Source organism: Diabrotica virgifera, chromosome 5 (genome assembly GCF_917563875.1).
Source record: "Diabrotica virgifera virgifera chromosome 5, PGI_DIABVI_V3a".
Classification (NCBI taxonomy): domain Eukaryota; kingdom Metazoa; phylum Arthropoda; class Insecta; order Coleoptera; family Chrysomelidae; genus Diabrotica; species Diabrotica virgifera.
Genome location: NC_065447.1, coordinates 249,016,306 through 249,160,484, shown reverse-complemented (window position 1 = coordinate 249,160,484; position 144,179 = coordinate 249,016,306). Strand labels below are relative to the sequence as shown.

Below are 144,179 nucleotides of genomic sequence, written 5' to 3'. Positions count from 1 at the left end.
AGTTAAACTTGTTTCTGGTGTCAAAGTTGTGGCATATGTTAAATGGTTGAAAGTACTGCTTGTTGGTAAATACGAGTTTGAGACACTCATATATATGTATAGGGCTGGTATAGTGAGTAACTTTAGCGATTTAAAATGGCTCCTGCATGATTCAGAGTACAGTGGAACCCCGATAAGTCGGCCCCCGATAACCCGGAACTCCGGCTAACCCGGACCGATTTTTATCAGACAAACATTTCAACAATAAAAATGTATTGCTGTTACAAAATCTCGTGAACCTAATTCATTCATTTGGTGACGTCAATATACGAACGAAACGATTGATGAATCCGACATTACTGAAAATATCAGGGTGCAGATGGGACCCTGTCGCGCAATTCGCAGCAAATAAAATAGTCGTATGTTTTGGCTTCATTTTATTTCGGTTATAGATACGCATTTTCAAGGTTCACGAGGTTTTGTACCAACTCTATGTAATATAATATTTGAGAGATAATGGAACCGGATTGAACTACATATACCATAGTAAAAATTACTCATGGTAATGGTACACCACATTCATTGTCGAAAACAACAGGCACCTGTATTATCCTTTATTTTTTTGAAACTGTCTGTGTTAGCATTGTTTAGAAAAGACTATTAAAATTCTTTTTTTAACAATGGTCTTAGTCATCACTGTTATTAAATAACATAACATCAGAGACGGTATTGATTGTAGTAAAGTCGTATTAATTCGCTTCCGTTTTGTAATCGTTGGTAAATTTATTCAGATTTTGTGTTTGCGTGTCTTTTGTCTATAAGGGCAACAAAACGTAAAAATGTTGTAGTGACAATGGAAAAGAAACTAGAAGCATTAAGTAGAATTGATAAAGGTGAATCTTGCAGCATTATATTATGGTGTCGGTACATCTACAGTATCGGATTGGAAGAAAAATAGAACTAAAATCGAAGAATTTTTTTTTTCAAAATGATAAAAGACAGTTTAATCGGTGCAAAGCTAATAAAGCTAAGAATGAGACTTTTGACGACGCTTTGTATGTGTGGTTTTGTGTGGAATGCGAACGTGGTTTACCAGTGTCTGTGTGACAATTATAACGGAGTTTATCTGTAAGCATACCATATTTTATTAATTTTTACCATTTTCTCCGGCTAACCCGGATTTTCGATAACCCGGATCGGCCGCGGTCCCAATTAATCCGAGTTAACGGGGTTCCACTGTATTTTAATTGCTTCATGGCACGTACTGCTTTTTTGTATTTTAAAAACTTCGTTAAAGAACTACTACCTTCCCATAATATGATGTTATATCAAGCTCTCGAATAAAAATTAGAAAAATAAAAAGACTTTACTACTTTGATGTTAACATTTGTTACAAGAATTCTCAAACCATAGCAAGCTCTGCTTAGTTCTTCGCAAAGATTCTCGATATGGTATGTGAAATCTAAGTTTTGGTCAATCCAAACCCCTAAGCATTTGACCTACTCAGAAAAGGGTATCAGATGTTCATTTAGGTTAATATTGTCAGGTGTGCTGGACCTCGGTTTGTTTTAAAGACTACAGATTTAGTTTTTTCAGGGTTTAAAACTAGTCTTGAATTCAAGAACCAGTTTTCTACTTCTAACATCAAAGAGTTAGAGTATCAAGTTAATAAAATCGTTAAAATTACTTTATTGATTGATTTAACAGATATAAAATACTCTTCTTCTTCTTTTGGCATCATAACCCTTCCATTCAGATCTCTCTTGTGCCCTTCTCCTCCATTGTCTTATATTCATGCTTCTCAGGTTGTCTTCCACGTCATCAAACTTCTTCTGGGCCTTCTTTTTTTCCCTTCCTACCGGCTTCGATTTTAATATTTTCTTTGTCGTTTTGGTATCTTTTTGCTGCTGAATATGTCCCAGCCATGACAGTCTTTGAATTTCTTTTCACAAATCTTACAATATCATACCCTTCATTCAGTTCCGTAACCTCTTCGTTTCTCCTGATTCTTTATAATATGTCGTCATCCTATACACCCATACCTCGCTTTACGGCCTAGATACGTTCCACTAAACATGGCCGCAAAGCGAAATGCCGTATAACGAATCAATTATTCTAATACAAATTCATACAAATTTAATGGGATAGGTTCCAAATTTGTTAAATATGTTACATGGTTTGTCGTTAAAATTGCATTTTTTAGATATCATTAGATATTCCTTAGATGGGCCTCATCTCATTTCATTTGGGTCTCATTTTGAGATTGGGTTTGCTCGAGAATGACAACATGGGGCCGTTATAGCGAAACATTTTAGGCCGTAAATCGAAACCGTGCCGTAATTGAACAGGGCCGTTATAGCGAAATGCCGTATACAGAGCGGCCGTATAGCGAGGTATGGGATATCCGGCCATACATCGGGCCGTATACTTTTCCCAGTATCTTTCTCTCGAATGTCCTGAGTTGGGCTTCATCTTTTTTCGTCATTACCCAGGTTTCACAACCATAGATTACGACGGGTCTAATCAATGTTCTGTAGATAGTCATTCTGGTTCTTTTCTCTAATAAGTTCGATATCATCAATCTTTTATTAGCATGGTATGTACGATTTCCAATGGATACCATACGTACATTAATGTCCCAAATATGTGAAGAAATCTACACGTTCAATACTATACTTGTCTATTGCGATATTATTTTCATTGTCAGGTGTTCTTTTGATGGTCATGTACTTATTTTTTTGTTTCGTTTATTTTAAGTACTTTTTTTGTTCATCAGGATCAATTTCTTTATTTTGACTTATATTTTGGGTGATATCAAAAACTCAAAAATCCTTAAAACTAAAAAAGTCAACATCGTTACCTCGAGAAACTCATAAACTAATAAAATATTTTTGAATTTTGTATTTCATATGATCCATTGACGAGTTCTATTGTAAAATCATTTTTTTTTTAAGGTACCTGTAAAAACTTGTCACCGTTGGCTTATTTTTCAATATTTGGTCATGAATTTGTTTATTTTAAGCATTCTTTTTTGTGCATCAGGATCAATTTCCTTGAACGTTTCCATTAGTCGTGTTTTTCTTCTACTAATAACGTCGACATCATCTGTATATGCAGTAATTTGTACTATTTTGGTATTTATATGGCCGGTTACATTGGTTTTTCTGATGACTGCTTAAGAACTAGGTTGAACAGCATGGTTGAAAGTGCGTCTATCTGTCTCACCCCATGTTGATGTCAAACAGGGGAGACAGTTCTCCATCTACTCTAACTGCAGCTTTTGAACCCTGCAACGTCATTTTTATGAGGCTGATATATTTTTTTCGTATACCTAGATTACGGAGGTCTTCCAGCATTTTGTCTCTTTCCACACTATTAAAAGCTTGTTTACGTAAAATGTACTCTGCTATTTTTCTGCTTCTTTGCTCTGCTATTTCTTCTGCTAGGTAACAGTGTCATAAATTACGCAGAAAAGATCTTCTGTAAAACTGTATTAAACAGATTGTTTTAAAAGTGTACCAAAAAGAATCAAAACGCTTAAGTATAAAATATTAAATTAATAGAAGGATAACAATAACTTAAGTACAATATAAGGATAACGCAATAGTGAAAATGCTGATTATATTACTTTTTTTAGAAAAATTTATAGCAATTAATCAGTACTTTCCAATACGGAGCCATTTTACCGTGAGACTGTGGTTTCGATGTTATGAAAATACATCAAAATTTGATTACCTATATAAATTCTTAAATAATTTATAGAATAAAATATCGTCATGCCATCTAGAAAGCAAAGATTTATTGTAATAATTCCTAATAATTTAAAATATGTTATACAGTTTATGTTCAAATGATTTAACAATAGTTTTTATTTCACTACAGTGAACAAAAAGAAGATAAAAAATTAGTAATTTATGCATTTAATAATTAATCATTAATTTAGGTAGCAGTAAGATCGATAGATTAAGAAGCAGAAGCTCCTTTAGTTTGCTTTGAATTACATAGATATTCTAGTTGCTAGAAAGTAATCTTAGCAGTTTGCAGACTGATTGATAGAGGCTGGAATATTGTGCAAAACCCATTGTTGCACATCAGATATAATTTGCATAAATTTCTTAGTTTTATCTGCTTCTTTCTATAAAAAAAAATATTAATATTTTCTGAATATCTCGACCTTTTCTCGAAATTGTTCATTCAAATTCCCAGAGCAATAAAACCTATTTTTTTAATTATGCTGGAAGTACCTACTGTTATAATCAAAAGTTTTAGATAAACTGATAAACACTTAATAACCCTAATACACAAACAAAATAAAACATACATAAACACTTTTAGGGGGACAACTTTTTTCGAAATCCAAAAGGGAGGAAGTGTCGGTGAAGCTTTTAGGAATAAGCAGCTGTATGAATCTCCAAAATTTACATTAGTTTTCTTTATGGTTTTCGCGTCAAAGTACAAGCCATGGTCAACGCCTATTTCGACAAACAAACGTGTGGACATAAGCTTTGGCTGTTTGTTTCAGATTTTTTCTGATTTGATTTGTAATCGATCACAGCATAAAAAATACATTCTTACCCTAAAAAGTGTGATTTTTTTTAAATGTCCAATTCAAAAGGGCAATTGGCAATGGTCCCGTACTCAGGGACTCAATAAACCAAGCATCCACTTTTTAGCAGGACCTTTTATATACCTTGTTATCTTCCAGGAAATTACCTTCTAAAAACTTATCGATATTTTCTACCAAAACAGAAATTCAGAAAATTGTTGCCAATAACAATAACTCAATTTATTTTATAATTGACGAAAGACTATCTGCGTTTTGAAAGGTATTTTACCCGCAAGATATTTTATTCAAATCTATATTATGCGGATTTTCGACAATTTCATCAATTTTATCGACAGTAAGTTATCCCTGGGCTTGGCTAGCATCTCCTGAAAATGCTCTTTTCATCTCTCTACTTGGTCGTGTTGTAGTGAGTAACTCACTTGTCTTGGTTCTTGCAATGTGCAAAGGGATGGTCTATTTTTTGTGTTAGAGGTTTAGTAATTTGTGGTATAGCTCTCTAGTTCTGTTGTATTCTGCCTGTTTCATGCAGCTGTTTTTGCTTGATTTGCCAGTTTTTCAGCTCACCTTATTTTGTCTTTTCTGGCAGTGGTGTGCTGGCCATATAAATGAATTAGTGCAATCACCGAGAGGCCGTGGCCTCTTGAGGCCGGTCAAATAGGTTTTTTCACAAAAATTTTAGATATAACAAAAAAAAATCATTTTTTAATTTTAAAAACAATTATTTACATAAATTATTGCTATATAAAGTATAATATATATATAAATTATTGCTACAGATAATATTTATTTTCATACATACAAGTAGTATATTTATGGTTTTCCAATTTTCTTCAAACATCTAATATGTACTCTGCAGAATAAAAAATGGAAAAACGTCTTGCAAATTTTTGACCGAATTATTGGAAGTATGTATCGAAAAACGATTTGATCAAGACAAATCGTTTTATGATGATATAAGCACTCTACATCCTAGAAATTTTGATAAAATGAAAAATGGTATATGTACCTTTAACGGCATTTAAATCATTTACTGAAAAATTAAAAAAAACATTATCCTACCATATTATCTCAGACTGCAATTAGAGAAGAACTTGTAGATTTTCTGATAAATTGATTGTATTAAAAAATAGGATTTTGCAAAATACTGAAATTATTTAGTGATGAATATGTTCAGTCTACAGAAAATATGAAGGATGATATTATTAATCTAAGTGATAATGAGCATGAAGTAACAAATGACAGTGTTGTTGATATCGTGAAAATTCACCTCCGTGTGGTACATACTAAAAAGTGTAAAGATTGTATAGCTTACTGTTACGCTGTTTTGCATAAGTACAACTTATATTAGTGAGCTTATCCAAATTTAAATATAGTACATATATAAGCATTTATTCACTCTTATAGTGACACAAGTATCTTGCGAAAGAAGCTTGTAAACGTTGAAATACATAAAAAATTGGTTAAGAAGTACCTACTTCAACACAAGATCACTTGGAAACATTTATGCTAATAGTTATAGAAAAAAAAGTATTGGCTTTGTATGAGCTTAAAAATGATGAAATAACGTACGAATTTGCTCAAAAATCTATTTTAATGCGGAAATTATTGATCGAGAGTTATGTAACTATTTTATAAAATATGTAATTGCAAAGTAATGTTTAGATTAGTTTAAATGCTAATTTAAATATTGCTAAATTAAAGTATTTTCACTATACTTGAATTTGTACTATCTTAGATTATTGATTTACTAAAATTCAACTAAAAAATTCTCAAAACAGAAGGTAAAATGAGGCTGGGAGGCAGCTTTTCTATTAAATCACCGGGCCGCTTGAAACGTTCCAGCACGCCACTGTCTTCTGGCATTCCTTTTAACTGCTTTATTTATTGTTTCATATTATTGCTGTTTTGTCTTGTTGATCCAATGCCTAACATCTTTTATGTGATCTGCCTGTCAAATTTTTGAACCTATAGTGCAGGGTTGTATAATAGATAAGTTTTCTAAAGCCAACCTTAGATTAAGTAACTGTCACTGGATAGTTTTTCTAAATGTTTTATTACTTGTTGTAGTACTTAGGTACTGTAAAATTTTTGCAGATTGAAAATAAAATGGGATGTTCATTAAAAGCATTTCATAATTTCCTAATTTTAAACACTTTCATAATTCATAAACAAAATTAAAAATTGGAACTCCTTTTCCTAACACAATGTATTCTTAATTATCATAAAATTTTAACTACCAATAATAAAAGCTAAAAAGTTTCTCCAATTACAATGCATTCCACCAAATTTTAATTTATGTGTAAAATATGTTAGTAGATATGTCTACCTTACAGTAATAATTCTTGTGGTTTCTTCGGCTACCTACCAAATTAAAACAATTCTTATTTGTTCAACAATAGAATGATTTCACATATTTCAAATACCTGTGTAGGTGAAGATGTAACCAGGAACTCTTCAGCGGCCACTATTCTTGGTTGCTCTTTTATTTTTACGTTGAGTTTATTTCCGAGTTACTTTCTCTAATCTCTTCTTTTGGTAAGTTTAAATGGCATTACGGACGTTATATCAAGAGTGCAATCGTGATTGTAGGATCGTTATGAAGAGTACTTACGGAGAGGGGACCTGAATGTTATTGCATTAAGTTTAAATGTGGCTTAAAGATAATTTTATGGTAAATATTGCGTAAGGTCGTGTACTTTTGAACAATCAAAAATTTCTTTTTTATTTGGTCCTGGCAAAAAAGGGTTATGTAATGTTTTAGGTCAAAATGCACCGCAATCTTTGGTCTTTATATCTTCATATTTAGTCCAGTCACTGAAGGTAAAATACAGCGTACCTTAATCTACTTACTCTACTTTAAAGTTGACTCTGTGCTGCAGGTGATTTAACACTAGAAAGTCGGAGGGGCCAATGTGGCCCCTGTTGCGATTTGAAGTTATTGTAGTTTTTTTATTTGAGGCAATAACAATATCATATTTTATGACTTTTAATATTTTGATACAAAGCCTTATTTAACACAAAAAAAGATTGTTTACTTTTATTAAATAGTTTTTCTAACAAGTCTACCATAGAAGTCTAAAGAGGCCAAATTGGCACATTGTAAGTTATTATCGTTTTCTGGGAAATTCGATGAGCCTTACTTTCAAATTCCTTTCGGATAGGTAAAATTATATTGATGCACCTATGTTTATTGTAAATGGTTACCCTTATACTGGTACTGATCATCTACGTCAGGGGTTCCCAAACTAGGGGCGCGCCCCCCTGGGGGGCGTGAGGACATATCAGGGGGGGCGCGACACAAGTTTAACATTAAATTAAATTTAGGTATTTTTCTAAAATTCAAAATTAACCGCTTGTTAAACTGTGTCTGGTAACGCAGAGTAAGCAAAAGTTATCTCAAATACCTCTTTTTGACAATACTGTGAAACGCCGCATTGATGATATTATGACCGAAGACATACAAAACCAGGTAGTTGATGCAGTAAAATAATCGCCATTTTTTGCTATTCAGCTAGACGAGAGTACTGACATAGCACAATGTTATCAGTTAATTGTTTATGTTCGGTATATTCAAAACGAAAGAATGAAAGACGAGCAACTCTTTTCTACAGAGTTGCGAAACTGGAGACCACGACAAAAGCTATTAATGTTATGAAAGCAGTGTGAGAGTTTTTTGACAAACATGAACTCTCTTGGCAAAAACTGATCAGTTTATGTACAGATGTACAGGCTATTTGCAATACATTGTTTTATACATCGACAAGCCTTGGCAGCAAAAACCCTTCCAAATGAACTTATGGCTGTCTTAAAGTTGTGTATTAAAGTAGTGAAGTACATAAAAAAAACAGTGCGTTGTAAGTGATCACAAAATACTGCTACTTCACACAGAAGTACGATGGCTCTCAAAAGGAAACATGTTGGCAAGATTATTTGACCTTTGAGATGAAGTAATCACCTTGGAACATCAGAAGCAAAATGAGCTAAACATGGCCTTCAAAAACATTGTACCCAGGTAATATTGGCTTATTTGTCAGACATCTTTGACTCGTTGAACAGCCTAAAACTGCAGGGTGGAGATTCAAATATACAGTCGAACCCGCTTATTAGAATACCTCTTAAAGGAATATCCCGGTTTAAGGAATAGAAATTTGAGGTTCCGAAACTATTTTACTAGCCACCAATGATCGGTTATTAGAATATCCCGGTAATAGGAATACTTTTGCTTGGCACGAAGGCTATTCCAATAAGCGGGTTCGACTGTAGTAGTTACTCATTGTGATGGAGGCTTAGTTACTCAACTTTGGAGGTGTAAAATATCAGCAAACTCCTGAAATTATTCAAATTTCTCTACAGTAGAGCCAGTTTCAGAAGAAACACGCTTCAAGGACATTTATGAAGGATCAAGTTTGAAAATCCAAATATCAAACCATTTGGAGAGCATAATTAAAGAGTTCCAGAAATACTTCCCAAACACTTGTGACAATTTTATTTACAGAATGTCAACTGATCCATTCCATGTCAACATAGGCTCCCTGCCTGAATCACTTCAAGAAGATGCTTTGCAAATAAATCCAAATGATTTTTTGCATGATTCCTCTGCCAAATACTTTGTTATAATGGACAAACCGTCATTTTGGTTAAACTATTTCAAAGTGTATCTTAGTGTATCACGGGAAGCTCTTCATTTATATTTGCCTTTTTCAACATTTGTGGCAATTAAAACAAAATATCGGAATAAACTTGATGTTGCTAGTGACTTGTTGTGCTGTGCACTTACTAAAACTCAGCCACGAGTAGGCATACTAGTAAATAAAATGCAAGCACATCCATCTCACTAACTATCCTAATATATTTTTCTTTTATTAATAATTTTTGTATTTTATTCAAACTGATATTGTTGTATCTTATGACAGAATAAATAAATGTTTTGCTTTCAAGCTAATACTTATTTGTTTTTGTTTTGTTCCTATTTAGACGCATACAATTTATTGTAAGGGGGGGGGGCGCAACAAACTTTCATTTCAACAAAAGGGGGCGTGGTACAAAAAAGTTTGGGAACCCATGATCTACGTAATAAAGATAAAATTGTTGGTGAACACAAAGATACAATTGTTGGTGTAGAGGACCAAATGACGCGTCTTTATACTACAAAAGTAACTTCAAGACGATGGCCTATGTACATGTTTTATAATACTCTTAACTTGGAAGCAATAAATGCATGGATTATTTATAAAGAAATAACTGAAAGTAGACTCAGCCTTCGTAAGTTTATTCTTCGGCTGTATGAAGAATTATGGGCCCCATACTTTGCCTCTCGAAATCTGGAACTACGCCTAGCAACACCATGTCTACCAACAACTAATTACTGTTACTATCCAAAAGCGAAAAAAATATCCGTTGAAAATATTTTGTAAAGCAAATCATACTTCCAATCATTGTCACGGCTGTAGCAAGGCAATGTGTGGCAAATATCAAAAACTGCAAACTGTATGGTGTTCCGAATGTTTTTGATAGGCAGCGAATGTGTTAAACAATGAAAGTAAAAAATAAAATCAGATTCTATCGTCTAGAGCAGATTTAATTTCTTAAAACTGAGTTTTAATTGATTAAAGAACGTGGGGCCAAAATGATCCCTTCGGTCTTTCTAGGTAGGTATGCTAAACCAGTCTTTCTAGTGTTAAGAGAATTCCACCTCTTCTCGGTGATAATTTTTTGAAGTTGTACTTCTTTAGGCTCGATTGAGTAAAATGTTGAGGGTGAATTTTAATAAAATTGAGAGTATGAAGTATGTGCACACTGACAGTATGAAGTTGGTTGCTGAATATTTCAAATTACGTATAGTCCTGTCGCCAGGGGGGGTACAACGGCCTTCTTAATTCAGATGGACTTACCCAAGTTTTTTTTATGTATTTCGATCCGTAGAACACGAATTTTTTGGGTAACAGTTGGTTCGGATGTCGATAAGATTGTTATAAACAAAGAAGTTGAGGAATTACATAACAGCGATTTCTCGCAAAACAAAACATTTTTTTGTATTTTTTGGGTCATTCTAACCAAAAAATGTTCCTACAAGTTTTTTCGTAGGATGCATAGTTTTCGAGATAAACGCGGTTGAACTTTCAAAAAATCGAAAAATTGTAATTTTTGAACCCGAATAACGTTTGAATAAAAAATAAAATAGCAATTCTGCTTACCGCCTTTAAAATTTTAAGTCAAATTATATCTGTTTTGAATATTTGCATTGCTAAAAATTTATTTTTTGATTGTTAAAAAAAGCTATAAACACATAGTGTTTCCCGTGCCTAATACATGCGTTTTAATGCATGCTACTTAGAAATAGACCCGCTTGCACTTTTACCTCCTCTACGTACTCGTTAGATTTTAAATGAGAAATCATTGAAACATCGCTCAAGCACTAGGTGTTTATAGCTTTGTTTTAACAATATAATAATACATTTTTAGCAATACAAATAATTAAAACCGATATAATTTGACTTGAACTTTCAAATGCGGTAAGCAGAATTGCTATTTTATTTTTTAATCAAAAGTTTTTCGGGTTCAAAAATTCCAATTTTTCGATTTTTTGAAAGTTCAACCGCGTTTCTCTCGAAAACTATGCATCTTACGAAAAAATTTGTAGGAACATTTTTTGGTTAGAATGGCCCAAAAAATACAAAAAAATGTTTTGTTTTGCGAGAAATCGTTGTTATGTGATTCCTCAACTTCTTGGTTTATAACAATCTTATCGACATCCGGATCAACTGTTACCCAAAAAATTCGTGTTCTACAGGTCAAAATACATAAAAAAAACTTGGGTAAGTCCATCTGAATACAGGAGGCCGTTGTACCCCCCCTGGCGACAGGACTAGTAAGTATCGGTACAAATAAAATGTAAAAAGTATATTTGTGTTTTTAGTAAATATATTTATTATAATTTTTGTTTCTTTGGATTTGTCTTCGTCGAGAATAGGATAAAAATAATGTGTGTGTACTTTGTACGCACGTAAGAAGTTATAATTCTATTATATGATTTCAACGAAATCAATACACTTTAAACAGTTTATTTATATTTTATTTAAATATTAAGCTAATTTTAATACTTACTTCTTTCCAAAAATGTGTATTAAAACAATACTAAAAATTAAAAAATAAAAGAATAAAACACACACAAACACATTGAAAACTACCACAAAAAAAATGATTTCTGAACAATTGTTGGCAAAAATTTTAACTAAATACATGTTTAAAAAAAAATTAAATAATAAATATAGGTACTTACAATCATAAAATGTGTATATTAGGGTCTTTATGTTGTGAATCAAGGTACCTTAAAATTTAGCTATTTAGGCACACCAACTGAACGTTTTAAACTTTGCGACAGTTGCTTGTTGTCTGAATTTAATCAAATTAGTTTGATTTTTGTGGAATTAAAATATTAAAATTCAACAAAACATATAGTAAGAAAACAATATATTAGATGAAGATTGGTAGAAATTTTGTTGGTAATTTACCTGAAAGTGACCAATTGGGTCAGTTTGAAGCCAAGATGAAGACCACATTGTAATACCGCTGCATTTTTAATTTTCTTTCAACATCGACTTATAGTCGACATTGTCATAGCTAAATGGCATAATTATTGTAACATTAAGGTCTTTTGACCTAAATATGTAGCTAGTTCCAACTACTTTGGATCTAAAGTACCTATCTACCACCTGATGCTGGACTGATAGGTCGGAAAATGTTTGTGTGATTTTTGTACTATAGATGTACACACTTTTATCCAATTTGGATCATTTTAGAAAAATTTTAATAAAATTTATATACCATTTACAATACAAGTGAAGTTTTACTTCCTTAGTAATTTTTTATCATGGTATACAGCCAATGAGAGGAATCTTTTCCTTTATATTTTAATTTTGACTTTGAGGAAGAAGAACCAACTTTCAATAATCTATTTCTTCGCTTGTATTGAGGCTACACACACCATAGATTCATTTTGTTTTTTACAAGCTACATTTTTAATAACAATCATTTTTTTGATACAAATAAAAGATTTTGAGTAATTCGCACAAAATCACTTGAAAACCTTTTTTTTTGTTAGAAAATTACCATTTTCACTTTTATCCCAAAAAAATAACTTCCAGAACAAAATATATATGACAAAAGTTGCTTAAAATTGGTTAGTATATTGATTCCCGATGATGTTATATTTAATAAAAAATGTTATCCACGAAGAGGAATGGCATATCCCGGGACAAAATCATTCTATGGCACAGGGTTAAGCTTGAACTTGAGGGTAAGTAGAACCTATAGCCAATCCTGGTGCAAATCGGTGTAGCCTCAGACAATATTATGTGGGTAAATAGTTATTGACTGGACTAATTATAATTTACCGATGTTATTAAACAATGGTTTATATAATTTTAAGTGTCATCAAATGCAGTGATAGTTCATGTTTACATAGCAATCCATTCTTTCACGGTGAAATATTGTAAACCTCAGAATTCTAAAGAACCGCACCGATTTTGATGAAATTTTGCAAGAAATCTTAGCTTATGTAGGTACCTACCTTCCTCTTGAAAAGTTGTATGATTGACATCTGTGGCTAAAAACTGCAGATTTATGCTTATTTTAATTATGTTTAAGTATGTTAAATAAAGGTTTGTTTGTTCAGGGCCGGCGACAACGGGTCTGCAAGGGATGCACTTCAGGCAAGCATTCCCGTTGGGGGCCGCCAAAATGAGCTTTTTTCTGCTGCTGTTATACAAAATACTAATTAAAACAAACCTTTATCCGAGCACCAGAACTGTATTCATCATACGTGAATGCATTATATAATATACAGGGTTTTAGTAAATAAGTATGAAAAATTTTAATGGCTAATTCTACATCAAAAATTAATACCAGTTTGCTCTATAAACATATGTCCGCAAATGCTTAGTTTCTGAGATACGGGGTGTTGAAATTTTTATTTCAAACTTCCAATTTATTTATTGCTCTAAGACCAGTTGATCTATGAAAATGAAATTTAGTGAGTTTTAGGAGGTAGTCATTAAGAATTTTTTGACATACAATTTAGAATTTTGTATTCATCATTGGCGCGCCTACGGGCAATGGTGTGAATTTTTTTAAAGAAAAAAGTAGTACGCCACTGAGATATTTCGAATTTAAAATTATTTTTAAATTTCACGTCCAATTTATTATAAAAAACCTTTCTTGCCTTTTTTTCATATGATGCATTGTTTTTATGCAAAAAATAAATCATCTTGGCGCGTATTTTTCATTTCTTAAACATCATCAAGAACTATCCAATATAATAATACTAAACTAGAACAATAACAGAAAATATTACTAATAAGATTTCAACTAGGTGCAAAGCTGCAAGAAATGTTTAAAATGATCTCCTTTACGGATAACAAGAATTTTATATTCATCATTGGCGCGCGTACGGGTAATGGTCTGAATTTGTTTAAGAAAAAAATAGTACGCCACTGAGATATGTCAAGCTAAAAATCATTTTTGAATTCCTCGTTCAATTTACAACAAAAAATCTTTCTTTCCTTTTTTTTCATAAGAGGCGCCGTTTTTATACAAAAAAATAAAACATCTTAACGCTTACCAAGTATTTGAGGTAGTTTCCATATGCATAGAAACTTAGTTCAAATACTTTGTAAACGTTAAGATGTTTAATTTTTTTGTATAAAAACGGCGCCGCATATGAAAAAAAGGCAAGAAAGATTTTTTGTCGTCAATTGAACGAGGAATTCAAAAATGATTTTTAGTTTGACATATCTCAGTGGCGTACTATTTTTTTCTTAAAATATTCAGACCATTACCCGTACGCGCGCCAATGATGAAAATAAAATTCTTCTGTTGCCTGTAAAGGAGGTCATTTTAAACATTTATTGCAGCTTTGCACCTAGTTGAAATGGTATTAGTAATATTTTCTTTTATTGTTCTAGTTTAGTATTATTATGTTGGATAGTTCTTGATGATGTATTATAAAATGAAAAATATGCGCCAAGATATTTTATTTTTCTGCATAAAAATGGTGCATCATATAAAAAAAAGACAAGAAAGGTTTTTTTATCATAAATTAGACGTGGAATTTAAAAATAATTTCTAATTCGAAATATCTCAGTGGCATACTATTTTTTTTCTTTTAAATAATTCAGACCATTGCCCGTAGGCGCGCCAATGATGAATAAAAAATTCTTAATTGTATGTCATAAAATTTGTAATAACTATCTCCTAAAACTCACCAAATTTCATTTTCATAGCTCAACTGATCTTAGAGCAATAAATAAATTGGCAGTTTGAAATAAAAATTTCAATACCCCGTATCTCCGAAACTAAGCATTTGCGGACATATGTTTATAGAGCAAACTGGCATTAATTTTTCATGTAGAATTAGCCCTTAAAATTTTTCATACTTATTTACTAACACCCTGTATAATTATTTTCCAACTCTTATGACCTACCCTTTTAGACAAAATATGCAAACAAAATTATCTAATAATGCATTTGATAGTGAATTGAAATCAATTTAATATTCATATTTTTATTTCGCAACTATTGAAGATTTTCAATCCTTTTATATCATCCCCGACCCGAGGGGGTAGCAAAATTTTCGGTCTTCTTCATCTAGCCATTCACGTCCACATCTGAACATAAGCCTCTTCAAGTCTTCCTTTCCATTGTTTTTTGTTTTACGGTACTTGTAGCCAATTTTTCCCGGCAGTTCGTTTCAGATCATCTGTTCATCTCATAGGAGGTCTGACTCTGGGTCTTTTGTGTTCGTATGGTCTCCAAGTTAGAATTGTTCTGTGCCATTTGTTTAGATCGCTCCTAGCTACATGTCCAGCGTATTTCCATTTCAATTTTAATGATTTTTGTACCACATCGGTGACTTTGGTTTTCTGTCTTATTCATGCGTTTGTTTTCCTGACTTAAGTGATATGCCAAGCATTGGTCTTTCCATAGCGTGTTGAGTGACTCTACTCTGAGTATATTCATATTCTTTTTTGTGACTCTCCATGTTTGTGCTCCATATGTTAATATCGGAATAATGAATGCATCAAAAACTTTAGATCTAAGATGTAGTTGAATTTGCTGATTTCTGAGTATAGTTCAGTTTGCCGAATGCTGCCCATGCCAACTTTCTTCTTCTTTTTATTTCTTCCGTTTGAGTTTCCCTATTTAGTATTATTTTTTGTCCTAAGTATATATTCTTCAACTTTTTCGGTAAACATGGCATATTAACATCATAATCTCTTGAGTGCCTTGTGGATAAAATTAACCTTTTAAAAATGATCTATTCTCTGAGCCGTACAAACTTCATTGTTTTAGATGTATTTTAGAAGTTATGCTTCTTTATGGACGAGGGTGAATTTTTACATTCCCTGGCGCATGCGCACACCGACAGTATATTAGTCAATTATCGTTATATATGACAGTATATTTAGTCGATCAAACCTTATACGGGATCGTATTGGGTGTTAAAATCATCTGTCAATAATTGTTGGAGATTATGGATCAACAAATGTTGTGTATATTAGTTTTTATTGTTGTGATGGCAGAGAAAAAAGCAAGTTTATAATTGTAGTGACTTTTTAAATAGTCTTTAAAAGCGACAGGTACGTAATAATTGTAAATGTTTCAGTATCCTAATAAAAATTACATAAAGTCGGAAAAATTAAAGAATACCCATGAACGGACATATAAAACACGCTGTATTTTCTGTCACCGTGTCACAAAGAAAATTGCCCAGCGCAAGTACATGTAATAATAACTATTACATGTAGTTGCGCTGGCCAATTTTTTGCATGACACGGTGACAGGTAAATAAAGCGTGTTTTACATGTTCGTTCATGGGTATTCTTTCATTTTCCTACTATAGGTATGTACCTATTTGGAAAATTTAAAATTAACCTATCAAAATAGCATGTAATGTTTTGATTTACATAATTTGATTACCATCAAAATTTCTGTCAATATTCACCTACTATATTGTTTTCTTACTCTATGTTTTGTTATTTCAATATTCTAAACATATACCGTCTGAGTTACTCCGACCGTAAAAATGAATATACTTTTTTAAAATCATGAAAATTTGAGACTTTACAAAGAGAATAAGAATGAGAGTCCAAAATGCCCATCTAAATAATGACAAAGTTTCTGTACAGCCATTTAAACATTATCTTTTTTTTTTTTCTCTCAAATGGGGTAAACAATTAGAATCGTTTAAAAACTACTACACCGATCAGGACCATCTTTTGCACATATGTTTTAAAACTATAGTAATATGAATATAAAAACTCATTGTGAAATATGTTTTAAATATTTTTATTATTTATTTTAATAATTGTGAAAAATTGAACAAAAAATGCTTACTTTTGAGTTTAATTTGCAATAATCACATTTTTTATTTTGGAAAATCTCATTTTAAAGATCAAGTATTTTCAAGAACGTTATCTGTTGAAAGTTTTTATCTACAATGCGTAGTTTCTTCACAATATTGAAATGAGTGACAACAAAACGATTTTTAAATGCTTTTTCCTGCGGTATCATTCATAAATTTGCCTCCTCATAGAGGAGAAATTAAGAAGGAAATAATCTAAAAATTAATTAAGTACAGATATATTATTTAAATTTTTTATTGGTTTAACCTCAGGAAATTACAGTTTTGGCATTTTGTGCTTATACCAGTAATAAAAACGACTTGCCCGTTGGAGAGATTTCAAAATCTATTGTTAATTTAATGATTAAAGCTTTAAAATATTTAAGTGTATATCTACATAGGAATGCAATTGCGGCGTCCTCGATGCATTTTGATGGTAGGAAAATAAACAATTACTATTGTCTTGATCAAATGCTTATATAATGTATGATAGTGCACAAAAAAGAAAGTGTTTTATGTTTTCCTGTTGCAAATTTCAATTTTCATCGATTATATTGTCAGGTTAAACCACAATTATAAAATGGCCTCTTTATTTGATGTTGCAGATTAATATCACTGGCCCAAATGCTTTTTAATCTTGTTCTTGAACATGTAATTAGACGGTTCTACCTAATTAGCAGCATACGCAGATGATATAAACATAATGAACAGGACAACGAATGCGACGAAAGAAACCTAGTTTGAGTTTAAAGAGAGTGCAGAAGTTATAGGGTTAGCAATAAATACAAATTAAACAAAACGTCTCAGATACAAACCAGATCAAATAAACAGGCGCAACAACAACACTTTATAGACGATATAGAACACGTAAATAGATTCACGTACTTAGGAATGGACCTGGTCGCAAATAATTAAGAAGAACCGGAACTGAATATATATATATATATACAAGCTATACGCTCCCGAGGAAGCTGAAGCTGTTCTAGTTTCTGTATTAGTTCATAAATCTTTCTGTATAGTGCCTCAACCCCGTATTTTATAAGTTCTGCACATATTCCGTCGTCTCCCGCTGTTTTCCCGTTTTTCAGTTTGCATATTTTATCTTTTACTTCTCTATAGGTCAATTCTTCTTCTTCACCTTGTTCCGGGTTCATTATTGTTTCTCTTTCTTCTTCTATATCCATTTCTTGATACATTTCTTCGAAATACTTCTGCCATGTTTCTGCTTCTATGGCTACATTAGCTGTCCGTTTTCTACTACCTAGCTTTAAGTATTGGTACAATGGTTATGAATTGCGTCTCTTATTTTCTGTTTCGATCTCGTTCATAATTTCGTCAACTCTTTTATTTTTCTTTGATTTAGACAGTTTCTTTGTATTTTTCCTTTGATCTTGGTATTTTTCTCGTTCCACTTCTTTACCTGTGCTTAGCCATTTCAATCTTGTTTTATTCTTTTCGTCCACTGCTAGTTTGCACTCTTCGTCAAACCAATTGTTTCTCCTTTCATTTTGCATTTTTCCAACCACTTTCTCTGCTTCTTTGTTTATTCCTTGTTTGATTTTTTCCACTGCTACCGGAACTGAATAGAAGGCTTATATTGGCAAATAAAGCCTATTTCGCGATGGGCCGCATATTCGAATCGCGAGACGTACACCGAAAAACAAATCTCCGGGTCTATAAAACAATAATCGGGCCCATAGTAAGTTGTGGGTGGGAAACATGGGAAACACAGATCATGGGAAACAGAGAAATCTGCTAATGCATTAGACGAATTCTAAAGAAAAATATTACGTAGGAAACTGGTCTCAATAAGTGAAAATAACAACAGACGAATTAGATATAATAAAGAAATATACGAACAATATAGCGAACCAACACTAGCACAACACACTAGACTGCAGAGATTACGGTGGGCAGGACACGTGGTCCGCATGCATGAGAGCAGAATCCCCAGAAAACTGCTGAATGTAAAAATGTAAGGAAAACGACCTGTTGTAAGACCAAAAAAGAGATAAGAAGACGAAGTAGATGACGATGCCAAAAACCTCCTAAATCGCGTTCATGGAAAAGAGCAGCTGTAAATCGAGATGATTGGAGAAGCTTTCTAAAAGAGGCCAATGCCCGGTTTGGGCTGTAGTGCCATTGGATGGATGGACAAAAAATGAAAGGGAAAAATTGTAAAGGATAGGAAAAAACAATCTGATCTTTAATGATTATAGAAATTGCAGAACCAAATATAGCAAATGAATACATATCCATCCTAAGAATCTTGCGAAGCCGATGTTTCGAATGATAACAATAGTGAAATGCATACTTTTCACTTTTTATGCATTTCGTATGCATAGGTGAATAGGTATATCAATGTTTAAATAAAGTTATTTGTATTTTTAGTTTTTAGTACTCATTATAAATTAGTAACTTAATAGTCATTAAACATCCAAAAGCTATTCATCACGAGAAAACAATCTTCACGTAGATGTGAAGAACATTAGTCTTCATGTATATAAAGACATTAAGTTACTTATTATCTTATATTTAGACAGATTGTAATTACAACTGAAGTTGTTATAAAGATGTGTGAATATGCATAGCATAGTGCACAACTTTTACCTATATGCTTAATGGTAAGGGAGCCCAAGCGGGGATTTTTGCAGTAACTCGAGCGCGTCGGATTATCATATGGGGTTCGGCCCTGGTACCCTGTAGATGTACCTCTACCATATTGGCTCTAAACACAGGGGAGTTCGGTAAGGGGGGGCCGAAAAAAAATCCATCCTTAGAAAACTCCAAATCGTCAGATTAAGATAAGGTACAGTCGGGAAAATGAAAGAATACCCATGAACGAACATATAAAACACGCTGTATTTTCCTATCACCGTGTCACAAAGAAAATTGCCCAGGACAAGTACATGTAATAATAATTATTACATGTACTTGCGCTGGCCAATTTTTTGTGTGACACGGTGACAGAAAAATACAGCGTGTTTTATATGTTCGTTCATGAGTATTCTTTCATTTTTCCTACTGTAAGTTAAGTACATGCAAAACAGTGTACCTACAGCGCGTCCATAAAGTAACGCATAATTCATTATTTCGTAAACCGGAGACTTTAAGGAAAAATCCCGAAACAGGTCGATTTTTATTTTTAAATTACGATTTTTTGGCATACATATCATACTAGTGACGTCATCCATCTGGGCGTGATGACGTAATCGATGATTTTTTTAAAATGAGAATAGGGGTCATGTAATAGCTCATTTGAAAGGGTATGTAATTCTCTATTCAATAATATAAACATTAATATAATTATTTATACAGGGTGTCCAAAAACTGTTTTTTTAAATTAAATTAATTGGTACAAAAAGATGAATGTATGTAATTTGTTTAATTCTAAATATATTTTATTGGTGTCAGAAAACATAAAAATGTTTTATTTAAAAAATAAACATTGATTTTCACTTAAGCGTAATGTTAAACTTCCAAGAGGCAGGTGAGTACCAGCTCTAACATTGAATTTAAGCGAAAAGCAGTATTTATTATTTGTCAAATAAACATGTATTCCTGTTTTCTGACAAAAGTAAAACGAATTTTAAATTAAATAGGTTACATACATTCTTCTTTTTGTCTCAATTAATTTAATTAAAAAAATTCTTTTGGACACCTTGTATAAATAATTATGTTATTGTTTGTATTACTAAATAGAGAATTAAATACCCTTTCAAATGAGCTATCACGTGACCCCTATTTTCATTTAAAAAAATCATCGATTACGTTATCAAGCCCAGATGGATGACGTCACTAGTATGATATATATGCCAAAAAATTGTAATTTAAAAATAAAAATCGACCTGTTTCGGAATTTTTCCTTAAAGTCGCCGGTTTACGAAATAATGAATTTATGCGTTACTTTATGGACGCACTGTATATTTCAAAAATCTGACGATTTTGGTGGGGCGTAAGGAAATGGGTGAGTCACAAAGTTTCACCAGAAAAAGCGAATATTTCGCGAAATGAACGATAGATCTAAAAACTAAACAATACGTGCTCAATATTTCTGTGCTCTGTGCGTAAAGAGAGTTAAGTCCTAAAACACTGTTTTGAGATAAACGCGTTTAAAGTTTGCAATCGTCTGTTCGAGTTATACTTTTGGAGTTATTACAATAACGTATCCCTAAAAAGTTTTCTAAACAATTTTGATCAATTAAATATTTATTTCCCTCAATAGAATAGTCAATAAATAATATAAATAAACCATATAGGTATTATAAAAAAAATAATAAACTTTTTCTTACATGGACTTAACACAATTTGCACAAATATCATGAACTTAACACGTTTAACGCAAAACACAAACTATTACGAGAAGCATAAAAAATAATATTTATTTAATAATAATAATGGGGATTCTTAAGACCAAAGTAACAGGTTTTAATAAAAATAGAAAAATGCAAAAACGCAAGATAAAAACTTCTGTTTATTCATAAAGTAATAATACTAAGTAAGTAAAATAATACCAAAAATAAAGAAAAACTAATATAAAGGAAAAAAAAAATAATATTTTTTTTATTATTTAGTATTTACATTTTTTCTCTTCTTCCTGCCAGTTTGCTTGGTTGGTTTATTTTCTTGGGAAACTGTAATTTTTTTCGTGGGTTTCACATTTACCTTCAGTTTTTTGTCGACTGGTTGTACTATCTCTTCATTTTCTTCATGAGGAATGTCATCAGGGTAGGTATCCTCTGCTTCATTTGAGGTAATTAAGTCTTTATAGAATTGGTGATATACTGGTGAAATGTATGGAAGCAGGTCGAGGAGATCATTTTTTTTCTTCTTAGGTATAGGATTTTTTCCTGGGTAACGTAAACTAGGGTCCATTTTGCTAATGTTTTCTTTGCCTCTTATTTTGAAACTAATGCATTGAAATGGTTGATTACGGTCAAAGGAATTCTTATAGTAAATTATTACAGGCTAGTTTTTGACAAACTTCAGCCACTGTACAATATACAATTTTTCGAACTTTACCCGACAAAAAATCATGTTTTACTCAGGAGGAAAGTTACATTTCCCCCTCTGTACTATTTCAAGCAGAAAAAAATTATTGTTAAGAAATAACTATTACGTATGATGCAGTGTTGTAGTGTCAATGCTGATGACGTAGTGTTAACAGAAAATAGTGAAAAGAGACTTAGAACAAAAACTGGAACAGTGGAGACAAGCTCTGGAGGAAAAGGTTTAAAATTTAGTAGGGCAAAGACAGAGTATTTGGAGTATTTGAGAGAAATATATGAAGATGCATGCAGTAGAATTAGGGCTGGATGGATGAAGTGGAAGAAAGCAAGTGGTGTGTTGTGTGACAGAAAGTTCCAAAGAAGCTGAAGGGAAAATTCTATAAAACAGTCATAAGACCGGCTATGATGTAGGTACAGAATTGAATGTTGGCAGTGAAAAAGAAAAAGGAACAACGAATTCATGTGGCGGAAATGAGAATTCTTAGATGGATGAGAGGTGTGACAGAAAAGGACAAAATTAGAAATGAGTATATTAGGGGAAATCTAGGTGTGGCACCAATTGATGCCAAAATGAAAGAGCAGAGTTTAAGATGGATTGGTCATGTTCAATGTCGAGACGTTAATCACCCAATACAAAGAATAGCTGAAGTGCAGATTCTTGGGATTCTTGAAAGGAGTAGGAGAGGAAGACCAAAGAAGACTTGGGTGGGAGACGATAAGGCAGGATATGTTGGTAAAGGGTATTAACATTGATATGACCCAAGATAGAATTGTGTGGAGAAATGCAATTAGGGAAGCCCACCCTGCATAGGAATAAGGAAAAGAGAATGATGATGAATAACTATTAACTATAGCTCACTACAGTATGTTAGTGTTAAGAAAAACAACCGTATTATGAACGATCCATCAAAAAAATAACAAATGGAGCTTTATATTTCTTTGTCTAAAAGTGAAACGGCTCATTCTTACCATCGAAAGTATGTAATACATGTTTTTGCAATTTAAAGTTTAATAGATCATTGGTAGCACGGCCCAAAATCTACAGCACTATTAAAAATTAAATAAAACTTACCTAGACTTTCTTCAGACTCAAGTTCATCGTTTTTTAACATGTCCAATATGTGTTGTGCTCTGGATGACATGGTTAAACTTTTAACTAAATTCCTTGAAATAACCAACAAATAATCACAGAAGGTTAAACTTTTAACTAAATTCCTTCAACTAAACCAACAAAATAATCACAGAAGAAAACTCCAACTAAAATCTTTAAATCGTTATGTTGTTCATTAAAATACAAGCTCGTTTGAAAGGACCTAATCAATATGCCACTGATTAGTAAAATAGCCAAATCAGCTTTAACGGCGCGCAGCGTACAAAGAGTCAACGCAATAACTTATTAGTGTACAGTATGTTAAGTCTCAAAATTGTGGGACTTAACACACTGAGTCTTCCTATTTCTTAAATAATGTTTAGTGTAAAGTGTGATATCTCCAAGTTCAGGACTTAACACGCATTACACAGTTAGTATTGACTGTTTTTCATTTGTGTAAAATGCATATCTCAGTTTAGGAATGGAATTGGACTTTACAAATTATACACCATGTAGATATCAAATCCTAACATACAGACAGTGCATTACCTCATTTCGACCATTTTTGGACTTAACTCACTCTACGCACAGAGCACAGATTTGTCAAAAATATATCGAATGATGCCAAACACGACTCCCCACGGATGTGGGGTGGGGGCTACTTTAAAATTTTAAATAGGAGCCCCCATTTTTATTGCAGATTCGGATTCCTTACTTAAAAATAAGTAAATTTTATTTTAAATATTTGTTCGAATTATGGATAGATAGCGCTACAATCGGAAAAAACGATTGTTGGAAATGGAAAATTAAATTAAAAATGGAAAGTCCCCACTAAAATGGAAAACTTTACTTTACTTTTTTTGGTTTTAGAACCTACTCTTCACAAACCAAAGGTCCCCAAAGCGCTCGAGTGACTGCACATTTAGCATACTTTCCTCCCCTACTATAATGAATTTTTTCCATGATGATTTACAAGTTATCAATATTTTGGCTTTATTGCTTTTAACGAGTTAATGCATAGTAAATTATAATCAATTATATAAACTTCGTCCTAGAGGTATAATACACATTTAATGTCTTCATAACGAATGAACTTTTAGATGACTTTACGGCACCACATAAAATCTGTTTTACAGCCTTCAACTTTTTTGAGGTAGTTGTCGGATTGTCAGTGAAATCATCAGTTACATAACAATGTTTTTGGTACTAGGGTTTTTTTATTTTATAGTTGGTTCTTCAGTTACATAAACAGTCTTAAGATGAGGTCTGTAAAATTAAATATAACTTTCAGATTGACTTAATTGCATCGAATCTCGTCATTTAAGAGACAGCCCACTTGGAGCTTGGAGCTTACTTTCGTTGGCAGGACCGGCTTAGCGATTATGTTCTATTCGGCGGCAGATTTAAATAAGACAACATGTAGGATTTCCCACATAGCAGTGGCGACGCGTGACTTTTTCTGAAGTGTTACCAAAACCAGATGCAAAAAATCTTATTTAAAAAATGAAGATATGGCTAAATGTATATATACACTCACCGGCACAAAATTCCGCCACCCAAAATTTTTGATTAAGTTTGACAATCTATAACTTTATTATTTGTACTTCGATTTTAAAGATTATTGCACGAGTTTGTAGGTACATGTATTGATGTCAATTGCTATTATTCCGGTAAAAAAAATTTTTTGCTTAGATGGCATTATACGGGGGTGAATGTAAGCGTTGTTTGTTCTCCTAACTTTAAAAAATTCTGTGAAAAAATTGGAGAGCTGATTTTGTTTCATACTCCTCTTTTATTATTATGGAGGTATCACTAAGGTCTTCTTTTTTTGAATTATCTGAATATCTCTTTTCTTGTAAGAGCTGTAATTAAAAACACTGCTTTGAAGGTTTATTTAAATAAAAGTATCAAACGCACTAAAATTAACAAAACAAAACAAATTTAACAACAAAACAAAACAATTCAATAGCGGTTATGTCCACCTCTTGCAGCAACGACTGCTCGCAATCTGTTTAGCATCTAATATAGATGTGTTTCCTTGCTTGGGGAATAGCCCGATATTCCTCTACCAGGGCCATAACTGTACCAAATTTTCTGGACGCCTAGGATGACGGCAAATAGCTTTTTTTTTCATCCCATATATGCTCAATATGATTGAGATCTGGGCTGCATGCGGGCCATTCTAATCGTATCAATCCAACCTCAATTGTATGAGTCAATCAATGTTTTTATTTACAAAAAATGGGACAGCCCTTACAAGAAAAAAGATATTCGAATAATTCAAAAAACAAAATATTGGTGATGCCTCCGGGAAAATATGACAGGACTATGAAACAAAATCAGCTATTCCATTTTTCCACAGAATTTTTTAAAATTAGGAGAAAATACAACGCTTCCTTTCACCCCTGTACAATGACATGCAAGCAAAAATTTTTGTCATCGGAATAATACCAAACAATATGAATACATGTAGCTACAAACTGGTGCAAGAATCTTGAAAATCGGAGCACAAATAATTAAGTTATAAATTGTCAAACTTAATCAAAAATTTTTTGTGGTGGAATTTTGTGCCGGTGAGTGTAGCTTCAATAATATCATTTTGTATATCACTTGAAACTTTCGAAAAAACAGATGTTTCTGGATGTTGACAAAATTTTTGATCTTTTTTGGCAATTAATGATAACAATTCCCTGTAATTGTCTGGATAGTCAGAGTCGTCGCACTCAAAATGACCACGAAACGCTAGTTCTTGTTTGGCCCAAAAACATACAGTATCTATTATAAGTGTGCTAAGGATATAGCTATCTATTTTTTTAACAAACTTAATATGTTTAGCAATATTTGCTTTAAAAGCTTGGTTAAGAGAACTTTGGATTTTTGTTTTGCCAAACTGAATCAAATTGGGTATACATCTTACATGTAGGTAACGGAGAAATTTCATGTCTCCTTTTTAAAAATTTAACACTATTTAAATCGTAAACCTGGTCCACCCATTTTTCTGTAGAAACCAGAAGACATGGCCAACAATACAGTATATTTTTCTTGCAACCATAATATAACCAAGGATTTTCACAATATCAACTAAATTTAAAATATCGAACTACTTTTGTTGATTTCTTTTTTAAATTGTTTAAAATAGGTCATTCATTTTTAATCTCATTTTTTTCTTCAAAATTATACAAGGAGAATTACTTTTCAAGTAGTTGATCGATTAAGAAGCGACACTCATCCATGGTTAACTGCACGCACACTTTTGAAAGGTACTGTCACCAATTTTAAATCTTGTAAGAGCGCTACTGATACACAGTGCGCTTATGCCGTCGCTTCTTCAAAATTTTCAGTCACTAGCCGGTCCCGAGCGCCAGCGTGGGTATATAACCATTTTAACCAGAAATGAGTCTGGTAACAGAGTATAATTAAGTGCAACTGAGTCACATAAACTCGCCAATATTTTCGTATCTACGAGTAGTTGGCTATTTATTGAGTTAGGTACTATTACCACATAATATAATAATATATTTCTATTGGTAAAATATTGGTAAATAGAATTATTCAACGTCATAAAATATTTAGTTGCAAGATTTTTAACTGTTACCAATGGTAACAGTGGTTACATGGACGCTTCGCCAGTGCCACATAGTCAACATATTGTTAAATAATTTTTATGGGAAGAACTAAGAGAATTAATTTTATGTCAAAGACCACGAGATCGTAAATTTTCATCGCCTTGTATATAGTCAAAATTTGTAAATCATAGAATTTAGCCGTAAGCAGTGTTTCGTGGAAAGAGGAAATATTTAGTGGTAAAGATTCTACGAACGGACTTATACAAATTAAACAATGAACTAAAATACGGTCGGATTAGAAAGTGAATGTAATCGCGGTTGGAGTAGAAAATATAATGTTTCTAAATGGTTTCCTAAAAAGAAAAGACGATAAACAATTTTGTTTAGTTTTAGAATATAGTTTTTCTAGAATATAAAAAAAAATTAATTTTAATATCTCCTGGAAATTAACAAGACCGAAAATTTGTATACAACACTAGTTGTTCTTAAGAAATGAAAGTAGGGATGTAATGTGTAGAGAGAATGCTTGTGATTGGCGAAGAGATTGATGGATGGAGAATAAAGTGGTTGAGTCTCAGATTGATGAGGGAAAAGATTTACTGTGTAATTAAGATCGAAAGGGAGTAGTCCAGTTTTAAAAAGTAGTAATTTTGTGTAAAGGGGTAAATTTGGTGGCCGTCTAAGCAGATTCCTGTTGAGACGAAATCGTGATCGAGTCGAGAAGTACAATCTCCTCGTGTCCGAATAGATTCCAGTTTCTGTCTAAAACGAGTAGCTGGTTTGTATCAATTTTGCACAAGATATCGAGCTGAGAGAAAAAATATTGGAATTATAAAGATTGATATTGTTTATATCTAGTCTGAGAATAAATAGAAGAGAGATTTCGAGCGACTGCTGTTTTTTGTTTGTGAAACAGTTTGGAAGAGAAAGACCGTAGCATCATCCGCGGAGCACGTGTGGGAGAACCGAGGACAGCACAATCCATGAGAAGTAAAGAAGATAAAAAAAGGTTAGTCAGATTATTTGTGAAAAAGATAGAGTTGTTGTATATTACATACCATATTTGTTTATTGTCAATTTAACAGTTTTACAGCTAATTTATTCATTCATAAATTTATAGAAGATATAAGTAATCTATTTAAAAGGTAAATTAAATATTGTCTTTTTTATAATAATAAAAACAGTCTAACGAATCATTTAAATGAAAATGTGTTAAAAGAAAAAGGAGATAGTAGAATTAAAGATTATTTTTTATTAGATAAGAAATTTTGACAACAAAATAAGTTTAAGCATACATTTTGAATCTTATATTTTTTGTATAGTATACAGGGTGTCCAGAAACTCTACCGACAAACGAAGACAAGAGATTCTTCAGATAATTTTAAGGTAATTTAACCCAATTCACTTAGTCCGAAAATGCTTCCTAAGGGAGCTAGAGCTCTTTAAAGATGGCGTCCTGTAATTAGTTTTTCTTAAATACCTCCAGAACGCTTCTATTTAGAAGAACAAAAATTGGTACGAGTATTTATCTTTAAGATATAAATCTAATCCGTCCATTGCAAATTTCTAGTACCCATCATAGGCGTCCGTTTTGGGTAGGGCAACGATTATTTTATCACATAACTTTTTTATCTTTAACTTTTATACATTTCTGACACTGGATTATTAAATTTCTATTAAGTATTCTAGTACTAAAACGTACTCTTGTTTTAAATCGGTAGGACACACTGTTTTCTAAAAAAAATTATTTGAAAATTTTTCGCTTTTTGAATAAAAAAAAATATCAAAAAAAAACTGTTTAGAAAGACGAAAACTGCTACATTTATTTATATTCCAGAGATAAATCGATTTCATTAATTGCGAATTTCTACTACTGGTCATAGGCGTCCGTTTTGGGTAGGTCAACAGTTATTTTATAGAATAATTTTTGTCTTGAATTTTTGAGCATTTTTGACACTAGATTATTTAATTATGAGGTATTCGAGTACTAAAAGTTACTCTTACTTTATATTGGTAATATACTTCGTTTTTTGTTGAAAAGTTCTTTCAATTTGTTTTCAAATTCCAAAAACGAAAAACTTTCAAATCTATTTTTCTAGAAAACGGTGTATCCTGCCGACTTAAAATAAGAGTACCTTTTAGTACTAGAATACCTCACAATTTAATAATCCGGTGTCAAAAATGCATAAAAGTTAAGGACAAAAAGTTATGCGATAAAATACCCGTTGCTCTACCCAAAACGGACGCCTATGACCCGTACTAGAAATTTGCAATGGATGGAATCGATTCATCTCTGAAAAGTAAATATGCATACCAATTTTCGTTTTTCTAAATAGAAGCGTTCTGGAGGTATTTGAGAAGAACTAATTTCATGGTGCCATCTTCAAAGAGCTCTAGCTTCCTTAAGAAGCATTTTCGGACTAGGTGAATTGGGTTAAATTGTCTTAAAATTATCTGAGGAATCTCCTGTCTTCGTTTGTCGGTAGAGTTTCAGGACACCCTGTATAAATATACAGGGTGCCCCGAAAAGATTGGTCATAAATTATACCACAGATTCTGGGGTCAAAAATAGGTTGAATGAACCTCACTTACCTATATACAATAATGCATACAAAAAAAGTTACAGCCCTTTGAAGTTACAAAATGAAAATCGATTTTTTTTTCATATATCGAAAACTCTTAGAGATTTTTTATTGAAAATAGACATGTGGTATTGTTATGGCAGCAACATCTTAAATAAAAATTAAAGTGACATTTGTGCACTCCATAAAAATTTTATGGGGGTTTTGTTCCCTTAAACCCCCCCAAACTTTTGTGTACGTTCCAATTAAATTATTATTATGGCACCATTAGTGAGACATAATGTTTTTAAAACTTTTTTGCGACAAATATTTTGAATATTTGTCGAATCCACCACATATTTGTATATGGTTAAGTATGATTATGGAGACCTGGGGCCTGATTCTAAATCAAATTTCGACACTAAACAAGTCGCTTTCAATATGGCGACGGTTGAAATGCGATTGTGCGAGCCTTGTGGATTTTAGTTGAACTAACGAAGTGACGTCATGAAATAGCGACTATCGAAATTAATAGCGACTTTAAAAAGGGTGTTGATATTATAATTTCGACTGTCGAAATTATTTGACACGGAGATGAATGATTGGCCAAAAGCGAGGTTAGGTTTAGTTTAGATGTGTTTTGTTTATTTCTTGCAAGGAAAACTAAAGCAAAAGGTATTATAATATAGCTGGGTTTAATTGAAATTTGCTTGTTTTGAGGAATTAGATAGAATAGTATTAAATTAGAAATATAATAATTGAGAATGTCCACAACATGAATCATCAACTCAATGAAAGATGTAAGGTAATAATCTGGGAAAATTAGTAAAAAACAAGAAAAATTAATTACCAGCTATTTTATTGCTGGACATGCTGAAATCAAATCTTAAGACTTCCTATATTAGTAATATAGCTGTGCAAAGTCCACAGAAAGTGTGCTATTTTGTTTATAAACAAATTAGTGCTCCGAAATCTTTTTTTATTATTGCTCTATAACTCCGAAAATTTTAACTTTAAACCAAAACACATAAAAATTGACAGTAATTCTGCACATTGATAATTTATTCCAATTTCCTTCGACGGAAATTTTCCTCGGAAAATTCGGGTTTTCCAAACAAAATCTTTAATTTTCAACTAAAATTTGAGGGAAGTAATTATTTATCAATAATTAAATAATTTGGTGACAGTGTCATAAATCTTTTTTGTTATAAGTGTCTTGAAGATATGAAAATTTGTATGTACAAAGAGGACCGGAATTAAAAGGTATCTAATGGTTCAAAGATTAAAATCCTGTTGTTTATAACTCTGTCGCAAATGCCGGTCAAATTTGACCGGTTATACCTGGAATCACTCCTCGCAATTCAATTTGTTTTTCTTCGTAAAGGACACAGAAGCCGTGCCCTTTTCAACAGCGTTAACTTAATTTAATTAAATCTAATATTTTCTGAGGGGTTCTATTTGTTTATAAGCCAAAAAATTGTTTCTTTATAACATTCCTGAGACCGCTCAAATGGTCCAATTTCAATCCTGTAAGGAACGTTGAATAGGTATAGTGCTTTTTTATACGAAAATCATAGTTATTCTGGTGTATCATAATCTTTCTGGTTATTATTTCGACCGAAATTTTTTAATTAACATTTTAATTATTGCTAAACTATTGGTTAGATTGTCGCCGGTCTCCTGATATACAGAGAGGGGCTAAATTATGGAATAAATTCATTTTCTCTAAAATGGACGATTTTAGAGAAAAATCCCGAAACAGGTCGATTTTTATTTTTAAATTAAATTTCTTGGCATATATTTCAAACTAGTGACGTCATCCATCCGAGCGTGATGACGTAATCGATTATTTTTTTTAAATAGGAATAGGGGTTCGTGTTGTAGCTCATTTACAAAGGCGTTCAATTATCTATTCAGTATTATAAACATTAATATCATTATTTATACAGGGAGGCCAAAAAAATTTTTGAATTAAATTAATTGACGCAAGAAGAAGAATGCATGTAATTTATTTAACTCAAAATACATTCTATTGCTGTCAGAAAATAGAAAAAAATGTTTATTTTGCAAATAAACATTGCTTTTAGCTTAAATTAAATGTTCAAACTGCCAATAGGTAGGAGGGAGGCTGTTTGTGATTTAATTTAAGCGAAAAGAAATGCTTATTTGTGAAATAAACCTTTTCTTCTATTTTCTGACAGCAGTACAATGTATTTTGAGTTAAATAAATTACATACATTCTTTTTGCGCCAATTAATTTAATTCAAAATTTTTTTTTGGCAACCCTGTATAAATACCTAATGATAATAATGTTTATATTACTGAATAGAGAATTGAACGCCCTTTCAAATGACCTACCACACGACCCCTATTCCCATTAACAAAATTATCGATTACGTCATCACGCTCAGATGGATGACGTCACTATAGTATTTTTACTACAAAAACGTTATTACGTAGGTCAAAATTTTTGACGTAAGGGAACTGTCAAAACATTAGAATGTGACTTTTCATTATTGCTATGTTTATTATAAACACGGCAATAATGAAAAGTCACATTCTAATGTTTTGACAGTTCTCTTACGTCAAAAATTTTGACCTACGTAATAACGTTTTTGTAGTAAAAATACTATAGTAAGAAATATATGCCAAAAAATTGTAATTTAAAAATAAAAATCGACCTCTTTCGGGATTTTGCTCCAAAATCGTCCGTTTTAAAGAAATGAATTTATTCCATAATTTAGCCCCTCTGTATAATCTACTATAATAAATCTTTCATGTCATCAATTATTTAATTATTGATAAATAATTAGGTACTTCCCTAAAATTTTAATTGAAAATTGCAGATTTTTTGGGAAAACTCGGATTTTCTGAGTAAAATTTTTGTTGAAGGAAATCGGAAAAAAAATAACTTTGTGCAGAACTAAATTACGGTGAATTTTTATTTGAGTGTTTTTGGCTCAAAGGAAAAATTTTAGGAGTTACAGACCACTAATTGAAAAATAAAGAAGATTTAGAAGTGCTAATTTGTTTATAAATAAAATAACACACTTTCTGCGGACTTGTCATACCCCATATTACTAATAAAGTAACGCATAAATTCGTTATTTCGTAAAGTGGTTACTTTAAGGAAAATTCCCGAAACACGTCGATTTTTATTTTTAAATTACGGTTTTTTGGCATATATATCATACTAGTGAAGTCATCCATCTGGGCGTGATGACTTAATCGATGATTTTTTTAAATGAGAATAGGGGTCATATGATAACTCATTTAAAAGGGTATCCAATTCTCTATCCAAGAATATAAACATTAACATAATTATTTATACAGTGTGTTCAAAAAACATTTTTTAATTAAAATAAGTGAGACAAAAAGAAGAATATAATGTAATTATTTAATTCAAAATACATTTTCCTACTGTCAGTAAACAGAAAAAAATTTTATTTGACAAATAAACATTGATTTTCGCTTAAACGAAATGTTCAAACTGCCAAGCGACAGGTGGGTGGCAGCTTTAACATTGAATTTAAGCAAAAAACAATATTTATTTCTCAAATAAACATTTTTTTCCTGTTTTCTGACAACAGTAAAACGTATTTTGAATTAAATAAATTACGTACATTCTTCTTTTTGTTTCAATTATTTTAATTAAAAAAATGTTTTTTGAACACCTTGTATAAATAATTAGGTAAATGTTTATATTAGTGAATAGAGAATTGAATACCCTTTCAAATGAGCTATCACATGACCATTCTCATTTAAAAAAATCATCGATTACGTCATCGCGCCCAGATGGATGACGTCACTAGTATGATATATATGCCAAAAAATCTGAATCTAAAAATAAAAATCGACCCGTTTCAGGATTTTTCATTAATGTCGCTGGTTTACGAAATAATGAATTTATGCGTTACTTTATGGACGCACTGTATATGCAATCTTAAGATTCGATTTTAGCAATAAAATAGCTGGTAAATAATTTTTCCCAACAATGGCATTTTTTCGATAATTTTCCCAGACTATCAACAAGTTCCAATAAACGGGAGCGCCAACCCAAATTCTGAGCAGTCTCAACATGATAAGATTAATATCCCCAGTTGTAACTAATATCGAAATGAATAAGAATCGCCATATTCTGCGGCTGTCATGGCGGTGTCGAAATGAAATTGCGACTGTCGAAATGAATTAGAATCAGGGCCCTGGGGCCTGATTCTAAATCAAATTTCGACACTAAACAAGTCGCTTTCAATATGGCGACGGTTGAAATGCGATTGTGCGAGCCTTGTGGATTTTAGTTGAACTAACGAAGTGACGTCATGAAATAGCGACTATCGAAATTAATAGCGACTTTAAAAAGGGTGTTGATATTATAATTTCGACTGTCGAAATTATTTGACACGGAGATGAATGATTGGCCAAAAGCGAGGTTAGGTTTAGTTTAGATGTGTTTTGTTTATTTCTTGCAAGGAAAACTAAAGCAAAAGGTATTATAATATAGCTGGGTTTAATTGAAATTTGCTTGTTTTGAGGAATTAGATAGAATAGTATTAAATTAGAAATATAATAATTGAGAATGTCCACAACATGAATCATCAACTCAATGAAAGATGTAAGGTAATAATCTGGGAAAATTAGTAAAAAACAAGAAAAATTAATTACCAGCTATTTTATTGCTGGACATGCTGAAATCAAATCTTAAGACTTCCTATATTAGTAATATAGCTGTGCAAAGTCCACAGAAAGTGTGCTATTTTGTTTATAAACAAATTAGTGCTCTGAAATCTTTTTTTATTATTGCTCTATAACTCCGAAAATTTTAACTTTAAACCAAAACACTCACATAAAAATTGACAGTAATTCTGCACATTGATAATTTATTCCAATTTCCTTCGACGGAAATTTTCCTCGGAAAATTCGGGTTTTCCAAACAAAATCTTTAATTTTCAACTAAAATTTGAGGGAAGTAATTATTTATCAATAATTAAATAATTTGGTGACAGTGACATAAATCTTTTTTGTTATAAGTGTCTTGAAGATATGAAAATTTATATGTACAAAGAGGACCGGAATTAAAAGGTATCTAATGGTTCAAAGATTAAAATCCTGTTGTTTATAACTCTGTCGCAAATGCCGGTCAAATTTGACCGGTTATACCTGGAATCACTCCTCGCAATTCAATTTGTTTTTCTTCGTAAAGGACACAGAAGCCGTGCCCTTTTCAACAGCGTTAACTTAATTTAATTAAATCTAATATTTTCTGAGGGGTTCTATTTGTTTATAAGCCAAAAAATTGTTTCTTTATAACATTCCTGAGACCGCTCAAATGGTCCAATTTCAATCCTGTAAGGAACGTTGAATAGGTATAGTGCTTTTTTATACGAAAATCATAGTTATTCTGGTGTATCATAATCTTTCTGGTTATTATTTCGACCGAAATTTTTTAATTAACATTTTAATTATTGCTAAACTATTGGTTAGATTGTCGCCGGTCTCCTGATATACAGAGAGGGGCTAAATTATGGAATAAATTCATTTTCTCGAAAATGGACGATTTTAGAGAAAAATCCCGAAACAGGTCGATTTTTATTTTTAAATTAAATTTCTTGGCATATATTTCAAACTAGTGACGTCATTCATCCGAGCGTGATGACGTAATCGATTATTTTTTTTTAAATAGGAATAGGGGTTCGTGTTGTAGCTCATTTACAAAGGCGTTCAATTATCTATTCAGTATTATAAACATTAATATCATTATTTATACAGGGAGGCCAAAAAAATTTTTGAATTAAATTAATTGACGCAAGAAGAAGAATGCATGTAATTTATTTAACTCAAAATACATTCTATTGCTGTCAGAAAATAGAAAAAAATGTTTATTTTGCAAATAAACATTGCTTTTAGCTTAAATTAAATGTTCAAACTGCCAATAGGTAGGAGGGAGGCTGTTTGTGATTTAATTTAAGCGAAAAGAAATGCTTATTTGTGAAATAAACCTTTTCTTCTATTTTCTGACAGCAGTACAATGTATTTTGAGTTAAATAAATTACATACATTCTTTTTGCGCCAATTAATTTAATTCAAAAAATTTTTTTGGCAACCCTGTATAAATACCTAATGATAATAATGTTTATATTACTGCATAGAGAATTGAACGCCCTTTCAAATGACCTACCACACGACCCCTATTCCCATTAACAAAATTATCGATTACGTCATCACGCTCAGATGGATGACGTCACTAGTAAGAAATATATGCCAAAAAATTGTAATTTAAAAATAAAAATCGACCTCTTTCGGGATTTTGCTCCAAAATCGTCCGTTTTAAAGAAATGAATTTATTCCATAATTTAGCCCCTCTGTATAATCTACTATAATAAATCTTTCATGTCATCAATTATTTAATTATTGATAAATAATTAGGTACTTCCCTAAAATTTTAATTGAAAATTGCAGATTTTTTGGGAAAACTCGGATTTTCTGAGTAAAATTTTTGTTGAAGGAAATCGGAAAAAAAATAACTTTGTGCAGAACTAAATTACGGTGAATTTTTATTTGAGTGTTTTTGGCTCAAAGGAAAAATTTTAGGAGTTACAGACCACTAATTGAAAAATAAAGAAGATTTAGAAGTGCTAATTTGTTTATAAATAAAATAACACACTTTCTGCGGACTTGTCATACCCCATATTACTAATAAAGTAACGCATAAATTCGTTATTTCGTAAAGTGGTTACTTTAAGGAAAATTCCCGAAACACGTCGATTTTTATTTTTAAATTACGGTTTTTTGGCATATATATCATACTAGTGAAGTCATCCATCTGGGCGTGATGACTTAATCGATGATTTTTTTAAATGAGAATAGGGGTCATATGATAGCTCATTTAAAAGGGTATTCAATTCTCTATCCAAGAATATAAACATTAACATAATTATTTATACAGTGTGTTCAAAAAACATTTTTTAATTAAAATAAGTGAGACAAAAAGAAGAATATAATGTAATTATTTAATTCAAAATACATTTTACTACTGTCAGTAAACAGAAAAAAATTTTATTTGACAAATAAACATTGATTTTCGCTTAAACGAAATGTTCAAACTGCCAAGCGACAGGTGGGTGGCAGCTTTAACATTGAATTTAAGCAAAAAACAATATTTATTTCTCAAATAAACATTTTTTTCCTGTTTTCTGACAACAGTAAAACGTATTTTGAATTAAATAAATTACGTACATTCTTCTTTTTGTTTCAATTATTTTAATTAAAAAAATGTTTTTTGAACACCTTGTATAAATAATTAGGTAAATGTTTACATTAGTGAATAGAGAATTGAATACCCTTTCAAATGAGCTATCACATGACCATTCTCATTTAAAAAAATCATCGATTACGTCATCGCGCCCAGATGGATGACGTCACTAGTATGATATATATACCAAAAAATCTGAATCTAAAAATAAAAATCGACCCGTTTCAGGATTTTTCATTAATGTCGCTGGTTTACGAAATAATGAATTTATGCGTTACTTTATGGACGCACTGTATATGCAATCTTAAGATTCGATTTTAGCAATAAAATAGCTGGTAAATAATTTTTCCCAAAAATGGCATTTTTTCGATAATTTTCCCAGACTATCAACAAGTTCCAATAAACGGGAGCGCCAACCCAAATTCTGAGCAGTCTCAACATGATAAGATTAATATCCCCAGTTGTAACTAATATCGAAATGAATAAGAATCGCTATATTCTGCGGCTGTCATGGCGGTGTCGAAATGAAATTGCGACTGTCGAAATGAATTAGAATCAGGGCCCTGTTAATAATCTGAAAATTTATTTATAATTTACGTTTTTAGGCATATTTTGAGAAAGAAGCCACATCTCGATAAAAGGTAACTTATCAAAAAAAGACTAAGAGGCAAAAAAGTTTTAAAAACACTGTGTTTAACTAATGGTACCAAAATAATAGTTTAATTGGAAGGTACACAAACATTTGGGGGGTTTAAAGGATCAAAACCCCCATAAAAATTGTATGTAAATATATTAAAAAATAAGCCGCATCTCGATAAAAACTGACTTATCGAAAAAACATTAAGAGGCAAAAAAGTTTTTAAAACATTGAAATTAACTAATGGTACCACAATAATGAATTAATTGGAACGTACACAAAAGTTTGGGGGAGTTTAAGGGAACAAAACCCCCATAAAATTGTTATGGGTTGGACAAATTTCACTATAATTTTGTTTTAAGATGTTCGTGCCATAAAAATGATACATGTCAATTTTCAATAAAAAATCTCTAATAGTTTTCGATATATTGAAAAAAATCGATTTTAATTCTGTAACTTCAAAGGGCTGTAACTTTTTTTTATGAGCACATTTGTACTAAGCTAAGTTAGGTTTAATCGAACTATTTTGGACCCCAGAATGTGCGGTATAATTTATGACCAATCTTTTCGGGACACCCTGTATAATATTTGTAGAATTTACATGATTTTGAGTATATTTATTTTCCCTGTTTTGTCCCGGATAAAGTAAACAACGAGAAATACTAGAAGCCACAAACTAAAGGTGATACATTAGAAACAATTAGCCCTAAGAATATATTTTATTGGAAAGTCTTATTAAATTTTGGTTTTGTTTTCAAGAGTAGCAATTAAAATAATTAATTAATTAATTGCATAAATAAGATGCTGATCAATCTCATAACAGAGAGAAAATATAGAGCGTAATAACATAATAGTTGTAATAGAAGTTTTAAGAGACCAGACGGTAGATGATCAGTAGTCCGTCCATTCTCTTCTTCATATGCCATCTCCTCTCTCATCTAAGAAGGTTGGCAACCATCATCGCAATTCGCACTTTTGATACCGCTGCTCTAAAGGGATCAGCAGAAGTGCAGTTAAACAAACCTTTTAAATGGTTTAACCAGGAGATTCGTCTTCTTCCACGACTCCTTCTACCATGTATTCTTTCTTGTATTATTAATTGCAACAAGTTATAATGCTCGCCCTCATGACCTGCCCTGATATTGCAGTTTTCTAACGATTCCGTACCATTCCGTATCAAAATACAACTAAACTCATTAATAATATGCTCACCGACGGACTCTTTCAAGTCACAATGGAGAATTTTTTTGAAATGAAGCTCAGCATAGGACTACCGCAGGGATTTGTTTTGGCACCCTTACCGTTTATCACGAACCTGAGTAGAACAACTTTGCACAAATCTGGCTACGGTGACGACTGGGCCATTGCAGCAAGATATAATAACATGGATGTTACAAAAACAATACTAACGAATTACTTTGCCATTGTGGGAGAATTCTTCGGCAAATGGAGCCTACGACCTTATGCAACGAAAACCGAAATATGCTGTTTCCTACCACTGAAACTAAGTCATTATCTTCTCGACAATATAGAAAAGTCCAGGTTACCCATCAACTACCCATCCACCATGACAAGCTTGATATGGCAAGCTTAATAAATGACGGCGAAATAGAACAATTCCAGGCATATATTTCCCTAGGTCAAATTCTGAAACTTGGCAAAGAGAACCAAAGTGTGGAAAACACTAGAAGAGCAAGACTAGCATGGGCAGGATTTGGAAAATTAAGTTGGATACTTAAAAACCGCAAAATACCCCAATACTTGACAAGCAAAGTATTCAATCAATGCATCCTTCCTGTCATATCATGACATATGGATATCAAACATTTAATTGGACCTAATCAAAGCAAATCAGAATAAACTAGCCAGAACAGAAAGGGCAATGGAAAGAGCAATGCTAGGTATATGACTGTCAGATAAAAAGAGGAACTACTGGGTAAGGTTAAAAACAAAAGTCGAGGACATGACAAAAAAAACACACTTCTAGACAAAAAGATTAATGTTGGAACGCCAAAATACAACATTGGAGACCTTACGAAGGTAAGCGACCAACTGTAAGACCTTAGATAAGATGGGTAGACGACATCAAAAGAATCTTCTTATTGATGTGCCTATCCGTGACGAATGTTGGCGATCATCATGGCAATCTTCACTTTAACTGCAGCAACGCGGAAAATCTGCACACATGTTGTGTTTAACCAGGTTCTGAGGTTCTTTAACCAGGATGTTCTTCTTCTTCCTGGACCTCGATTTCCAAATATTTTTCCTTGCAGGATGGCTTGTAGGAGGGCATATCTGGATTAATTTCGCATAATGTGTCCAAAGTATTCCAACTTTCGAGATTTGATGGTGGTTAGCACTTCTAAGTTCTTTTTCATTCTTCTAAGGACCTCCTCATTTATGATCCGATCAGTCTATGGGATTTTAAGAAATCTCCGATATAGCCACATCTCAAATGCTTCCAACTTTCGGCACATATCTTCGTTTAAGGTCCATGATTCAACACCATAAAAAAGGACAGAGAAGACGTAGCATCTCAGCATTCTTACTTTTATACCAAGAGAAAGGTTGTGGCTGTTGAAAAAGGCCCCCATACGGTTGAAGATTGATCTAGCTTTTCCGATGCGCGCTCGGTGGTTGTTGGTCCATTCTTCATTTATTATGGTGCCGAGGTAGTTGTAGTGCCTCACTCTTTCTACAGGGGTTTGGTTGATGTCGAGTTGACCTTCTGTTATCTTTTTCTTGTTGACGATCATAAGCTTTGTCTTCTTTACGTTTATATTGAGTCCATATTGTTGACTGCAATACGTTATTTTGTTAATGAAGACTTGCAGGTCTTCTAGGTTGTCCGCAAATACTACAGTGTCATCTGCATACCTGATGTTATTTAGCCGGTACCCATTTAGTAGAATACCTTTTTCAGTTTCGTGCAAAGCTTCGATAAATATTCTTTCAGAATAAAAATTCAAAATTAGGGGGGACAAAATGCAGCCTTGCCTCAGTCCACGCATGATTTTCACATATTCGGTGTGTTCACCGTCAACTCTGAAGTTTGCAGTCTGATTGCAGTAAAGGTTTCTAATTATTTTCAGATCTTGGTTATTAATTCCTATATATATAATATCGGTTTACAACGTTCTTCGACGTCTTCCGATTTCCAATCTCCATCTCGTTCTGTCATTCCATAGATCGTCCTCGAGTTCTCTGTCCCTGATTTCTCTATCAACTCCTTCTCTCCAACTTCTTCCAGGTCTTCCTGGTCTGCGCCTTCCTCTTGGTTGCCATTCGAGGTTTTGTCTTGGTATTCTATTCTCCGGCATTCTCCTTACGTGTCCGTACCAGCTGAGTTGTTTCGTCCTGATATCGTCAACAATAGTATGTGTAACCCCCATGATTTCTCGGACTCTCTTGTTTGTTATTCTGTCGCGTCTAGATATTCCCGCTGAACGGCGCCAGAAGTCCATTTCTGTTGCTCTAAGCATTTTCTCTGTTTTGTCTTTTAGGGGCCAAACTTCGCATCCATATGTTGTGATGCTTTTTATTATAGTGTTATATATTCTTTTTTTATTCTCCTTAGAAATATTTTTATCCCACAGTACGCTGTTTAGTAAGAATATGCCTTTCCTCCCCTGTATATTTCGTTCCTTAATAGCTGCATCTAATTTTCCGTCTTGAGTGATCTTTACTCCCAGGTATTTGTAGTCTTCACATAATTTTATTTCTTGATTTTCCTCTACTCGGAGGCTATGTTGGTCTCCTCCGATACTCATGTATTCAGTTTTTTGCATATTCACTTCTAGGCCCCACTCTGTAAACTGTTACACTCTGTAAACTGTTATTAATTCCTGCTTCTTTTAATATTTGCATCATCTTGGCGTGTTGTACTCGATCAAACGCTTTCTCGTAGTCAACCAGATATGAGTATACGTCGTAATTGACGTCTCTGCACCTCTGGAATAAGACTTGTAATAAAAATAAAGTCTCTCTCGTACCAACAGCATTTATGAACCCGAACTGGTTGAGCGAAATTTGACTTTCACATAGTTTGTAAATTCTCGTATGGATTACCTTTAAGAACAATTTTAGGAGATGACTCATCAGGCTTATCGTACGGTATTTTTTGGCTCCTGTTTTTTTTTTTTTGAAAGTGCAATAAACTCAGACTTCAGCCATTCTATTGTTATTTCTCCAGAGTGGTATATGTTGTTGAATATCTTTGTGATTATTGCTATTAATTTGTTGTCCATCAGTTTAAGTAGTTCTGCTTGTATATTATCGGGACCTGCTGCTTCGCCGTCCTTTAAGCTGTGTTATGGCAGAATAAACTTCCTGCTGTAATATTATTGGTCCATCATTTACTTCTTCTTGTAACTCAAAGGTGTTATCTCTTTGGTCTTTAAATAGTTTTTCTAGATATTCTTTCCACGTTTTAATTGTACTCTGTTTGTCTATGATGTTTCCATCAGAATCAGTTAGATTTCCTTTCTGTCTCCGCCTTAGTCCACCTGTGAGTTCTTTAACGTTCCTATGTACATTGTGACTATCGTACTTTGACTGTAAAGTCTCAATAAAAAAAATAGCCAAGAACAAATTTGAAGTAAGTTGCTCGGGATAGAAATCGATGGAAGGAGTTAAGAGAGGCCTATGTCTAGGGTTACCATACGTCCGGATTTCGTCCGAATTTGAAAGACATGTCCGGATTGGCGTCCGGATATGAGAAATGTCCGAATTTTTTCTTTACTAAAAAACAACTAAGTAAAAATAACAGGTTATTTATATTTTATTTAAATATTAAACTAACTTTCTTATCTACCACTTTCAAAAAATTTTTATTAAAACAACCAAAAATTAAAAAAAATATGAATGGTCCAGGATTGGAACCCGCGACCTCCCGATCTCTGATCCAACGCTCTACCAACTACGCCAGAGGGCTTCTTGTAAGTGACACGTAAGTTTCGGATATAATTACACAACACGGTGACATAAAAATGTTATACCTACATAATATTTTATTATTTTACTACAGAGGAAGACAAATCCAAAAATTATAATAAATAATACATTTACTAAAAACACTAGTATAAATTCTTTTAATGACTTATTTGGGCTGATACAGATACATACATACCTATCTTGAAAGATTAGCAATGAACTACATACTGTCTGTGTGCGCATGCGCGCAGATTTATGAAATTTTACTCTCAATCGCGCCTAAAGAAGAATAACTTCAAAAATGGAAAACACTTGGCCCAACGATGGGAAATTTGATTCTGCGCAGCACCTAGTTAAGTTGGTTGCACTGCTTGTCAACAGCGCATGAGCACGAGCAGACAATAATTGTAATGTAATATTATTTTCTAGGTCTAAAATGTGTTAAAACATAGGTGTATATGTATTTTAAACTGGCAGAGATTTTCGATGTTAGTTGCATATTGTAGCGAACCAGCTGTACTTTTAATTGTACCATATGCATTTCGCATATACATATTATGTACAATGTAGAAATGACAACACAGTCAAATTCACATTTTACATTTTTTTCTACAACCCCTTGGACTACCCCTGTCCGGATTTGGCCTTAATAAATTATGGTAACCCTACCTATGTCCAAACTCCAAACATAGACGATAGAAGGCGAAGAAGAAGAAAAAAGGAGTGTTGGATATTAAAGCCGACCCTGCATTCAAAGTATAAATGCCCAGTTTGCGTCGTAATTGATATAGTTGAAATACTTTTTTCTTACGTAAAAGAAATTTGGCCTTGCCTATGGGCGAATTACATCATTAAAACATCAAGCAGATTGGCAGATCATTTACATAAAGTGTTCATCAGAATTCACGTAGTTAATCACTTTCTACACTAAGCAATCAGCTCCAAATAATGCATATATTTTACATTCCAATTAAAAAAAATCCTTTTTGGGCCGTAATAAAAGTGTCTCTCTACCCTAATATAGTATTTATTTTTATTTTCTTCGACTGCGATTTGGACAACCGTGACAATAAAATGCTACGTGTATTGGTTTTAGACCAGGGCATTTCGAACAAAAAACATCGGAATAAATCGATACAGCACCTATTGACTTTGTTCATCGTTCAATGTTTGGATCGTCCAGTCTCTGATATTTTTGAGCCATGAAATTTGGCGCCTACCGGGGCCCTTTTTCCTTCAATCAACCCCTGGATGATCAGTTGCACGAGGCGGTAATTTTCGTTTCTCATTATGTGAGGTCTGGAAAAAAAGTTGAGTAATAGCAAGCTGAAAATTTGTTAATTGCTTAACGGTGTCTAGTCAGACATACTTTGATGTACGGGAACACTGGAACAGGGGAAGTTTTAATTGTGGAACCGGTTACAGGTTTGGAACGTCAGAGTACGAAAACGTCCCATGTATTTTGTCGGACAGAACTTTCAATTGATTTGTTTACCTTCCATTAAACTCTCATGCAAAAATCAGACTGCTATTTACCACCAATATAAATCCTGTCATTTGACATGTTCTACGTATCGGACTTATTAAAATGCCCAACATATTTGTCATTTTTTCATATATTATATAATAGTATGGTATAGTTAGACCCAAACCCAGACATCCAAAGTGAAAGTTATCCTCCAACACCAAATTGTTCTATATGGTCCACATAATCTTTAGAAAAAAGTCACACCATTGTGAGCGTCGGGTTTGGGGGGGAGAGGGGGGAGAAATCTGCAAATTCGTAGTTTTCTACGTTTTTCGTCAATATTTCTAAAACTAAGCGGTTTAGCATGAACAACCCTCTACACAAAATTGTTCTACATTAAATTCGAAATAAGAAAGGCCCTATGCATAACCCTTCTAAAATGAACGGTTCCAAAGTTACGGAGGTAGTATAGTATAATTGGTCCAAAAAAAGGCCTAACCCAGACATCCAAAGTAAAAGTTTTCCTTCAACACCAAATTGTTCTATATGGTCCACATATTGTTCAGTAAAAAGTTACACCATTTTGAGCGTCCGGTGTGAGGGGGAGATGGGGGAGAAATCGGTAAATTAGTAGTTTTTTTACGTTTTTCGTCAATATTTCTAAAACTATGCTTTAGCGTAAGGAATGTTCTATAGAAAAATATTCTAAATAAAATTTAAAACAAAAAGGTTCCATACATAATTGTTATAAAATCAACGGTTCCAGAGTTACGGAGGGTGAAAAGTGGAGGTTTTCGATACTTTTTATATTTACCGATTTCTCCCCCCCTCTCCCCCCCCCCCCAAACCCGACGCTCAAAATGGTGTGACTTTTTTCTGAACATTATGTGGACCATATAGAACAATTTGGTGTTTGGAGGATAACTTTCACTTTGGATGTCTGGGTTTTTGGTATAGTTATATCATAAATATTGCCCAAAAAATATAAAAAGTATCGAAAACCTCGACTTTTCACCCTCCGTAACTCTGTAACCGTTGATTTTATAACAATTAAGTATAGAACATTTTTTGTTTTAAATATCATGTAGAACATTTTTGTATATAACATTGTTTACGCTAAAGCATAGTTTTAGAGATATTGACGAAAAACTTAAAAATAACTACTAATTTACCGGCTTCTCTCCCATCTCCCTCCCAAACCGGACGCTCAAAATGGTGTAACTTTTTACTGAACAATATGTGGACCATATAGAACATTTTGGTGTTGGAGGAAAACTTTTACTTTGGATGTTTGGGTTAGGCCTTTTTTGGACCAGTTATACTATACTACCTCCGTAACTTTGGAACCATTCATTTTAGAAAGATTATGCATAGAGCCTTTTTTATTTCAAATTTAATGTAGAACAATTTTGTATATAGGGTTGTTCATGCTAAACCGCATAGTTTTAGAAATATTGGCGTAAAACCTTAAAAAACTACGAATTTACCGATTTCTCCCCCCTCTCCCCCCAAACCCGACGCTCAAAATGGTGTGACTTTTTTCTGGACATTGTGTGGACCATATAGAACAATTTAGTGTTGAAGGATAACTTTCACTTTGGATGTCTGGGTTATGCCATCTTTTGGATCAACTATACTATAAAGTTTGCTATTGAATAAACTTAAAAACAACCTGCTAGTTTTCACAATCATAAACTTGTCAGGATGACACGTTCCACAATTAAAATCACGTTACACAATTAAAACTTCCCCTATTTCAGTGTTCCCATACATCAAAGTTTGTCCAATTAGACACCGTTAAGCGATTAAACTTTTCTTTGGTACGCGGGACCCAGGCCTATCCCAGGTAGCTAACTTTTCTAACTTTGATAATATTTAGCAGTTCCTATCTGTACCTATTCTCCTTACAGCATTTTCATTGTTGGTGTGGTTCAAGGTGTTTTTAAGATCCTTCTAGAAAGCCAGAGTTCAAATGCTTCTAACTTGTTCATCGGCGTTATGTTGAGTTCAGAAAACGACATCTAAGACTGATATTAATGCTACTCTACTGTTACAAAATAAGTGTTTCATTTTGGCAAAACCTTGTCGGGCTACCTCTATTCTTGCTTTTACTTCTTGTTTATAATCAAATTGATTGTTAAACCAGCAGCCAAGATATTTGTATTAGACTACGTATTCAAGCCGTTGGTTTTCATAACTTTGGTTTTCGCAGTATTGATTTTCATCCCCACGTTTTCAGAAATCTCAGTGATCCTATTTAACAGTATCTGGAGACTATGGTACGAATAAGTCATTAAAACGGTGTCACCTAAATAGCGGATGGTAATTACTCTTTGTCCTTCCAGCCTGATACCTTCTGAAGGGTTCGATAAAGCGTTCGCAAATATTACTTCTTAGTAGACGTTAAACAGTATCAGTGATAGCACACTACCCTGTCTGACACCTCATTGTACTTTAATTGGCCTTGACGTGTTACAATTGACCTTTATGATTCCTGTTTGATTCCAATAAATAGCTTCTATAATTTGAGAATTTCCTTTGTCGATTCCGATGTCGTTCAATATTTCCATCAAGGACCTGTGCTGTACCCGATCGAAAGCCTTTTCAAAATCTATTAAACCGACAAACAGACCTGCTTGTTGATCTTTGCACCGTTGTGCCGGAGTTTGAAAGCAGAATATTACTTCTCGTGTCCCCATACGTTTCCTGAAGCCAAATTGCTCTTGACCTGCTGCACTGTTCGTAGTGTTCGTGTCCTCATCCCATCTTCTATATATTCTGTTCTGTATAATTCTCAAGAAAATCGTCAGAATGTGTACATATTTAGAAATCGGTTTATTTTTTTTTTCCTGGTCTATTTGGGTGGATATCGATAATGAGCTGAAATAAATGTAAATTGCTTATTGTAGTCGTGCTGGTGCCAGTATTATTTAAATTTGTTACATATCCCTATTGTAAAACATATACAATAACCATCTTATTTATGTAAAAGTTCATGTTTAAAACAGATTTTTTTGTGACGTAAAGCTTTTCTTTTTGGTTACTCTCTATTTGCAGGCGCACCGAGAGGACGGTAGAGCCGGTAGATTTTACCGGGGACCCACCCATGTAAGGGGTCCGGAGTCATCCAAAGACATAATGTTTTCCGTTTTATTTGTCGTTCTCGAAATGCACCTCTATTTTGAAGGACCAGTAACGCGAGTTGGAAGAAATTTTCTATTTCATTCTCTAAGATCATCTTTGAATAGATTACCTAAGGATGACAGGAAAGAACGATCTGTTGTTCAGTTTCTGTCACCAAACATACCACTCATCTCTATCTAAATAAACTCACTCTAACTCTACTACATCCCTAATCGTCTATACAGGGAAGTAATGGTAGAGGAGCTCAAGCGGGAATTTTTGCAGTTACTCGAGCGCGTCAGAATATGACATGGGGAGAAACGTTGTACCCTGTAAATGTACCCCTACCATATATTGAGTTTTTCTAGGCCCGAAAAAAAAATATATCCTTAGAAAAACTCGAAATCGTCAGATTAGTATAAGGTAAGTTAAGTACATACAGAACAGTGTATATTTCAAAAATCTGACGGTTTGAGCGGGGCCTAAAAAATGGGTGAGTCCCAAAGTTTCACAAGAAAAAAAAGCAAATCAAAAATGAATAACCATTTTCAATTTCGTTGCAACACGAAACTACAGCCGCATCATTATTCCAGTTCAATCAGAGAGTGCAGCAAGCACCTCTACCGGTTTCAAAACTTATTCGTCTCTCATCAGGAGGCAGATATGCTGCTCTCTCTGACCCAGCTAGAACAAAACCCAAAGATCTTATACACATAGATTTGGCCAACTCAGAAAAATAGCGTAACGAGGAACAATTCGGGTCGGTGGTCTATCTATCTCTCTCTACTGGCGCTTAGCTTTCTCTCTCTAGCATATGATGGCTGCCGCCTCTGTGTAACTGTCGTTCCATTACTCCCACCTCTTGGTAGATACGCTCAAACTCGCATGACAGACAAAGATAGCTAGACCACCGTACTTGATATCGACGTTACACCCCGATGCATTGTTTAGCATATTCCTAGCCAGATCTATTCTTGACATATGTCTGACAAAACCCGGCGTACAGTCACGGATTGCAACGAACAAAATGGCAGGGATACCCTAGCGACAACTGCTAGCAAAAAACTAAGTGCTAATAAGATCTAATAGCATATAAAACAACACAAAAAAATGTTATTCTACGTCCTACCAGACTGAAAACAATGGGAACCTTCTCTGGTAACACATCCGAGGCTTCTACAATTTGCAAGCCATAACGGATGCTGAGACTAAGGAAGATGAGGGAATTTTACAATTTATAATTCACGTCCCATCTGCTCAGCGCGGTAAAGTTCCAAGCCTCGGAGGTGTTACCAGAGAAGGTTTCCATAGTTTTCAGTCTGGTAGGATATAGAATAACATTTTTTTTGTGTTGTTTTATGTGCTATTAGATTGAAAAGTTAGTTTTTTTAAGCAAATGTTTCGAGAAATAAACCTCAGATCGAAAAACTAAAAAATAAGTATTCAATATTTTGTAAAGGTGATACAGTAGCGATCAACAGGTAGCCAAAACGCGTTCCAAGATTGCGGCTGTAATTTTGAATATTTTTTCGAGATATTTGGCACACGTATTTGTAATATAATAAAGAATGGCGGTACAGAGCCCAATTTGAAAAATATATTAATATGTGGAAATTACTCTGTAATTAAATACAATATTAAAAAAGCGAGCCTGTACCGCCATTAAGAAGAACAAATAAATACACTTTCTTCAAATAAACTTTTTTATCCGATGCCTAGATTTTGTGTCATTTTGGAACTACTAATGAAATAAAAAATTTTAGTAGTTCCAAAATGACACAAAATCTAGGCATCGGATAAAAAACGTTTATTTGAAGAAAGTGTATTTTTTTGTTCTTCTTAATGGCGGTACAGGCTCGTTTTTTTAATATTGTATTTAATTACAGACTAATTTCCACATATTAATATAATTTTCAAATTGGGCTCTGTACCGCCATTCTTTATTATATTACGAATATGTGTGCCAAATATCTCGAAAAAATATTCGAAATTACAGCCGCAATCTTGGAACGCGTTTTCGCTACCTGTTGATCGCTACTGTTTCCTCTTAAATCCATCAAATGATATCAAACATGGCCCCCCATGGAGAGGGGTGGGGAATAAATTTAAAATTTAAAATAGAAACCCAGCGATATTTTGCGAAATAAACATCAGATTGAAAAACTGCAAAATACACGTACATATTCAATATTTTTGAAAAATCTATCGAATGACACCAAACACGACCCCCCACGTAAGTGGGGTTTACTTTCAAATATTAAATAGGACCCCCAATTTTTTATCGCATATTTGGATTCCTTGAGTAAGAATAAGTAACTTTTATTCGAGGCATTTTTTCGAATTATGGATAAATGGCGCTATAATCGGAAAAAAAATTGTTGGAAATGGAAAATTAAATTAAAAAATGGAAAGTCCCCCCTTAAATGGAAAACTTTACTTAACTATTTTTGGTTTTATGACCTAATATTCATAACCCAATAGGTTCCCATATCGCTCGGGTAACTGCAAATTTAGCATACTTTCTTCCCCTACTATAACGATTATGCCAAGAGACTCTTTGATACAGGTATCTAACGTACAACTCGTTTCGATAAATTTAGTGATAACAAGCTGAAGATGCGAGCATTATCATAACGAAAACTTTGTTTATTTACGTATTTTAATTCATAATATGGAAAATTGCTATTATGAAAAGTAGTTTAGAATTAATAATTATGTTTAAATGTGCAATTATATCATTCTAATTTAAATGTTATGAACTATAAAGGTAGTTTACTTTTGATCGAAATTCATATTTTTTATATACCTCGTATAAACTTAATAAAATTTTACATATAATGGTTGTATCATAAATCTTAGAACATGAAGAGGTTTTTATGAAGAATAACTTTTCTTCGTCAAATTAAAAATAAAAGAGTTATAAATGAAAATGTTGTTGGTATCCATAATTTAAGAAAAATCTTCAAATATTTTTTTCCATTAGAAGGATGTAATTGCACATATCAGACCATAATTTTTTATACCAAACAATATTATTTCATATACTGTCGGTTCGCTAAACTCAGACACAACTGGTTAGTGATTTTAGTCAATAATTTTGCCAATTTGCCAAAAAAAAAATAATTACTAATTAGTTAATAATTACTAAATAATTACTAATTTTGTCAATTTTGTCAAAATACGCAAAAACAAAAAATTACCTACTAAAATTACTAGCCAGTTGTGTTGAGTTTAGCGAACCGAATATATTTTAATTTCATAGCAAATGGAACAGTCCATTTCTCATAAAGGGGAGGCCGTATACCCGTATAAACCTTTTTAAAGCTATTAATAAATAATTATTGCTTTTAAAATATACTCAAATTGTATTTTTGAACATCTTATTTATTTTATATAATAATTGAATTCACTATCAAATGTCATTGATGTTTTATTAATACTTAATTTAAAATTTAGTTTGACATTTACGAAGTGTCAAACTCAAATGTAAATAACCTATGCTTTGCTTAACAAATTGAGATTAAAAAACTAGCCTACTCAATAGCAACGATTTCAGCTGGACGTGTAATGTGTCGGCAGAAAATAAAACGATTGTGACGTCACATTTTAGACTTTGAAGTCGATTATGTCGAAGACGGTTAGAAATATCGAAATGCCGTTTTCAGATTTGGATTCAGAAGAGAAAACTACATAAGAATCCATTGATAAATCTGATCTGAGTATTGCAGGAGCGGCAACGCAATAGCACACACACTTTTGCGAATTTATAAACGAAATGTTTTCGTTGAAAATATGAATGAACAAAATATACAGTATGTCCCTGTAAGTTGTATCCATATGGAAAACTTTTTTATTATTAATTTTACGAAAAAAGTTATTCCTTATAAAAAGCTCTGCATGGTCCAAAACCTATGATTTAACCTATTTATTCAAAAAGTTTGAATTTCACTCAAGAGTAAAGTAGCTTTATATTTCGTAATATTGGAAATTGATATTATGAAAATTTGTTTGGAACTAAAAACTATATTCTAATATGCAATTACATCCTTCTAATTGAAAAAAAAATTTTTTTTGAGAAATTATGGATAACTACCATTATTTTTTTCAGTTATTTCAATTCTGATAACTCTTTTATTATTAATTTTACGAAAAAAAGTGATTCTTCATAAAAAGTTATATCAAAGTTTATCAATTTTATACGAGGTATGTCAAAAAAGATAAATTTAGATCAAAAGTAAAGTACCTTTATAGTTCAGAATATTTCAATTAGAAGGATATAATTACATACTGAAATATAGTTTTTAATTCTAAATAACTTTTCATGATAACAATTTTCGATATTGTGAAAAATAAAACGTATTTTACTCTTGAGCGAAATTCATATTTTTTGACATACCTCGTATAAAATTGATAAAATTTGACAAAAGATGGTTGTATTTTAGATTTTAGACCATGCAGAACATTTTATTAAGAATCGATTGTTTTCGTAAAATTAATAATAAAAGAGTTATCTAAATTAAAATAACTGAAAATAATGTTAGTTATCCATAATTTTTCAAAAAAAAAATTTTCAATTAGAACGATGTAATTGCATACTAGAATACAGTTTTTAATTCCAAACAACTTTTCATAATAGCAATTTTCAATATTGTAAAAAATAAAGCTACTTTACTCTTGAGTGAAATTCAAACTTTGTGACATACCTCGTATAATATTCAAAAAATTTGATATTTGATGGTTAAATCTTAGGTTTTGGACCATGCAGAGCTTTTTATAAAGAATAACAATAACTTTTTTTCGTAAAATTAATAATAAAAAAGTTTTCCATATGGATACAACTTACAGTGATTACTGTACAAAAAATTAAACGTCATTAAGACCGGTAAATTATATGAAAAAGTTTCACCATTTTACTGAAAAAGCGTAGAAAATCCTTTAAAATTAGAGTTTGTAAAATTAACAAAAACTTCCTAAAAAAAATGTGGCTGTGTCATGGATGTGTGAATACGAAAACAAAAAAAAAACAGTCAATTGGGTTTGCAAAGGTTATAATCTGCAAAAAAAACCATTAACTAGTTACGTACTGCATTTCAATGATCATCTGTTCTACTCTCTACTATTTCGTGCAAAGAAGCAGTTCAAGTTCATTTCGTAAAATCAATAACAAAAGACCCATTTCACCAAAAGTAAACATGTGCTAGAATTCATAAAAAAAATTTATGAAATGTATTCTACCTTGAAGACTTAATTACATAGCATACATTTTTATTGCTGAGTAATACCAGTAGAATCTATTGATGCGAGGCATTTCGAACACATTACAAAGTAATATAAGGCCATAATGCAACATGAAATCGGACGATTAATAAATTAATATTCACAAAGTTTTTGGAGTTCAAGTGCACAGTTAAAATGTGTGGTCATGAAATTTCTATTACAGCAATTAGGAATATTTGTGAAATCGCTTCTAAGCTAACAATGAAAACGTGTGACTAATTTCTTCATTGTTTTTAATAATAATTTTGGTAAATAAATATAATTGACGGTTTTATATTTATATCACGGTATGGGTATACAGTCGAACCCGCTTATTAGAATACCGCTTAAAGGAATATCCCGGTTTAAGGAATAGATATTTGAGCATGAAGGCTATTCCAATAAGCGGGTTCGACTGTATTTTTTTATGATAAAGAAGCTGTTTTATTATCTTGATATAAATCGTTTGTTGGTGAAAATATACCTACTGATGGCCAAAAAAATGCCCATCTGTCTATACCTTACAGGTTTCGAATAGGGATGGCGGTTTTTGGTCAAAACACCGGTTTTCGGTTATACCGGTTTTATTTACTTACGGTTTAAGCTGGCGGTTACAACCGGTCAAAAAAATCGGTTAATCCAAAAACCGGTTTTCGGTTTTTTGAATAAATATTTAATACCCAATAGTTTACAACGTTACATTTGTATTGCACTTAGTTTGTGATACTCCACATGCTCATTTTCAATATAAAATCCCCAGAAAACAGTTTTTGATATATTTCAATAAATATATTGTCATTTTGTAATTTCTAAGGGCAGCAACTTTTTTTATGTGCATATTTTTGGTCTCGATAATCGATCTATTTTTGTGAACAATTATGTTTATATTTTTGTACAATTTAGAATTTAACTTAGGTGTTAAACGTGGCAACAATGCGTTCCATATTATTGACAGCGCCAGTGCGGGGTGGCAACTCTGTCTCTCGCGAATTGACGTGCGACGTGCAGTGCAAGGAAAAAGAAGATTCACTCTCTCCTTCTTTCAACCTTCACAAAAGAAAAATGAAGTCATGTGCATTGTAAAAACTAAATGTTTGATTTTATGTATTCAAGTAAATTTGATTTAATAAAGTATTATTTTAACGATTACTACAGTCCATTAAATCGAAGTAACCATTTTGGTCCCAGAATATGTGATTTAATTTCTGACCTACCTTTTTGTTACACCCTTTATAATAAACTAACGCAATGAAAATTTATATTCCAAATAATATCAAATAATTGAAAAATACAAATGGTCGTGAAATTAGGTATAAGACTATAAACGTAATAAATTATGAAGTAAATTAAGCTATAACGTGTAGGTATATACATATACATATGAATTATAAAAACAAAAATGTAAAATCAAAAATGGTAAAACATATCATTTTTAAATTCTGAACTGGATGTATTCTTGTATTGTATTTCCGAAAAAAAAATTCTTTTTGCACAGCATACACAAAACAATTTTATTATTTTCATTTTTCATAAGTTTATTCTCGTTTGTGTAGGTATATCATCCATACAATTATAATACAACTATGACAGCACAGCTGATCGATACTAATATCTATTTTTAACCAGGATTACCCAGTTCAACAAGCAAGACATGCTTATTCTCAAGTTCATCAAAATAGCCAATTCAGCTTATCACATTTCTTCACCATATTTCAGTGAGTGCGAGAGTCATTAACGAATATGTATAAACATTAAACAAATCAAGAATTATTATTGACGAATTTAAACAAACAATACTTTGTCTTCGAATTCCTTATTTTTTTTCAGAAGCAACTTATGCGGTTTTTCACCGGTTATTGCTGTAAAAAAACCGGTTATAAGCGGGACAAAAAACAACCGCTAAAACCGGTTATTGCGAACTAAAAAAACCGGTTTTAGGTTATAGCCGGTAGGTTTTTCCCATCCCCAGTTTCTATTCAAACGTCGGACTACGAAAATTTCCCATGAATTTTGTCGGACAGAATTTCCAGTTGATTTTTCATCCTTTCATAAACCCTCATGCAAAAATCAGACTGCTATTTTTTATCACTAACATTCCTGTCATTTGACATGTTCTACGTGTAATATACGTATAATATATTATATGTAGTAGACGAAGAGGCAGCGCTGAAAAATCTCTTTGAATTTACTAAACCTACATTTTTCACAATTGTTAACTGTGAGTCTGTGAGTATGTAGAGAAACATAATGCGGTCGGTCAAGCAAAACGTAGAACAGGGATCACTGAGAGGGTATCAAAGTTGCTTTCTTACGAAGGTAATTATTTCCATTTACTAAGGCTGAAAATCGGTACACATATTCTAAATTAAATATAAATAAAAGTTATTATAGTCGGTCAGCTGTATGACGGGACAGAGCCGGTCGGTCGGCCCCAATAGTCGATTGATGAAATGAAGCATTTTGGCTCGCAATTTTTTCGTCCAGCATGGATTTACTAAAATTTTCACAGAAGGTAGGGAATAGTCTAAGGATCATTTTCTATATCATGCCGCTACCATACGCTAAGACCTTGGGGGTGGTTTTTATTACATTTTAACGGAATATTTAACGGGGTGTAATTCTATGGAAAAAGTGTTTCTAAGAAAAAAATGTTTTTTACTTTTTCTTTGTAAAACTAATATTTTTCGAGTTATTCGCGCTTGAAAATAACCATTTTTAGACGAAAAAATCGACTTTTTTAGAGGGTTTTTAGAGAAAACCTCGAAAAATATTCTATATATTTTTGACAATAAAAATTTCTTCAAAAATGATTTTGTAGAATTTTTAAAGAGCTATAAGACTGTGTAAATTAAATTCCGTAAGATCCCTTAGTTTTTAATTGGGGCGGGTTTAAAGGGCTCGAATAAGGGGGTGTCTGCTGGTAAATAGAGGTGTTAAACAGCTATATCTGGCTAACTATTCAATGTAATGAAAATCTATGCAAAGGGTAATTTTAGTCATTAAAAAAGCTATAATTTAGTAGTTCATAATTTTTTTCGTATCTTCGGTATTTTCGTAGATATTTTGAAGTAAATGGTGAAAAATACCAAATTGCAAAAAATTAATTTTTTATACTCCAATTTTTCCAATATTAGGCATTTAAATAGGTCAAACTCCTTGAGTGTATTGATAATATAAATATAAGAGGAACTACAGAAAGGTGTGAAGACCAATTTTGAATTAGGAAGTTAGTTAGGGAGTTGTTTTCACTGATTTTTTCGTAGAGAAAAGCAGGTACCGACATTTTTTTGATTATAGGTCGCTTAATTTTCATGCTAGAAAATTTTATTATTATTTTTTTTTGAAAGGTCTAATTTTATACATACTTAGAAAAATATTATTTACGTTTTTCTCGAAAAATGTAAATATTTCCCATTACTTGGCTTTGAATATTTCAAATAAATTATGCATTTGACGAAAAAAGCTAACCTTTAACATGCCGTATCTCGGTTTGTATTAGTCTTAAAGATATTATAGGAAAAAAATTTGGTTTGTGTTACTAAAAGATACAATTTCGATATTCACAAATTTTTTTTAATTAAATGCATATTTTTCGAGGTATTCTCAAAAAACCCTCTAAAAAAGTCGACTTTTTCGTTGAAAAACTGTTATTTTCAAGCGCGAATAACTCGAAAAATATTAGTTTTACGAAGAAAATGAAAAAACATTTTTTTCTTAGAATCACTTTTTCCATCGAATTACATGTTTAAAATGTAATAAAAAAATCCCACCCCCGAGACGGGGTGGCAACCACCCCCAAGGTTTTAGCGTATGATAGCGGCATGATACATAAAATGATCCTTGGACTATTCCCTACCTTCTGTGAAAATTTCAAGTAAATCCATGCTGGACGAAAAAATTGCGAGCCAAAATGCTTCATTTCCTCAATCGACTATTGGGGCCGACCGACCGGCTCTGTCCCGTCATACAGCTGACCGACTATAATAACTTTTATTTATATTTAATTTAGAATGTGTGTACTGATTTTCAGCCTTAGTAAATGGAAATAATTGCCTTCGTAGGAAAGCAACTTTGATACCCTCTCAGTAACCCCTGTTCTACGTTTCGCTTGACAGACCGCAGTATGTTTCTCTATACACTCACAGTAATCAACCGTGAAAAATCTAGCTTTAGTAAATTCAAAGAGATTTTTCAGGACTGCCTCTTGGTCTATAGGTAACGTTGGCTATTGAATAAATTAAAACCAGCCTTCTAGTTTTCACAATCATAAACTTGTCAGGATGACACGTTTATCAAGTTCCACAATTAAACATTCCCCTGTTCCACTGTTCCTATACATCAAAGTTTGTCCGACTCGACACCGTTAAGGTTAAGCTATGAACAAATTTTTACCTTGCTCGGAACATTTTGACGCTTGTCAAAATTTTCAATGAATTGTAAATGTAAACATTTTTTTCGAGTCCTGAGAAAACTATAAGTATTTTGAAAAATTTAAACGCAGAATGAAAGATTACTTTATTACCGAGGGCCGAAAGTACCTTAGAATCAATAAAAAGTTTCTTTTGAATGAGATATTTGGTATGAAAAATCACACTACATTTTCTTAGTTTTTCACGCGTGTAACTTATAAATATTACAGAAGTTTTCAGGGATTTTCGGCCCAGGACTATAAAGTTTCGTGCCTTCTTTTTAGGTGTTGTCTCTAATGGAGATTAGCAATGACTTTTTTAAATTCATCTCTAATTCAGATTTTTAGGTCTAGTCCAGTCCATTCCTTTCTATTATCCATGCTGTATGCGGTATCCATATCATTTGTAGTCTGCCAGGACCGCACGTTCCTTCTATTGTTCCTTCTATAATTAGTTCAAGGAAGTTATATCTTTCGTGTCTGAATATAATATATCGCACCCTCAGTGCAAAAATGTTGTAAGTCAAAATTTTTATGAAAATGAAGTAATCATAGCATTCGCTTGTAAACATGCATATCTATCCCGTGTAAAACTTTACTAACTTTCAAATGCTCAACTGGCTAAATATCACAACTCTCACACCGACATTAGCACAGCGCCAGCCATCAAGACACGAAAATAAACAAAATCGTCTTTATCTCGAAACTTACTTATTTTGACTTACTGCAGTCTTGCACTGAGGGTGCGATATGTCCAAGATAATTTGTTTTCCGTTTTTTAATAATGCCTGAGTTCACGATCTCTATTCTTACGTCTTAAAACTTTTTCAGCTCTAACGTGGTTAGTCCATGGGCTTTTTAAAATGCGACGAAGTATTCACATCTCATAGTTTTCCAGTTTTATGTCGTAACATGTAGGTCTGGATCCCGCATATGAAAAAAAGTTTATTAATAGCAAGCTGAAAATTTGTTAATAACTTAAGGGTGTCTAGTCGGACAAACTTTGATATATGGGAACACTGGAACAGGGGAAGTTTTAATTGTGGAACAGGTTAAAAATTTGGAACGGTCAGACCACGAAAACGGCACATGTATTTTGTCCGACAGAACAGACTTAAACTCTCCGAACAGAGATTAAACTCTCATGCAAAAATCAGACGGCTATTTATCACCAAATGGGCGTTTTAATGAGTGGAACATGTATGTCAAATGACAGGAATTATGACAGCTGATAAATAGCAGTCTGATTTTTGCATGAGAGTTTAATCTCTGTTCGGAGAGTTTAAGTCTATTCTGTCGGAAAAAATAAATGTGCCGTTTTCGTGGTCTCACCGTTCCAAATTTTTAACCTGTTCCACAAATAAAACTGCCCCTGTTCCAGTGTTCCCATATATCAAAGTTTATCCGACTAGACACCCTTAAGCTATTAACAAATTTTCAGCTTGCTATTAATCAACTTTTTTTTCATACGCGGGATCCAGACCTAATGTAACATCATAATGTAGAGGACTATGGATGTGCAGTATATACCTACATTACTCCAAGAAATTAACGTACTACCTTAAAAATGGGTCATTTTTGGTGTCTCGAATTTTCTAAACCTGTTATCCGATTTAAGTATGTGATTTTTTTAGTATCTTTTAGCCTTATTTTTTAACAATATCGCTGTAATAACATTGTTGCTAGACAGGTAAATTGTCACTGTATACTGGGTGTATCAAGCAAACTGCGTTTTTTTTCTCAAAGTTCACCACATCCTGTGGAATATTCTAGCATTTATAAAATACTGAAATTAAAACCCAACTATAGCCTCAGATTTTCTTAACATTTTATTTTTGGATATACAATATTCGCTTATGTTAGATAATAAATAAGTTAGGTACTTACTTTAACAACTATAGCAATAATGTTCTTCATCAATGCAGGGTGTATTTACAAACTGTCAAACTTTAAGGGATAATTCTGCATGAAAAAATAATGACAGTTTGCTTTATGAAATGTCCGCAAATGCTTCATTTCCGAGATATGGGGTGTTGAAATTTTTCTTACAAACTGACGATTTATTTATTGCTCTAAAACTGATGGGGGTGTGCAAATGAGATTTAGTGGGTCCGAAGAGATAGTTATTTCGTATTTTGACTTACAGTTAAGAATTTTATATTCACCATTGGCGTGCATACAGGTAATTTGACCTGTATTATAACTTTTTTATTATCCAACATAAGCGAATGAATAAAAAACGGAATGTTAATAAAACCTGAGGCTATAGTTGAGTTTTAATTTCAGTATTTTATAATTGCTAGAATATTCCACAATGTGTGGTGAACTTTGAGAAAAAACAGTTTGATTGGTACATCCAGTATGCAGTGACGATTTACCTGTCTAAACAATTTTATTACAGCAATTATTAATAGCAATTTATTATTAAAAAATCACTTACTTAAATCGGACAACAGGTTTAGAAACTTCGAGACATCAAAAAATTACCCATTTTCACGGTGGTGCGTTAATTTCTTGGAGTAGGGTATAAGCAACAATAATTAGTACAGAAAACCTAATAGAAATTAGGAAAGGAGATACCTATGGTAATATAAAATTATTCTTCTGTTACTAATGCATCAAAATCTTCTAAATTTACATAATAAAATATTACTGAAATCAACTTAAAAGTAAATAGAATATAACAAACGATATTGTATCTTTTATTCATAAAAATGTTTGTGTTGAATATATTATGTGCCAGAAAAAGTTTACAATAAGACAATAGAAATTTTATAAAAATGTGGGAATGTATTCATGATCTTAAGTGAAATGAATACAAAAAAGTGAGTGATAATAAATTATTTATTATTGCCTCATTTATATCATCTCGTTACCGCCTACGAGAGTATTTTCAGTTTTCTTTTAAAACTCTAATATTTTCAGAGATGTAATTTTTCTTTGATTAGAGCAGTGGTTTCCAACCTGTGGGGCGCGCCCCCCTAGGGGGCGCGAGAGTATTGCAAGGGGGGCATGCAGCTGTTTCCAAGTTCGAATACATACCAAAGAAGTCGAATGGGTGTCAAAAAAAAATGAATCTACCTGCTATCTAATGCTATTTGCATCTATTGGCATATGATCAGTGCTGATCAACTTAAAATCATTCCACTTGCAGGTAATACGATGGGAAGACGAATATCTGAAGATCTCTGCGATCAATTAATAGAAAAAGTAAAGCTATCTTCTTTCGCGTTGCAAGTAGATGAGGCTACCGATGTTCTTAAGGATGCACACTTGATAATATATGTAAGATATGTTGTGGAAACTGATGTTTGCTCTATCTACAGAGATGGAGCTCTATCTATAGCAGGAAAAATGCCAGTCTACAGGCACGCAGTTTGGACGCATAGCATGATTCATAGACAATCGCTTGTTTTATGAGATATGGGTGAAGATCTAGTAACAGTATTTGAAGTTATTATAAGAGCTGTAAATTTTATCAAAAATAGCTCATTAAGGGGAAGGCTTTTCACAAAATTGCGTGATGCGTGTTCAGATTATAGATCACTTCTTAGTTAGTACTTCATTTTACATGTAACTACTATTAGTTTATAGTGTTTGTGAAGTTTTAAATAAATAAAAATAAAAAATATTATTGTGAGGCACGTTGGTTTTCTCTTGTCAAAGTACTTCAAAGGGTGTCTGAGCTAAAAGAAGCGATCGCCATATTTCTTATTGATAATAATAAAGAATAGACAAAGTTGTTTTATGGCACGAAATTCCTTGTAAAACTTGCGTATTTAGTTAATATTTTTCAGAGACGCAGTATTTTAAATAAATCAATGCAAGGAACTCAAATGCATGCATTTACGTAGAAAGACAAGATTACTGCATTTATGAAAAAATTAGAACTGTGGATAATCATATGAAATAGAAGAAAGTAAATTTCTTAGTAATAATCATTTAACCAGTGCATGGAAGCAATTCTCATTTTCTTTTAAAGATCTTAACATGTCTGTTTGTGATTGAAAAATATCATGATTTTGGCCTTACGACAGCAAAGCTGGAAATGATAATAGACTTATCTAGTGATAGAAAATTTTCAAGATTAAGTTGAGAATTTGTAAAATTAGATCGTTAAAAAATTAAGGGGGCCCAACAATTTTATTTTTTTAAAGGGGGGCGCAGGTACAAAAAGGTTGGAAACCACTGGATTAGAGGTATGTACAAAACGCGTCAACTGTCTTTTTATCTTTAAATATATTTTCCTACTTTTATACTTGAAATACAGTGTGTCCACGGATGGGGTGCCCAAGAGGAAAAACTTTTTTATTTTCAATTTTAGCGGAAAATGTCATTCTTGATCAAAAGTATTGCTTTTTCTAAAACCCCATAAAATGAAATAAAATTCAAGTTTTTCAAATCCTGCTTAATTTTATAGCCAATTTTATGTAAATCCCTATAAATTTTTGAACTAAGTTCAAAATTGTAACAATAATAACTTGGGAGAACAACCCTTTCGCTTCTCTGGATTATGAAGCCAGACTTTGTCGTTCTCCTTGAATCAAATTATTTAATAATTAAATATAATTATTAATCCAATAATTTTAATAATGAAATTTAACTCAAGATAAATTCTTTATTGAACGCTTAATAATGTCGAAAAAAATGACAATTCGCAAATTATTTATCGGAGTTGACAGTTACTAAGCTACATTGTGGCTTGGCAACACTAGATTATTGTTACGATTTCGAGCTTAGTGCAAAAATTTATAGGGATTTACATAAAATTGGCTACAAAATTAAGCAGGATTTGAAAAACTTGAATTTTATTTCGTTATATAGGGTTTTAGAACAAGCAAAACTTTTTATCAAGAATGACATTTTTCGCTAAAATTGAAAATAAAAAAGTTTTTTCTCTTGGGCATCCCAACCGTGGACACACTGTATATTCCTTCCTAACATTCGAACAATAAATAGTTCATGTTACTTATGTCTCCTGGTGAGTTGTAGACGCCTCCATGTCTTCAGCTAATTGGCAACCTCATAAATAATAGTTTACACATGAGTTTTCAAGCCTCAAATTTTCTCATTATTATAGATAAAAAATATAACGTCAAAATTTCTCGCTATTTTCTCATTTTTCAAATTTTATTTCGCTATAATACGAAAATTATCAACTTAAAAAAAATGGCAAGAGACATTATTTGTTTAAATTTGCCCAAAAAACCTAAAACATATTCGGAGCAAATAAGTTGATCTTTTAAATTTGTTTAAAAAAAATTGTCAATTTCTGCCTAATAAATAACATTTTTGAACAAAAATCCGCAAAGAAACCGAATCAGAATTTTTTTCATGTAGAGGCGGCCTCACAACATCGACTATTAGGCCTGGATCCAGCGTACCAAAAAAAATTGATTAATAGCAAGCTGAAAATTTGTTAATAACTTAACGGTGTCTAGTCTGACAAACTTTGATGTATGGGAACACTGGAACAGGGGAAGTTTTAATTCTGGAACGTGATTTTAATTATGGAACGTGTCATCTTGACAAGTTTATGATTGTGAAAACTAGCAGGTTGTGTTTAAGTTTATTCAATAGCAAACTTGATAATATATGAAAAAATGTTTGTTCGACACATATGTTAAGCAAATAAGTCCGACACGTAGAACATGTCACATGACAGGAATAATATTGGTGGTAAATAGCAGTCTAATTTTTACACGAGAGTTTAATGAAAGGGTAACAAATCAATTGGAAGTTCTGTCCGACAAAATACATGGGACGTTTTCGTAGTCTGACGTTGGAAACCTGTAACCTGTTCCATAATTAAAACTTCCCCTGTTCCAGTGTTCCCGTACATCTAAGTTTGTCGGTCACTACTAGACACCGTTAAGCTATTAACAAATTTTCATCTTGTTATATTTTTTTTGGTACGCGATATCCAGGCCTATAATATATATCTTTGTTTCCGTATCTATACTAAATTTACAATAAAGATGCAATAGAAATAAACAAAGCAAGACACGTTAAATGCTACTAGGAGCACTCCCAAATCATAATTTACAATCGTAACTTCAACTTTAACAAAAAAGCAAAATTACAAAAATATCGTGACCAAAAAAATATGTATTTGCATGTTTCGTGGACTTCGAAAAGGAATTCGATAAAGTACAGCAGGGAGTACAGCAGAGGAGTCAGACAAGGTTGCATTTTGTCACCAACATTGTTTAATGTTTACTCGGACCAGTTATTTAAAAAGGCACTTGAGAGACAGCTATATGGAATAAAAATCAACAGGGAATTTTTTAATGTGATTAGATATGCAGACGATACAGTAATTCTGTCAGATAATATTGAAGGTCTCCAAATTCTGCTTGATCATATTCACGAGGTAGAAGAGGAAATGGGCATTAAAATAAACTCAAACAAAGCCAAATTTTTAGTGTTTAGTCGTGACTCACATCCCGATGCAAAGCTTCAATTAAACGGAGCCCAATTTGAGAAAGTTCACAAAATGACATATTTGGGAACTGTGATAACGGACCAACTAGATCCAGACATAGAAATAAAACGTAGAATAGCAATGACTAAAACTACTTTTATGAAAATGAAGTCATTTCTTTGCAATAATCATCTCAGTTTAGAACTAAGACAAAGAATGGTTAAGTGCTATGTTTGGTCCGTACTTTTGTATAGTACAGAAGTGTGGACGCTAAAAGTATCGATCATGAACAAAATTGAAGCATTGGAAATGTGGATTCATAGACGAATGCTGAAGATACCTTGGACAGCAAGAAAAATATAGAAGAAGTACTAAGGAAGGTCAACAAAGATAGAGAACTGCTAAATACTGTTAAACATCGAAAAATGTATTATCTGGGACATATAGTGAGGGGAAGTCGATATAAAATATTACAACTGATCCTTAAAGGCAAAATAGAGGGCCGTAGAGGTGTAGGAAGACAATAAGTTTCTTGGTTAAAAAAATTCGAGAATGGACTCAGATACCAAATGCTGGACAATTACTCCATATTGCAGAAGATCGAGAAGCCTTCGCAATGGTGATCGCCAACGTCGGATAATTCTGATATGAAAAGTGAAGAAGAAGAAACTTTGGAAATCAAGATTTGGGATTTGTAATGTACCTAGGTACATTGTAAATTATGATTCGGAAGTGCTCCTAGTAGCATTTAACCTGTCTTGGTTTGTTTATTTCTAATGCATCTTGATTGTAAATTTAATATAATTGAATAAATTTTAGATAAAAAATATAAATATAAATATAATATAATATTATTTAAAGAATATATCAGTGATGTGCGAGACATTGGAATATACAGGGTGTAATAAAAATGCAGGTCATAAATTAAATCACATATTTTAGGATCAAAAATAGATCGATTGATCTAACTTACCTTAGTACAAATGTATACATAAAAAAAGTTACCTTTTAAGTTACAAAATGAAAATCGATTTTTTCCAATATATCGAAAACTATTATAGATTTTTTATTGAAAATGGGCATGTGGCTTTCTTAGGGCAGGAACATCTTTAAAAAAAAATAACAGTGACATTTTTACACCCCATAAAAATTGTATGGGGTTTTGTTCCTTTAAACCCCCGAAACTTTTGTGTACATTTCAATTAAATTAATATTGTGGTACCATTAGTTAAACACAATGTTTTTAAAACTGTTTTGTCTCTTAGTATTTTTTCGATAAGCCAGTTTTTATCGAGATGTTGCTTCTTTTTTAATATGTTTACATAAAAATTTTATGGGGGTTTTGTGTCTATAGACCCCCAAATTTTTTTGTACGTTCCAATTAAACTATTATTGCGGTACCAGTAGTCAGTAGTTAAACACAGTGTTGTAAAAACTTTTATGCCTCTTAGTATTTTTTCGAAAAGGCACCTTTTATCGAGATGTGTCTTCTTTTTTAATATTGGTCTAAATAGACCTAAAAATGTATATTATAAATAAATTTTCATATTTTTTATTACAAGGTCTCTATAATCATATGTTTTTTGCATAGACTTTTAGTCATTCAGCCAGACTCAACATGATACATGATAATCATACTTAGCCATATAATACAAATATGTGGTGGATTTGACAAATATTCAAAAACTGGCTTTTCGAAAAAGTACTAGGAGGCAAAAAAGTTTTAAAATCATCGTATTGAACTAATGATACCACAATATTAATTTAATTGGAACGTACACAAAAGTTTGGGGGGAGGGGTTTGGGAACAAAACCCATATAAATTTTTATGGGGTGCACAAATTTCACAATATTTTTTTATGATGTTCCTGCCATAATAATGCCACATGTCCATTTTCAGTAAAAAATCTCTAATAGTTTTCGATATATCGGAAAAAATCGATTTTCATTTTGTAACTTCAAAGGGCTATAACTTTTTCTATGTGCATATTTGTACTAAGATAAGTCAGGTCCAATCGAACTATTTTTGGTCCCAGAATAGTAATATGCTATTTAATTTGTGACCTGTATTTTTATTACACCCTGTATACACAATGAACAAGTACCCATCTGTAAGTAATAACAAAAACTATCTATTTTCCATGGTACTACTTCGAAGAGAAACCTGTACCAGAACGCCATACTATGCCTAATTCTGCCATCTACCGCAAAGAGTATAAGGTAGGTACTTGTATCACAGTCATCTGCAATTAGTAGTACCGTTGATTGAAAAATATTTCAATCAACGGCAGTACCGAAATGAAATACAGTTTTAGCAGGTTTTAGTATTTACCAGAGATATACAACACACTCAACTATTACGTGTATAATTGGTAGCTTGTGATATACCGTCGGTCTAATAAGCGCCTAAGTCAAAAATTGAAAATTTTACAGGAGAGACGAAAAACTTTTGAACAAAAGTAAAAAAAAGATAAAATTGCCTAACTCCATGCAATACATAATTGATCAAAATGAATTAAACAAAATATTTAAACAAAGTTTCTACTTATATATACTATATCCATATTAATAATAATGGTCAAAATATATTTATTTACTTACATTTTCTAACGTTTTCAATCATAACAACTTCAGAAACACTGACATAGGCAATATTCGTCTAAATCGGAAAGAACGTTTGGACTTCAGCAAATTCGTTTAGCAAAATTGGCGCGAAATAAAAAAATGATAGCGCTTGTGGGAATTGTCAGGCGGTAGCTTTTACCGTCTACTACTAGATGACACCAAAAAACAATTTTCGGAAAAAATGGACTTAGGCAATTTGCGATTTAGACCGACGATATGTATGTCCATTGTCCATACCATTATGTTACATCGTTGGTCCATATAAAATATCTTATAATGTATATTATATACAGGGTAAAGGGAAACATTATTACGTTATTTGTATTTATTTTACTTTAACCCAGGGCCGCCGCTTCCATGTGTGCAAAGTGAGCATCGCACACGGACGGCCGATTATAGGGGCGGCCAAAAGCAGGCAACTGATGATAATTTTAAAACGAAAATAAATTCAAAAAATTAGATAGTAATGATTTAGAAAATTCTATGAATCCAGAGAGATATCTACAAAACCTAATACAGTAGAACGTCAATAATCCGGATTAATTGGGACCGGACCCCATCCGGATTATCAAATTATCCGGATTATCGAAATTACCTTAAAAAAAGGCCAGTATACACATTAAAGTACAACAAACGTTTTAAAATTTTATGTTTTCTCTTGTACAGTAAAGTGTCTAGAGGTGAAATTAATCAAAACATTTTTTTATGTTTAAACACTGTATTGTAATTAATTTATAATAGCACCATGTTAGTCCTGTCGCCAGGGGGGGTACAACGGCCTCGTTAATTCAGATGGACTTACTCAAGTTTTTTTTATGTATTTTGACCCGAAGAACACGAATTTTTTGGGTAACAGTTGATCCGGATGTCGATAAGATTGTTATAGACCAAGAACTTGAGGAATCAAATAACAGCGATTTTTGGCAAAACAAAACAATATTTTGTATTTTTTGGGCCATTTTAAGTAAAAAATATTTCTACAAGTTTTTTCGTAGGATGCACAGTTTTCGAGATAAACGCGGTTGAACTTTAAAAAAATCGAAAAATTGCAATTTTTGAACCCGAATAACTTTTGATTAAAAAATAAAATAGCAAGTCTGCTTACCGCATTTGAAAGTTTAAGTCAAATTATATCGGTTTTGATTATTTGCATTGGTAAAAATTTATTTTTTTATTGTTTAACAAAGCTATAAACACGTAGGGTTTCCCGTGCTTTTACATGCGTTTTAACGCATGTAACATAGAAATAGTCTTGATTGCACTAGTACCTATTCTACCTACTCGTTCGATTTTAAATGAGAAATCATAGAAACATCACTCACGCACTAGTTGTTTGTAGCTTTGTTTAACAATAACACAATAAATTTTTAGCAATGCAAATAATCAAAACCGACATAATTTGACTTGAACTTTCAAAGGCGCTAAGCAGAATTGCTATTTTATTTTTTAATCAAAAGTTATTCGGGTTTAAAAATTGCAGTTTTTCGATTTTTTGAAAGTTCAACCGCGTTTATCTCGAAAACTGTGAATCCTACTAAAAAACTTGTAGAAATATTTTTTGCTTAAAATGACCCAAAAAATACAAAATATTGTTTTGTTTTGCCAAAAATCGCTGTTATTTGATTCCTCAAGTTCTTGGTCTATAACAATCTTATCGACATCCGGATCAACTGTTACCCAAAAAATTCGTGTTCTACGGGTCAAAATACATAAAAAAAACTTGGGTAAGTCCATCTGAATTAACGAGGCCGTTGTACCCCCCCTGGCGACAGGACTATGTGTACAGTAAAAACATCAGACACTATTTGGGCTTTTAAAAAAATGTGTAAAATATTTTTGAACTGCGGTAGAGGTTCGTTTTTCGCAACTAAGTTCTTAATTTATTTTAAAAGAATCAGATATATTTGCTAGATACAAATCCGGATTATTGACGATCCGGATTTTTGACGTCCGGATTATCGACGTTCTACTGTATTGAAGAAAATTTCCCTAGCTCCTCTACCGAACGAATTAGAAGAAGAAAAGTGCATTTTGAGTATGAAGGAACTTATGAACCTATATTATAATATATCTTCGCAATTGTCATTTAAAATAAATTTTTATTTTAAGATTTTGGGTGCTACCGTAACAGATTACAGAAAAGAACAGTTACAATTACTTCAACAGCACGCAGACATTTTTAGAGTAATATATGGCATAACTAAAGTTAAAAACGATGATGAATCTAAAACCAATTGTGAGAAAGTGTATCAAGTTAGAGATATAAACAGCTCAGAGACTGACACTAGTGCAATCGATTTATATGAAGAAATTAAAGCTATTCAACCACATTTTATCAGAGAAAAAAAGTCCTAGTGATATTCTTGAAATCTTAAGATACGGATGGTGTTCTATAAATTTCTACTTTTTAGATGTCACCACAAATAAATCCATGAGAGACAAATATGGTGACCAAGGAGGCGATTCGATGCTGCCTCTCCTCCTAATTTAATATCATGGAAATTTTGGGTCTATATATTGACGAACAAGTAAAGTATAATGGGGAGGAGCATTGTCCTGTTGAAAAATGAAATGATCTGCGATTCGATGCTGCCTCTCCTCCTAATTTAATATCATGGAAATTTTGGGTCTATATATTGACGAACAAGTAAAGTATAATGGGGAGGAGCATTGTCCTGTTGAAAAATGAAATGATCTTCATCATATTGTTGATGTTTTCAATATTATCAATCAAGGAAGAAATCATCACGTCTTCCTTTAACTGTGAATACATTGGTCAGTCAAATAGCAAGTAACAAAATGAACCCACCAGTAGGGGTCTTCAATTTCTTGAAAATTCCAAGATCTTGTCTTGATCTTGTCTTGATTTCAAGACAAGATCAAGACAAGAAGTAATTTTAGATTTCAAGACAAGACAAGAAGTTTTATGTCAATACCAAGATTTCTTGTCAAGAAAACAAGAAATCTTGAAATACCTTGAATAATAATGAAAACTTTAAAACGTATTTATTAGTGAAAAATATAACATTATTTTAACACAACATAATATATTTTAATTTATTGAACACTTTATTTTATTTTACCTCTCGCAGATTGAAAATATTTCCAGTTTGTCTAAAAGCAAGTTTACCCCAATTGCCACCTATGGGAGTGTGCAATATTTTTCCCCTTCGAGTATTGAAGAAAGTGTTTTAAAGCTTCTCAGATACTGACAAAATTTACAAATCGCAACCCATTCTTTATTTAATATTTTGCAATTACTTAGTATTTTTTACACTTAACCCCCATGTTAGCAAATCTAGAGCAGTATCATTTCTATCATTTTTTACTTCGATCTCATCCTCCATATAATTAAAATCCTTTTCGATGTCTAACTGTTTCGATTTGGTTTAATAATTTTTATGAAATCCTGGACAACTAAGTTTAGAATAGGTATGTGCGAACCATACAAAATGCTTATTTTAAGCATGCAAGTACACATCAATTTTTCGTTAGTCAGGAAACAAATGCAGTTCGGGGATTCCATCCAGTGACAGTCGAGGCCGTGTCAGCACGCAACGCAATAAAAAGGTCGCAGGGGAAACACCGGATCGGGTAATCAAGAAATTTCAAGATCTTGAAATTTCTTGAGTCAAGATAAGATATAAGATGTCAAGAAAACGTCAAGACAAGATTTTTAAAATTTCTTGAATTTTCTCAAGATAAGACAAGAAGTTGTTGTCAAGACAAGAATTCTTGTCTTGTCGACCCCTACCCACCAGTACATCACTAAAAATATCAGCCTAATTAACTTTTGCGGTTATACTGTGTATGCACCTCGTGGAAAATTCTGATGTTTTGATCATACCAATAACGGAAATTGTGACTATTTACAGATCATTTATGCAAACAGAACTACAGGAAATTACTGAAAAAACACTGTTAAAAAACTATACACTATACCTGGCGTTTTTAGATGTTAAAAAGGCGTTTGGCATGGTCAATAGAGAAGGAATATGGCAAAGCTTGATAAACAAAGAAGTATATTATGAAGAACTTGTAAGTGTAATAAAGAGTTTGTATGTCAACACAAAAAACCAGGTCAGGACAAGTAACTTAATCTCAGGCGAATTTTCTAACAACGACGGGGTTAGACAAGGTGGAGTGGTGAGCCCACTGTTATTTATTTCTGTTATAGATGAAGTTATTAAAAAGTGTTGGAAAAAAACTAAAAAATGCGCTATAGGGTATATAAATCTGCAGCAAATAAAAATTGAAGCCTGTGCATTTGCTGATGACATTGTATTAGTTGCAAGAACTGAAAAGACTCTCGCAGATAACATAAGAATCTTGGCTGAAGAACTAAAAAACTACAACTTAATAATAAATATAGAGAAAACTAAATAAGTAATGACAATAGCCAACAAAGAAGCAACTGTAAATATTTAAATCGAAGGGCAAAAAATCGAGCAAGTAGACCTCTTTAAGTATTTGGGAATAATGTTAAACAACAAAGGTACGCAAGAAGATGAAATTGGAAACAGAATAAAATTCGCAACGAGAACTTATTATTCACTGTATAAAAATTTCCTAAACAAAAAAGATATATCGAGAAAAATCAAAATATAAAACCGTATATATGCCAATCCTTTTTTTTTTGGTCTAAAAAAAAGGTCTAAACATTGATGGTGTACATTTGAGTCATTTGAGGTTTGCGGACGACATAGTATTATTCAGTACAGATATCAAGGAACTGGAGCAAATGATGAAGGAACTAAACCAGCAGTCAAATAAAATAGGTCTCAAAATGAATCTTCAGAAAACAAAAATAATGAGTAATGTACAAACTAATCTTGTTATTGACAACGTCAGTCTTGAAAATGTAGACCACTATATATATCTTGGACATACCATTAAAATCGGCAAAGAAAACCAAATAGCCGAAATAAAAAGACGCATACAATTGTCTTGGATAGCTTTCGGCAAGTTAAGCTTTATCTTGAAGAATAGAGATATACCAATGTGTCTAAAACGTAGAGTTTATGACAAATGTATCTTGCCTGTAACTACATATGGACTGGATACCATGGCCTTTACAAAGAAAACCTTAGAGCAGCTCAGTACAACTCAAAGAGCGATGGAGAGGGCCATGCTAGGGATTAGTTTGAGAGACAAAATTCGAAATATCGACATTCGTGAAATAACAAAGATTACTGATGTCGCAGAACGTATAGCAAGGCCTCAAGTGGCAATGGGTCGGACATGTTGCCCAAGATAATCCCGAAAAATGGACACAGAGACTAACAAACTGGAGACCAAGAGAGAACCGGCGATTAGTAGGCAGACCGCAGAAGAGGTGGGCAGATGATATCAAACAAGTCGCGGGCAAACAGTGGATGAGAATTGCCAAGAGTAGAAATCGATGGAAGCAAATGGAAGAGGCCTATGTCCAGCAGTGGACGAACACAGGCTGAAGAAGAAGAAGAAGAAGAAGATATGCCAATTACAATATATGGAGCAGAAAACTGGGTACTTAATGACAGACAAAGGGCGAGACTGTGTAAACGGCCAGGCGGTCATAATCATTCCCATTATGTTCCTGCACTAAGAGTTTTTTATATGAATGGAATTTGTTCTTCTTCAAAATGGCTTGGACTTGGGTTCAGTTGATTTCAGATAGAGCTGCTACTTGCCTCGTATTTAATATGGAACATAGGTATTCTAGGTAATTTGACAGTATCCTAAAAAATGGTAGAATGTGTCTATTAAATTTCTCCATGTTTTTCTAGAAATTAATATGAATTCATCGATAATTCTTTGTCCTAGCTCTGTAACACTTGCTGGTTTAATTTTGTAAATTCTATTTTCAAATATCTCCAGTAAAAATAATCCTTAGGATACAAATCGGGTGAACGAGGATGCCATTCAATACTATCTAATTTACCAGTCCATCGTCCGGGAAATGTCTGGCTATTACCTTTACAGTTAGTACCAAATTGTATACTGAATAGTCTCTGATGTTTTGGGGTGGAATTTCCTTGACAGCAAGAGCGGATTTAGTATCTTTATGCAGAGGATCTTTAAACAGCAAAAAGTATATGACAGGATTGTGGGAAGACGAAGACGCATCAGAGGATGATAAAAATGAATTCTACGACTCTCTAAATCAACTCTACACAGAAGCTCCTAACCACAACATTAAAATAATACTACGTGATCTAAACGCAAAGGTAGGCACAGAAGACTACGTAATACCGGTGGCAGGAAGATATAGTCTACATGAAGTTACAAACGATAATGGATCACGTTTGGTCGATTTTGCGACAGGCTTCAACTTAGCCATCAAAAGCACCCAGTTCGCTAGAAAAAAGATCCACAAGGCAACATGGAGATTAAACGATGAAAGAACAAATAATCAAATAGATCACGTATTGATTGATGGGAGACATTCTAGCAGCATAATAAGCGTAAGAACTATAAGAGGGTCAGATAGCGACACAGACCATTTTCTCGTAAAGGCCAAGCTCAGAACAAGAATTTCAACACAAACAATAGATAAACACACAAATATCTAAAGATGGAATGTGGCGAAGCCGAAAAAAGAAAATAATCAAAGACAGTACCAAGTAGAATTAAGAAATAGGTTTCAGGTTTTGGAAATAAATGAACATGAAAGTGAAGATGTAGATCAGCGATAATACTCCATAAAAACAACTATTTCAGAAGCAGCAGAGAAATCTATCGGAAGAACGAAAAAAACAAAAAAGAAAAAATGGTTCGACGAGGAATGTGAAAGAACACTAAAAGAAACAAACAAAAGAAGAATTGATTATCTGTCGAACCAATCAGAAGAAAAACGTATACGACTCCACAGAGAGAGACTCCAAAAAAAGAGACAATATCTGCAACAACAAATTGAAAAAGTAGAAGGAGAACACAGACGCAATCAAAGCCAAAATTTCTACAGACAGGTAAGACAACATAAGAGAGGCTCATATATAAGGACACAAAACTTCGTAAGAGATAAAAATGGAGAAATGCTGGCTGCCGAAAACAAAATAATAGAAAAATGGGCTGAATATTTTGAAGAGCTCCTGAATATCCAAAATTTCACTGATGAAAACAATGAAAATGGTGGAAACAACGGAGAACATGAGTATCAAACGGCCGAATTAGAAATACCCCCACCAAGCATGGAAGAAATTACGCATGTCATAAAAACGCTTAAACACGATAAATCCCCTGGTCTGGACAATATTGATGCCGAGCTAATTAAAACGGGCGGTCATGAACTCATAAGTAAAATCCATTAATTAATAGAAAAGGCCTGGCAACAAGAAATAATGCCGAAAGAATGGTGTGGTAGTATTATTGTACCCATACACAACAAAGGAAAAAAGGAATCATGCATGAATTACAGAGGAGTCTCACTAATCAACACTACGTATAAAATATTGGCTTCGATATTATTAAAAAGATTAGTACCATACGCCGAAGAAATAGTTGGTGACTACCAGTGTGGTTTCAGGCCTGGCAGATCGACTATTGATCAAATATTTACAATAAGACAAATGCTTGAAAAGTATTGGGAATATAATCAGGACGTGCATCAGATCTTTATAGACTTCAAACAGGATTATGATTCAATTAATCGTGCAACATTATGGAAGGCAATGATCGAGCTCGGCGTACCCAAGAAACTAGCTGCGGTAACACAAATGTGTGTAAGTAACTCCTTTGCACAAGTTAGAATAGGGGGGGAAATATCAAATGCTTTCTGCGTAAATTCTGGACTGAGACAGGGAGATCCGTTGTCCCCATTGTTGTTTAACCTGGCCTTAGAATAGGTGATGAGGAAAATATATCACAAAATCAAACCAGACATAACTGCTCGGGGAGCAAAAATCATACTCGCCTTTGCCGATGACGTAGACGCAGTAACACAATCAACATTAGAAATTAAGGATATTTTCTGGAGCTTTGAAGAATCTGCATTAAACATCGGTCTAAAAATAAATGAAGACAAAACAAAATACATGGTCGTCTCAAAACAAGAACGACGACAAATAAGGTAAAACATTACTATAAACGATCACAACTTCGAAGTGGTTAAAGAATTTAAATATCTAGGAGCAGCAATCGCAAATGACAACAAATTAGAACAAGAAGTTGAAACGAGAATAATGGCAGGAAGCAGATCTTTCTTTGCAATGCAACATCTAATGAAGTCAAAACTTCTTTCACGAGGTGCAAAAATCCAGACATATAAGACCATAATACGATCAGCAGTCGCGTATGGGAGCGAAACATAGATGGTAACAAAAAGAGAAGAAAATAAATTTCTGGTGTGGGAACGTAAAATCCTTCGAATGATATATGGCCCTTGCAGAGACAGTGTGACAAACGAATGGAGGCGCAGATACAAGAACGAGACAGAGTCTCTATTCGGAAAAGAAAATCTAGTCAGATATACAGAGTGTTTCATTAATAATTGCCCATATAGTAACTGGAGAAACCTTAGCATAAAATACGAAGATTTAACCTAAAACACTTAAATAAAATGTGGTTCCTTACTGAGTTACAGGGTGTTTTATCTAAAAATTTAAAAAATATTTTTGCTCACCATTTTAAAACTATACCACGTATCCCTTTCATACTTGGTAGAAAGTGCGACTACTATACACCCTACTAAATCATGATAGACAGACGTTTCTAGCTACTATCAGAGGCGTACGACGGGGGATAGTGAATGGTTGACCCTTCTCAAATTCTACGCCACTGGAGGAATTATTATTTTAGTGCCATTTTTAGATTCCGCAATACTTTCTACGTAAATAATATACTCTTCATTGGTAACGATAAAGTCATTAGTTTTCGAGATATTTGAAGTTAAATATGAAACGACACAATTATTTTGATTAATTTATGATATAATTCATATGATTAAAATTTAAAAATTATTTGTACCCAGTACTTTAAAACTATTTGGCGTATTCTTATCATACTTGGCAGAAAGTGTAGGTACTGTACACCCTACTAAATTAAGATAAATAAACGTTTCTACCTACTAACAGAGGCGTACGACAGGGGATAGTGTCTGGTTGACCCTTCCCAAATTCTACGTCACTGACGAAATTGCTATTTTAGTGTAATTTTTTGATTTTCCAATACTTTTTATGTAAATAATATACCCTTCATTCGTAACGAAAAAATGATTAGTTTTCGAGATATTTGAAATTAAAAATGAAGAGACACAATACATTAATCAAAATAACCGTGTCGTTTCATTTTTAACTTCAAAGATCTCGAAAACTAATGACTTTATCGTTACGAATGAAGAGTATATTATTTTCACAGAAAGTATTGGAGAATCCAAAAATTGAACTAAAATAGCAATTCCGCCAGTGGCGTAGAATTTGGAAACGAACAACCATTCACTTTCCCCCGTCGTACGCCTCTGGTAATAGCCAGAAACGTTTTCTAACATAATTTAGTAGTTTGTATAGTACCTATACTACCTGCCAAGTATGAAAAGTATACATTGAATAGTTTTAAAATGCTGAGCAAAAATAGTTTTTAAATTTTTAGATAAAACACCCTGTAACTCAGTAAGGAACAACATTTTATTTAAGTATTTTAGGTTAAATCTTCGTATTTTCTGCTAAAGTTTCCCCAGTTACTATATGGACAATTATTAATGAAACACCCTGTATAAAGGCCAATAGACTCAGATGGGCAGGACATGTGATACGCAGTAACGACAATCGTCTTATAAACAATGTGTTCTGGGAAAGGCCAGATGGAAGAAGGTATGTAGGGCGACCTCGAAAAGGGTGGAAAGAGAAAGATGCAGTCAAAGAAGATCTAGAGAAAATGGGAGTGCGACAATGGGAATTAGTGGCACAGGACCGACAAACATGGAAGGCAATAGTAAACGCGGCAAAGACTCACGAAGAGTTGTAGCGCCATTGATGATGATTGTGGGAAGAAGTATGACCTTGAAAATGCCACAAAGAATATAACTAAATATCTCTTTTCTTATTCAGACTCTTTAACGCCTTTTACAATATTTTACAGTCATTTTGTTTGTTTGAACACGTTGTTCCTTTCGCGTCTTATATCAAAAAAATTACATCTTAATACATGATAACGCAAGGCCTCATGTTTCGTGTGTCGTTACTAAATTTTAAGTGAGATAAATATTCAGATATTAAATTGGCCCCTCACAATCCTTACATGAATCTTATTGAATACTTATGGGATATTGTTGTCATTGGACTTCGTCAGCCCCTTTCTGCTTCCCTGTAAGATATATAAACTATGCTTATTGATATCTGAAACTCCACGGATCAAATTACGTCTTTCCAATTTTTTCTTTGTTTTTAAAGATATCAGGAAATTTAAAAACGGAATTTTCACAAAGCATGAGATTACAACGAAAATTCCACACCTGTAATTTTGAACCAATCAAAATACGTTATTTTGACAGATCACCATGGCAACGGAGGTATTTTATCGGAAATTTTTTGCTCGTGGGGTACCCAACAGCGAATTATAGTGGACATTTTTTGACGTTTACAATAACAGAACATTTTTGACAGACTGGTTTTTATTTGTTTACATAATTTAGTTTTGATTCATTTTCTATCACTTGTAGTTACTCAAAACTTATGTAAAATTGAAGAATATACTATTTTCTATCTTGAAATGGTATTCCCATGCAACTACAATGAGTAGAAATTACGAATTTGAAAGCCTAAATAATTGCTGACAAAGCTATGGCGCGCTATTAATCTGTTCATGCAGCTTTGGATTTTCAAATGCAAATTTGGTGTGGAATTTTCTTACCGAATACCACGCGAAGTCAAATTAATATCCGGAAAAAGAAAATTTCCCTCGTCTGCGACTCGGGAAATTTTCAAAATATTCATGATCTCAAAAAAATTTCCGGAAATAATTTGACCTCTAGTGGTATTACTAGTGAAAATTCCACACCTGTAATTTTGAACCAATCAAAATACGTTATTTTGACAGATCACCATGGCAACGGAGGTATTTTATCGGAAATTTTTTGCTCGAGGGGTACCCAACAGCGAATTATAGTGGAAATTTTTTGACGTTTACAATAACAGAACATTTTTGACAGACTGGTTTTTATTTGTTTACATAATTTAGTTTTGATTCATTTTAGTTACCAAGCTAAGATGTTTTCTATATTCTTCGGACACCTCCTCTCTTCTTAATGGCGAAAATGCAGGACTTTGAATGTTTTCAATTAAGTTTCTATGTCTAATAAAATATATATGTATAATATTTACACACTAATTTATTTACCTTTTTCCCATTCAGTACTTTCAATTTTGCGTAGTTTAGTTTTAAAAACGCCAAAAAATAATTTTCTATCACTTGTAGTTACTCAAAACTTATGTAAAATTGAAGAATACACTATTTTCTATCTTGAAATGGTATTCCCATGCAACTACAATGAGTAGAAATTACGAATTTGAAAGCCTAAATAATCGCTGACAAAGCTATGGCGCGCTATTAATCTGTTCATGCAGCTTTGGATTTTCAAATGCAAATTTGGTGTGGAATTTTCTTACCGAATACCACGCGAAGTCAAATTAATATCCGGAAAAAGAAAATTTTCAAAATATTCATGATCTCAAAAAAATTTCCGGAAATAATTTGACCTCTAGTGGTATTACTAGTGAGAATTCGATGTATGTAACTTAACATAAGAACATTTTTTTCTTTCCACCCAGTATATGCCTAAAAGAGAAGTTTAAATAAACATTTACCCAACAGTGTAAATATCAATGAAAAAATCTAAAATAATAAGAAAATATAGCGGAATCCGTTAATCCATTCACGAGAAAATCAACTATGAAAATGAGCATACCTTTTGGTGGTGCAAAATTTTGCCTGAATTGAGTAAATAATCTGGTAGTGTTTTTATAGTTTGCATTGTTTTTAAATAATACAGGATGTTTCAAATTATGGACTGCTTTCGATGATTATCATTTTGCGCACACATTTTCTTTAATAACTACTGTAATTACCACTGCGTATAACAGGATGCAATTGTTTAGTTGCTTCTAAGGAAAATATTTATCAAGCAGAAAGAAAAATTAACATGTTTTATAATACAAACATAATTTCTCAACATTGTTCTGAACCGATTTTATGATCATATCTGATCAAAGATCTCGTTCTTAAGTCTTCCTCGTCTTCTCAGATGAAAGTATCTATTAAGGTGATACAGTAGCGATCAACAGGTAGCAAAAACGCGTTCCAAGATTGCGGCTGTAATTTTGAATATTATTTCGAGATATTTGGCAGACGTATTCGTAATATAATAAAGAATGGCGGTACAGAGCCCAATTTGAAAAATATATTAATATGTGGAAATTACTCTGTAATTAAATACAATATTAAAAAAACGAGCCTGTACCGCCATTAAGAAGAACAAAAAAATTCACTTTCTTCAAATAAACTTTTTTATCCGATGCCTAGATTTTGTGTCATTTTGGAACTACTAAAATTTTTTATTTCATTAGTAGTTCCAAAATGACACAAAATCTAGGCATCGAATAAAAAAAGTTTATTTGAAGGAAGTGTATTTTTTGTTCTTCTTAATGGCGGTACAGGCTCGTTTTTTTAATATTGTGTTTAATTACAGAGTAATTTCCACATATTAATATATTTTTCAAATTGGGCTCTGTACCGCCATTCTTTATTATATTATGAATACGTGTGCCAAATATCCTGAAAAAATATTCAAAATTACAGCCGCAATCTTGGAACGCTTTCTCGCTACCTGTTGATCGCTCCTATTTCCTCTTAAGAAGTGTTTTTCTAGCTCAGTCAGTTTGTTCCATCCATATTACATAACCTATCCACCTCAAACGTCCTATTTTAACCTTCCGATGACCAACCTTTTTTTGTTACACGGATGACCAAGGGGGGGGGGGAAATGACCCCAGGTCAAAAATGTCAAAAATGACAATTAACAAAAAAATGAAGTTCTTTTTTTAATTTTTTTTAATTTTTTTATGGCATGGACTTTATGGCATTCAGCCAGTCACAACATGAGTATTAGTGTCATGTGTAGTGTGTATGTTGAGTAAGTGTCTTGTTACTTTGCAAAGTCGACGTCATTAGCGTAAAACTACTTGGAATTACACATAATAGACTGTAATTTACTAAACATCAACTTCAGAATATATTTTTTATTCGTAAAATATAGGGAATTTTTTTTATTTCAAAATATGAGGATATCTAGAATGATATTAAAGTCAAATAAAAAAATAATGAGCTAAAAATTGAAAATGCTTTTGAGTTTATTAAAGAAAAACATACGCTGGGGTCACAATTTCCCCCGCTTGGTCATCCGAAGGTTAATGTATATAATATACCGTACATTATAAAATCATTAAATCTTCAAAAAGAAGCTTTTTTCAGTTATTTCCTACTCGTCTTGTATATCGTAAATACTCTCGAGAGAAAGCCAACATCATCGGCACTTTAAAACTTCCTGAAATATCGCAGACATCCCTTTCGAAAAGATCACTCAGAGAAAGGGGAGACTGCAGGAGCAATTTCCACCGACGGAGTTTCGGATTCCCGGAAAGAAAAGAGAAAGACGGAGCGGAGAGTGGGAATTTTATTGAATTCAGGTGCAAATAATCGTGGACCTCATTTTCAAGAGCAAAGCCGAAGAGCCAAGCCAGTATTCGTTGACTCCTCGGTGCGGTTACATCGGCCAACAGTTACATATCAAATAGGTACATCCACTTGCATCTGCCCACATGACCATAAAACAGACAGTTTAGTGCTAACCTACATTTAAAGGGTAAGATTCAAACATTCGCTTGTGCGTGTTTATTTATTGATGTCCTTAATCATCGCGTCATCTGTCATTATTCGGTTCACTTGTTTCCCCATTTTAAGTTTGAACGTGGTGTTTGTGTCTTGAGACCTCTTGGTTACCACGTCGTAACTGTAGTGGACCATCTATTGTCAGTACTTCTTGCTAAACGTCCAAACGTGCTTACTGTCACTTTGCACAATTTGATTTTATGGATTACATTAGCTAGACACTGGATTTCTATTTAGTATGATCCAAGATCCATTTTATTATTTTGCGATATTTCTTTGTTATGCCTAACACTCATTGCTCCATTGACCTGTGAGTGAGTTGAAGTTTCGCCATTATTTCTTCCTTTAGTGTCCAAATTTTGTATCCCTATGTCATGATTGGTAGTATACGCTGATCGAATGCTCTTTCCTTTAGGTGGAATGGCATTTCGGATTTGAATATTACATCATTTTTACCAAAAGGTGATCAAGCCAGGTTCATTCTTCTGTTCTGGAAGTAAGGAACCAGATTTGTGTATTAAATATATCAGGTATACATGCTCGACTCGTCTACTGCCTCAAGTGCAGTGATATTTATGATTATACCTTGGACATCCACTAGCTCATTTTTTATGGTTTTTTGCTAAATTTATTTTTGCGCCAACTTTATTGCTACTTGAATTTAGGAAGCTTATAAGGTTTTGTAGTACTAGAGGATTATTAGCGATCAAGACAATGTCGTCTGTAAATCTTACATGACTCACGTATTCTCGTCAATTATTACGAGATATCTGTTACCCTAGTTTATTTTCTTGAATATCTCTTCTTAAAAGGTTGGGATTAACAGGTCTAGGATTAACAGGCTCAAGTTCACCCATAACGTCGCCTGTTGTAAATCCAATACTATGTGCCAACCATGAAACGTAAGTATGTATTTAAAGCAATACTGAGTGCACCTAAAATGCCATGTGCTGCATAGAAAATGATCTGCACTAACCGCTGAATACCACCTGGTTCTTCCAAAGAAGATACTTCTAGCTGTCAAAGACTAAAGAAAAGCTACAAATTAAATCAAACAATTTTTAGTGCTTCTAATAACAATGTTGTGGACAAATTTTAAAAAAATTCACCTACTCAAATTCTGATAGAAATTTCACCAATATCACATAAATCTCTTGAAGCTAGAAAATGGGCAAAGCATGTGGTCATTCTTTTAACTTCTGAATGTTATATAGAGTTAAAAAAGGCCAAAGAAAATAAAAACGCCAAAGGAGATAAAAATGAAAAAGGAAAATTAAAAGCAAAAAAGGCTGTGAGATTGTAAAGATTATAGCAGATGCAAAGCGAAATGATGTTGGAAAGATTTCAGAAAGCAGTGAGGACGAAAAAGACCAACACTCTTTCTTGTTAAACATTGAAAAAAGTACATTAATTATAAAAACAATATACCGCATATAAATAATATCGTTTAATCTTGTATAACGAAGATTTATCAATTACAACTCGTCCTGTATATCGTAAATACTCGAGACAGAAAGCCAGCATCATCGGCACTTTAAAACTTCCTGAAATATCTCAGACATCCGGCCTTTCGAAAAGATCACTCAGAGAAAGGGAAGACCGCAAGAGCAATTTCCACTGACGGAGTTTCAGATTCCCGGAAAGAAAAGAGAAAGACGTAGCAGAGAGTGGGAATTTGACTGAATTCAGGTGCAAATAATCGTGGACCCCGTTTTCAAGAGCAAAGCCGAAGAGCCAAGCCAGTATTCGTTGACTCCTCGGTGCGGCTACATCGGCCAACAGTTCCATATCAAATAGATCCATCCACTTGCATCTGCCCACATGACCATAAAACAGACAGTTCAGTGTTAATCTACATTTAAAGGGTAAGATGCAAACATTATCTTGTGCGTGTTTATTTATTGAGGTTCTTAATAATCGCGTCGTCTGACATTACTTGGTTCACTCGTCTCCCCATCTTAAGTTTGAACGTGGTATTGGTCTCTTGAGACCTCTTGGTTACCACGGCGTAATTGTAGTGGACCATCGTATGTCAGTTCTTCTCGCTAAATATTCCGTTTGCTGCCATTTTCCACAATTTGATTTTATGGATTACATTAGCTAGATACTGGATTTCTGGTCTGATCCATTCTATTCTTTTGCGATGTTTCTTTGTTATGCCTAACACGCATTGCTCCATCGACCTGTAAGTGACTTGGAGTTTCGCCATTATTTCTTTCTTTAGTGTTCAAATTTTGTATCCCTATGTCATGATTGTGATGTTGGGGGTTGCTGGACGAAGACACTCCCGAACAAACAAACTTAAACTTTCTACATATCTTTATTCTTACAAGGTTAAAGGTACAGTTACAACTACGTCGACCGACATTATAGTTAGGATAGGTCAAGGTGACCCATATCTCGGTAACTATATCCCCTGACCACGCGCCAGCAGAGTTCAGCGAACACACTGATACAACAATGAATGTCTCAGGTACTCGACCTTCCCACTTATATCTTATTATATTAAAAACAATGCCCATATGTATTACCATATATGGTTATGCTATACGTATTTCAATAATGACGTGTGCTGTGTTTGCAGTCTTGCGAATGAGTTGAATACTTTGAACTTTGCTACTATCGTAATAAATTATACAAATTGCAACTATAATGTTGACCTTATTCTTATAACAAATAAATTAGGAAAATTCCGTGAGGGTTGTCGTGTACCATCACATCTCTCTGGGCGGGGAAAAGATGAAAGGGAATTTCAGTAACAATTTCCTTTCATCTCTATTTTATATTATTTATGCTGACTGACGTCTCTCCTTTATAAGAAAATTAAACAAACATATTAAAGAAAATGAGAAAAGAAAAAAAATGAGATATATAAATATTTACACTGAACCTTAAGTACTAGTAAAAGTCTTATGGTGGACTATTATTACACTTTTACACTATAACACTTTTCAGTACTTATTCTTTTTATATATTATACAGCTTAACGTTATTCTTATGTATGACTATTTGTTTACCCTTTTTCTCAATAATTACGTTAGGCGTTTCATCTTTAATTACGGTATATGGACCCGAAAACAAACAGTTAAGTTTTGTGTTTGGCTCCTTTTTTATTAATACCTTATCTCCTGGTTTATAAGTTATTTTACTCGTTTTGGCATCATATATTTTTTTTTGCTGTGTTTTGTATGTGTTAGTGTTTCTCTGGCCTCCTTTGCGGCTACTTGTAGTCTGTATTTCAGTTCCATGGGATAGTCGTCAAAATTATACAGGGGTTCTATTTCGTTTTGAACATTTGTCGGCAGTCTACATATTTTTCCGAACACTAATTCGAACGGAGTATAACCCGTTGCTGAGTGTACTGAAATGTTATACGAAAAACAGAAATATTGCACCCATGTACTCCAATTTGTAGGGAATTTTGATAGTTGTATCCTAAGGTACGCATTTAAATGTTTGTGAGTATTTTCTAAAGCTCCTATTGTTTCGTGGTGATATGCTGTTGAGTTTAGTTTCTCTATTTGCAATAATGAGCATGTTTCCTTAAATGTTCTTGCCATAAACTCTGAGCCTTGGTCTGTGACTATTTTTCTGGGTACTCCATACCTCAGAATAAAATTTTCTACCAATGCCTTGGCTACTGTTTCGGCTTCTTTGTTCTTTATTACATATCCTTCTATGTATTTACTTAGCTCACATTGCAGTGTCAATATATATCTATTCCCACTGTCATCCATCTCAAATGGTCCTACTAGATCTATAAATATTGTGTCGAATGCGCAGGTGGCAGTCGATGTGATAGTTAGAGGTTGTTTGGTTATGATAGAATGCTTATGTCTTTGACAATCGTCGCATCTCTTCACAAATTCCTCGATATCTTTTCGTAAACTATTCCAAAAATAATATTTCCTTATATTTTTGTACATTCTATTTATTCCGGCATGCCCTCCTGTTGGTAACATGTGAAAATCATTAATTATAATTCTTCTTAATTTTTCATCTGCTATATTCTGTTTGTCTTGTACTATACATATTTTGATATCTCTTTCTTTAAATATTTTAGGATCCTTTCTTATCTCTTCAATAATTGGCTGATTCTTATTATTCTTTACTAGTACTAGTTCCTTTATATTCTTTTGTGCGCACATTTGAATCAAGGCTCTCAACGATGCTCGTAGCGCAGACGTTGATCGAGGTTCTTGATATGTCGAGTTTCTCAACGACGCTCGTAGTGCAGACGTTGATCGAAAATCTCGAATCAGATAAATAATATCGTCTTCTTCATTGTACCATATACTACTATTTGTATTTTCTTCAGCCGAATCTAGCTTCATTGTTTTGCAATCGTCCTTGTCTATCAGTTTTACCTCTACCGCACTTTTCGGGAATTTCAACAATTCGACTACGTCTGGTTGATCAGTCCATTCGTTCTTCGAATCGGTGATTTCCTCCTGCTTTTTCGTTTGTGCTCTCGTCATCACTAATATACTTTTCTCTGAGTCCTTATTTAGTTGCTTTAGTTCTTCTGATGTAACTTCTATTCGTGATAAGGCGTCAGCTGTTACATTTTCAGCTCCTTTCACGTATTTAATTGTAAAGTCGTATTCTTCTAACTTCAATCTAAATTTGGTTAATCTGCTGGAAGGGTTTGTCATACCAAATAGGTACACCAATGGTCGGTGGTCTGTCAAAATAATAAATTCTTTCTGTAGAAGGTAATGTCTCCATTTAGCAATGCTCCATACTATTGCCAGTAATTCTTTTTCTATCGTAGGATAATTCATTTCCGCTTTATTAAGTGTTCTACTGGCATATGCTACCGGTTTGTCATTCCCGTTTGACAAAGTTGCTCCTAGTGCGATGCCAGATGCATCTGTCCGTAGAATAAACGTGTTCTCCTCCGATAAATCTGGGAATTCCATTACGGGGGGGTTTGATAATGACGTCTTGAGGCTTTCAAAAGCTTTTTGGCATTCTGTTGTCCACTCAAATTTTACATTTTTCCTTGATAGTCTATTTAGAGGTGCGGCTATTTCTGCAAAATGATTGATATGTTTTCTGTAATAATTTGCAAAGGCTACGAATCTTTTTGCTTCTTTTGCATTTTGTGGTATTGGATATTGTTCCAATGCGGTGATCTTTTCCGGATCTGGTGCTACACCTTTATTCGAAATCTTGTGTCCTAAATATAATAGTTCTTTTTTCATAAACTCGCATTTAATTGGATTTAATTTCAGATTTACTTTCCTTAGTCTCTCTAATACCTTCACTAAATTCTGATTATGCTGTTGTAGACTGTTGCCAAAGACTATCAAATCATCCAGATATATAAACATGTTTTCATAATTTAAACCTGACATTGCCATAGTCATGGCTCGTGAGAAACATCCTGGGCTTGTCTTTAACCCCATCGGAAGTCGTGTCATTTGATATTGACCTCTATCGGTTGCGAATGCTGTGTACGGTCTGGACTTAGAATCGAGTTCTATTTGGTAATATCCTTGGTATAAATCTAAATGTGAAAAATATGTTGCTCCTGATAAAGCGTCTAGGATTTCTTCTATGCATGGTAATGGAAATCTGTCATTCTCAATTTTGTTGTTTAGTTGTCTGTAATCTATCACAACTCTCCATTTCTTGTTTCCATTTTCATCGTTTTTCTTTGGCACTATAAGTAGTGGAGATGAGAATTCTGATATTGCATTTTCAATAATCCCGTCTTTTAACATTTTGTCTACTTGTCTATTTATTTCCGTTTTTTGTCCGTGTGGTAATCTATACGGTTTTGTATAAGCAGGTGATACTCCTTTTTGCAATTTTATTTTTGCTTTGTATACGTCCGTCGTTGTGCATGGATCGTTTTCTAAGAAAAACACATCGGAATATTTTACACATATTTTTTCTATTGCTCTTTTTTCCTCTAGCGATAAATTTTTTGTGTTTATTATATTCAAAAGTCTTTCGGCACGACTCACCGATTGTTTTGATTCTCCCATGTGGAAAACGTCGAACTTGTCTAATCTTTCGACCTTCGGTCTAAAATTCTTAACAATTATTTCTCTATCATTGATATTTAATATCCTTATTGGTATTTTTCCGTCGACTGGTTTTGAGACTGTTCCTGCCGAGAAAATTCCTTCCGCTATCTCCTGTGGTATAGTTACAAAATCTCCGTAGTGTGTCCCGATCTCGAAAAAAAATAATTTTTCACATCTCCTAGGTATTATTATCGTATAAATTTCTCCCATAGATAGCATTTTAAAATCTCTTCTCATTCCTTCTACATGTAACGATAATTTTAAGGATTCGTAATCTATTGTAGCAAAATATTGGTATAAAAAATCGCTACCAATAACCCCATCGACTTTATTTGTGAAACTCTTCATAACTGCAAATTCCTGTGTCAACGTTATCTTCTCTGAGTTATCTAATATTTCAAGGTCACACAATAAGGTTCCCCTTGTATATATAGTTTTTCCGGTAACACCTCGCAAGCTAATACGTCGGGTTTTGTTTATGTCGGTGTAGTTTTTATCTAAACATTCTTCAAATAAAACGCTGACTGTTGCGCCAGTGTCAATTAATAGTTTTTTGCGTTTTCCTCTGTAATAAACATTAATATAATTTAATCCACTTGCTGTGGAATTATCTGCCTCCATTTGATGGGCCACGAAAAAAATCTACTTCTTGTATTGTGCTTGTGTGTGGTTGCTCTTGGCGGGGCTGCTCCTCTGTTGCGAAATATGCTCCTGGTGAATTTCTGTTGCTGGGGTTTCTACCTTGCGACCAATTATTATTTCTCCCTCGATGACCATGTCCTGCTCCTCTGTTTCTTTGAGACCTACCTCTGTTATGATATTGTCTTACTTCGTTTCCATTTGTATTTCTATTATTATATGTCTTGTTACCTTCTTTTCTCCTGTCAAAACTATTTTTGTATCCGTTTGTTGTATTTCTTCTTCCGCCTCTATATGTTTTATTCATGTGGTACATTCCTGCAGTTTCCGTTCGAGTTAGCGATTCTTCGTTCTTTGCGCTTGTTATCGCTTCCGCTAAAGTGCTAAAGTTCTTGGCTTTCAAAATTGTCTTTATCTTGTCATTTTTTAAACCGTTAGTAAACACGCTTATTGCAATTTTTTCGTTTACTTTGGCCAGCACTTCTTCTGCATCTCTGTTTCCCTCTGCTTGTGCTATTGTTAATTTAGCCATGAGCTCCTCTAAACTTCTTCCAAATTTTTCTATTGACCTATTCTCTTGTTTCGCTGAGTTGATCTCCGCTGACAGAACAGGGATAGATTGTTTTACTAGAAACTTTTCTTTAATATCGGTTATTAGTGCCGCGTTTGAGTTGTAAGTGGTCTTCAGTCGTAATTTTGCTGCTTGCGTTAGTTTCACCTTCAACAGGTACTTTGTTAGTTGCGGTTTTCCTTCATCATCTAAAAATTCATCGTACAGTTCAATTGCGTCTATGAATGCTCTAATTGATTCTTCGGTGTTTCCTATGTGAGGGATCAGGTTCCCTGCTGTTTTCAGTTCGAATTTCTCTCCCATCTTGTCGTTGTTATGTTCAACTTGTCTTTTCCGTAGTTCTGTTTGGACTTTTCCGATCTTTTCTCCAATTTTTGCAATAATATCTGCAATGAATTTGTCTTCTGCTGCCTTACAGCTGTCACCTTTGTATATTTTATGCACCGTCCTAAACTGTTCCGTGATAGTCCTGAGTTTTTCCACCCATTTATCTGTGATTAGCTTATTTTTCCTTCGTTCTATAGTGTCTTTTGTGAGATTCCTATTTAATATAGTTATATCTTCCAGAATACGTTGAAATCTTTCCTCGAACATAAATTCGGCTTGGCCTGACTACGTTACTCAATAGTATATGGCCTAGTGTCTCGAAGTCTCAATTACTTCGTAAAGCTTATCATTGCCGTTAAGTTTATCAAATATAACAAAATGTAACATATAAAATAATATAATAAAACATAAATGTAAGTAAAATAAAAGGATCAATAATATTGGATAACCGTCAATATTTAAAGTGTCAGTAAATAAGTAAGTGAGTAATTATATAATAAAAAAAAAATCAAAATTTCAATATGAAAATAAAAAAAAATAGTCATCAAACTTACTTCATAAGCAGTTAAACTGTATTGTATTAAAAAGAAAAATTACTCACGAATATGGGTTCATGTGTCTATGCATTTGGTCCTGGATTCTGGGCGTCTAACCTCAGCATCTCCATTGATTTAGATACTTCCTGTCGGATGTGGCGTCGAAGCTGCTTCTTCCATCGTCGATACAGTAGCCATCCGACGATGATTATGGCCAGGCTGAACGATACAATTCCCAAAACTCCCGGGATTGATAGCTTCTCGTTTTCGCCGGTTTCAGCTGTCACACCTCCGCTGTTGCCTGCTTGGTTTATGAAGATCTGTTCCTCTTTTTCTTTATTCTGGTTGTTTCCCATCTTACGTGTAGAGCTGCATACCTCAATCTATATGCGAACCAGAAAACTCCATTCTTTAACTTAAGGCACGGGTCGCCATGTGATGTTGGGGGTTGCTGGACGAAGACACTCCCGAACAAACAAACTTAAACTTTCTACATATCTTTATTCTTACAAGGTTAAAGGTACAGTTACAACTACGTCGACCGACATTATAGTTAGGATAGGTCAAGGTGACCCATATCTCGGTAACTATATCCCCTGACCACGCGCCAGCAGAGTTCAGCGAACACACTGATACAACAATGAATGTCTCAGGTACTCGACCTTCCCACTTATATCTTATTATATTAAAAACAATGCCCATATGTATTACCATATATGGTTATGCTATACGTATTTCAATAATGACGTGTGCTGTGTTTGCAGTCTTGCGAATGAGTTGAATACTTTGAACTTTGCTACTATCGTAATAAATTATACAAATTGCAACTATAATGTTGACCTTATTCTTATAACAAATAAATTAGGAAAATTCCGTGAGGGTTGTCGTGTACCATCACAGTATACATTGATCGAATGTTCTCTCCTTTAGGTGGAATGGCATTTCGGATTTGAATATTACAACATTTTTACCAAAAGGTGATCAAGTAAGGTTCGTTCTTCATTCTTCTGTTGATTCCTGGAAGTAAGGAGCCAGATTTGTGTATTAATTGTACCAGGTATACATACTCGTCTACTATCTCAAGTGCAGTGATATTTATTTTTATACCTTGGACATCCTCTAGCTCATTTTTCATGGATTTTTTGCCAAGTTTATTTCTACGCTACATTCATTACTACTTGGATTTAGGTAGCTTTCAAGATTTGTAGGTAGTACGGCAGGATTATTAGCGATCAAGACAATGTCGTCTGCAAATCTTATATGACTCAGGTATTCTCATCAGTTATTAAGAGGTCTCTATTCCTCTAGTTCATTTTCGTGATTACTTTCCTTAAAAGGTTAGGATTAACAGGTCTAGGATTAACAGCCTTAAGTTCACCCATAACATCGTATGTTGCAAATCCGATACCATGTGCCATCCATGAAACGTAAGTATATGCTTGAAGCAATACTGAGTGCACCTAAAATGCCATCTGCTGCACAGAAAATGATCTGCACTAACCAATCAATACCACCTGCACCTGGTTCTTCCAAAGAAAATACTTCTGGCTGCCAAAGAGTTACGAAAAGATACAAATCACATCAAACAATTTTTAGTGCTTCTAACAACGATGTTCTGGACAAGATTAAAAAGAATCTTCACCCACTCAAATTCTGACAGAAATTTCACCAATATCACATAAATCTGTTGAAGCTAGGAAAAGGGCAAAGCATGTGTTCATTCTTTTAACTTCTGAATGTAATATATAGCTAAGAAAGGCCAAAGAACATAAAAAACGACAAAAAGATAAAAATGAAAGAGCAAAATTAAAATAAAAAAGGCAATAAGATTGTAAAGATTATGGCAGATGAAAAGCGAAAAATGTTGGTTTTTTTCCGAAAACCAATACCCTTTCTTGTTAAACATTGAAAAAAGTACATTAATTATAAAAATAATATACCGCACATATGTATATAATATCATATTATCCTGTATAACGAAGATTTATCATTTAAAACTCGTCCTGTATATCGTAAATACTCGAGAGAGAAAGCCAGCATCATCAGCACTTTAAAACTTCCTGAAATATCGCAGACATCCCTTTCGAAAAGATCACTCAGAGAAAGGGGAGACCGCAGGAGCAGTTTCCACCGACGGAGTTTCGGATTCCCGGAAAGAAAAGAGAAAGACGGAGCGGAGAGTGGGAATTTGATTGAATTCAGGTGCAAATAACGTGGACCCCGTTTTCAAGAGCAAAGCCGAAGAGCCAAGCCAGTATTCGTTGACTCCTCGGTGCGGTTACATCGGCCAACAGTTCCATATCAAATAGGTACATCCACTTACATCTGCCCACATGACCATAAAACAGACAGTTCAGTGTTAATCTACATTTAAAGGGTAAGATTCAAACATTCACGTGTTTATTTATTGATGTCCTTAATCAACGCGTCGTCTGACATTATTCGGTTCACTCGGTTTTCTAGGTAACTGGTTCAAGGTTACATGAATGGAAATGACTACTTTTCTCGTATTTAGGCATTGATTTTTCTAATTATAGTACGTTAAGTCGGAAAGAAAGGTTTTTAAAGACACGTACTAATTTTCGATGGCGATGGTCGCGATTCACGAATAATTTCTCCGAAAAGAGATTATCGAGGTCGACGGAAACAACGGAATAACGGTAACATCATTTACTGTTTCTGATTTTGATTTTATAATTTCATTTATTACCTTTTCCCACGCATGTTAGAAATCTCGATATATCTCACACTACTTTGTAACAGTTCAATTCATATTTATTATTATTTATTTTAAATCTACTTTCAAAACAATAATTTTGTTGTGATTGGCTGCTGGTGCCAGTCTTTAAGACAGTTGTTCAATTGATTTGTTGCCAATTAATTTTAAAATCAGTAACAACGACAAAATGTTTCTATTCTTTCTATTAAAATAATATGCTATAATTCTTGTAGTGTAAATACTGTAAAATTGCAAAATTAGTTAAGGACTAAGGACTTTGTTTGTTTTTTCGAGTTAACGAAATAATATAGTTAATTTTATATTTTAATGCAAGTACATAAAATGCAAATAGTAGCTGGTAGCTTTAGCTTCTTTCCTGGATATATTAGTTGTTGCTCTGGAAATCATATATATCTTCTAACCATTTTTGCTACAAAATAGTTTGCTTAACTCCTGTAGAGATCCTTTCCAAAGTAATTTTTTCCCGTTCTTATTTAACTGCACCGTACTCATGATGATCAAAAAGACAGAAATATCTACGCATTTCCGGTTGGTTACTGTCCACCTTTTATGGCTTTTTTTCCTTTTGTTTTGTATTTTCGTTGCGAGTCGTCCCATTACATTGCTCCTTGCTCAACATAGCTCAACATAGATGCCCATCAAGTGAATAGTTTTTTTTTTTCTTTTTGTCCTATGCTCCTTCCTTTACGAGCAACTGCAGATAACCATACTTACTGCTTTTAAACACGTTATAAAAACAAGGAAATTTTAATACTAACAACTCTTTAATCATACTTTAGATAGTTCCATTCCAAAGCATTTCAACTTCAACTGTACCTAATGACACAAAAATATTATGAGCTTCCATGTTTGCTCATATTCCAGGAACTCTGCCTACCAGGGATTATAAGGTGTACTTTGTCTCCAGATTTGAAGAGAAGTTATCCATTAGTCACCCTTTTTTACGACGCGCTATTTTAATGGGAAAAATAAAATATCTTAACCCTTCAAAGTATTCGAAATAAGTTTTTAAAACTTAATTCTAATAATCAAAAATGAATAACCATTTTCAATTTCGTTGCAACACGAAACTACAGCCGCATCATACTCCAGTTAAATCAGAGAGTACAGCAAGCACCTCTACCGGTTTCGAAACTTATTAGTCTCTCATCAGGAGGCACATATGCTGCTCTCTCTGACCCAACTAGGACAAACCCCGACGTGCAGTCACGGATTGCAACGAACGAAATGGCAGGGATGCCCTAGCGGCAACTGCTATCAAAAAACTAAGTTTTCAATCTAATAGCACATAAAATAACATTAAAAATATTACTCTTCATCCCACCAGATTATTTCGTTCGTTGCAATCGGTAACTGCACGCCATGGTTTGTCCTGGTTGGGTCAGAGAGAGCAGCATATGTGCCTCCTGATGAGAGATTAATAAGTTTCGAAACCGGTAGAGGTGCTTACTACACTCTCTGATTGAACTAGAATATAATGCAGCTGTAGTTTCGTGTTGCAACGAAATTGAAAATGGTTATTCATTTTTGATTTACATGTTTGCTCTGATTGGAGTACGAAGGAAACTATTCTCGTAGGAACTTTACCGCGCTGAGCAGATGAGACGTGAATTATAAATTGTAAAATTCCCTCATCTTCTTTATTCTCAGCATCCGTTATGGCTTGCAAATTGTAGAAGCCTCGGAGGTGCAACCAGAAAGGTTCCCATTGTTTTCAATCTGGTGGGATGTAGAGTAATATTTTTATTGTTATTTTATGTGCTATTAGATTGAAAATTTAGTCTTTCTAATTCTAATACTTGTTAGAAGTATTGAGATATTTTAGAAAAGTTGAGATATTTTACATTTTGTATGACAACGGCGTGTCCTATTAAAAAAACGAATATAGATTTTTTTGTGGCAAACTGAACAAGGAATAAAAACTGGTTTTTAATTTAAAAAATCTCAGTTACGTATTTTTTTCTTTCCTTTTAAAAATTAGACCATTACCCATATCCGCGCCAATGATAAATATAAAATTCTTAGTTGTATGTCAAAAAATGCACAATAACCACCCTTGAAACTCATTAAATGTCATTAGAATATTCCCAGTAGTTTCGGCAAAGTAGTAAAAAATGTGTAATTTTTTTTTCTTCAATGCCCACTACCTTAAAAACGGATAGCGTTACAATTTTTTCTACTAAATAAACCCCAATTATTTTTTAGTTTTTTACCTATCCTGGAGACGGTGTTACCTTTTTCTGAAACACCCTGTATATGGCATTTGGCGAACTCTACGTTAACTGTAGATCTGAGTATATCAATTTTTATATGCACGACCTTAAAATCGCACAATTAACTTCCTGATTTCTTTTTACACCTGTTTTTTATTAATATTCATATTAACCTTGCTCATCATGGTTTTTCCTGATATTTATATCATCGCATTTCAACTTGTATGACTAAATACATAAAAAATATATTTTAACTCCTGCTTGTTCTTCAGAAATCGAGTTTTGCTTCCAATCTGTTTGCCAGCATTCGAGTGGTTTAGTAAGGTAATGAATCTATACGCCAGGGAAATAAGGTAAAAATATACCATGTTCAGGACACTTGAGCAACCAGGTTGCAAATGGGTTTTTGAGGTACTATGTACCTAATACATTATAAGTACAAAAATGCCCGTCACAGTTCGGACGAGAATTTTAGTTATTAACAAATAAGTCTTAAAAATGGCAGTTTTTTCGTTTAAAACGCCACAGGTAAAAATAGGGTAATTAAATAGCTTATTTATAGTATCCTTCTTTTAGAAGATGAGCAAAAGTTTCAATTGGCAGTTTTTGAATTTTGGTCCGATTATTTGTTGCTTCATTAATTTCAAAATAAAACTAAAATTTCGAAAATAAAAAATTTGCTATAACTTTTGCGAACATGACCTTAAGACTTTCATATTACACGAAAATTTGAGTCAAACAGTCCACATAATGCACAAAAAATTTGAAGACTCGTTCGTTTAAGATTCGTTAATTAGTTTAAATTTTATTCAATTTGTTTATCCCAAAGATCATTTTTTTTTGCAATGTTATTGTTCATAAAATAATAATGATATAGCAATTCTGTTAAAACCGCGTGAAAAAAGAATAGTTATGTTTTCAAAGTATATAGTCCTGTCGCCAGGGGGGGTACAACGGCCTCCTTAATTCAGATGGACTTACCCAAGTTTTTTTTATATATTTTGACCCGTAGAATACGAATTTTTTGGATAACAGTTGATCCGGATGTCGATAAGATTGTTATAGACAAAGAACTTGAGGAATTACATAACAGCGATTTCTCGCAAAACAAAACATCTTTTTGTATTTTTTGGGTCATTTTAAGCAAAAAATATTCCTACAAGTTTTTTCGTAGAATGCATAGTTTTCGAGATAACCGCGGTTGAACTTTCAAAAAATCGAAAAATTGCAATTTTTGAACCCGAATAACTTTTGATTAAAAAATAAAGTAGCAATTCTGCTTACCGCATTTGAAAGTTTAAGTCAAATTATATCGGTTTTGACTATTTGCATTGCTAAAAATTATTTTTTTTATTGTTAAACTAATCTATAAACACATAGTGTTTCCCGTGCCTAATACATGCGTTCTAACGCATGCTACGTAGAAATTGCCTCGCTTGCACTCGTAGCTACTCTACCTACTCGTTCGATTTTAAATGAGAAATCATTGAAAACATCACTCACATACTAGGTGTTTATAGCTTTGTTTAACAATAAAATAATAAATTTCTAGCAATGCAAATAATCAAAACCGATATAATTTGACTTAAACTTTCAAATGCGGTAAGCAGAATTGCTACTTTATTTTTTAATCAAAAGTTATTCGGTTTCAAAAATTACAATTTTTCGATTTTTTTAAAGTTCAACCGCGGTTATCTCGAAAACTATGCATTCTACGAAAAAACCTGTAGGAATATTTTTTGCTTAAAATGACCCAAAAAATATAAAAAGATGTTTTGTTTTGCGAGAAATCGCTGTTATGTAATTCCTCAAGTTCTTTGTCTATAACAATCTTATCGACATCCGGATCAACTGTTACCCAAAAAATTCGTATTCTGCGGGTCAAAATATATAGAAAAAACTTGGGTAAGTCCATCTGAATTAAGGAGGCCGTTGTACCCCCCCTGGCGACAGGACTAATATAAAAAAATCATTAAAAAGTCATTCTTATCATTCCGAAAACATTTTATTAAAGTAGAGACATTTTTGGCTTATAAACAATTTGAATAACTTTGTTAATATTGACTCTAGACTAAAACTACTTTGGGATTTGAAAAGCTGGTATTTTTACACGAATTTTCAAAAAAAAACTTTTTGCATAGGTTAATTACAGTCAAAGTTAGCCACTTTTTTTATTTAATTCACAGCTACTTTGTTTATAACAATTAAGCAACCTTACTAGCGCAACTTTGAAGTTCAAGGTATATAGTTTATGTGTAAAAGTTTGAGTAAGCTTTGAACGTTAACAGAGTGGTAAATAAAGCTTTAAAAATGACGTCCTAACAAAATCGATACGTGGTCGGTGGAGGGGAATTATTAAAATCCGTCCACTCAAAAAATGAAATTGATTCTTCAAACATATGCGCGATTAATATCTCAGGAGCTTCCTTAAAATCGGTCAAGCCGTTTCGGAGGAGTATGGTAACTAATACTGTTATAATGTGAGAATTTTATGTATACAGTGAGCACGTAAAAATTGGAATAAATTCATTTTCGTGAGAATGGACGATTTTGGAAAAAAATCCCGAAACAGGTCAATTTTTATTTTTAAATTACGAGTTTTTGGTGTATATGTCATACTAGTGACGTCACCCATCTGGGCGTGATGACGTCATCGATGATTTTTTTAAATAGGATTAGGGGTCGTGTGATAGCTCATTTGAAAGGCAATTTATTTCTCTATTCAGTAGTATAAACATTTACATAATTATTTATACAAGGTGTCCAAAAAAAGTTATTTAGAACTAAATTTATTGACATAAAAAAGAAGAATGAATGTAATTTATTTAGTTCAAAATACATTTTACTGCTCTCAGATAACAGAAACAAATGTTTATTCGAAAAATAATCATTGCTTTTCGCTTAAATTAAATGTTCAAACTGTCAAGAGGAAGGTGGGTGGCGGTTTAATATTGAATTTATGCAAAAAGCAATATTTTTTGTCAAATAAACATTATTTCCTGTTTTCTCATAGCAGTAAAATGTATTTTGAGTTAAATAAATTACACACATTCCTCTTTTTATATATAAATTTTTATATATAAACTCTATAAATTAACTGTGAATTAAATAATAAAAACGGATAACTTTGACCGCAATTAACCTAGGCAAAAAGTTTTTTTTGAAAATTCGTGTAAAAATACCAGCTTTTGAAATCCCAAAGTAGATTTACTCTAATTAGTAGTACTAGTACTAGTAGATATTCAAATTGTTTTTAAGCCAAAAATGACTACTTTAGTATAATGTTTTCGGGATGATAAAAATGAATTTATATTCATTTTTTTAAATGCTTTGAAAATACAAGTGTTCTTCTTTTATGTGGTTTCCACATCATTGCTATATTAATATTATTTTCTGGACAATAACATTGCAAAAAAAAGCTCTTTGGGATAAACAAATTGAATAAAATTTAAACTAATTGACGAATCGTCTTGAAATTTTTTGTACATGATACGTACTGATTTTCTCAACTTTTCAGGCAATATCAAAGTCTTAAGTTCGTTTATCGCAAAAGTTATAGCAAATTTTTTATTTTCGAAATTTTAGTTTTATTTTGCAATTAGCGAAGCAACAAATGATCATACCAAAATTGGAAAACTGCTATTTTGAACCTTTGCTCATGTACTAAAATATGAATACTCTAAATAAGATATTTAATTACCCTATTTTTACCTGTAGCGATTTAAACGAAAAAACTGCCATTTTTGATACTTATTTGTTAATAACTAAAATTCTCGTCCGAACTGTGACGGGCATTTTTGTATTTATAATGAATGTATTAGGTATATAGTACCTACCCAAAAAACTCATTTGCAACCTGGCTGCTCAAGTGTCCCGACAAAAACCTTATATCTCTGGACTACTATTGTATTCAAGATCTAATGAATCTCTTTTATGAAGCTGGATTTTAACCGAATTTTTCCATATGTTTGGAATGTTTTCGTTATACTTACATAAATAGATTATAAAGTTAAAATAGATCAAGGCAGGTTTTGTTTATATTTGATTCAGAGTTGGACCACCATCTCCATATAGCTATTTCAGCATCCTTATGCCTCATCGGTTAAGCTCAGAAGTCTCAACTCTGAAGGAAATACAAACAATTCTGCCAATTTAAGGCAAATCATCGCAATGCAATGAATCCACCTCTGAGACGCAATTCAGCGACATCTCTCGTATTACGAGGTAAACAACGAAAAGCCCCAGATGCAAAGTTTACTACCTTTTAAACAATTAGAATAATTGAAATAAAAATATAATAAACAATATTTTAAATCCAAGACTTTTCGTTAATAAACTGCTTTCTGGCTGCATCCCATATCTCCGGATTTTACGATATATAATCACAAGAGACGACGAAAGTAGGAGAAAGCAAATACGCTAGGCCACGCATTTACCTTGCCTTCGTCAAGGAAAAGGACCGAAAGACAGTTTCTAAATACTCAAGCTGAGTAAAAATGAAAAAGATAAAAAAGATCAAGGCAGGTTTTGTTTATATTTGATTCAGAGTTGGATCACCATCTCCATATAGCTATTTCAGCATCCTTATGCCTCATCGGTGAAGCTCAGAAGTCTCAACTCTGAAGGAAATACAAACAATTCTGCCAATTTAATATAGATATAGATTTAGATTATAAAGTCTTGAATTCGTGACATCTAAAGTGGACCCCCAGTTTAATTTTCGCAATGACTACAGCACATTTCTCTGGATCTGTTATTTATCATGTTTTAGACGGCATGCTGATTTTCATCCTGTGATATATATCTGGTATATCCACCGATCCTACATACTTTGATACATATAATGTTTTATAGAAACTTCACCTATGTACAAAATATGCCTGGTCTATCTGAGACTATATTTCCGTTTTTTTGACTTGTTGGAAGTTGGAAGATTTCCTTTTTTCCCATTTAATATTTTTCTCCTCAATGCTTCCATGCTTTTGGTATCTTCTATGGGTTTAAAATTCCAAAAATATTCTTTATTGCGTAGTTCAGAAGCGTTGAATAAATTAACAAGTGTATTGTAAAAAATCGTTTATTGTGTAACAAATATTATTATTATTTTTTTATTATGTTATGGAATGTGTTTTGGTCACACCTCACAATGACAACGCATAATTTACTAATACCTACCTACTTACTCCCTTTCTAACCACAAAGAAGAATATTCTGGTATTCAGTTTTTTTCTTAATTCTCTGAAGGTTACTCTTGTACTTTATAATACATTTCCGCGCCTCTGTGTTTTGTTATTTAACAACAAAATGATCACTTAATTTTAATTTTAATTAAATTGAAACGTTTTTTCTAGTTTTCTAGTTTTCTCTAGTCATTTCTCTCACTCGGCTATTAGGCTATTGATTATATTATGTTCAAATTAATAGAGCTAAAACGAACTACAACGTTAATGGGATTTTATTGCCTCATATGATCAATGGACCTCTATATTTGAAAAAACCGCGGAGTGCTACCATTTAAATAGGTGCGCTTTTGAGAAAGGGGCGAATTAGTCCCTAGGCTCAGGGTGAATTATGGTGAGTTCTATGCGCTTTTGGTACAAACACGTGTACAGAAAAATTGTTCCAGGTTAAATTTTCTATCGAAATATCACATTTTAGAGTAAAAAATATTTTTTTTACAAAAATATATTTAAAAGAAAAGCAAGAAAAAAACACCAAAGACAGCAATTTTGTTTTTTGCACCATAACTTTTTTCCTCAGGGATATAGGTATAGGTATTGCTTCAGCGAAAAATAACTTCAGTCCCTTCTCTTTAAAATAATGTTCATCAGAAGTCACTAGGATTTATATTTTCCGAAATAGGATTTTTCAAATTTCGCCGCTCACAGCATTTTTAGGGCCATTTTTCCCCATTATTTGGAAACATTGTTCTGTAACTTTTTTTACGCATTTATAGCTATATGTAATGGTACATTTAGTAGAAATAGAAGTCAATTACCTTTAAAATGGTCTATTGTATAAGGTTGTGCGACTATTTTTAAGCAAGTTATGCTTTTTCGAGGTTTAACACTTTTGATGATTTTTGATATTTTTTATGGTTATTGTTTAAATTTCTTATTGTGACTTTTTTTCTTGTACATTTAAATATATACATTGTGCAATAAAGAAGCCTATTTTTGAAAAGCTGAATATTATTGTAACCTTTTAGACTAACTGAAAGAAAAAATTCGTAAAAAAACTCTGTTTGCAGAAGAAGAAAATCCTTGTTCATGAGGACAACTCACCGTGTACTATGAGCATTTTTACAATGGCTAAAATCCATGAATTAAAGTTCGAATTGTTGAAGCATCCACTGTATTCATCATATTTGGCCCCTAGCGACTTTCTTCTGTTTCAATACCTAAAAAAATCATGCGTGGAAATCGTTTTGCATCAAATGATGGGTTTATAATAGCTGGGAAAGCGTATTTTGCAGTCCTTTCAGATTATCACTTCAGGGATGGAATTTATAAATTGATATCTCGTTGGAACAAGGGTATTTATGTTCAGGGAGACTATACTAAATACTAAAATGTATGTCAAACCGTCAAAAGACGTATCGGTATTAAATCAGTTTGACCTAGGAAGCGACCATAGAGTAATAAGAACAAAACTAGTAATAAACAAAATACTAGAAAAAAAAAGAATAGATGAAAAAATATCCAAATGGACAACTGAAGAAATAAAAAATAATGAATTTAATAAAAAGATAATGCATGCATTATTAAATCAAGTTAACATGCAGCAGATAAACTCCAATGATATTGATGATTTGAATAACCTTATAACCGAAACAGTGAATAAAAGCATTCTGCAACTGAAAACACCAAAAACAACACACAATGAATTAGACAAAGAAATATTACAACAAATATAAAAAGGAAAATCTTAAATAAATCTAACAAAAAGGGAACCGAAGAATATAGAGAACTTAATAGGCAGATTAGAAAAGGAATCAGAAAACAAAAAAGAAAAGAAGAAGAAAAATTAATAAAAACAGCTATTGAAAAAAAAAATAAAAGTATGAAATGCCTCAGACCGACACTAGGATGACGTCAGATAGTATCATTAATGGGAAAAGGCGAAAATTAAATAACTAGAGAAAACATACTGAAACGAGTAGAAGAATTTTACACGGCACTCTACAGATCAACAAGACGATGAAATGAGACCAGCACGGAAATTAATAAAAAATGTTGGATCGGAAATAATGCCAAAAGTAGCAATTTCAGAGATAACTACAGCATTGGAAACATGAAGAGAAATAAATCTGCATGAGAAGATAGGATTACCACAGATATGATATTAGAAGGAGGTAAGGAACTCATTTCAATTGTAACTAAGCTTATAGACAGTTGTTTACACCAGGGCAAAGTCCGTAAGAGCTGGAACAACTTTAAAGTAATCTTATTACACAAGAAAGGTGACAATCGAAAGTTGGAAAACTACAAGCCCATCAGTCTACTGTCACACCTGTTTAAAATACTCACCAAAGTCATAACTACCCGACTAACAAGATAATTAAATGAATACCAACCATATGAACAGGCAGGTTTTAGAAAAGGCTATTCAATTTCCGATCACTTGTTAACCACAAAAATATTAATAGAAAAATGTAACGAATACAAGTTTCCAGTTTTTATAGCATTTGTAGACTACGAAAAAGCTTTCGACACTATCAAACACGCGGCCGTAATAAACGCAATGCAAAATAATTGTAGAATAGACAGCAAATATATTAACTTAATAAAAGAAACTATGAACCAAGCTACAGCTACATACTCATCATCATCATCATCACTGGCTCGATAACCCTTTCTGGGTCTTGGCCTGTTCCAGGATTCTTCTCCATTCTTATCTGTTTCGTGCTTTTTTTCTCCAGTTTTTTTATTTTTAAGGTTATTATATCATTTTCTATTTGTTTTAAATATCTCAGCTTCGGTCTTCCTCTTGTTCTTTTTCCTACTGGCATCTTTTTGAATATTTTGTTTGGTATTTTGCCTTCTTCCATTCTTTCTACATGTCCTATTCAACGCAGCCGTCCTATTTTAATGAATGTTATGATATCCGGATCCTGGTATATTTTGTATAGTTCAAATTTGTACCCTGTTCGCCAAATTTCGTTTTCTTTTATGCCCTTATACAGTGCGTCCATAAAGTAACGCATAAATTCATTATTTCGTAAACCGGCGACTTTAAGAAAAAATCCCCGAAACAGGTCGATTTTTATTTTTAAATTACAATTTTTTGGCATATATATCATACTAGTGACGTCATCGATTTGGGATTGATGACGTTATCGATGATTTTTTTAAATAAAAATAGGGGTCATGTGATAGCTCACTTGAAAGGGTATTGAGTTCTCTATTCAACAGTATAAACATTAACATAATTATTTATACAGGATGCTCAAAAAATTTTTTTTAATTAAATTAATTGAGACAAAAAGAAGAATGTCCGTAACTTATTTAATTTAAAATTCGTTTTACTGTTGTCAGAAAAAAAGAAAAAACATGTTTATTTGACAAATAAATGTTGCTTTTCGCTTAAATTCAATGTTAGAGCTGCCACCCACCTGCATCGTGGAAATTTGAACATTACGTTTAAGCGAAAATCAATGTTAATTTTTTAAATAAAACATTATTATGTTTTCTAACAGCAGTAAAACGTATTTAGAATTAAACATATTACACACATTCATCTTTTTGTGCCAATTAATTTAATTTAAAAAAACATTTTTTTGGACACCCAGTATAAATAATTATGTTAATGTTTATATTAGTGAATAGAGAATTAAGTACCCTTTTAAATGAGCTATCACACGACCCCTATTCTCATTTAAAAAATCATCGATTACGTCATCACGCCCAGATGGATGACGGCACCAGTATGATATGTATGCAAAAAAATCGTAACTTAAAAATAAAAATCGACCTGTTTCGGTATTTTTCCTTAAAGTCGCCGGTTTACGAAATAATGAATTAATGCGTTACTTTATGGACGCACTGTATATGTGTCGCAAGATTTTTCTTTCAAAGGTGGCTAGCAATGTTTCCTCTCTTTTAGTGAGTGTCCAGGTTTCTGAGCCGTATGTGAGTACTGGTCTTATTAAGGTTTTGTATATTTGGCATTTTGTTTTTCTTGCGACGTTATCTGATCTTAGTTGCCGAATTAAGCCATGGTAACTTTTATTGGCAAACAGCTACATACTACCTAAATGAAAATGAATACACGAACCCTGTACCATTAAACAGGGGAGTCAAACAGGGAGATACTCTATCACCCGAACTGTTCACCTTACTTTTGGAGGACGTGTTTAAAAATCTAAATTTTAAATATAAGGTAATAAAAATCAATGGCCGCTACCTCAGTAATCTACGATTTGCGGATGACATAATCCTGATAGCTACTGACCTAAAAGAACTGCAAACCATGCTTTCAGAACTACACACATAATCTTCTAAAATAGGACTGAAAATGAATTTAAACAAAACAAAAGTCATGCACTCCGAAGAAGCCGTGACAATTATAAACGACAAAGTTATAGAAAAAGTTGAAGAATATATATACTTACGACAAAAAATAATACTAAATAGGGAAATTCAAACGGAAGAAATAGAAAGGAGAAGAAAGTTAGCATGGGCAGCATTCGGCAAATTGAACTATGTACTCAAAAATCAGCAAATTCAACTACATCTTAGATCTAAAGTTTTTGATGCATGCATTATTCTGATATTAACATATGGGGCACAAACATGGACAATCACAAAAAAGAATATGAACATACTCAGTCAGAGTCACTCAACACGCGATGGAAAGACGAAAGAGCAATGCTTGGCATATCACTTAAGGACAGGAAAACAAACACATGGATAAGACAGAAAACCAAACTCACCGATGTGGTACAAAAATCATTAAAATTTAAATGGGAATACGCTGGACATGTAGCTAGGAGCGATCTAAACAAATGGCAGAGAACAATTCTAACGTGGAGACCATACCAACACAAAAGACCCAGAGGCAGACCTCTTATGAGATGGACAGATGATCTGAAACAAACTGCCGGGAAAAATTGGCTACAAGTAGCGTACAACAAAAACAATGGAAAGGAAGACTTGAAGAGGCTTATGTTCAGATGTGGACGTGAATGGCTAAACGAAGAAGATGTCAAACCATACAACTTTGTTTTTCTTATCGAACCGCAAAACTGATTGAACAGGCTAATAAGAGTATATATCTTTAAATGAATATACTTATTATAATAAGTACGTTCAATATTTTATGAGACGGTAATGAAGGCTTTAATTATTTAATAGAGGTAATTCAATATTTAAATAATGGTTTTCACGCTTTCATTACTACCAGAACTGCTTTTATTAGTCTTTAAATGAGTGCCTGTCTATATTCGCTTTGAAATAGCGGTTTGAAGATAATTCTAATTTTCTAACAAATATGTGGAGAAACTGAATGAAATTGTACTTTCACTCATGTCTAGATAAATGTAGAGTTTTTTATTGGATACTAGCTTTTTATCATCCAACATTTAAAATGTTTCTGTAAATATTATACAGGGTGTCTCATTAAGAATTATTCATTTAGTAACTGGAGAAACCTTAGCACAAAATACGAAGATTTAACCTAAAACACTTAATAAAATGTGGATCCTTACTAAGTTACAGGTTGTTTGATCTAAAAATTTAACAACGATTTGTACCCAGTATCTACTTTAAAACCATTTAACATATCCTTGTCATACTTAACAGGAAGTGTAGGTACTGGACTTTCTACTAAATTATGTTAATTAAACGTTTCTGGCTACTACCAGAGGCGTACGACGGGGAAAAGTCAATGGTTGAACCTTCCCAAATTCTAGGCCACAGGCGGAATTGCTATTTTAGTGCAATTTTTAGATTCTCCAACAGGGTTGGCAAAACCAAGGTTTTTTGCAAAAAAAAAACAAAAAAACAGGTTTTTTGGTTTAAACCAGGTTTATTTGATACAAAGTATTATAAGTCTAAATACTTTAAAAATGAATAAAACATTTTATAAAATAATAATCCTAAAAACATCTTTAAACGTAATAATATTCAAGGCTTCAATACTTTCTATGTAAATAATGTTCTCTTCAAAGATATTTTCTCCGCAAAGATAAAGTCATTACTTTTTGACATATTTGTATGTTAAGAGTATTTGTATTTAAGAGTATGTTATTTACATAGAAAGTATTGGAAAATCCAAAAATTGCGCTAAAGTAGTAACAATTTTTTGGTAGTGTATCCTACGCCTCTTCTTCTTCTTCATGTGCCATCTCCTCTAAGAAGGTTGGCAACCATCACGGCAATTCGCACTTTCGATACCGCTGCTCTAAAGAGATCAGCAGAAGTGCAATTAAACCAAGCTCTCAAATTGTTTAACCAGGAGATGCGTCTTCTTCCGCGACTCCTTCTACCCTGTATTCTTCCTTATATTATTAATTGTAACAAGTTATAACGCTCGCCCCTCATAATATAACGCTCGCCTCTGGTAGTAGCCAAAAACGTTTACCAGAATTTAGTAGGTTGTATAGTACCTACACTTGTTGCCGAGTATGGCAAGGATATGTAAAATGGTTTTAAAGTACTGGATACAAATAGTTTTTAAATTTTTAAATAAATCTTTCATATTTTGTGCTAAGGTTTCTCAAGTTACTATAAGGAAAATTCTTAATGAGACACCTTGTATATTGGATGAAAACTTGTCGCAATATTACTTTAAAATATACGCTCTAAAGGTATCATCTTCGAGTGTCATCGTCATCGACATTTGTACATCAACGACTGCTTCCCGGAAGTTTCATTTCATAAACAGTCATTTGGGTTTTTGCTAAAATGCTTGTGAAATAATTTTATATGATTACTTTCCATATTCGTACGAATTGTTTATCGTGTAATACTTCTTGATCAATATCAAGACCGCAACGGTCAAATTTAGTCGAGATTTTAAATTTAAACTACTATTGACTCCTCCTAAAGATTAAAAAAATAAAATTTTGGGGCAGCTCGTAATGCAAGGTCAAATGCTATCCCGACTGGGCTAATTCGGTTAGTTGCCAGACCTGAGCTCCATAAGTTGCGATGCTTTCGACTATTTGTAGATTCTGATTTTTGTATCTTGTCTAATTTGTCTGTTTCACAGCTTTCAATTTAGTTATTTGGTAACCTGCCTACTTGTCCAATGCGTTTCTTCCAATTTCTCCAAGTCTTACTAAAGCCCTCTTTAGTAATTGTAACTCTAATGTAGACTCTTTAACTCAACATTTTTATTAAAAATATTAAAACATTTTAAATTTCGTTGCAACCCGAAAATGCGGCAGCATTATATTCTAGTTCGATCAGAGAGTGCAGCAAGAGTATATACCGGTTTCGGGGCTTTTTGCCCTTCATCAGTAGTTGCCGTCCCGGATTGCAACGAACGAAATGGCTGGGGTGTCGCAGCGAGATCTGCTACATAATAAACTAAGTTTTCAATCTCTCCAACTTTCTCGTTGAAGCTTTTATCACGCTGAGAAGATGGGACGTAAATTACAAATTTTAAAATTCCCTCATTTTCTAATAGTCTTCGCACCCGCATGGCTTATAATCTTTAAAAGCCCCGGAGGTTGTTACCAGTGAGAGAAGATTCCCACTGTTTTCAATCTGGTGGTATGTAAATTATATTTATTGTAGTTTTATATATTATTAATTGAAAACTTATAGGTCTGGATCCCGCGTATGAAAAAAAGTTGATTAATAGGAAGATGAAAATGTGTTAATAGCTTAAGAGGAAACAGTAGCGATCAACAGGTAGCCAAAACGCGTTCCAAGATTGCGGCTGTAATTTTGAATATTTTTTCGAGATATTTGGCACAGTTATTCGTAATATAATAAAGAATGGCGGTACAGAGCCCAATTTGAAAAATAAATATATAATATAATAATAACGTGTGATCCAAAATTATTGTCACTATAGGTGGCTTTGAACGACAGAGATAGCTATACAGTGCATGTCTATTCTTAATTCAGATATACTTTCCAGTTTACGTCAACTTTGCATTGTACGTTAAGTAAACAAGAAAAGTTAGGTTATGTAGTTTGTTTGATTTTATTTATTATGGTTACTTATAATTTTGTTAATTCTTTTTATTTCTGATTAAAGTTCTATGTTAGGCTTTGACTGATTTTTTTATGTTTTATAATGTTAATCAAAATTAATTGATAAACCAATGATATAAATTAAGATTAAAACAAGACATACGTAATTTTTTGCACGGCTAGCTTTGATCCCAATAATTGTGGATCGCTCGTTATAATAATATAATAATAATAATAAAATAATGAAATAAAAAATTTTAGTAGTTCCAAAATGACACAAAATCTAGGCATCGGATAAAAAAGTTTATTTGAAGAAAGTGTATTTTTTTGTTCTTCTTAATGGCGGTACAGGCTCGTTTTTTTAATATTGTATTTAATTACAGAGTAATTTCCACATATTAATATATTTTTCAAATTGGGCTCTGTACCGCCATTTTTTATTATATTACGAATAATTGTGCCAAATATCTCGAAAAAATATTCAAAATTACAGCCGCAATCTTGGAACGCGTTTTGGCTACCTGTTGATCGCTACTGAATCACCTTAAGGGTGTCTAGTCGGACAAACTTTGATAGATGGGATTACTGGAACAGGGGAAGTTTTAATTGTGGAACAGGTTAAAAATTTGGAACGGTACCCTTTCATTAAACTTTCATGCAAAAATCAGGTTGCTATTTATCACCAAATTTGCATTATAATGAGTGGAACACGTAGAATATGTCAAATGACAGGAATTATGACAGTTGATAAATAGCAGTCTAATTTTTGCATGAGACGTTAATGAAAGAGTAACAAATCAATTGGAAGTTCTGTCGGATAAAATACATGTGACGTTTTCGTGGTCTGACCGTTCCAAATTTTTAACCTGTTCCACAATTAAAACTTCCCCTGTTCCAATGTTCCCATATATCCAGTGGTCTAGAAATAAGATATTTTAACCAAATGACCTTTCAAATACACTGTTCAAAGTAATTTAGAGTTCCTTTGCTTGACCAATTTTATAAAATTATTTTTATGGTTATACACAAGCTATTTTTTCCTCTTATATGCAAAACCTATCTAATATGAATATTAATTTCCACCTTTTAGGTGCTTCACCATGAAACATATCTTTATATGGGTTCTATCTGCATACTGTTTAGCATCTTTAGCTCAAAATGTACCTGAAACCAGTGACCAAAAAGACTTTCTCAACCAAAACATCCACGGTACCGTCATTCAAACAGAAGTCAATTCTTTAGGGGATGTCCAAGGTAAAAACTTTGAAAATTTTCCTGCTAAATTCAATGTAGATGGCAGTCAATATCCTGAACCGTACAATATAGAGTATAAGTACCACAATTATGAAAAGATGACTTCCTTTCTTAGACAGACGACTGCAAGATATCCAGAGCTGACTGCTCTTTATTCTATTGGTAAATCTGTCCAAGGTATGACAACATTTTCATATTATTATTAATTGTTGACTAAAAGAAAAATAGATATGAGTCTTAAAGGAACAGATAAATATTTATATAATTTTGAAATAGAACTTTTAAAGTACTAAAACACGATGTGGTGGGTGTGAACTAAGTTCACACTATGTGAAAGGTAAAGTTCATACCGATCACATGATGCAACAAAATCTCCTCATACACTTTGTATCATCTATTGCGGTGAATCACTCCACATTCCTTTTGTGTGTTGTCAAAGTTTATTGTATGACATGGTTTCGTTACAATTTTCTTCCACTTATTTCGATCTTTGTATAGTTCCCTCCAGTTTCACACTTTCCGGATTTTGATATCTCTCATGACCTGATCCTTCCATCGCTCTCTGAGTCTTCCCCTTGATCTTTCAGCTTCTGCCTTAAATCTGGTGATCTTCTTAACCAGTAGGTCGTTTTTCCTTTTCTCTATGTGTCCCAGCCATCTCAGTCTCTGTGCTTTAATAAATCTTACTATATCTCCTCCCTTTATTATGTCTCTCAGTTCATGGTTTATTCTTCTTCTTCTTTCTCCGTTTTCCATTCTTATCGGGCCCGTAATCCATCTGAGGATTTTTCTTTTGAGTATTCTTAATATTTCTTCATCTTTTTCTGTGAGGTTCTTTGTCTCAGGTGCCTATGTAACTACTGGTCTGATTTCAACTGGATATATTTTTAGTTTTGTATTTCTGGCTAAATTCTTGTTGTTCATTGGCCTATGATATATCCAGTATGTTTTGTTGCCTACTAGTATTCGCCCAGTTACTTCTTCACTTTTCTTATTTTTGCCATTCACAATTACTCTCAAATATTTAAATTGTTAAACTATTTTAAATGTGTAGTTTTCAAGCAGAGTAGATATTTTGTTTTTCCTTCGTTAATTTCTAGACCTCTTGTCCATGCTTCCTTTGCCAGGATTGTTACTGCTTCTTTTAATCTTTTCTTGTCTGTTCCTTACACTGAACACTTTTTTATAAAAGATATAAAAATTCAGTATAAATTTTAGGTAGAGACCTATGGGTGATGGTGGTATCAGCATCTCCATATGAACATATGATTGGTAAGCCTGATGTAAAATATATTGCTAATATGCATGGAAATGAAGCTGTGAGTAGAGAACTCATGCTGCAATTGATACATGTGAGTATATCACAATTCTTTGTTCATTATAGAAATATTTAAAGTCTATATGATTATTAATATTAGTAGAAATGAATGGCAAGAAGTAACAACAAAAACATAAAGAATCAGAGGAAATACCCAAAATACAATAGAAAAAATAATTTAAAGAAAGTAGAAAAGGGGACGTCTAGAAAAGCAAGTGAAAAACGTAAAACAAATTCTACCAAAAGAAACTAAAAAGAAAGTAATGAAAAGTATTTCAGAAACAAAAAAGGTTTACTTCTAGGAGAAACTACAGAAAACATAAACAGATGGGCGAAATAATGAAATTAATGAATGAATAAAATGAAAATTGGCAAGAAGATAAAGAGGGGACGTGCGAGGAACTCATTTTGAATGAAGTTAAAGAAATAGTAAGAAACGTAAGGACTAATAAAGGGGCAGGAGAAAGTAGTATCCCAGCTGAGATTTTTAAGGAAGGCGGCGAAATTCTGACAGAAAGATTATTCGCTTGACATTAGCAGTTTGGCAAAAGTACTCCGGTCAACTTACGCATCCGAGGCTACAAAAATTACCATCAAGCTGAAAATTGGCAGGATTGTTAAAAATACGATCATAAATGAAATTTAAAAAGTCCTCATAAATCCGACCCCTGCTAAAAATTTTACGCGGGGTCAAAGGTCATCAAATATGGTTTTTAGCGATTTTCAGCGAAACGGTAAGTTTTATGGTAAAATTAGTGCCAACAAAAAAATGTAGAGTAGATAATTATCTATAAAAAATGTCTTATTACTTTTTTTCCTGGGAGCCACCGTTTTTGAGATATAACGATTCAAAAAGTGGTAATCGTCATGTCATAATATGCGCACACGTTTCCACACCACCTTTGAGGTAGTGTACTTAGCGCGTTTTTTTAACGTGGTTTTCCCAGTAGGCTTATTCCACGGATCTGTTATGATTCTGTTTAATTTAAAGCTATTTAATAATTGATATTGGCAAGGGTTAAAAATGATTAAACTTTATATAAAGCGGTATAAATTAAAAAAAAGGGAAATTTATCAAACTGGTTCATAATTCTCTAATACTTCTGCTTCTCTTGTTCTTCTTCTCATTGTTCTTCTTCCTCTTCTTCATCTTCTAGTTCTTCTTCTTCTTCTTCTTGTTCTTCTTCTTCTTCTTCTTGTTCATCCTGGGTGCAAGTAAATTGTCCCAATAATGACACATCGCATGGCTCCTCGATATAATCAAGTGAATCCTCAATTGTTGGTGATTCAACATTGGAGCACGACCGGTTTTGACAATTAGTGCATGCTACCGAACAAAACAGTCCAACTTTTTTGCAACCACATTTAGCGCTACATCCCTTTTTACAGTTGCAAAAATTGTGTTCAGGAGTTTTTCCGGCGCAGGGGGGAGTAAAGTTTGAATTGGTTCTAATGAACTGTCGACTAATTTCCATCCCCAGTCTTTTGGATCTAGCTGATAACCACGCCACACTTGAACTTGGTAATATACCCGAAAAAGATGTTGATGAGCAGCCGCTGAGGTTGGAGGAAGACAAGATAACTGCACTTGTTTTTTGTTTCGAGTACTTAAAAAAACAGGCATATCGAAACTTATCTAACCACGTAGTTTTCTTAGGCGCTCCATACATAGAGAGAAGAAAGCTAATTCCGTTGGAAATAACTTCTTGTGGAGTTGAATTAGTTTTTTTAAAAACTTCAGCACATTCAAGTAAATCTTGTTTTTCAAACATTTTAAAAACAGTCGTTTTACCCCTCCTGAAAAATGCAGATGTCGTATCACAGCCAGTTATTGCGTGTAAAAATAGTATATGATTTTGACATTTTGCAAAAGTAGATAAACTTTTCGATGAATATTTTTTCGATTGGTGTTGAGCTTTTCCAGGTTTTAAAAAAAAAAGATAGTTTTTTCGATTGGAGTTCTACCAGTGAGTAATACGAGCAAGTCTACATCTTCACCTACAACAATAGTTGTATTTGTTAAATTGAATTGCTCTATGGCTGTTTCAATTATCATTACGGCAAATAATACGCGCAAATAAAACAATATTCTGACATTTTTGTTATAACAATGAAAATAACACGAAATACACTATAAAAAAAATATAGGTTTAACACGTATTTTCACTCCGGAGTAGTACTCAAGACTAATTAATACCTCGAGGGTGTCATCTACCTGAAGGATTTCGCCACCCAGGAAAATTACGGTGTAATTTGCATAAGTATTTATTAGTACTTAGCAATAAACATTTTGCCTAGAAAGTTGTCTTTCAATATTATGTTCAAACCCTTCGGAGAAGATAATAGGTAGAGTGATTAGATTAGCTGACGAACGTGTTTATTCCGACAAAACCCATCTTTGCAAATTGAACTAAGGCGCATAAATAAAAAGAATTATTATAAGTTAATACTTTGTCATTTGTTGTATTTTGTTGTGTATTTTTGTTGGGATTAAGCCGTAAAATTCAAATAATTCTTATTATTTTCGCGTTACATTCACTTTGTAAAGATTTTATTGTTGGCACTGTAATATAATACAGCTTATGGATTGCATCCCTCGGTAGACCGCAAGCTGTATAGTAGAAACATTATCATATTTATAATCTTATATTATTATGTGTAATATACGTTAAGTTGACCGTAGAATATTATGTTTACTTGTATTACAGCTTCAGTGATGTATATACCTGATGTACTAATACATATATTATGACGATTAGAAGTCTTTCAACTCTTTGAATCGTTGTATCTCAAAAACAGTGCCTCTTAGGAAAAAAACTATTAAGATATTTTTTATAGATAATTATCTAATCTACATTTTTTGTTAGAGATAATTTTACGATAAAACTTACCGTTTCGCTGAAAATCGCTAAAAACCATATTTGGTGACCTTTGACCCCGCGTAAATTTTTTAGCAGGGGTCGGATTTATGAGGACTTTTTAGATTTCATTTATGATGGTACTTTGAACAATCCTGCCAATTCTCAGCTTGATGGTAATTATTGTAGCCTCACTCCTATTTTTGAGTCTAATAGACCGGTCTAAAGGAAGAAGTGCCGAAACAATGGAATAGCACTCTAATTTTTCCGATCTACAAAAAAGGCGACAAAACAGAGCGCGAAAACTATAGAGGTAGAATACTATTAAAAGTAGTATTCTTGCAAAAATTGTTAGAAAAACATTATGATATGAAAACAAAGTTATCTGGAGAATACCGGGGAATACTTAGACCAGTAAGAACAACTACTGATTAAATAATTATGTTAAAATTAATTCAAAATAATAGCTGCAAACAAAACTTAGGATTACATATACAGAGTGGGCCAAAGAAAACAGTCCACCCCGATATTTGGCAGTATTTATTAGATTTTAAGGCTATGGGTACATAATTCGCAAATATTTTATGAGTATCCCTACTTTTTCTGTCTTTACACGGCAAATTACGTGTAGTAAAATTCACACTGGTATGGATACGTAAACATTACTAGAATGTCATTCTACTTGAAAATGTCATCATTAATTTAAAGAGATGGGTTTTGAATGTTCTTGGATAACTGTTATTTTTATAATTGCAAATTATTAATTGTTAATAAATGTGATAATTTTTTCACTAAGTATGTATTCAGTGATTGTAATAATTTATTTGTACAACAAAGACTAATACTCAATCGAGAAAAGAGGAAAAGTGTTAAAGTGATTTTTTAATAATATATTGTTGTGGAACGCTTACAATTTTGAACATCTTTAACAACAAAATACTTGGATCACAGAATATATTATCCTGATGTATTCTCTGCTTGGATCTTCCACAAATAATACACAATAAATAACTTTTTATTAAGTTCACGTCTTAAATCAATTATTTATCAAATACATTATATATCAATAATATTTAATCAATAACTCAACATATTCCCGATGCAATGTCAAATATTTAAAATTGTCACTGATTGTCAGTGTCTAACTGACAATATATGCTGACAATATTATATTCGGCTGAGTGCGTTGTAAGACAAAGATAGATTTGGAAAATATTACCACGGCATTGTGTTTATTTTTTTCGAATCCTGAAAAAACCAATAAATATTTTTGAAAAATTTAAACGCAGAATGAAAGACTATATTATTACCGAGGGCTGAAAGTCCCTTAGAATAAATAAAAAGTTTATTTTGAATGATATATTTGAAATTAAAAATCACACTAAATTTTCTTTTAGTTTTTCACCCCTGTAACTTATTAAAATAAACTTTATAGAAGTTCTCAGGGACTTTCGGCCCTCGCTAATAACGTGATCTTTCATTCTACGTTTACATTTTTCAAAAATATTTATTAGTTTTCTCAGGATTCGAAAAAAATGAATCCCCATTTGAATAGCATTGCAGCCGAAAATACGTACCGATCCTCTTAAGGAAATGACAAAACAGGTCGATTTTTGGTCCAAGGGGGACACATTTTTACGATACATACATCTGTCATTTGTCAACCTCCTCCCTTTAATTTCCCCTACTCCTTATTTTAAAATAGGGAATAGGGGTCGTGTGCTAGCTCATTTGAAAGGGTATTCAATTATCTATTCAGTAATATTAACATTGACATAATTATTTATACAGGGTGTCCAAGAAAAGTTATTTTGAATTAAGTTAATTGACACAAAAAGAAGAATGTATGTAATTTATTTAATTCAAAATACATTCTACTGCTGTCACAGAACAGGAAACAATGTTGTTTGATAAATAAACATTGCTTTTCGCTTAATTTCAATGTTCAAGCTGCCACTCGTCTTTCTCTTGGTAGGTTGAATATTGAATTTAAGCAACAAACAATGTTTATTTATCAAATAAAGATTTTTTTGTTTTCTGTCAATGTATTTTGAGTTAAATAAATTACATAAATTCTTCTTTTTGTGTCAATTAATTTAATTCAAAATATTTTTTCTTGTAAAGCCTGTATAAATAATTATGTCAAAGTTAATATTACTGAATAGATAATTAAATAACCTTTCAAATGAGCTAGTACACGACCCCTATTTCCTATTTAAAAATAAGAGGTGTGCGAAGTGGAAGAGAGGGGTTGACAAATGACAGATGTATATACCGTAAAAATGTGTCCCCCTTGGACCAAAAATTGACCTGTTTCTTCATTTACGTAAAATCTAATAAATACTGCCAAATATCGAGGTGGACTGTTTTCTTTGGCTCACTCTATATGTTATTTATCGATTTTAAATAGGAATATGATTCCATAAACCGATGGATGCTATGTGAGGCCATGAGAATATAGAAATATATGAAAAGGGGATCCGCTAGCATCGAATTTATTCAACGTAGTTTCGAGCGGAGCAAATCATAAAAAGATCAACATATGAACACAAATTGAACTACATATTTTCAATACCAAGGAAGATTGATTAACATACGTGGATGATATAGTGATATTAGCGAGAACAAAAAACGTCTAAAGTAAGATATCACTGAAGTTGAAGCTTATTGTGGTTGTACCGTACAACCAGTTGTACTCTGTACAAGTTTGTAAATGTCCTTTGCTTGGTATGTCCGAGTCAAAGGTGATTTAGCAGTGACTATCATGTAATTCTGCAACTGAACAAAAACGGTCGTATTGTAAAGTTATTTTTGTTGTGATGTTGCAAAGTAGATAAAAGTATTTCCATTATTTCTAAAAAGTATTTTCAAAAACATGATGAAAAACTAATATTTTTCGTTTTTTAGTATCTAGTAACAAATTATTCGTCAGATTCCTATATACGCTGGTTGCTAGATAATACCAGGATTCATATAATGCCGTCGATGAATCCTGATGGATTTGAGGTTTCAAAAGAAGGCAATTGTGATGGAAGTCAAGGAAGGTACGTATTGCTGGTTTATATCAAAATTATATTAGTTACACTTTCCTATATTTTTCATCAACACCGGATTATTTAAACCATAAGCCATGGACTTGGACCGTGATTCAATGCAGAAAATAACATAAAACTATATTTTTGCAACAAACCATGACTACATAGCGTTATCGAAAGAAATAAGACAGCAATGCCGCAAATACAATATGCAGAGAAATAGAAGAATATGGTTGTCGGAATGGTCTTCAAACGTGGTCTGTGATTGAAAAGGTTGGTAATCTATTGATCAATATTGACGAAATATTGGAAATGTACCGAACCTGAGACAACCCATCGAAAAGTCCATCGAGAGAATTTTAAGTATACCTATGATAATATGCTCTATTGACCACCAGAAGGCGTTCAGTTACCAGAAGCGTTCAGACGTGTAAACTTCATAAATCTTTGGTCCTTCTAATAGAGATGCGTGCACCGATAGACCTGGTAACACTTATTAAAAATCTGTACCAGTTTAAATTGTTCACAATACGACTAGATCAGAAGTTCTCGAACCAGATCACATCAGAGACAGGGGCTAGACAATATGTGTGTGGCATTGAAATTGGTCTTAAAATTAATAAAGACAAGCTAGATATATTCAACATTATTCAGCTAAGTAATCACTTGCAGGAATATCAGATATTGGACAGCCTCATGGATCACTAATGAACAATCTTGGATCTAGTATAAATTCTGATGAAAACTAATGATGATGCAAAATATCAAGATGATATTGGTGAATCAATTCTATTATCAAATTTCTATAAGGGACAATAACTTCATGTTAGGACTCTTCATGTTGGGGAAGTATTCTACGCATATTTTCGATAGTTCATCGGACAAACATTCCCATTATTAACCAACTTGACATTAAAAACAGGCTATCCAAATGTCTGCAGTGAATTCTACAGTTCTCCTACCAAAGCAATTGGAGATAGAAACCAAAGGAGAAAATTTGTTATGAAGATTCATTTTTGGTTTTTGTATTCCTTGGATATTACTTTTTCCCCTCCTCACTTTTTGATATGCATTACTCCATAGAATTCCCTCACATATCTCTTAAACGAATAATTTTATGTTTGATATAAAAAGGATAACAGATTGTACTTGCCTGGGCTATTCTACTAGTACGTTCGTATTTGCTCACTAGCTTATTAATACCTTGTAATTATTACGAAATAATTATTTCTAGGTACAACGCAAGAGGTTTTGATTTAAACCGTAATTTCCCAGACTATTTCAAGCAAAATAACAAAAGAACTCAGCCGGAAACCGAAGCCGTCAAGGAGTGGATCTCAAAGATTCAGTTCGTTCTCAGCGGAAGTTTGCATGGAGGAGCACTGGTAGCAAGTTATCCATTTGATAGTACTCCCAATTCTCGTAAGTACCTTACGTTTATGGTTCAAAAATTTCTAAAGGCGATAAATATTTTACCGATAATAGAAATAAAAACTGTTTTAGTTAGAGCAATAAATTATTATTTATAAAAATAGAAATAATAAGATTCTTACAAAATTTACTGTTAAAAACAAAATATTACCGGCGCTTAAATAATGCAGGCTAGATTATAGGTCTACAAAATTATTATACAAAATATATCTATAAGCAACAACCACTGTCAAATTCGCATAAAAATAGAACGGGGGGTTAGACAAGGAGACCCAACGTCACCCAAACTTTTTAATACGGTGCTAGAACATGCTTGTAAGAATTTGGATTGGCTGACAAAGGGAATAAAAATAGATGGAAAATGATGGAGGTGGAGAACAGCTTACGTTTCACCGACGATATAGTCATAATAGCTGAGGATGTAGAAGTGCCAAGAGGTGTGGTACAGGAACTCGTCGTGGCTACAGAAAATGTTGGTTTAAATATAAACATTTAGAAAACAAAAATAATGACAAATTTGGTATCCGACCAGCACATCAGTATTCGTGAGAAAAAAATATAACTCGTTGATAGACATATTTACCTGGGACATGAAATTATGATTGCCAGGGATAATCAGACCCATGAACTGAAGAGAAAAATCGGTCTTGGGTGGGCAGCATATGGAAAGGTAAGAGAAACTTTTAAAAGTGAGTTGCTTACATGTCTGAGGAGAAAGGTATTTGATCACTGCGTCCTCCCAGTCCTAACATACGGAGCAGAAATACTTACCTGAACAAAAGCCTCAGCTACCAAACTGACAGTCATACAGAGAAGAATGGAGCGATCTAGGTTAGGAATAACTATGCGACACAAAATATAGAACATAGAGATCAGGAGAAGAACCAAGGTGACTGGTGTCATCGAAAGGATAGCCAGACAGACAGATGACAGATGGGCGATGGACAAAAAGGTTATTGGAATGGAGACCAAGTGAATAAAAGAGAAGCGTCGGTCGACCACCTACAAGATGCACAGACGACTTAAGAAAGCTAAATAAAAACTGGATAGACGGGATGGGAAACACGAGGAAGAGGTCTATGTTCAGCAGTGGACTTTAAAGGCTGGATGATGATATAGTATGCAGTTTTAACATATGATCCGAAAAAAGAAAAAGGTTTGAACAAAACAAACCTGCCTGCATGGTTCTAGACCGGGATTGGCAACTTAGTACCTAAAAGGAAGTTGACAATGTCTCCTGTCGGGGCCTTTGACTCGGCAAGTGACAAGATTTTGCTTGCTAAAAATGCATCCTTGATTAGTTTAAAAGTTATTTAAATTGTTTCTCCCAATCAATTTTTTTCTCCCAAACAATGATTTTAAGGATATTATAAGCAAGAGGGAGATATTATATCAAAATAATTTTAAAAAATTGGAAAAAAGCATTACTCACGTTAGCTTTTGTGAAGTTCCATCTGGGGCGTGGAAATTATCTTATAATTGGAATGCTAATGCAATTTTGATCAGAATAGGTAGTGCTCTATGGGCGAAATCAGACATGACCTTTCTACTGGTAGAGAATGGCCTTTGTTGTCAGTGGTAAGACAACAAAGATCGGGTTTATACCAAGCTGCAGATCTGAAAGTGCCTCTATCCTTGGAGTCGAATAAGAGGTGAATGTTCTTCTGACCACTCCAAAAGGGACGAGCCATTTTTGTCACTCAGAATACATCTACGTCTCATAATGGTTAAAATCACCTACGTATATGGCTGGATTTTCATAGGGATTAAGAACAGGTGTAGGACAGATGACAGCAGGGGCTTGTAAATATTAGTTATTGTGATGATATCACCAACTTTTAGTTAGGTACCTCATGGATGTTGTTCTTGGTAAGTAGAAGTGGAAATTAAGGCTGCATTTCCTACGTTTGTGATTACAAAGCTACTATAACGTAGGCTCTATCGTAGGAATAACTTTTTTGCTATTGGCCGGGGAAAAGTAGTTTTTTTTTTTTTCATTTTGGAAAAGCTGGCTTTTTCACACATTAAAAAAAGTTCTCGTATAGTAACTCTTATTAGGTGCTAACCCAGCCCTAGGCTCCTTCCTGCTTTATGCGGGCTTGGGACTGGCAACAATCCAGTTGAGCGACTTGATCTACCCAACAGTACTACAGACGGAGTTAATTATATTTTAGTTTGACTAATATAATCTTAGCAAAGCTGTAAATGATAATTTAATGTAAAATATTTGTCGCTTGTAACATACTTAAAGTTTAAAAATCCTATCTCCGCAATATTTTTAAAAAGTGATTGTTATTGAGTATTTTTTGCTGCTGTAAGGAATATGTAGATCTTCAGCTCTATGTTCTTGTAAGTAACCAGGTAAATAAAGTAAGGATATAGGATCAAATTCTAAAATTTAATTGTTTACTTTAACCCTATTCTTTTACATCTATAAATAGACAGAAAAAGAGCATAAGATAAAAATTATAATACAGTGTGAAAATTATAGTCCTAAAACAGATGAAAAATTAGAAAATACAAGTATAAAAAAAAAGAAATTAAATAATAAAAAAAATAAAAAGCTTATTTTGTAAAAGGTATATGTATTTAAAATCCCTAAAAAGGGCTGTATCACAAAACGTTTTCGGAATCAATATTCCATCATCAGCGTTATCACGTAAAATAACTATAACTCTATAAGTAAAACAAACATGAGGTTAAATTTTGACAAAGGTAAAAAAGTGAATTAAATAATATCATTCAGTAGAAGTGGAAATTAAATAATATCATTCTGTTCCTATATCCTAATTAGTATCATATATTATAACAGCTGTTTGTATGCTATATATTATACAGAGTGGATCAAAAGTCTCGAAACAACTAGTTTACTAGAAAAAACATTGTCAGATTTACCACTTTTCTGACAATATTAATTACTTTGGTTTTGTAAATACAACAGCGTATATATTATACCAACAGAATAATAAACGATGGTAGAATGTGTCTATTACTTTTCTAGAAATTAATATGGATTCATCTATAAATCTTTGCCTTAGCTTTGTAACACTTGCTGGTTTAGTTTTATAAATAAATTCTACTCTTTAAGCATTCCCAATAAAAATAATCACTAGGATTCAAATCGAGTGAGCGAGGAGCCCATTCAATACTACTATAACTAGGTGTTTCCAGACTTTTATCCCATTCGGTATAGTTCTTTAGTGCTTAAGCGGTCCATACAATTATTTTAACTTTTATTAGTTATTTTTATAAAATTAATAGTATTTATTTGTATTCTCCATACCCATTATTTCGTTATTTTAATATTAACGTTTTTAACCGTGTTTTAAACCAAACTTGTAGTATTTCAGAGCTTTTCAACGCCATCTCTAACGCCAGATGACGATGTGTTCAAGCATTTAGCAATTAGCTATGCTACTAATCATGGTAAAATGAGCAGAGGAGTTTCGTGTAAAACTTCACGTACTGCGTTTAGAAGGGTAAGTTCGATAAGTTTATTAATGAGAGGATACAGGGTGATCCTTAAGTAATTGTACAAAAAGAAACATATTCTGCACGTTAAAATATTACGATTTCAGCTACTACTACTACTATCGGTTTACAGCTTTCTCCGGCGCCTTCCCACTCCTAACCGCCATTCTTCCTGTTTAACGATAGACCTGGAGGGATTTCTCTTCCCTCTAGTTCTTTTTTCAATTCTTTCCCTGCAGCTTCCTCTTTTCGTTCTCGCTTGTGGTGTCCACGTCAACTTCTGTTTAAGGATCCTGTCATCTGGAATTCTCTGTACATGACCGTACCATATTAGTTGTTTTTAATCAGTTAGTTGTTTTTATGTTTTTAATCAATTGTATACGTGACTTCCATCATTTCTCGTATTCTCTCATTTGGTATCCGATCTCTTCTTGATTTGCGTAATGTTCTTCTCCACAGAAGTCCATTTCTATTCCCAGTAACATTCTCTCTGTTCTTTGTTTCAGTGGCCAAACTTCACTGCCATATGTGATTTTTTTTCTCTTTATTGTCGTTGGATTACTTGATCCATTTAGCCACGATAGATAATAAATTACTGTTTGCTACAGTATTCCAAATATAATACATTACATTACCTAATACATTAGATACATGTGCGCACATATATACTTATACAAGCACATACATACATAGGTAGATAGCAGGATACCTACTGAACTAAATAAAAAGCAAAAAAAATACAGAAAAGGAGGTGGAAACATTAAATTGACCAGCAGGTATACTCTTCATTCGTGGCCCTAACAACTTAAATTAATTTACAAATAATGAAATTGACAAAAAAACTACATGCTAATACTAAATACTACTAAATGCTAATAAATATATGTTTTTTTATACTGCGCTAAGGCTTCAACCCGGTTCGACACCTCGGAGGTTTATATATCTGGACCTCGGAGGTAAACTACACTATGTCATTTCGAGCAACTGTGTTTAGCGTGTGTTTGCAACAAAGTTTAGAGCACTTAGAATGTTAATAAAAATCTGAAATATGTCATAATGGGTTGATAGACAATACGTCTATATTTTAATGATTAAATATAACCAATTTCTATAATCCAAATAATAAAACAAGGGAATTAAAAAAAACTTGTTCAAAAAACACCATGTCGACATAGTGTAGTTTACTTCCGAGGTCCAGATATGTGATTACACTTTTAAGTATGAACACGAACACATGTTCATGAAACCAGATCTTCCTATTTTAATGCGTCTTCTAATTTCTTTTGAGTGGTCTAGCTAGTGATGTCTCAAAATATTCTCGGCCAGAAAATTCTCTCGAGAATATTCCTGGCAAAATTTTTCTATATTTTCAAAAACCGAAACAAAAATAAAAACTAGATACGGGTCAAAATATTATAATTGAAAAAATATGTAGGTATATTGTTTTTGCCAATCCCATGAACCACTAGCAAGGGTGTTGACAATGTCAATATTTATTGTTTTGGTGCAATATTAACGTGCAAATATTTAGAATGGTATTCATTTAAGCAGAGAAGAACAAGTTGAGGAAACTGAGTTTGTAGATAAGTTAGCAACTTTTCAAAATCAATTGAAAAACTAGACTTAATCATATGGTGAAAAGGTACATGTTTCGGAACAAAATTAACTAAAATAGTAGTTGATATATTATTAAGCATGCTTTTATCCAGTTCAGCGACTGAAAGAAGTTTCAGTACTTATGGTTTTTTTATCCACTCCTCTAACAGAAACCGGCTCACTGCTGAACGGACTCGTAAGGCAACTTTTATTGCTCACAATTTAAAATTGTTAGACGTAGACCAATCCATGACTGAGCTGGCCACTCGTGAAAAACAAAATCCCACAACTCATCAGTACATTGAAATGCAGATTGTAGATGACTAGGATCAGCTAATGATAGAAATAGATTCTGAATCTGAGGTCTCATATTTTATCATACCGCATCGATTATTTGCTGTTAAGAAGAAAATCTCATTTTTTTATCAAAGAAATTTTGTGTTTTCTGTTGTTTTTGTATTTTTTTATATACAAAGAACACTGTTGTTTCGTCTCATAATTTTGTATATAAGATCATGATTTTTAAAACCCTATTTTTCATCATCAACAATATTCTTAAGTGCGTCATGGGGTTCATTTTCAGAAAATTCTCCATATCGAGAATATTCTTTGATTTTTCATTCTCGAGAATTTGCCAACACTAGGTCTAGCTGCCTATTTAGCTCTCTGCCCAGGTATGTGAAGCTTTGGGAACTCTAAAGGGTGATACTATTTATTTGTATGTTGGGTGTAATTTGTTCATGGGGTTCTTGTGGAATACCACGAGTTTGGTTTTGGAAAAGTTAATGTCCAAGCCCAGCCTGTGACTTTCTTCTTTTAATATGTTCATCAATATTTTTAGTTGGTCTTCTGTTTCCGCTAATACTGCATTGTCATCAGCATATCTTACATTGTTAATGATGATTCCATTGATTCTGGCACCTTCAGCTCTGATGATATGTTTGGCATAGACATTAAATAATAGAGGGGACATAATACACCCTTGACGTACCTCTCGTTCTATGTTTAGATACTATGTAAAGATATGTAAATTTCTATGTAAAGATATTTTATTTCAACAAAAAAGAAAGATACACTTGTTAACAACTTCTATTTTTTAGGGAATTACCAATGGAGCTGAATGGTATCCGTTAACTGGAGGTATGCAAGACTACAATTACGTCTGGTACGGATGTATGGAAGTAACCCTAGAAGTATCGTGTTGTAAATATCCTCCTGCGCATGAATTACCCAAATACTGGGAAGATAATAAACAGGTACCTACACTTGTTTAATACTTATTATAACTTAGTTTTTTTACAAATTCTCAGTCTACTACTAGGGCGGTCTAATAAGTACTTAGCCCACAGAAGTTTTGTAGCCTAAAATGAAAATTTTGAAAAAGTTGCAATTTATTTCGACGAATGACTTTTTAAAGTTTGGAAACAAAAAGAAATCGCCACACAAGGCCAAATCTGGAGAATCAGGTGGATAGAGCAGAAATTTGTAACCCAATTCTACCAATTTGGGCATGGCGACGGCGGAGGTGTAAGCCGGTGCGTTGTAAATGGATAGATTTCTTTTTCTATTGAACGCTAAGGATAAGTGCTTATAGAACCGCCACGTATATTCGTCCAAAACTTTTTAAACCCTTTTCCATAATAGCTCTTTTCCAAGAACATCTTAGTAATTTGTTCGTTTCCTAAAATCACATATAAAGATTTAATATTTAACACAACTTCTCCATAATTTTTCCATCCTATAAATTAACAAAAAAACTATGTATTATTACAGGCACTTATAAAGTTTTTGGCAGAAGCACATCGAGGTGTTCATGGCTTCGTCATGGATGAAAGTGGAAACCCGTTAGGAAAAGCTTCTTTGAAGATTAAAGCTAGGGACGTTGGTTTCCAAACCACCAAATATGGAGAGTTTTGGAGGATATTACTGCCAGGAGTATACAAGATGGAGGTAAGTAGTTTAGTTGCGTTTGTTCTGTAGCAGCTGACTCCAAGAGGAAGTTAGGTAGTAACCAAATACTTGTTAGAGTAGGTCTATCCCAGTTTCTGATACAAACTAAGCACGTATATCCTCGTAGTATTCCCAAGAATTTTGAAAAAAGTTTTTTAAAATGTTCACGAAGAATATTTCGATGGGGAGGAATTAATTCTACTAAATAGCTCAGCCTATTTCCAATATACAATGAGTAAACTTAAAGGACTATTCATCTATTTATTGCGATGTTTTAACCTACAATCCTAATTTTTGGCCCAGATATAATAGTCATCATCATTCTCTTTGCCTTATCCCTATGCGGGGTCGGCTTCCCTAATTGCATTTTTCCACACAATTCTATCTTGGGTCATATCAATGTCAATCCCCTTTACCAACATGTCCTGCCTTATAGTCTCCCTCCAGGTCTTCTTTGGTCTTCCTCTCCTACTCCTTCTAGGAATCTGCACTTCAGCTATTCTTCGTATTGGGTGATTAACGTCTCGACGTTGAACATGACCAAACCATCTTAGCCTATGTTCTCTCATTTTGGCATCAATTGGTGCCACACCTAGACTTCCCCTAAGATACTCATTTCTAATTTTATCCTTCTTTGTCACTCCACTCATCCATCTAAGCATTCTCATTTCCGCCACATGCATTCGTTGTTCCTCTTTCTTCTTCACTGCCCAACATTCAGTTCCGTACATCATAGCCGGCTTATGGCTGTTTTATAGAATTTTCCCTTCAGCTTCATTGGAATTTTTCTGTCACACAACACACCACTCGCTTCTTTCCACTTCATGCATCCAGTCCTAATTCTACTGCATGCATCTCCAACTATTTCTCCATTACTCTGTAATACCGATCCCAGCTACTTAAAACTATTGCTTTTTACAATCAGTTCACCATCCAAAGATACCATTTAATTTTATTTGTAGTAACTCCATCTTTAAATGAACATTCCCAAAATTTACTCTGTTTTTGTCCTAATAAGTTTTAAACCTTTTTCGTCCAGAGCTTGCCTCCACTGTTCCAGTTTTTGTTTTAAGTCTCTTTCACTATTTCCTACTAACACGACATCATCAGCATACATTAAGCACCATGGAATGTTACCCTGTAGTTTCGCTGTTATCTGGTCCAAAACTAATGAGAATAAATACGGCCTAAGCACAGAGCCTTGGTGCAATCCTACTTTCACATGAAATTTATCAGTCTCTTCCACACCTGTCCTAACACTAGTCGTTACTCCCTCATACATGTCCCTCACAATCTTTACATATTCACCAGGGACTCCTTTCTTATTGAGTGCCCACCACAGAATCTCTCGAGGAACTCTATCATATGCTTTCTCAAGATCAATGAATACCATATGAGCGTTTGTTTCTTTACTCCTGTATTTTTCCATCAACTGCCTTATAATGAAAATTGCATCTGTTGTTGATCTGCCCTGCATAAAGCCAAATTGATTCTCGGATATTTCGGTCTCTTCACGTATCCGTCTATCAATTACTCCTTCCCATACTTTTATGTTGTGGCTCCGCAGTTTTATAGCCCTGTAGTTTGTACATTGTTGTATATCTCCCTTGTTTTTGTAAACAGGTACCAGTATACTGCTTCTCCGTTCGTCTGGCATTTGTCCAACTTCCATAATTCTATTAAATAGACCTGCTAGCCACCTTGGTCCTGTCTCTCCCAATGCTCTCCATACTTCCTCAGGAATATCATCTGGTCCTACCGCTTTTCCTTTTTTTATTTTTTGAAGCTCTTGAGCCACTTCCTCGTTTGTTATTTTGGTGACCATTGCTGCTACACTGTCTCCGTTGACTCCACAGGCTGTCTGTCAAATTCTTCATTTAATAAGCTGTCAAAGTACTTTCTCCATCTCTTTTTGACATGCTTTCGTGAACTAGTATTTTATTATTTTCATCTCGGATTCATCTAATCTGGTTAAAATCTTTTGCTTTCTTTGCTCTCTGTTTGGCTATTTTATATTTCGTTTCGCCTTCCCTGGTATCAAGTTGATCGTATAGGTTTGAATACGCTTCTGCTTTGGCTTTTGCTACTGCTACTTTCGCTTCCTTTTTCGCCACCATATAGTTTTGAAGATCTGTGTCGAATCTTCAAAACTATATATACTTTTTATATAATTTTCTCTTCTCTTTTATTTTTCCTTGTACTTCGTTTGACCACCACCAAGTCTCTTTATCCTCAAACTTTTTTCCTGACTTTTTCCAAGTATTTCAATAGCAGTCTCTCTAATACTACTGGTCATTTTTCTCCAAATTGAATTAGGGCTTCCTTTCATGTTCCAACATATTTTTTCTACTATTAGGCCTTGGGCCCGCATATACAATTATTATTTATGACCACACCGTTGAAACTTTTTGTACTTGTTATTTTTGTGGAGTCGGACAAATTTTGAGCTTGGCGCATTATGGTAGTGGGGCGTTTGTCTGTCAAGCGGTGACGAAGTTGTCAATTTTATGCAAGAAAAAAATTTATTACCACATTGGTCATTCTATTTTAATCAATGGATTTTATCATATAAACAACGAAAACAATTTTGTCGGACAAAAATATTGGGGCATATGACGCGTCGGACACGCTAAATATGTCAAATTTATGAAAATAATAAATTTATTACCACATGGATAATTTTAACGGTATCTACCATAAAACATTTTTACAATAATGTGGTAACCTTGTCGGACAATTTTCACGGGGCATATGCGCAGTCGGACGCGCCGAAGATGTCAATTTCCTGAAATTTTTTTATTTACAACCATTTTTCCGACAACATTAGTAGGTTATAAGTAATTATATTCTTAATCAAAAAATCAAAGTGTCGGACAAAAATATTGGGGCAACTCGACAGTCGGACAAAAAATTTAATTTTTATTAGTAAAGTATACTTTCAAATTATGCTGGGTTCGTGCATCCCTTATCTTTACAACCATTTTTCCGACAAAAGTAGTAGGTTACAAGTAATTATATTCTTAAACAAAAAATGTAATTGTCTGACAAAAATGTTGGGGCAAACGAACAGAAAACTTAATTCTTTTAGGCTATCGACGAGGAGGTATTATCAAAAAAAAAATTTAAAACAGTGTTTCTCGGTTACTTTTGAATCGATTTAGCTGAAAATTGGTACACACACTAAGTAAAGCATTTAAAAGGGTATGACGTAGATCGGAACCCAAAATTTTCTTAAAAAATTTTCCGACAAGAGGGAAAATTTTAGAAAAATTGTGATCTGATAATTTGTGTATATACTCCTTGAACAACGACAAACATCGTTCTGTATTTTTTCTCGAATTAAAAAAAAAATTTTCAGCACATGTATCAGGTTATAAGTAGTTATATTCCAAATCAAAAAATCTAAGTGCCCGACATAAATAGTGGGGCACATCCAAAGTCGGACAAAAAATTTAATTTTTATTAATAAACTATACTTTTAAATTATTCTGGGTTCGTGCATCCCTTATCTTTACAACCATTTTTCCGACAAAAGTAGTAGGATACAAGTAATTATACTCTTAAACAAAAAATGTAATTGTCTGACAAAAATGTTGGGGCAAACGAACAGGAAACTTAATTCTTTTAGGCTATGGACGAGGAGGTATTATCCAAAAATATTTTAAAACAGTTTTTCTCGGTTATTTTTGAATCGATTTAGCTGAATATTGGTACACACACTAAGTAAAACATTTAAAAGGGTATGACGTAGAGCTGTACCCAAAATTTTTCCAAAAAAATTTCGGACAAGAGGGAAAATTTTAGAAAAATTGTGATCTGATATTTGCGTACATACTCCTTGAACAACGACAAACATCGTTCTGTAGTTTTTTTTTTCAATTAAAAAAAATTTCCGACACAAGTATCAGGTTATAAGTAGTTATATTCTAAATCAAAAAATCTAAGTGTCCGACAAAAATATTGTGTCAAATCCAAAGTCGGACAAAAAATTTAATTTTTATTAATAAACTGTCTTTTAAACAATACTGGGTTCGTGCAACCCTTACCTTTAAAACCATTTTTCCGACAGTATTAGTAGGTTATAAGTAATTATATTCTTAATCAAAAAATCAAAGTGTCGGACAAAAATATTAGGGCAACTCGACAGTCGGACAAAAAATTTAATTTTTATTAGTAAAGTATACTTTCAAATTATGCTGGGTTCGTGCATCCCTTATCTTTACAACCATTTTTCCGACAAAAGTAGTAGGTTACAAGTAATTATATTCTTAAACAAAAAATGTAATTGTCTGACAAAAATGTTGGGGCAAACGAACAGAAAACTTAATTCTTTTAGGCTATCAACGAGGAGGTATTATCAAAAAAAAAAATTTAAACAGTGTTTCTCGGTTACTTTTGAATCGATTTAGCTGAAAATTGGTACACACGCTAAGTAAAGCATTTAAAAGGGTATGACGTAGATCGGAACCCAAAATTTTCTTAAAAAATTTTCCGACAAGAGGGAAAATTTTAGAAAAACTGTGATCTGATCATTTGTGTACATACTCCTTGAACAACGACAAACATCGTTCTGTATTTTTTTCTCGAATTAAAAAAAAAATTTCAGCACATGTATCAGGTTATAAGTTTATAAGTAGTTATATTCCAAATCAAAAAATCTAAGTGTCCGACAAAAATATTGGGGCAAATCCAAAGTCAGACAAAAAATTTAATTTTTATTGATAAACTATACTTTTAAATTATGCTGGGTTCGTGTATCCCTTATTTTTACAACCATTTTTCCGACAAAGTTAGTAAGCTACAAGTAATTATATTCTTAAACAAAAAATTTAATTGTTTGACAAAAATCTTGGGGCAAACGAACAGAAAACTTAATTCTTTTAGGCTATCGACGAGAAAGTAATATCAAAAAATTTTAAAAGAGTTATCTCGGTTATTTTTGAATCGATTTAGCTCAAAATTGGTACACACACTAAGTAAAATATTTAAAAGGGTATGACGTAGAGCTGTACCCAAAATTTTCTTAAAAAATTTTCCGACAAGAGGGAAAATTTTAGAAAAATTGTGATCTGATATTTGCGTACATACTCCTTGAACAACGACAAACATCGTTCTGTAGTTTTTTTTTTCAATTAAAAAAAATTTCCGACACAAGTATCAGGTTATAAGTAGTTATATTCTAAATCAAAAAATCTAAGTGTCCGACAAAAATATTGTGTCAAATCCAAAGTCGGACAAAAAATTTAATTTTTATTAATAAACTGTCTTTTAAACAATACTGGGTTCGTGCAACCCTTACCTTTAAAACCATTTTTCCGACAGTATTAGTAGGTTATAAGTAATTATATTCTTAATCAAAAAATCAAAGTGTCGGACAAAAATATTGGGGCAACTCGACAGTCGGACAAAAAATTTAATTTTTATTAGTAAAGTATACTTTCAAATTATGCTGGGTTCGTGCATCCCTTATCTTTACAACCATTTTCCGACAAAAGTAGTAGGTTACAAGTAATTATATTCTTAAACAAAAAATGTAATTGTCTGACAAAAATGTTGGGCCAAACGAACAGAAAACTTAATTCTTTTAGGCTATCAACGAGGAGGTATTATCAAAAAAAAAATTTAAACAGTGTTTCTCGGTTACTTTTGAATCGATTTAGCTGAAAATTGGTACACACGCTAAGTAAAGCATTTAAAAGGGTATGACGTAGATCGGAACCCAAAATTTTCTTAAAAAATTTTCCGACAAGAGGGAAAATTTTAGAAAAACTGTGATCTGATCATTTGTGTACATACTCCTTGAACAACGACAAACATCGTTCTGTATTTTTTTCTCGAATTAAAAAAAAAATTTCAGCACATGTATCAGGTTATAAGTAGTTATATTCCAAATCAAAAAATCTAAGTGTCCGACAAAAATATTGGGGCAAATCCAAAGTCAGACAAAAAATTTAATTTTTATTGATAAACTATACTTTTAAATTATGCTGGGTTCGTGTATCCCTTATTTTTACAACCATTTTTCCGACAAAGGTAGTAAGCTACAAGTAATTATATTCTTAAACAAAAAATTTAATTGTTTGACAAAAATCTTGGGGCAAACGAACAGAAAACTTAATTCTTTTAGGCTATCGACGAGAAAGTAATATCAAAAAATTTTAAAAGAGTTATCTCGGTTATTTTTGAATCGATTTAGCTCAAAATTGGTACACACACTAAGTAAAATATTTAAAAGGGTATGACGTAGAGCTGTACCCAAAATTTTCTTAAAAAATTTTCCGACAAGAGGGAAAATTTTAGAAAAATTGTGATCTGATATTTGCTTACATACTCCTTGAACAACGACAAACATCGTTCTGTAGTTTTTTTTTAAATTAAAAAAAATTGCCGACACAAGTATCAGGTTATAAGTAGTTATATTCCAAATCAAAAAATCTAAGTGTCCGACAAAAATATTGGGTCAAATCCAAAGTCGGACAAAAAATTTAATTTTTATTAATAAACTGTCTTTTAAACAATACTGGGTTCGTGCAACCCTTACCTTTAAAACCATTTTTCCGACAACATTAGTAGGTTATAAGTAATTATATTCTTAATCAAAAAATCAAAGTGTCGGACAAAAATATTGGGGCAACTCGACAGTCGGACAAAAAATTTAATTTTTATTAGTAAAGTGTACTTTCAAATTATGCTGGGTTCGTGCATCCCTTATCTTTACAACCATTTTTCCGACAAAAGTAGTAGGTTACAAGTAATTATATTCTTAAACAAAAAATGTAATTGTCTGACAAAAATGTTGGGACAAACGAACAGAAAACTTATTTCTTTTAGGCTATCGACGAGGAGGTATTATCAAAAAAAAAAAAAAAATTTAAAACAGTGTTTTTCGGTTACTTTTGAATCGATTTAGCTGAAAATTAGTACACACGCTAAGTAAAGCATTTAAAAGGGTATGACGTAGATCGGAACCCAAAATTTTCTTAAAAAATTTTCCGACAAGAGGGAAAATTTTAGAAAAATTGTGATCTGATAATTTGTGTACATACTCCTTGAACAACGACAAACATCGTTCTGTATTTTTTTCTCGAATTAAAAAAAAATGTCAGCACATGTATCAGGTTATAAGTAGTTATATTCCAAATCAAAAAATCTAAGTGCCCGACATAAATAGTGGGGCACATCCAAAGTCGGACAAAAAATTTAATTTTTATTAATAAACTATACTTTTAAACTATTCTGGGTTCGTGCATCCCTTATCTTTACAACCATTTTTCCGACAAAAGTAGTAGGATACAAGTAATTATACTCTTAAACAAAAAATGTAATTGTCTGACAAAAATGTTGGGGCAAACGAACAGGAAACTTAATTCTTTTAGGCTATGGACGAGGAGGTATTATCCAAAAATATTTTAAAACAGTTTTTCTCGGTTATTTTTGAATCGATTTAGCTGAAAATTGGTACACACACTAAGTAAAACATTTAAAAGGGTATGCCGTAGTGCTGTACCCAAAATTTTCCCAAAAAAATTTCGGACAAGAGGGAAAATTTTAGAAAAATTGTGATCTGATATTTGCGTACATACTCCTTGAACAACGACAAATATCGTTCTGTAGTTTTTTTTCTCGAAATAAAAAAAAAATTCCGACACAAGTATCAGATTATAAGTAGTTATATTCCAAATCAAAAAATCTAAGTGTCCGACAAAAATATTGGGGCAAATCCAAAGTCAGACAAAAAATTTAATTTTTATTGATAAACTATACTTTTAAATTATGCTGGGTTCGTGTATCCCTTATCTTTACAACCATTTTTCCGACAAATGTAGTAAGTTACAAGTAATTATATTCTTAAACAAAAAATGTAATTGGTTGACAAAAATCTTGGGGCAAACGAACAGAAAACTTACTAACTTACTACTTTGTAACTTACTACTTTGTCGGAAAAATGGTTGTAAATATAAGCGATGCACGAACCCAGCATGATTTAAAATTATAGTTTATTAAATGTAGTAATGAAACACAGACTTACTCACAATCATTTATTATAGTTATTACTATTTATTATAGTTTATTAATAAACATTAAATTTTTTATCCGACTTTGGATTTGCCCCAATATTTTTGTCGGACACTTAGATTTTTTGATTTGGAATATAACTACTTATAACCTGATACTTGTGTCGGAAATTTTTTTTTTCAAGAAAAAAAACTACAGAACGATGTTTGTCGTTGTTCAAGGAGTATGTAAGCAAATATCAGATCACAATTTTTCTAAAATTTTCCCTCTTGTCGGAAAATTTTTTAAGAAAATTTTGGGTACTGCTCTACGTCATACCCTTTTAAATGTTTTACTTAATGTGTGTACCAATTTTGAGCTAAATCGATTCAAAAATAACCGAGAAAACTCTTTTAAAATTTTTTGATATTACTTTCTCGTCGATAGCCTAAAAGAATTAAGTTTTCTGTTCGTTTGCCCCAAGATTTTTGTCAAACAATTACATTTTTTGTTTAAGAATATAATTACTTGTAACTTACTACCTTTGTCGGAAAAATGGTTGTAAAGATAAGGGATACACGAACCCAGCACAATTTAAAAGTATGGTTTATCAATAAAAATTAAATTTTTTGTCCGACTTTGGATTTGCCCCAATATTTTTGTCGGACACTTAGGTTTTTTGATTTGGAATATAACTACTTATAACCTGATACTTGTGTCGGAAATTTTTTTTTATTTCGAGAAAAAAAACTACAGAACGATATTTGTCGTTGTTCAAGGAGTATGTACGCAAATATCAGATCACAATTTTTCTAAAATTTTCCCTCTTGTCCGAAATTTTTTTGGGAAAATTTTGGGTACAACTCTACGTCATACCCTTTTAAATGTTTTACTTAATGTGTGTACCAATTTTGAGCTAAATCGATTCAAAAATAACCGAGAAAACTCTTTTAAAATTTTTTGATATTACTTTCTCGTCGATAGCCTAAAAGAATTAAGTTTTCTGTTCGTTTGCCCCAAGATTTTTGTCAAACAATTACATTTTTTGTTTAAGAATATAATTACTTGTAACTTACTACCTTTGTCGGAAAAATGGTTGTAAAGATAAGGGATACACGAACCCAGCATAATTTAAAAGTATGGTTTATCAATAAAAATTAAATTTTTTGTCCGACTTTGGATTTGCCCCAATATTTTTGTCGGACACTTAGATTTTTTGATTTGGAATATAACTACTTATAACCTGATACTTGTGTCGGAAAATTTTTTTTATTTCGAGAAAAAAAACTACAGAACGATATTTGTCGTTGTTCAAGGAGTATGTACGCAAATATCAGATCACAATTTTTCTAAAATTTTCCCTCTTGTCCGAAATTTTTTTGGGAAAATTTTGGGTACAACTCTACGTCATACCCTTTTAAATGTTTTACTTAGTGTGTGTACCAATTTTCAGCTAAATCGATTCAAAAATAACCGAGAAAAACTGTTTTAAAATGTTTTTGGATAATACCTCCTCGTCCATAGCCTAAAAGAATTAAGTTTCCTGTTCGTTTGCCCCAACATTTTTGTCAGACAATTAAATTTTTTGTTTAAGAGTATAATTACTTGTATCCTACTACTTTTGTCGGAAAAATGGTTGTAAAGATAAGGGATGCACGAACCCAGAATAGTTTAAAAGTATATTAATAAAAATTAAATTTTTTGTCCGACTTTGGATGTGCCCCACTATTTAGGTCGGGCACTTACATTTTTTGATTTGGAATATAACTACTTATAACCTGATACATGTGCTGAAAATTTTTTTTAATTCGAGAAAAAAATACAGAACGATGTTTGTCGTTGTTCAAGGAGTATGTACAAAAATTATCAGATCACAATTTTTCTAAAATTTTCCTTCTTGTCGGAAAATTTTTTAAGAAAATTTTGGGTTCCGATCTACGTCATACCCTTTTAAATGCTTTACTTAGCGTGTGTACCAATTTTCAGCTAAATCGATTCAAAAGTAACCGAGAAACACTGTTTTAATTTTTTTTTTTTTGATAATACCTCCTCGTCGATAGCCTAAAAGAATTAAGTTTTCTGTTCGTTTGCCCCAACATTTTTGTCAGACAATTACATTTTTTGTTTAAGAATATAATTACTTGTAACCTACTACATTTGTCGGAAAAATGGTTGTAAAGATAAGGGATGCACGAACCCAGCATAATTTGAAAGTATACTTTACTAATAAAAATTAAATTTTTTGTCCGACTGTCGAGTTGCCCCAATATTTTTGTCCGACACTTTGATTTTTTTATTAAGAATATAATTACTTATAACCTACTAATGTTGTCGGAAAAATGGTTTTAAAGGTAAGGGTTGCACGAACCCAGTATTTTTTAAAAGACAGTTTATTAATAAAAATTAAATTTTTTGTCCGACTTTGGATTTGACCCAATATTTTTGTCGGACACTTAGATTTTTTGATTTAGAATATAACTGCTTATAACCTGATACTTGTGTCGGAAATTTTTTTTAATTGGAAAAAAAAACTACAGAACTATGTTTGTCGTTGTTCAAGGAGTATGTAAGCAAATATCAGATCACAATTTTGCAAAAAATTATATTGCCTCGCAGACTTAAAATGCGTTTATCTCGAAAACGGTTGAGTTTAACGAGATGAATATAGTAACCTTTTTTAAGTATAAATGTTAAGAGAATAAAAGTGTTGATTCAAAAGGTATGTAGAGTGAGAAATAAAACAATTGATCCTATTAAATGAGCGCTGAAAGGCGTATGTGGCGCCCTCTGGATAAGATATCATTTTTGGTGGTAAATTTAGATTTATTGTCCCGAAAAACCCCTGCTTACCGAATTTCGTGTTATTATCCCATGCCTGTTAGGAAATATTCAAAAATAAATAAAATAAAAGTTTAACTTTATCACCTTGTATTTCGGTTATTATCAACTTTCATACTAAGGTAAGTTAGCTTATATCGACCTATTTTAACCTCAGGAATCTAAGGTTAAGCTATGACCCATTCTTTACCAAACACCCTGTATATGTACACTCTGGACCAAAATTAATCAACCACCTTAAAAATGGGTTATTTTTGATGGTTTGTATTTTATAAACCTCTTGTCCGATTTAAGTGATTTTTTCGTAACATTAGCGCCTTATTCTTTAGCAATATCCCTGTAGTAATATTGTCGGTACACACATAATTTTTATTGCAAAGCTAGTGTATGAATCAAACTGTGTTTTTTCTCAAAGTTCGCATCACCCCGTGGAATATTCTAGCATCTATAAAATACTAAAATTAAAACCTAACTATAGCCTCATTCCTTCTCAACATTCAGTTTTTTCATTCATTAGTTTATGTTGGATAATAAAAAAGTTAAGGACTTTAAAAACTAGCCATGCTTTTCATAGACAAAGTGTGTTTTTAAAGAAGTATGGCAATAAGGAGTAATTGTGCATGACAAAATAAAGTCAGTTTGCTTTACGAGAAAAACGTATGTCCACAAATTCATCGTTTCCGAGATAGGGGGTGTTGAAGTTTTTCTGACAAACTGACGATTTATTTATTGCTTTAAAACCAGTTGAGATATGCAAATGAAATTGGGTGGGTTTTAAGAGGTAGTTATTGCACATTTTTTAACTACAGTTAAGAATTTAATATTCACCATTGGCGCGCATACGGGTAATATGAGCCGAAAAATACGTAATTTAATATGAGGTCAAAAATGTATAAAAATTAATTTTTTTTAAATTGTACCAAAACGCCCCATTATTTTTGTCTGACAAGTGGGTCCAATATGCATTACACATGTAAAAAAATAGTACAAAATAAAAATAACATCTGTGGTAATAAATAAAAAATTTTCAGGAAATTGACATCTTCGGCGCGTCCGACTGCGCATATGCCCCGTGAAAATTGTCCGACAAGGTTACCACATTATTGTAAAAAGGTTTTATGGTAGATACCGTTAAAATTATCCATCTGGTAATAAATTTATTATTTTCATAAATTTTAAGTTATTTTTTGGGTGTAATTACAATGCATATTTAAAATGCGTTTATCTCGAAAACGGTTGAGTTTAGGAAGATGAAAGAAGTATACCTTTTTTAAGTAAAACTTATAGGAAAATAAAAATTTTAATGTCAAAATTATACAGAGTGAGGGATAAAAAAAATTGAACGTAATAAATGAGTGCTGAAAGGCATATGTGGCGCCCTCTGGGCAATGCATAATTTTTGGTAAGGAATTTAGATTTCTCGACTCAAGAAACCCCCAGATATAAAATTTCACGTTGTTATCTCATACCTATCAGGAAATATTCAATAATAAATAAAAAAAAAGTTTGATTTTGACACCCTGTATCTCGGCTATTATAAACTTTGTACTAAGGTAAGTTAGCTTAAATCGGCCTATTTTAACCTCAGGAATCTGAGGTTAAGCTATGGCCCATTCTTTACCAAACACCCTGTATGCATAAAAATTACTTTTTCTTTTAATTGTACCAAAACGCCCCATTATTTTTGTCCGACAAGTGATCCAATATGCGTTACACATGTAAAAGAACAGTACAAAATAAAAATGACATCTGTGGTAATAAATAAAAAATTTTCAGGAAATTGACATATTCGGCGCGTCCGACTGCGCATGTGCCCCGTGAAAATTGTCCGACAAGGTTACCACATTATTGTAAAAAGGTTTTATGATAGATACCGTTAAAATTATCGATGTGGTAATAAATTTATTATTTTCATAAATTTGACATATTTAGCGTGTCCGACGCGTCATATGCCCCAATATTTTTGTCCGACAAAATTGTTTTCGTTGTTTATATGATAAAATCCATTGATTAAAATAGAATGACCAATGTGGTAATAAATTTTTTTCTTGCATAAAATTGACAACTTCGTCACCGCTTGACAGACAAACGCCCCACTACCATAATGCGCCAAGCTCAAAATTTGTCCGACTTCACCCAAATAACAAGTACAAAAAGTTTCAACGGTGTGGTCATAAATAATAATTGTATATGCGGGCCCAAGGCCTATATTCTTCTCCTGAATAGAGCTTCTTTCTCATCTTTTAGCAGCAGCATTTTGATTTTTTGTGGTCCTCTCCGATATTTTTGTTTAGTTTCGCTTTTTACTTCGATGTCCAGAACAAGCAGCTGGCCCAGATATATAGTACCTAATGTAATAGTACCTAAAGATATAGCTGTGCAAGTCGTCCAAATTCCAGTAAAATGTAAATATATGGTTTTACAAACAAAAATTAATCAAATCTTGAATGGGTACTATCTTACTTCATTCAAAAATTAATCATTTAAAACATTAATTGCAAATTATTTTTAAAAAATGTGTATCTTTGTGTAGTAGGTATTCTTTGACATACATCTCTTCTTCTTCGTAGTTCAGGTAACTCTAATAAATCTGTGACCTCAACGAAAGCTAATAGTTTACTTATTGGTAGTTTTAGAATCTAGAAGAAACAGGTAGTCTTGGCTTTCGAATAAATGAAGAGCAGACGAAATACATGGTCGTAGCCAAAAATCTAAGACCAAGAGTTAGGCAGAACATTACTATTAATGACCACAACTTCGAAGTAGTAAAATAGTTTAAATATCTGGGAGTGGTAATCACAGATGACAACCACACAGAAAAAGAGGTCTCAGCAAGGATAGCTGCGTGGAATATAGCATTATTTTGCCCGTCATCATTATTAAGATCTAAGCTAGTAAAAAGAAAATCTAAATTAAAACTGTACATGTCAATTATTTGCCTAGTTGTTCTATATGGAAGTGAAACATGGACTCTACATCTATCTGCGGGAAATAAATAAGCTGTTGGTATTTGAACGAAAGGTTCTCAGAATGATATTTTGGCCCTCAAAGAAATGAATTGGTAGGATATTGGAGAAGGCGCCTATCTCTTCCCGTTCAATCCTCAGTTAACCAGTGAATTCCTGCCTTTTATCACTTAGCATATTGCAATGGCCTATGATGTGTAGGTACCTATGGCAGTCTCTCCATTTCGCATTTTCTACATCGTATGGTATTATAAGGGATGAAACTACCCTGGTGATGGGGTTGATTAACAGGAACGTAATATATGTACTGATAACTACTTTATTTTGGTGAACTAATACCATATAAATGTATTCAGTTGATAGGTGATTACATAATTCTGCTCTAACGGGAGCAAACCCCCAAACCTAACTAACTAACTCGACTGACCCACTAATAACTCAAATCTCAACGTGTTCCCATATTTATCAAATACTTCGTTATGTAAATATGTTTGTATATATTTTCTTTACCTACTGTGTCAAATGAATAATCAACCTTGTTTATGTAAGCAAAACGTGCACTTTAACTAAGGTGTTCCACTTATGCAATTATAACAAATATGCATGATGTTTATTGTTTTATAAATAAATATCTAACGAATACTTTATGGATTGTTAAATGATCTTAATAATGAGATAAATCCCATTATAATCGGTCGTTTTTACCAAAAATATTCATGGCTGGTATTTGGAAGCTTTACTCTATTAAATTAAAAATGTATACCATTTTTATTCAGTTGCAATGCGAAGCCAAAACAGTCTTAATTTTTACTTAATTCAGAGAGTGCAACCAGCACTCTTATCGACGATTTCGCCACGATATTTTTAAATATTTTTATTAAGATGAAAACTTTAACTCTTATTTAGCAGATGCCGCTAGGTCCCTACTACCATCACGTCAGTTGCAATGCGGGGACTAATAGAGTCGAACACTTCAACTTAGGGCAGAGATAGCAACCTATGCATTCTCTGAGGAGCCACTAAAAAGTGGCGAAATCTTCGATAAGACTGCTGATTGCGCTCTCTGAACTAAGTAAATATTGTGACTGTTTCGGCTTCACATTGCAACTGAATAAAAATGGTATACATTTTTATTTTATATTAGTATTACTCCTTTGAGTAACATAGGTCCATTTTCCGTTGGAATTTATCACGCTGAACAGACGGGGTCGTGAATTGCAAATTTTAGAATTCTCTATTGTCTTCTCCACTTCAGCATCCATCTGGCTTGCAATTTTTAGAAGCCATGGAGGTGTTACCAGAAAAATGGTCCAATAAGTTTTCAATTAAATATCTTTTAAAAATATTTTTATTAGCATGAAATCTTTGATCTTTACTCTATTATTTTGTACACAAAAAAAATTAAACCATAAAATTGCTTTAATTGTTACAGGTTTACGCTGACGGCTACATTCCCAAAGAAGTAGAATTTATGGTAGTTGAACAACATCCAACTTTGTTAAACGTAACTTTACATGGTGCTAAGGTAAATTATTCCTTATAATTTTGGTGGAGGTGTACATACTTCTGTATATATTTCAGCCATGGCAATATTTTGCCCCTCCTGTGACATCTCCTCCAAAAACAATTATTTCTAACGACAACGCTAACATTCCAAAGCGACCCAGGGACACTATACAGTTTCCTGCAGATTAATTATAAGATGTAAGTGATTAGACATTAACCAATAACCAAAATGTACATACACTAGTGGCCAAAATTCTGGAATCTTTACAAAAATTATTGTTTTTCCAGCAATACTCATCTCATAATCGTGATTTATGTAGTTTACCAATACCATTACATTTGTATTTTATTGTTGTTGTATATTTATGCTGCGATGCTGAGCCTTCTTGTACTTTTTGTGGTGTTGAATGGTGGACCTTGAAAAAAAATATGTGCAGAAACTTGGAAGCATTTGAATTTTCGTTATATCCAAGAATCCTTAAGATCCCATGGACTGACCCAGTCACACTCACAAACGGGGAGGTCATCAGAGGAATAAAAAACCAAGATTTATTGACCACCATTATATCTCGAAAATTACAATACTTTGGGCACCTTATGCGAGATGAATCCAGATATGCCATCCTACAAGTCATCCTGCAACGAAAAATATTTGGAAAGCGAGGTCCAGGAAGAATAAGAATACCCTGGAAGCTAACCTAACCTCAGAACCTGGTTCAACACAACGGGAACGCTGCTTTTTCTCAACACAACTCTACCTTATCGGCAAAGTCTACGAGAAGTACACGGTAAATTGAAGGTGTAATTACAAAAAAAAGAATTATGTATGTCTTTGTACTCAATGTTGTTCTGAAGCTATTTCCTTGTGGCATTTTTATGATTAATTATTTATATGGGAAATAAGCCACAATTAAAATGAAAAAAATAATTTTATTAACGTTTCGACGCCCAAATCGGGTGCCGTTGTCAAAATACAAAATATTACTAAAATAAACTAAAGTGTTGTTGCTAAGCAAAAAAATTCTTCTAATAATTTATTTAATCTCACTCATTTATATTGGCAATTCAGACATATATTATACATTTTAAAGTAGAAGACTTTAAAATGATATTGACAATATTTATGAGTTGCGTTCCTGGGACGACTTACTGAAAGATAGTTCATTCGATTACATGAAATTAACCCCAACTCAAGAATATCCGTCATAAAAAATTATAGCATGTGATATGTCTTTAAAAAGACAACCAAATGCAACGACAGTATTTATTTACTATGAAGTCTCTAACGCGAGAATTTTACTGTCGTTGCATTTGGTTGTCTTTTTAAAGACATATCACATGCTATAATTTTTTATGACGGATATTCTTGAGTTGGGGTTAATTTCATGTAATCGAATGAACTATCTTTCAGTAAGTCGTCCCAGGAACGCAACTCATAAATATTGTCAATATCATTTTAAAGTCTTCTACTTTAAAATGTATAATATATGTCTGAATTGCCAATATAAATGAGTGAGATTAAATAAATTATTAGAAGAATTTTTTTGCTTAGCAACAACACTTTAGTTTATTTTAGTAATATTTTGTATTTTGACAACGGCACCCGATTTGGGCGTCGAAACGTTAATAAAATTATTTTTTTCATCTTAATTGTGGTTTATTTCCCATATAAATAATTAATCTTTGTACTCACTTTATAATACCTACTCAAAAAATTACAGGATCTGGATTTCAATGCATATTTTTTTTATAATTCTCGTATCAAAGTTAAGCGTGAATTTAGTCGTATTGATGACAAAATTGAGAAAAAGCTGCCGACCCCAACACAACAGATGTGCAGCTTTTCCGCGCTCTGCAGATAAGATAAAGATTGCCACGATGATTGTCAACATTCATCGCTGATACGGACATCAAGAAAAAAAGAACCTTTACAATTTTTAGCTTTCAAGCAAAAGCATCAATATATTTTAATAGTTAAAGCATGCTACACATTATTTCGAGACTAATAAAACTTTTGAGTAACAACCTAATTATAACGTATGTCCTAAAATTTTTGGCATAAAATGCGTTGGCTTTAATTTTAACAAAAACAAAATAATGTTATATTAGTCCAGGGCCCATCTGTTTTGAGATGGACGTTGAGAGGTGACTCAAATTTTTTTGCAGAAATTGCTTGAAAATAACTCAAATAATAATTATTGAGTTATCCTCCCTCTCAGAAAGGTCCGGAACATTGTTTAAAGAATCAAAATGTCAAAAAATGAAGGAAAAATTCGATTTTCTCTTCGTTTTTTGATTATAACTTTAAAAGTATTCATTTTTGAGAAAAGATGTACTAACATAAAAGTTGCGTAATTAAATTTCATACAATATATAATTGGTTAATAATTTAAAAAATAGTCACCCTTGTTGCAAAATAGCAATAATTGCGAAAAAACCATACAAAAACAAGTATTTGCATTTTACGTTTTTCAACCATTTTTGCTACACTTAGGACCTTCATATTTCACCCAAAAAACTTTATGATACAGTTAAATAATACTGTAAATTTCATTAAGATCGGTTTAAAAGATTTTGCAAAATAAATTTTGCAATCCAGCTTTCGCAAAAAAAAATCATTATCGATTAACTACCACAGCGTCAGGATTTTTTTTAAATTAACATTAATTATTGGTGCTAGGCGCTGGACAGCGGTGTTTGATTCACACAAGTTGATTTCCACCAAAATTTCTTCCAATCTTTATCTAATATATTATTTTCTTACTCTATATTTTGTTGCATTTTAATATTTTAATTCCACAAAAATCAAACTAATTTTATTATTGTTTGTGAAATATTGTTTAAACGATTGCATATGTTTAAAAATAATAAACTTTTATTCTCTAAATTAAAATAAATGAACAAAGAAAGTTTTTGCTAAAAAAAGTGTTATTTCAAAGGATAGAGTATGTGTTTTTATTTGTATGTGTTTAAAATGTATCAATCATTATCAAAGGTCATTGGAATGCCCAATCAGAGCAAACTATCCGCTGTCCTGCGCGCAGCACCAATAATTATTGTTTATTTAAAAAAATTCCTGACGCCGTGGTACTTAATAGATTTTAATTTTGAAAATTGCAAATGAAAGGTACAGTGCACTTCTATAAGCAAAAATAAATTCAACTCGCTCTCTGCTTTATTTTCAGTCCTGTAACATTTTGAAAAAATAATTTTTTTTGCGAAAGCTGGATTGCAAAATTTATTTTGCAAAATCTATTGAACCGATCTTAATGAAATTTACAATATTGTTTAACTGTATCATAAAGTTTTTCTGGGTGAAATATGAAGGTCCTAAGTGTAGCATAAATGGATAAAAAACGTAAAATGCGAATACTAGTTTTTGTATTATTTTTTCGCAATTATTGCTATTTTGCAATAAGGGTGACTATTTTTTAAATTTTTAACCAATTCTATATTGTAGGAAATTTAATTACGCAACTTTTATGTCAATATAACTTTTCTCGAAAATGAATACTTTTAAAGGTATAATCAAAAAATGAAGAAAAAAATCGAATTTTTTCTTCATTTTTTGACATTTTGATTATTTAAACATTGTTCCGGACCTTTTTGAGAGGGAGGATAACTCAAATATTATTATTTGAGTTATTTTCAAGCCATTTCTGCAAAAAAATTTGAGTCACCTCTCAACGTCCAAATGTACTAATATTTTTACAGATGCGCCCTGGTCTATATTGCATTTGGAAACAAAAGCTTGGTTACATTTTCTACTGTCAGTTAAGATTTATTTTTTTTTATTTTTATGTAGCTAATGCCTCGACAACTAATGGCCATTGGCATGGTAGGTACGGTGAATTTTTGCAGTCAGGTACCTAGTGTCATGTGTAGTGTGTTTGTTGAATAAGTGTCCTGTTACTTTGCAAAGTCGACGTCATTGTCTTTGCAAAGAGACCCTAATTTTATCCGAACGTCTGCGGTCCCTCCGGTTAGTACCGATCCCACAAGGACAGAAACTATTTTCATTCATTAATTTATAATAAACGAAAAATTTCTGACCCTGGTGAGATTCTAACTCACGACCATTCGGACCTTTCGATCCAAATGTAGGCGCTCTTACCACTGAGCCACAGAGGGGGCTAAAGGTTTATTTATTTTGAAGTTTTTGCTTTAAGATGTAGAATAAACATTACAAATAAAAAAAATATATTTACAACCTGGTTGGCGGGCACTCAAAGCTAAAATCTGTCGAATATTTCAGAATGAGAACAATTCACGCAAAACCATTTATAGAACAATAACGGAGTGCAAGCAGTGAATACCATGGCTGAATCTACCAAAATGTGGAAAACCACGTGCATTTAGTGCACAGAAGTCAGAGAGATTGGTGAGAAGAGCAAGAAATCAGCTTGGAATGGAAACTAGAAGATTGGCTCGTCAATACAGATCTTCTAACAGTATCATATCGTTGGAATTGAGGAGGAATGGTCTTAAATATCGAAAGAGACGTAAGTGCCTCAAATACTCTTAGGCGCAACTCCTTCAGACCTAGCAGCATACTATTAGGTACTGAAGAGATACCCAAAACTGGCTTCTAAAACACCCAATACTATTTGTTCCCAAAAAACGATAAACATCCAAACTTGTCGCAGGCTTGCCCAATGGAGGATTTTTGGTCTTTACTGTTTAGGAAAGTTTATAATGGAGATTGGAAAGCCCAATATGAAGCACAATTAAGACGGCGAATTTACAACAACTAAAAGAAATTGATCCAAAGTCAGCCTAGGACCTCATGACATTCGTAGAAATCTGCGTCTAGTAGAGAAGAATGAACCACTTCACATAATTTGATAGTATAGTTTAGTTAAGCATTGAGCTGTAATTTATGATTACTAGTTAGTTTTTAAATAAATTTTTTCATTAACAAAAAAATTCGATAAATATTTTGTGCCAAAACTTTTAGGACTGTTAGTTTTTCTATATCATTTTCTATTTTTCCTTTGATGGTTTTCTAAAAAATTATCTGTAGACAAAATAACACTGAATGTGAATTCCAAAATGGTTATTGCACTCTTATTACTTTAGCACGCATTATTTTTATAATCAATTGCTTTAAACAATATACTTTGATTATTTTTAGAGGAAAGAAGGCCACTACCAACCCTCCCCTCCATTACATAGGCCAGTGTTTCAACCCCAAGCAGAAGAATCTGGCATTCTAACCTCAATCTCCCACGGATTCACAAATTTAGTAAATTACTTCGGATAGTAATAATCGTACTGCAATAAAATATAACATAGAAAGATTAATAGAAATAGGTGGTGTACAAAATCACCTACTTTTTAGATATCTTTAAAAGTAGGTTAAGTTAATTTATTTATTGTTTTTTATTTATATGCACTGTTTTCAAAGTTAATACACGTTGTTACATGTGATATTTTTATTTGATACCTTCCTTATACACCGTTTTTAGGCATCAACGTCCTTCCGGTAGGGATCTATGGGGGAGTATCACTAAGCCGCAAGCCCTTTCCTTGCCCTACTGCTCCCCCATAAGCCGATCAGATACCAGCTTATACCAGACTAGCCGTATATTCTTAGAATTGTATACTACGGCCTTTTTATTTTTCTGTTCAACGGGCTATGGGCTCGAACTCTCCACTAGATTTGTCTATCGAGCGCCTCACACCGTTTGGCTATCTGAAAGACTATTTTTTGAGCGATATTTTGTACGAGCCGAAAATTTTCAAAAACGTGGATTAATATTTCTGGCGAAAATTCCAACGCGAGTAATACTGGTTGCATAAATGAAAGTGACGACGCTTTTAGAACATACAGAAAACGAATATGACATCAACATAAATCTCCCACATCACTGACATAAATGAAGGAAAACTCAAGTTATAGGGCTTTTCATTCACAGTCATTTGTTTCGAGCTCCTGTCATGTGTTGTATAATTCGTGTATATTAATAACGAGCGATCCACAATTATTGGGATCAAAGCTAGCCGTGCAAAAAATTACGTATGTCTTGTTTTAATCTAAATTTATATCATTGGTTTATCAATTAATTTTGATTAACATTATAAAACATAAAAAATCAGTCAAAGCCTAACACATAACTCTAATAAGAAATAAAAAGAATTAACAAAATTATAAGTAACAATAATAAATAAAATCAAACAAACTACATAACCTAACTTTTCTTGTTAAGTTGACGTACACTGCAAATTTGATGTAAACTGGAAAGTATATCTGAATTAAGAATAGACATGCACTGTATAGCTATATCTGTCGTTCAAAGCCACCTATGGTGACAATAATTTTGGATCACACGTTATTATACCCGGATTATACAACATTTGACAGAAGCTCGAGACAAATGGCAATCGATGAAAAGCCCTATTTGAGATTCGCACATGACGGAAATTATATTATAATAATAATGGAAAAATTATTTTTCACGCTTCATTGGAGGTCAGACTAAAGGTTATCATAAACAAGATGCAAATATTGACTAATCTGGTGCTAAATCCTATAGGTCTGGATCCCTCGTATGAAAAAAAAGTTGATTAATAGCAAGCTGAAAATTTGTTAATA

At 32.8% G+C, this 144,179-nt stretch overlaps 1 protein-coding gene across 6 annotated transcripts; it reads left to right on the top strand.

The window, feature by feature from the left end:
• Positions 1 to 79,028: 79,028 nt before the first annotated feature.
• LOC126884788 (carboxypeptidase M-like) lies at positions 79,029 to 143,014 on the top strand. 6 transcript variants are annotated; one of them, XM_050651017.1, is made up of 11 exons: positions 79,029 to 79,128; positions 106,457 to 106,797; positions 107,839 to 107,972; positions 113,704 to 113,840; positions 115,066 to 115,253; positions 117,582 to 117,611; positions 118,605 to 118,741; positions 121,430 to 121,585; positions 122,103 to 122,279; positions 137,511 to 137,603; positions 142,719 to 143,014. In XM_050651017.1, the coding sequence occupies exons 2-11, from the start codon at positions 106,467 to 106,469 to the stop codon at positions 142,845 to 142,847; spliced, it is 1,512 nt and encodes a 503-aa protein (XP_050506974.1). In that variant the 5' UTR covers positions 79,029 to 79,128; positions 106,457 to 106,466; the 3' UTR covers positions 142,848 to 143,014. The 6 variants fall into 6 exon arrangements, with proteins under 6 accessions (XP_050506974.1, XP_050506972.1, XP_050506971.1 ...); XM_050651015.1 differs by lacking the exon at positions 79,029 to 79,128 and adding an exon at positions 80,910 to 81,019; XM_050651014.1 differs by lacking the exon at positions 79,029 to 79,128 and adding an exon at positions 89,355 to 89,642.
• Positions 143,015 to 144,179: the final 1,165 nt, after the last annotated feature.

Coding starts and splice junctions, on each gene's coding strand:
- LOC126884788 (XM_050651017.1), top strand. CDS start 106,467: ATGAAACATATCTTTATATGGGTTCTATCTGCATACTGTTTAGCATCT. Junction 113,841..115,065: donor TGTGATGGAAGTCAAGGAAG/GTACGTATTGCT, acceptor AATTATTTCTAG/GTACAACGCAAGAGGTTTTG. Junction 121,586..122,102: donor ACTGGGAAGATAATAAACAG/GTACCTACACTT, acceptor GTATTATTACAG/GCACTTATAAAGTTTTTGGC.